The sequence below is a fragment of the Vitis riparia genome, chromosome 1 (genome assembly GCF_004353265.1).
Source record: "Vitis riparia cultivar Riparia Gloire de Montpellier isolate 1030 chromosome 1, EGFV_Vit.rip_1.0, whole genome shotgun sequence".
NCBI classification, from domain to species: domain Eukaryota; kingdom Viridiplantae; phylum Streptophyta; class Magnoliopsida; order Vitales; family Vitaceae; genus Vitis; species Vitis riparia.
The window spans coordinates 2,309,341-2,412,175 of NC_048431.1; the positions used below are offsets into that span (position 1 = coordinate 2,309,341).

Below are 102,835 nucleotides of genomic sequence, written 5' to 3' on the forward strand. Positions count from 1 at the left end.
GAGTTCTGAAATAGAATTTTATTCTTAATTTTTTAAATAAATGTATAATAATTTGATGAAGAATAAGTCAAAAAAAAATCTTTTTTTTATATTTAAGTTTTTAAATAAAATTTTGTTTATTTTTAATAACAATTCTAAAAATTAATTTTTGATTATTGTTGAAAGAAAAAAAAAACGTGGCAAAACATTTCTGAAGTCTTTATCAAAAAGATGGTAGCAGAGGTGCCCCAAACGTTGGGTAATTGCAGTTTTGATATTAATATAAAATTTGATATGACGTCTAAAGAAAGCAACAATCACTAATGTGATTAGTGATTACAAATTTCTAGCTTTTTTTAGTTGAAAATTGTAATCAAATGTGAAAATTGGTGGTATTCTTTTGAGGTCATTCTCACATTGCTTTGGGTTTGATACCCCACATTCCGTGTTCTCATTTGGAGCATGATATGGGGGGAGGAGTGAGGAGAGAGAAAGAACGAAGCTTCTATAGAGTTGGACGGGGGGAATTCGAAAACCTCTAGTTATGACTTTGGATGGCTGTAGAGGAGGGAGAGAGGTGTGAGGGAAGTCCAGGTAAGGTTTTATCTGGGGAGTCTTCTGTGTTCATTTTGAGGATCTGGGTCTGCTGCATTTGCTCAAGACTGGCTTAGAATATTAGTGTTTTTTGTTTATGATTTTTGGGTGTTTGATGAACTCAGGCTATGGGTTTTAAGTTTGTTGATGTGCTTTTCTTTGAATTTGGAATATGGGTTTTGCTCAAGATGTGATCGGTGATCTAGTTTTTACACTGAGAAGGGTTTTGTGATCGGGGGTTGGAGCATTTGGAGGACTTGAGGAGTTTGGCTGGTGAAACTCAGTGATTGGGATTTTGTTTTTGGAGGTTTGGAAATTTGGGTTTGCCTTAGAATTGAAATTGATCGCTGGGTTTTGATCTGATTTAGTTTTGCAGAGCAAAAATGGAAACTTTTTTTTTTTTTTTTGAAGATTTCATTATTGCTTTGCTGAATTAGGTGTTAGCAGTTTCTTCAAGTTGGGAGTGATCTTTGTATACATTTTGAATATTAATTAAATGGCCACGGCGTCGCCGCCTCCTAATTCTTCTCCTTCCGCGGTTCCTCCGACCTCTGCCGCCACTCCACCACCGCCCTTGTCTTCTCCTCCTCCTCCTCCGGAGTCTTCTACTCCTCCATCTTCCCAGCCCAATGCAGATCCACCGGATGGTGCAGCAGGTTCTACTTCATCCCCACCACCTCAATCACCTCCTGCTGTTCCAGCAGCGCCACCTCCAGCATCACCACCACCACCACCACCACCAACTCCTTCCCTAGCCAATTCTCCTTCGTCGCCTCCACCTCCTTCTCCTCCACCCAATGCTCCGCCCCCTTCTCCCAATGCTCCTCCACCGACTCCTCCACCATCTCCACCCATTGCTCCAGTTCCGCCTCCCTCCAATCCCCCACCTCCGCCATCAACACCACCACCAACTTCACCTCCACCGCCACCACCACCGACCAATCCGCCCAGGAGTCCGCCTCCCCCACCACCTACAGAACCACCAGTGACTTCACCTCCTCCACCATCTTCAAACCCCCCTAAAAGTTCACCACCACCATCAGAACCACCAAAAACCTCACCCCCACCACCATCTAAACCACCCCCTGTTTCACCACCATCACCATCACCATCAAGTCCACCTGAGGATTCACCTCCACCACCTGTACCTGTGCCACCCAGTAATTCAACCCCTCCCGCCCCGTCTCCATCTGGTTCTCAACCAGCAACTCCACCCTCTCCAAATTCTCCTCCAAAAGGATCGCCACCACCACCCAGGACACCAACTCCACCTCCTCCTGCACGTTCCCCACCACCTCTTTCTCCCCCTTCATCTCCTCAAACTCCAAACTCGCCATCAGATAGCCCATCTGTGAACAATTCTACCCCCAGTGGAAGTCCAAATTCTACAAGTAAAGGAGGCATTGGTACTGTAGGTACAGTGGCTATTGGATTGGTACTGGGTTTAGTAGTACTTGTTCTCATTGGAGTGGCTTTCTTGTGCCTGCGGAAGCGGAAGAAAAAGGTATCTGGACTTAATGGTGGCTATGTTATGCCAGCCACACTGGGTTCTTCTCCGAGATCAGGTAACACAATTACATTGTACCATTATCACATTATTCTTTTCCCATTTTTTATTTTCTTTCTATTTGAATGGGTACCTTCTAAAATTAATATTCTTTTGGATTACCAACATTCTAAACATGTAATTTGAGCTACTGTCTTCTGGGGTTATTTTACAGGCTAGGCTCATGGTTAGGTATTACCACTAAGTTAGTGATGATGTATGAGAGTGAACTGTAATTGCAGTGTCATGATTTATTTTCCTTTTAAAGTTTGTTTTACATACATCATGGAATGTGATAGGCGATGGAAAGATAATTAGGATTCAATTTAAACATTTGTTGTCAAAAAAATAGAGTAGGCTAGACTTCATTGGGTAATTTGAAACACTTCAGCCAGATCTTGATTTCTTGAGCATGTTTACTGATAATATGCAAACATATGTTTGTAAAATTGACACTACTGAAATAAAATTAAGAGGGTTTATTGTCTCCAGATTCATCTTTTACAAAGACACTGTCTTCAGCTCCCCTCATAGGAAGTGGTTCGGGCAGCGACTTTGTATATTCACCATCTGAGCCAGGAGGATTAGGCAATTCAAGATCATGGTTTACATATGAAGAACTAGTCAAGGCAACAAATGGATTTTCAACTCAAAATCTTCTGGGTGAAGGTGGATTTGGTTCTGTATATAAAGGATACCTGCCAGACGGGAGAGAGATAGCAGTAAAGCAGCTAAAGATTGGTGGGGGCCAGGGAGAGCGAGAATTTAAAGCTGAAGTTGAGATTATTAGTCGGATACACCATCGCCATTTGGTCTCGCTTGTGGGTTACTGCATTTCTGAGAGCCAAAGGCTGCTCGTCTATGACTATGTTCCTAACAATACCCTTTATTTCCATCTCCATGGTAAGGCTGTAGTGATAAGCTTCCAAGAATAGTTTGTGGTAATGGATAACTGATTATGTGTTGCTCCTTGTAATTTGTAGGGGAAGGTAGGCCAGTTATGGACTGGGCAACACGTGTTAAGGTTGCTGCTGGTGCAGCTCGTGGAATAGCTTATCTTCATGAAGACTGTAAGTATCTATACTTGTCTCTTCATTTTGATAACAAAGTATTATCCATCTTTGTGTAGGGTACTACCAACCTTTTTAAAAAAAGCAATGTTACTGTCCACCTTTTCTTCTTATTCTGTTAGTGACATGTGTCAGTGTCCAGAGCTCAGACAAATTTCAGTCTCAGATAGATTCTGTTATGGTGCTGGTTGGACCATGCATTACCAGTCACTTGCACATCATAAAAAAAACTTTGTGTTGATCATGAAGGACTAGCATTTACACCTCCAGTTAGTTAAGTCTCAACACCTGGTCGCGGAGCAGACAGCCTCTCTCCTTTTAACCGATTTCTAAAAATACAAAAAGTACAATCACTTCTATTGATTTTTGTCAAACAAAAAGCGGGTGTTATGTCTTCTGTTTCCCTGTTGTCATTTATCAATGTTGTAGAATTACATGTGTTGGTAAAAAATTTAATATTCAACAATCACTGTATATTTCTGAAAAAACTTTTGCTGCAAAACATGCTACTAAGATAAAGAATAAGCTTTGATTGACAATAATAAAACAATTTCATGATAACTATTGAACAAATAACATCACATTGTTGAAAACCCTAATAGCCATGTAACAAAAGCCATGCAACATTTTCTCAGAGGCTGCTTAAGTTTCTGACACAGAAACTACTAGATTGACTGTTCTTGTTGGCCAAGTTCCTTTTCATACCAATGTCTGCATAGTAACTTTTGTCCTCTTTTATCTTATTTCAGGCCATCCTCGGGTTATTCACAGGGATATTAAGTCTTCAAATATTCTTTTAAATTATAACTTTGAAGCTCAGGTATGCCCAATTTTTTACAAACTATATCATCTGCATTTGTCATTTCCTGTTATTATTGTTCTAAAAGTGTATACTTTTCTCTTTGCAGGTTTCAGATTTTGGACTTGCTAAATTAGCTCTAGATGCTGATACTCATGTAACAACACGTGTAATGGGGACTTTTGGGTACACAACCCCTCTATGATGCTTTCTTTCTTTTTTTTTCTTTCTTTCTTTCTTTCTTTCTGTTCTTGTTTGATAGGAGCAAGTGAACACCCATGTGTGTTTAGTCCAAATACCCACTAAGGGGTTACACAGAAATCCTTCAGAGGGCACTTACTATTTAGGGATGAATCGTCCAGAATGACTAAGATTTGTTTTACATGCCATATCCCATGTTCAAAGATTCCAATTGATTGAATTTCAGGTATATGGCTCCCGAGTATGCATCAAGTGGCAAGTTAACTGAGAAATCTGACGTCTTCTCTTTTGGAGTTGTCCTTCTGGAGCTTATTACTGGACGGAAACCTGTGGATGCATCTCAACCCGTGGGTGATGAGAGTCTAGTTGAATGGGTAAGTTATATTGTTGATGACCCTGATTTAAGTTCTCTTTTGTTACAAATTTCTAAAATGCTAATTTCTTTTCAGACTTGCATGAACTAGTAGTACATCTAACTAATGGGTGGTTTACACAAAAACTTACTAGTGGCTAAGAAACAAGGATACAGACACGAGACGTGTATAGGAATATGGATAACATTGATGTGCCAAATTATAAAGATTTGGATAATGTGGAAACAAGGTGAATAATGACATAGTTTTTTATTTATTACATGTTAGAAACAGTGATTTTTGTTGATTTATTAGAATGTATGACATTCCTACTTATGACAATCAATAATAAACATTTGCAAAATCATAATTCATTTATCAACAAAGAAGGTAAGATATGAATAAAAAATACCCAGAAATCATGGAGAATACTGACAATAATATAAATCATAATAAATTTTTAGATTTGCAAATGATTTGTTCTTTTTGTTATTGTTTTTCTTTTTAATTGAAAGATACATAACATGCAGATCCAATGCAGTATTGCCAAATATAAAAAAATTTGTAGGCTTGAAAATTTTAGTATATGACTTTTTGCTTTGTTCTACTCCTTCAATGAACGTTTTTATTTATTTATTTATTTTTATTTTATCATTTCTTATAAATATATAAATAGATAATGTGATTATGAGCCATGATGAGCTACAAGGATGGAGTCACTGGAAAGAAGTAGGTATATGCACTTAACAACAATAACAATTTATCTTTCAGGCTCGACCTTTGCTTAGTCATGCCCTTGAGAATGAGGAGTTTGAAGGTTTGACAGATCCAAGGCTTGAGAAAAACTATGTAGAAAGTGAAATGTTTCGTATGCTAGAGGCTGCTGCAGCTTGTGTCCGTCATTCAGCTGCAAAGAGACCACGAATGGGACAGGTAATCAAGTTCTTACACTGTTGAGGGGAACCTTTTTGCACAATATATCTAGGTGGTGAGTGTTTCCTTTTCCATGCTTCACAGGTTGTTAGAGCTTTTGATAGTATGGGTACCTCGGATCTGTCCAATGGAATGAGGGTGGGTGAAAGTGAAGTATTTAATTCTGCACAACAATCTGAAGAAATTAGATGGTTTCAGAGGATGGCATTTGGTAGTCAAGACTACAGTACAGACTTTTTTAGCCAAGGTGGCTAGAATAGTTAAGTGAACATGGCAAATATTGGGAGAGATGAATGCATATTGAACCAGGAAGTTCTGCAGAGGCAAGCCAGGGTCCTGTTGATGTCGATGTGAACGTGGAGCGATGACTTAGGTAGTGGTACAAATTGGGCTCAGATCCAGAACCTGACGGAGCAGGTATAGAGACCAGAATTTACACCCTCAGCTCAGCTTAGATCCTGTAAATGGTTTCATTCATCTTCTATAATCTATACATTCTTTCTTTTTGTAAGTAACACAGCCAGTTTTTTGTTTCCACCGAAATCTGGGTGTTGTTAATAAAATGCCAATTTTCCGGTGCCATTAATAAAATGCCAATTCAATTTTGTTCTCGTGCAATTCTTATTATTCTTCTTCTTCAAATTCCTAAAATATTCATCTGCTCTGTTCTGCACCCAGGACTCTGCTTCCTCCTCAAGGAGAAGGAATAATGTAAAATGCAGCCGGTAACCCATTCCTATTCTAGGAGTAGATCTCTGTTTTCTACCAAGGACTCGTCTTCTTCTTCTTCTTCAAATACCTCAAGTGCTCACCTGCCCTCTGTTCTGTTCCAAGACTCTTGCTTTCTCTTAAGAAGTAATAATGCAGATATCAGAAGGACAGGCAGTTCCATTCCAATTCTAGGACTACATCCAAGAAAGATCGCTTGTACTTTTGACCATGACCAGGACATATGGAACATTTAATTCGAGAAATTATCCAAAATTAAAAACAAAAAAATGCACAAAGAAGATTAGAGGATGAATTAGGCAGATTTGGATAGTTGTGTTGTTTCTATGCTTCTGACAGATAAGAAACAGCCTGTAAATGTCTTTAGTAAAATGTAGCATGATCAATAATTTAAGGGGAAAATGGTTAAGAGTTGAATATTTTCATTTCATGTTGCGCAGATTCCTTAGAAGCATTAGAATATAGCTATTACGCAATCCTTTAGTAGTATAACTTGCAAACACTACTATAAAAATTAAAAACTTCCATTTTCAGCAACCCAGATTCCTCGGTAGCGTTGACTTGCAAAAGGGATATGGATTATGATCACAAGATTTCTTAGATTAAATATCTTGAGCGACAAGTAATCTGCATACCAGGAAGATTAGATTAAGGTATTGAAATTGAAAGAAGGGTGAAGATGTAAGGTATCAGAAGAAGAATTGTCACAGGTGTTCATAAATCACAAATGATCCTTCTTTGAAAGCCAAGTTCCATAACAGCCCAAGAAAAGACTACCCAGGTTACCCAAGAAATCCCCCAATTCCCACTGAATAGTAGAACGCAAGTTACCTTTCTATGACAGCTGATGTTTTCTTGAAATTGGGTGGTTTCTGGACATCTCATAACCGCAATCAGAAGCTAAAGTTGCATTGCAGTGAAGCCAACAATCTGACGTCATGACTCATTACCACCTTGTGGCTTCGAGACATTGTTCTTCTTGCTTCACCCTTCCTAACACCTCCCAATAGGAAAAAGCACTTAATCCTTCAAAAGAAATGGTTTCTATCAACCATCTTCTTCGCTGCCATCACCTCCCTCCCTTCTCCAATCTTTCTTAGCCCATGGAAGATTGGAACATGCTGGCGGCAGACTGTGTTGTCATATCTTGTTGCTGCCAATGCTTAATCCTACAAATGGTCGTCTTCGTCTTGCTCAAACTGCCATACAAGTTGTTTCGGAAGACTAAAGAGTATGCCAAGAAGAAGCTTATGCTGCATGGAAGGAGACAACACAGAGGCACAGAGAGAGAAATGAAGCCATATGAAGATGAGTTCAGAGAAATACAGGGAGGGCTAAGAATTCAAGTAGAAGGAGGATTCCCAGAAGATGGAAGCCAGGGTTGTGGGTGTTGTATGGAGGAAGTTGAGAGGGTGTTGGAGGAGTATTCCCAGAGGGGAGAGTTTGCCTTTGGAAGCTTTTGGGGTAGGGGGGAATCAGACAAAGAAGAATTTGCAAGTAATGTTGTGCAATGTCATTTAATTGAAATGATTGGTTCTTTCAGCTATGCCTAACATAGCCATTGTTGATCTTCATCTTGATAACCACCTTCATGCATAAGGTTAAATCTAAGGATGTATATATACTTTTAATTTGGTTATAGATTATAAGGGTAATAATTGGTGTTGATCGGTCATATTCGTATCGTGTCAAGCTTTAAGCTTTTTACTAAATAAGTCGACCAAACATAATATCATTTATAATCTACCTAAAAATATAAATGTAAATACTGCTTAATTATTGAGCAAACAATACTTTGCACAACTTATTTAACTTATTTAATAATTAGGTTCTCCTATGTAATAATTAGATCGAATTAGGTTTTATATAAGTCTATAAGATTATATAAATCTATAGGATTAATCTTCCAATATGACATGTTTATAACTTAATTATCATATTTATTCAAAAATTTAAAATGAGTCAAATATTCTAAAATTATAATTAGGTTAATTAATGGATTATCAAATAAGTCAATTTGGATCAAATTCATATTTTGCATGTTAACAAAAAAATAACTTATTTATTAAATGGGTTATAAAACTCAACATGAATTTCATCCGGATATAATTATACTCAAACTCATGACTCATGAGTCATGAAAAGTGTACAAAATCGCATCAAATTTTACCATTCCTAATACCATAAATTTGTGAATAAATATTTACTCATAATGGCTCCATTTTTTTTCTATACATAATTATATTTTTACGAATTTTCGTATTATAAAAATAAACTCCGAATCAAGTTATACTTAGTAGTAAATTTATTAATAGATTTAATATTTTTTTTTAAATAATTTAAAACTCAGAAAATAGATCTAATTATTAAAAATAATAATAGATTAAAACTAATATATTATGAGTCATGATTTTACTATTACTCCTATACATACAAATATATATTTTGAATTTAGGTAAATAAATTATAAATTGAGTAAAATATAATTAAGAATTTAAATTCTTTAACTATTTTTTTTTAACAAGTAATTTTGAATTCAAAAAGTTGATCTAATTAATTGTAAGTTAAATCAAAATATTTTAGAATATTTTGATAGAATATTATATACATATACATATAATGAAAATTTTGACTTATTTACATATTTAAAAAGTTAAAATTTTATTCATTATTTAGTTTAAATAAAATATTATTAAAAATTATTATTATTCACTTTTAGTATATAGAAAAAATTACGAAGATGTTAATATCCTTATATTTCTAACATATAGTAAAATAGTATTTTTTTAATAAAAAAATATAATTTATGATTTTATTATAATATTATATTCATGTTTTATAAAAAATTATTATTTTTATTTATTTGTGATTAAAAGACAATTTTCATTTTTAATAACACTTAAATTAAATTAAATTTGTATTATATAAATTGAATTTACAATATTTTTACAAAATCAAAACAAAAAAAAAATAAAAAAATTTATCCAAGTAAGTTATTTGTTTTTTATTTTAAAAAATAACTTGTCAAACACCTTTATTTTTATAAAATAAAAAAAAATATTTTTAACTTAAAAAATAGTGTTTAAAAACAAGTTTCAAAAAATTACGATCAAACAGACCTTTAATAAAAAACAATATAAAAATCTGTAAGATTGAACCTTTGGTGAACATGGGTTTCATTTCATATAAGTTAATTAATATTCATGAAGCTAATTTGGAACAAAAGCTCACACAAGAAGAGGAAAATGGTGCATTTTTGGATGGATACCATAATCAATGATTTTGGAAAGTGCTCAGAAGCTGGATTGATGTCCAAACGAAGTTTCGGCGATATTCACACAAATTTCGGGTTTCCATGCACGTGGAAAGAAAATTATGGTATTATTGTTGTCGAATGGTACTTATCAAATTTTAATATCTTTAAGTAGATTAGTTTTTTGGTACTAAATATAATTTAATGTGTTTGAAAAAAATTAAAATTTAATAAAATAATTTTTTTATAATTTTTATATCAATATTTAATATGCACTTATATTTTATTATTGATTAAAAAGATCTAAGTTCATTTAACCATTTTTCTAAAATTTGTTTTTAAGAACTTTTTTTAATTTTTTATTTAAAAATAGTTTTTAAAAATAAGGATAAAAAAAATATAACCAAACATATCCATCTTTTCTTTTGTTTTAAAAAACAGGTAAAAATAACTCATATCTTATTATCAAATAATTGTTTTTCTTTGTTTTTTAAAATCGTTTCTATTTAGAAATTTTTTTAAAAAAACAATTTTTTTTTTAAATATAATTTCTTTTTAAATTATACAACCAAACAGCTCCTATATTTCATATATTACTATTTATGTAAATATTATACAAATTTCATATTATGGTATGAATATTATTGACATGCAAATGAACATTTTTCATCCTCAAAATTATAAAAATTACTTGCATTTTTATTTTAGTATTAAATGAACCATTAAAAATTATTATATATATCTTATTTTCTGAAAAAAAAAATAAATTAGAGATACAAATATTATTTTTTTCTTCATCTTATTATTATTTTTTGTTTATTTCCTTATATTTTGAATAGTTTTTATATTTGAAGAATTGATGTTCTGAATTTCCTATATTTTCGTAAAGTCAAAGGAAAAGTGGTACAGAATAATCCACCTGTTCACGCTTTTGACCAGATCACTAGAAGACTACAAGGGTGACGATAATACCTTTGCGTGGGGCTTGGAGTTTTTCGAGAAAATTAAAACGGTAAAAGCTTAAGAATCACTTGCTGATGAAAACGCGTTTTCTGTTTTGATTATTCCAATTTTGAAAGCAAGAAAAAGCCAAAGCAAGAAACCACAGCCACAAGTCCTTAACAACTCCACCAAATCGACCCTCATTCCGCCATTCACAACCAAAACTCTCTCTCTCTCTCTCATCTTCTTCGTCCTCTTCTTCTATCTTTCTTCTACATGGTTATGGATACACTGAAATCTGATCAGCTAACGCAGCTAAAAGACATATTCAAGCGCTTTGACATGGACTCGGATGGCAGCCTAACCCAACTAGAGCTTGCAGCTCTCTTAAGGTCTCTTGGGCTCAAGCCTACAGGCGACCAACTGCAAGTATTGTTGAGCAACATGGACGCCAATGGCAATGGGTCCATCGAGTTTGATGAATTGGTGGAGGCTATTTTGCCAGACTTGAATGAGCAGATTCTAGTCAACCAGGAGCAGCTCACAGAGGTTTTCAGATCATTTGATCGAGATGGCAACGGCTACATAACTGCATCTGAGCTTGCAGGGTCCATGGCCAAGATGGGGAGTCCCTTATCATATCGAGAACTCTCTGATATGATGAGAGAAGCGGACATTAATGGAGATGGCGTCATTAGCTTTAACGAGTTTGCAACCATCATGGCCAAGTCTGCTGCAGATTTCCTTGGCCTTGCAGTGTTCTAGTTGAAGGGTTGTAGGTTATGGATGAATTTGGCTTGATCTTGCCTTTGATTTTTTTTCCCCTTTTTTTCTTGATTTTTATGTGTATCTTGGAGGGTAAATGTCTTGGGGAGGAGGGCTTCAATTTCCATGATTGAAGGTTTTTTTTTCTTGATTTTTGGGTGTATCTTGGAGGGTAAATGTCTGGCGGAGGAGGCCTTCAATGTCCATGATTGAAGGAGGAGGAAGAGGAGGAGGAGAGGGTGGAGGAGAAGACCTATTCAATGAATGTTAAATGAAAAATGTGACATTTCAACTTCTCTTACTCAGAAATTAATTTATGAACTCATCTTCTAGTATTTATGAACTTATTCATCTAGTAGTTGGAGGTTGGGCATTTCGAATACAATTCATTGATGGGTTGTTCAGAATTATTTTCTGTGCCTCCTGATTTCCATTCTAGAGGGTGTTTTGCCTTTCAATGTGTAGAATGGATAGAAATTAACCATACCTTTATCATGGAAGGCATTCTCATATAACTTGTACTACAGAGGAATTACAATACCCTCATGACCCCACTGGTTTAATGCTAAATCTGATGTGTGGATCCCCTAATAAACCATATGGGCCTTTGGTTGTTAGATTTCTCAATCCAGTGACTCAATCTTCAATGAGGAATCTCACTTGGTTTCTCATCTCTCCTGGCAATAATGAAGTTTCACTCCAAACAAGTTTCATCATCTCAAGTTTGCAATGCTCGTCTGACTTTGTATCCTCTTTGACTTGGTCTTCCACTGACCTTGAGATCATCTTCAGGGGGTACCCTGTCAATTCTCATATTGAGAAGCATCCAGCTTCAACGAATTCTGGGCCAACCTTTTCTCCTAGGGGTAAAGAAGCAAGCTTGCTGTCATTTTATTTTGATGGAAAAACAAAGCAGTTTTGTAGGTCACTTGTCCTAAATTGGGTTTCAATCGTCATAGCTGAAAATCAATTGGTGCCCAGTGAAGATAAGTCAAACCTTGTAAAAATAGGTCAAACCCTTTAATATATTTGATGTCGCATCCCACAGGTCTGTTCAAAGAGTCATCTCTTACAGTTAGGTGACAAATCCTCAGGCTTAAAAGTAGTATTGTTGCACCCAAACAACTTGTATGCAAAGCCACAAGGATTGGACTCAGCAAAACCAGTGAGAGAGAAAAAAGGAGAAGACCACTCAGAATTCTCTTGAATGAGTTTTGAAGTGTAGAACTCTTGGGAGAAATTATTAACTCAAAAAAGAAGCTAGAGGAAGAAGAGAGGAAACTTTATTTGGAGCCTTTCTTGTAAAACCTAGAGAAAATGAATCTGTTCACTATTGCATTATAGAAATATTACAAGATATATGATTACAAGAATAAATGTGTATGGCCTGTGACGGCCAAAAATCAAAATTTACAGCTTTCGGGCCCTTTTTTTTCTTTTTTTCTATCAAACATATGGTACAGGTTGGTTATACTTCTGTACACTACCTCTTGCTGTAATAATCCCTTCGACATGATTTCTAGTTGAATTGAGCTAATAAATGGCCACATAATTCAAATTTCACCATATTCAATGGGCAGAGTTCCTGGCTTCTCAGCAGATATCTACAGCTCAAATCCTTTGATAGCCTCCTCTAAGAGTTCAACTGCAAGTATCTATCTATGACTATCATTCTTCTGTTTATCTATGAGTTCTAGCCACTCTACGTGCTGATACACCAACAGTCTGTGGCCGCAAGGACCTCTGTCGCACCACGTTGCAGTATTCTGGATCATCTGTTTGCCCCTCATGCCTTAACCACTGTATCATTCCATGGTACATAGGAAAGAACCGCATCTGAATAGCTGTGTAAGCATAGAATGGTATAAGGGTTGAGATCACCACGAAGAGAGTGACAATCCAAAAGGTGGGGGCTGGGGCAAGGGCTTCAATAAAAAGTTTGTAAGCCGTGGAAGAAATGGAGGGAGACAAGATTCCAAATACTAGGAGGAAAAGATACCAGAGAGCAATACTTCCCCAGATGAAGATATGTTGTATCAAGGTGAAGTAACTTATAGTAAGGGCCATCTGACAGTTCACAACCCATACAACACATGTATACATTGTTGTCCCAAGGATCTCCCTCCCAACAGTTTTCCCCCCGCTATTGAAGGCCTCGGAGTCCAGTGCCTTTATGCAGAAGAAGAAGATTATGATGGCACTGTATACCCCATTGAACATCCAGCTGAGTATTCGACGCCAGTTGAAAAGAACATTCTGCACTCCTTCTTGGTACAGTAGAGGAAACTGCCATGTGAAATTAGAGAAAAAAATGAGTGATCATCACATAAGCCATCACTTAAAACCAAAAAATATCAAACAAATAATGCTATAGCAGACAACCACAAGGAATTCGAACATAGTTCACAATCACAAAGGCATAACTCGTATTTTTACTTTTTTTTTCAGCATTTTATTAAACTAGATTAAGTGTAATTCCAGCTAACTGGACTCGGCTAAAAGAACTCATTTTGGTCATTCTGCTCATCATGAGGATTTTCCAGATGCATTTTTAGTAAGGTTCAGCTGCTTGAGTATTTTATTGTCAGCTTTTAGAAATTTTGATTTGATAAACAATATAATAACATATCATTACAATATTAGTAAAGCATTTCTCATTTTTATAATGGTCTTGCTATAATTTCATCATCTATTCCATGTTTAGCGTCCGCACAACCAGTCCCAGGCCCTGAGAAAGGACAATGGCTTGTAAATAGGTATACTTCTGAGGCAAAATATATATACCTATAACAGCCAAAGATCAGTGTAACAGGTAATTTTTTTCTGTCACCGTAACATTACCCACAACAACCTTACTAGGAGCCATTAGTTTTCTAGCATTTTGTCTGTGTAACATTATAGTCTTAATCATAGTTGTTGACTCGTAAAACGCATTGTGTATCATTTTTCTATTTTCCTATATCATGTATTGTATCATATCATGTATCGTAAGTTTTTCTATATAGTAAAAAATAAATAGAAAAAATAAGTATATGTGTGTATATCTATTGAAAGTATGAAATATAGAGTAGTATATAACCAAATTTTATGGAAAATAGTAGGATCTAAAAAGTTAAACTCTATCATATCAAATAAAAACATTGAATGTTAAAGTTTTGACAAGTTCAAATTAACAAAATATGACTTTAATATATAAATTCATTACATAATCCACAAAAATAAACTTCTTTAATTCTTTTAACTATGATTAAAAAAAGCTAATATATTAAGTAAATTTTTTTATTCACTAATCATCATCACTTTCACTATCAACATTCAAATCATTCAAATGAAAATTCTTTAATATTCATTATAAAAATAAACTTAACTTATAATATAACATTTGACAACGAGAAAGTAACATCTCATATAAGATTATTTTACCTATTTCTCATTTTTATGATCAATTTTTAATCTTTTAGTATATTTTAAACAATTAATATAATAAATTTTTTTAACCAAAGAAAAATAATTTGATTTTTTTTTTAAAAAAATTATAGAAAATAGTTAAAGATGTATGTATCATTGCATCATAATCTCATGTATCATATTGTGTATCACATATGTATCATAAGATACGCTTTAAAATAAGATACAAATTATGATACATATCGATTTCCATAAAAAATGTATCGTATCATTGTATTACATCGTCTATCGTAATTTTTTAACAACTATGGTCTTAATGTCTCCAAACATGCATCATCATAAGGACTAGAATCAAAAGCACATGATAGATGATCTGCATACCTTGAGACAAAACCGTGCTGAGACATCTTGGTCAAAAACACCCAAAGCAATTGGTGGAAGTGATGTGAAGAAGACATTATAAAACGTCATAAACCAATCATTGTATGCAGGTTGCCCAGAGAATGACGCATGTGCCTCATATAAGAAGAGAGTAAAAGCAAATGTGATGTTCTTGTAGAAGAAGTAGCATATCTGCCAACAGAAGAAGGGTAAGTCAATTGACCATAAAACGATGGTTTCTAACGTTAATGAAATTTCAAAGTTCTGCTTGTGCTTAGATTTTGAACCACTTAAAAATTTTGGGATTTCATTTTAGTTTCAATCAGGATTGAAATTTTTGTAAGAAACTGTATTGAAAACCTTGATTTCTATTGAAATTTGAAATAATATCAAAATATTTACCATTAATGAGATCCTTCTATAACACCAATGTCCGTGGACTAGTAGCAAACGCTCCAAATACTGGAACTGAGCAATCGCAATATCACTTGACATGACTGCCTGAAATTGAAAGTAAGCATAAAAAAAGAGTTCAAAAGAAGTGAGAAAAACCAGAACCAAATATGGAAAATTTTGCATCATTCAATTATAAATATAATCTGTTGAGCACCTGCATCCCTTCAACACCACTGATTCCAATCCCAATGTCGGCTTCTTGAAGCATTCCCACATCATTGGCGCCATCACCAATTGCTAGTGTTGTCTTCCCAGTTCCAAGTTTAACCAGACGTGTAACCTGCAATATTTGTAACACTTGCTAAAACAAATTTCCCTCGTGCAATGCAGATTAACATAAATTCAACAAAGGAAAAAAGATGGAATAAGCATAAAAGACAGCACTGTTATAAAGAAAATGTCAGCTCACCAGCGCCTTCTGTTTTGGTGATGAACGACAGCAAATAACGGAAGCACACCCAATTGCAAGCTGAAGGAACAAGTTTTTGACATCATCTTGTAGTGCATATGCCAGTGATTTCCCATCAATGATCAAAGCATATGCCTCAGAGCTTCCACTAGATGCAGTAACCTGGGCTTTCCCTGCTGCTATCTGGTGGACGACACTTTCTTTTGATGCCTTAAAAGATGAATCAGAAACATCCTGTCACTATTACATGTATAATTTTTCTATTTTGGTTACGATATTACCATCCACGACTTCAGTAATCCAAAAGTAAAACGATATTACAGATGTATCCATTAAAGCACAGAGTTTCCACTAAATTACTGGCATGCTGAACATAAATGCTTACTAAAAATTCTCTTGATGTTATTCAATTATAGCATGAGTAAAATTTTGTTATACTCGAGTTTTGCACAAAGAACATGAATAACCTAAAAAAGAAGGCCCTCCTCTGGTTTTTGGAAGCAGGTTTATAATACTTATGTTTTTTCTATCTTCCTCTTTGTTACTTTTTCCATTTTCCTTATATCAGATGTCCAGTTAAACTTGGATTGAGTCTAGACATCAATATTGATGATTTCAGTAAAGAACTCTAAACAGAGCCATATATGTTTAATGTTTAATATAATTCAGCTGATAGTGCTACCATGTTAATGGCACAATGGATGTCAATTGCCATAGTAATATTATGAGAGGAAATACACAATGGCCTTCAGGCTTTGTTAGAGTAACAGAAAAACAGGATATGTGTCTTATATAGGGTAATATGCCCTCCTTGTATGCTAGGAACTGTATTGATACGAACAAGTCAAGGAATACATAATCATATGGTAAGAAGGAAATACTTTCAAGCCATCCTCACTTCATTCTAAATGTGACAGCATTAAACTCTTGCAATTTTAGAAAGAAAATTTTTCTATTGACTTGGTTACGCAAACGATTAATTCCATCATTAACAAATAAATCTGATAATAAATGTATGAAAATTAAATATAATTTTACCTTTGTGATAACAGCCTTGTCTCCCACTTTTTCCAAAGCTTTAATATCAGGTGTCTCCAAACTGATTATTATCTGCTTCATTCCTTGTCGAAGCAAACTACAAGCAAAACTGCAATTTTGACTTTGAAGTTAGAAGTGTTTATAGGAGTAGGCCTCATTTTAGATGAATTAATGAGAAAAATTATGATTATACCCAATATTGATGGCAGTCTCCATCTTATCTCCTGTCAAAACCCATATCTTTATCCCTGCCTGGGCAAGCTTATCAATGCAGTCAGGAACCTGCAACAGAAGAAAAGTCATTTCCAAGCGGGTTCAACTATTTAATCAACATTTTTCCTTAATGTTTTTCATACTGACCCCATGTTGAAGTTTGTCCTCAACAGCAGTTGCGCCTAGGAGAATCAAATTCTTCTCCATTTTCTCTGTCACTTCATCAATCAATGCTTCTCTATCAGCATTAACCGAGCTCTTGGCCTCACTGAATTTCTTATTGAACTCTTTATATTCTTCCTCATCGAGTTCACGATAAGCGAGTATTAAAGTCCTCAAGCCTGCATCAGCATACTCATTTACATGGTTCCTTGTGTCCTCTTCAAACTGCCGACCATTCTTGTCAAGCCTCTCAAACATGACACTGCATGGAAGAAAGTGTTACAATGGTTCTAAAGAGTTGTCGTATTGCAAGGTTTCAGGATATTTGAAATCATAGCACATACCTATCAGCACCTTTACAAAGTAATAATAATTTCCCCTCCTCATTTCTCACAATCACGGACATCCGCTTCCTTGTGCTGTTAAACTCCAAAACATTCAGGAGATCATACACCCTGCAAAAAGGAACGCATTTATTGAGCATACAACATATCGCATCTAAGGCTGGAAGTGAAATAGTGCATAAATAAAATGAGTTCTTTTATAAAAAATAATAATTATCGGCTATGCACAATAGAAGACACTGACCTTTCAACTTTCTTGCCAGACACAGGATCCAACTCATGGAGTGAGATGCTTGTTTGTGTCCTTTTGTAGAACTCAAAACCGAGTTCTCTTGCTGCAATCACAAAAGCTGCCTCATCTGGTGACTCGGCTTCATATGAAACATGCCCGGTTACTTCATTCACTTCAGGTATAGCAGTATGACAGATTGCCAACAAACGAAGAAAGCCCTGGATGACGTCTGCATTGTGCTCATTAACCCAATTTCCATGAATGATTCGTTCGTCTTTAAAATTGTAGCCTTTAATGAGTGGTTTTCCAATTTGAGCATCTTCATCCTCATCCCAACCATTCAATTCATGAGCCAATGGTGAACCTTTTCTTTTTGCCATAGCCCTCTCCACCTCTGTAACACCACGGCCATAAGCTGTTCCAGCCACAGAACACTTGATAAACTCCATTGAGTTGCATGTCAAAGTCCCTGTCTTATCAGAAAGTATTGTGTCGACTTGGCCAAGTTCCTCGTTCAAATTTGATGTACGGGCATGTGCTGGTTTATCAGTCTCCTTGTCGTACATATGAATATCTTGATTGATGAAGATGCTTTGCAGAACCTTGACAATTTCAATTGAAACATACAATGAAATTGGGATCATGTATGCATACAACATCACAGCTGTCAGGAAGTGAAGAATTGCTGCAACCGGTGCTCTTTTGGGGTCAAAGTAAATAGTGGTATCGTCTGGTCTAAGATACCACCTTGTCATCCTCCCATTCTTAAGGTCGTCCTTAGTAATAATTCCAAAGATAATGGATCCAACAAAAGATATCAGAAATAAGACAAAAAACAAGAAGTAGATAAGTTTATCCATCTTCTTCTCAACTCTGCTTCTCTTTGAGGGAGCATCAGTTGAATTTTGAATGACCTTTGTATCATGACCAGTGAAGATGACAGCCCCATATATGTAATCAGTATTCCGGAGTTTTGAGTCTCTAAGGAGAAGTTGTTGTGGATTAAGGGGACAATGTTGCTCTTCCAACTCCATAGTTCCAACAAATGTATACAAATTGGCATTCGGGTCTTCACATTTAATGACAGCCTTAAAATTCTGGAAGTTAGAATCTTCATTTAAGGATGAAGTTGCCTCCAAAGCTTGTTTCATTTTCAAATTCGTCTCCCCATCGAGGCTCATGGTCTCAACATAGCAGATTGCATCGTCATAACTGGATGAGAGCAAGAGGATATCTGCTGGAAAAAATTGATCCTTCTCCACCTTCACTATATCTCCAACCCTAAGATTTCTCCATTCAGTATCATGAAAAGTTCCATCACCAACATGCACTTTAACTTTCCTATTGTTCACCTCAATATCCTGAAGAAGGTACCATATACGAAATTAGGAGTTTGGCACTGAACCAACCTTGATAAACGAACAAAGAAAATATGAACTATCAACATAATTGAACTGCTGCACAGCCTTAAACAAGCAATTCTAGAAAATAATCTAGTGATTCTGGATAAAATAGGAAATATATTTACAAGGTCAAATTAGCAGAATCCACCATAGCTTTACTATGGAATGAAACCATGGTGGCAGGTATGTTATCAAGGGGTCGGAAGGATTGTTGCAATTCTTTCCCACAAAAAACCTACTCAAAATTGCTCATGAGAAACCCAACATAACTTCACCAGCATCATTTGGGGCTGCTAATTTCTTAGATAATTCCCCCATAACCAAAAAAAAATCAGAGAACTCCCTAAACTAATTTGGGCAAGAATCCTTGATCATTTGGGATGTTTTATACAATCCATGTTCTAATTTAGACACAAAAAAAAACAAACAAACAAGCTTACGACCCAGTAATCAAGTTGATCAAACCAGTATGTATAAAAAAGAGGGGTACCTGTTGTTTTCGCTGCCAATCCTCTACACCCTCTTTCACCATGGTGGCTGCAATCACAACAACTAGAGGGAGGACAGCACTGACAGCAGAGTAAGGGGCGAGATCAGTGAAGGACAAGATGCCGGTTACAAGGAAGAAAAAGTTGGCAACCCTCCTAAACTGCTCAAACAAGGATTTAGGCAAGAAACTTGCTAGCGTATACTTTGTAGTCCTAACATAATTGTTTGCATAGTTACGTATTTTGGCCTCAAAATGATCTGGTTCGTTGCAGAAAACTACCCTGGAAAATCCGGGTTGCCCAATCTGCTCATGATCACCCTTCAAAGATGTTTTCCCACATGCGTATGTGTAGATCTTGCTCAAATGCAGCTTCCCCCTCCGGCCGCCAGCCATTGTCTCTTCCTCCTATGAGAACAACTCCAACCCACCCCCAATAACGCAACACACAGACACCACTGGAAACAACTCAAATTTGCTCCTGTAAGAGCAAATTATGACTGATGAATGCGGCTTATTCAAGATAAACCACACACGATAAATACCCGGAAGCACAACTCCTCAAAAACGAAAAATTTTCAACACCCAGAAATGAAAATGACAAACCCACTAATTTTTCTAAGAGGACAACCTGGGAAAATGTTCAAAAACCCAATCCAACTTGAAGAAAATGAACTCAGAAGGGAAGGGTACAGGGAATACAAAATCAGGAAAAGGAACCGAGATTAACACAACCTTAAAAAGGAAAGGGAACACAGATTCAGACAAAAGAGATACCACTCCTCAACAACCCAACAAAATCCAGCTAGAAATCCGAAAAGAAAAAAAAGTTCCAGAAACAATACTTTGAGACACGTCCCACAACAAAAGCTGCCCAGAAAGAAAGACCTCTCAATCAACTATGTAGAACCAGATAATTTTCGAATTAAGGCTCGTGAGGGACATAAAATAGCAGCCAGAGATCACGTTTAGAAATATTCGCGTATTTGATTTTTCCTTTGGCCCTGGAAGCTTTGAACGTAGACTTGGATCTATAATTTTGACTTCGAGAAATTTTGGTAATTATAGACGCGGCATTAAGAAATTTTCAAACTCCCAAAAAAATAAAAATGAAATAAAAAAATGCAAACGATTGAAGATTTCAACCCAAAAAAAAAAAAAAGGAAAATTCAACGAAAGAAAGCTCGGCCCGGGTGCTGAAGATAAAACTCTCTGGGAAAAGCTCAACAATTCAACAATGGCATTCGCAATATACCATGGCTTTGTTGGCTTTGGAAGTTTCACTGAAAGATCAGACAAAATCTTTGTGTTCCCTTTCGATGTAATTTACATATACACACAGCTAATTAATAAAAATTTAAAAAATATATATTTATATATATATCGGGGAATTAATTATTCCCAGGACAAAAAGGGGAAAAAATCCAAAACAAAATTTCAAAAAATTTACAGATATAACCCCTAAAAATGGGCTTTGTGTCTTGAAATGAAGATCAAAAGACGCGCCGCCATGGCGGGGGAAAGATGCAACGTGTTCTTTTGGGTCAAACACCGCCAAAAATAAATAAAAAAATTAAATAAAAAATAATCACCCAATTACCACAACTCACGTAATCTATCACATGCATTTTCTTATTTTTTTTTTATAAAAATCATATTTTTTAATTATAATATTAATGGAGAAAAAATTATTAGAATAATTTAAGTAAACGTTTCTCTTTCAGTCGTTTGAAGCTGCGTTGGGTGGTGGGCGTTTTTGCCAAATCGTGTTGAAGTCATGCTCGTAGACTCTTCCAAAATAAATCATTTTAATTATAATAAAATATTAATATAAAAATAAAACTTGATTGACAATTAAGAAAAAATAATAATATTATACTCTTATTTTTCACGTCTATTTAATTGATTACATTTATAATTATTTTTTATTTTAAGAAAAGTACAAAAAGAAACAAACAAAAATACGACGTGGAATTATTTTTCGGATTTATTTAGGTAATTACATTAATTAATATTTCTTATTTTAAGAAATGTACGGAACTCTCAGCCATTTATGGGGTTGCCCTAATTTAATGAACTTCTAGAACTTTATAAGACCATTTTTAATTATTAATTAAATCGATCAAAAATTATTTCAAAAATTCCAACCAAATTAATTTTAAAATAAAATTCAACCAATGGTTGGTGTGGCAGACTTTATTGAAATTCCAAATTGCCTTAGATTAGTGAATATTCCATCATCATGTTCATAATCCAATTTGCCTTGCTGTGACGTTGTTACAAAATATTCCATCATTTGGCCCCATACACACATTGGAGTAGCCATTTTTCATACTCGTATCATTTTTTTCCCCCTTGTGAACATACTTTTTTAAATTCAACTAATAAAACGTTTGAAAAATATTTGAGCTCCTTCTAGAATCATTTTAAAATTTATTTTTAGAAACAAAATTTGTTTAGGGACTAGAATATAAAAAGCAAATTTCGCAACTTAATACTTTCTATTTATATACAATGTTAAAAATTTTGAAATATTTTTTATATTTTAGTTATTTTATGAGAATACGAAAAACTTAAAAACACACCTATTTGATAACTATTTTTAAAAATAATTATAAAAAGTAGTTTTTACTCTGCTTTTTATATAACAAAAGTAAAATCTAAATATTTTTAATATTTAAAATATTTAAAATATATTTTAAAAATAATTTTTATATGTAATATTTTATTTTTAATCATTTTACATATTTATTTAATTATTTCTTAAAACATTCCTAAGAAAAAAAATGAACACAACAAAAAATATGTTTTTGAAAATATCTTATTTTCTTTTTTTAAGAACAAAAAATAGAAAATAGTTTTTTTTTTTTTTTTCTGCAAAACATGCTTCTTGTGTTTTTTTATTATGAAAAATATAAAACTATTTTAAAAAATAATTCTCAAACAGACCATTTAAATTTGGTTTAAAAAAAAAAATCGTTTTTAGTTAAAAGTTTATCAAATTAAAAAATTAGATCATGTTTGAGAGTATTTTCCAAAAATAGATTTTGAGAAATAAATTTTTTTTATTTATTATGTCAAAGTTTTCAAAAAAAAAAAACATTAATATACAAAAAGATAATTGAAACTACCTAAAATTTGTTCTAAAAAACATGTTCTCAAAATAAATTCTCAAAAACAAAATTATTTATAATTTCTAAGTCGAAAAACTAATTTATGTTCGAATTTAAAAAAATAATTTTTAAACATAATCTCATTTTATAATTTAGAAAACACAACAGCATTTTTAAGAATAATTTTTAAAATAGGGAAAAATGTCACCGTACTCTAATTTTCCTCTGCGATAACTTCTTTGGCTCAACCTCTTTATTTTATTGTGATGGAGAAGTTTCATGAGAGAAAGGAGTATCATCCAAAGGGATGAAAAGGTAGTATGAATTCAAACATTTGGGTAAATGACGAAAGCCCAAGACCATATGCCACCCAATGGATCTCACTTTCATACATCCAAATATTCTTTCTAGAAAGCACACATCAAAGTTAACAAGTTGTTGCAAAACTTGAAATTAGTTTCCCTCCCACGGGGTTCCATCGCACTTTCTCTTCATTAAACTTCTTTAAACTTTCATACTAAAAATTTTGGCCAATTCCGATCTCACTCCGCTTTCTTTTCATTAACATTTCATATGAGGATTAGTTCAAGGCTACGGGATTAAATCATATTATATGATAATCAATTGATATCTGATAAAGATAAAATAAATCTTTGTCATCACATATCGAAATAATTGATATTTAGAATTTTATAAAAATAATATTTTTTATTTTTTATTTTTTTCATTTTAATATCGTTAGTGTATGATGTCTTCGTCAATAATATACCATTTATGTTTCCTTTTCAACCAATTTTTCTTCTTTATTTTATTTTATTCTTTTAATTTTCTAATAACCAAACATGACTTTTCTTTTTCTTTCTTTTTTGTTATATTCCTTATAGAAGATTCCATTTTTTTCTTATAATAATATTTTAAAGAATTAAATTGATCAATATATATATATATATATATATATATATATATATATATATATATATATATATATATATATATATATATATAATCTTTATATTTGTAAATTTAATCTCTTTCATGTTTTTCTTGATAAATAACTTTTTGACGTAAATATCCTTAATTATTTCAAATATTTGCATATTACACTTAAAATAAATAGTTATTTTTACAAATAATAATAATAATAATAATAATAACAACATTTTTATCAAAATGTAACCAAAAAAGAATAAAAGATTAGATTTTTAAAATTAGGTTTTCAATGACCCTTTTAATCAAATAACTCTATTTTAAATCATATTTAATACATCTTTTCAAATTCATGAACACATAATAAACTCCCTCATACTTTTCAAAGTTTTTAAAAGAACGTGAAAAAGACTTCAAATTTTTCTTAATGTCAAGGGAGCATAATTTTATTTAATTAATTTTTAAAATATATATATAAAAAAACTAATTTTATTTTAAGAGAAAAATAGCAACCACGTCAAGGGAAATGAAGATTGAAATGGTTAAGGTGACCCATCATTTTCAAAATGCTAAGAATATTGAAATGGTCCGTTGTCCATTTGGGACCCAACCATCTTTGACTAATCCCCAATGACCCCAATTTGTAGGTGGATGACCAGGTAAAACTTAAAAGTTCTCAAATGCTTGGCTTTGCCTCCGCCTTGTGTCCATGAAACATTGGCGTCCAAGTAGGGTTGGAACTTGGAGACCTACACGGTTGGTTCGCATCATCCATCAATTCAAACCTAAACCGAATTCTAGTATGAGGTATTTATGGTATGGGAGTAATTCAAGAAAGTGTTTCTAATATTTTTAACACTTGAATGATAAAAATTTTCAAGTATTATAAATATTAAAAATAATTTCTAACATCACTATCAAACGGGCTCTTAATCTATATTTTATTTCTCTAAATTCAAATTGAATTCTTATTAATTGACTTAATTAGATTAAATTCAAGTTAATAAGGTTTTATGATTTAAATTTTATTTATAATATTTTATAAAACCTTTTTTTTCTTTATATTCATGCCAAATTTTAAAGGATTAATTCGATAACATTTCAAAATAATAGCAAAAAAGAAGAAAAGAAAAAAAGAGTGGGCTATGACTCACTAATTTGAGAAAAAAAACATAAATAAGTTTTATTTTCGTTTATTTAAAAATTTTTTTAATAAATGAATTATTTATAAATTAGATAATTATTTTCTAAAATGATCTTTTTACTTACTATGTAAATAATAATAATTTAACAACTAGAGACATAAATGTTTAACAATATCTCCCTTTCAATTCTAGTTTTTTAGTAACCATGAAACCTTATTTAGGATTTTTTTTTTTCTTCATAAACAAACATTATTAGGAATGTTGAATAACAATAAAGTAAGAAAATTTTAAAATTTAAAATACAATTAAAACCAAAATATTTAAAAATTAAATACAATTAAAACTAAAAAAGAATTAAAAATAAAACATTGACTCCTTTTTTTTTTTTTAAATGGTGTAATTTACCAGTGAAGTGAAAGTTAATATTTTATTTTTATATTTTTAACTTTTATATTTTCTTCTAAAAAAATTCTTATTTCATTATTGGTGTCAACCAGTAAATTTTTTATTAAAAAAGATAAAAAGATGAAGAGATTTATGTAATATAAAATAATAGAATTGTGAAAGATTTTATTTATCACTCCAAATCCTATATAATTTTTTCACAATGATTTGTACATCATATTATGTAATAAATATTTATAATATATTTATTTGTACTTAAAATGAAAATATTTTTAAATTGATAAAGATGAAACTAATTTATAAAATTTGAATTTTTTTCTGTATTTTTAAAATTAGTGTGATAAAACTCACTTTTTCAAAAAAGTAAAAACTAAATTTATCAAAAAAAATTAAAATAAACAAATATATAGGGGGTAACATATATTATAAATATTATTTTAGGTTAGGTTAGAATTGGGATCATCCAAATCTTAATTTTAGCCTAATTCAAATGGAGTCCGAGTCTAAAAAACATTAATATAAGCCAAATCTAAGAATTAAAAATGATTGTCTAAATTTACCCTAATATTGGATTGGGTTCGATCCACGGTCTAAAAAATTTAATGTAAGCTCAACCTAAGAATTAAAAATGATTGTCTAAATTTACTCTAATATTGGATTGGGTTCGATAGTCTAAAAAATTTATGTAAACTTAATGTAAAAATTAAAAATGATTATACGAACTTATCATAATTTCGGATTGGTTTGTTATAATCCAACCAATCCACCCAAATTGTAGCCGGCGTTCAAGGCCATTTGTTAAGCTTGTGTAGAAGGGCATGGAGAAAGTGCCAAAGCTTAAAAGTTGAAAGGAGAGACAAAAGCACAATGATGTTGTGGTCATCCCCCCAATAGGACCAACACCCACAACATTTCTGAGACTCACGGCTCACCTATGTTTGTTTACACTATAGGACAAATTCCGTACACTTTTTAAATAGTTTTTGGTCTGCATGACCCTAGCTTGATGGTTTGGTACGATTATTTTGAATGTTGGGTCACCTAATTTTTGGGTTTTGATTGAAGCTAGGGAAGGGGATTAGAAGTTATGTTTGACCCACTAATGGGTTTTTTTTTATTCTCTTATCTTCTTACTTCTTAATCAAACATTTGACTTTAACCAAATGTTTAGTTTAAGCTTAGATTTCTTTTTTTTATGGTTTTCATCGACTAATTTAATAAAATCAATTAGAGTCTATTTGAGTGATATTATTGAATCTTGTTTGGAATAATTTTTAAAATTTTAAATGCAGCTTTAGATATCAAACACATTGGTTAAATAGAATTTTCAGACTTGAGTGTCACGCTCTACTTTTTCTCTTATCATAAATAGAAATTAAATATTATTTCAAATATACCCTTAATTAAATTAATATCATATCTTTTGTCACGATGCCATTTAAATTAAATCAATACATTTTTGTCTCATTTGCATCTTCCTTTTTTATCCATGCTTATCTTTCATCCACATGATATGTTATATTAATACATACTATTTATATTATATGGTATTAGTTAAGTGTTCATCTTATCCATTGGGTTTCTTAATTTTAGTTTCTATGCTTCTAGAAAGTAAAATGAATTAAGTTGCTTAGGGTTTATTTGAGAATTATTTTTTATAATAGTTTTTTATCTTTCAAAACAAAAAATATAGAAACATATTTAATAATTAAAAACTGTTTTCTATTTTTTGAGCGTTATTTTAAAAAATAATTATATAAATATGTAAAATGATTAAAAATAAAGCACTACATATAAATTATTTTTAAAATATATTTAAAGATATTAAAAATATTTTAAGTTTTCAAAGAGACTCATGTTCTACAAAAATCAGAGAATTGTTTTTAAAAACTATTCTAAAAAACTAAAAACTATTTTTCAAAATTATTTTCGCAACAATTATCAAACATACCCTTATTTTTCTTTGATGTTCGCATATCTTCTATATATATAATAGAAAAATATTATTAATTAATTTTATAACTGGTTTCATAAAAGTATTAAGAAAAAAAAAAGAATAAGAATAATAATTTTCTCATGCTTCATTTACCACTAAAAATATGAAAAAAAAAATATTCCATGGTTATTGTTCTCTTCTTAATTTCCATTTCTATGAATTCATAGCATCATTAAATGAATTGAATTAACTTTTATTTTTGAATTTTATACTTTCCTTATATATGCCATGATTTAAATTGTAATTTTTAATTTATGGGATTGTAAAAACTTATTTATGCAATTTCTAAAATTTTTGTACTTCAATCTTTATGTTAAACTCACGGTTGAGTTATTTCATAAAGCTAACACATGGCATTAAAACTAAGTTATAAGTTGCTATCACAAGTCACATAATCTTGAGGATATTCGTTAGAAATGGAAATATTTTGGCAAATCAAATTGCAGGGCCACTCTGATGAAAGGCAATCCAGTGATAAAAGACAGGTTGAGTGACATCAATGCTAACCATTTTTGGGCCATCTAATTGGAATTGTCAACATTGGAGACTTGAATTCACTGCCCCAACAACCCCCACTAAATTAAACTGGTTTTCAAGGAGAAGTATGGCCTTGTACAAAATCCAACTATGATGGGGTTGGTTTGATGAATAAGGGGAGTAGGATGATAGAAAAAACAAACCCTAATGGAGTTGTTCTGATGACAATCAGAAAAATTTGTATTAAGTGAAAAAAATCATAGAGGACAGGGTCCAGAGATCTTCCCCACATAAGGACACCTGGATTCTGGATGACCTTTATTTGAACAGTTACTCCCACTTGAAAAATGTCCTTTTCACAATCATCACACCTGCTAATTTGTATGCATGTTTTGCATAGGTTTGGTCCAATCCCCATTTTGGTTCTAATATTTGATTATTCTAATTTTCAATGCCAATGATACAAGTCATACAACAACTCAAATACCCATCTGGGTTTCAATGTAAATTTACATATTCTTTCCCACTTAGTTCATGGAATTAGTGACATATATACTAGATTAAGATCAATGAGGTTCAATTAGCCAGTCCAACCCACAACAAAATTGAGTCAGCATTTCCTTTTGGGGGATGGCCTTAATATGAATTTTTGGAACTTTTCATCTTTCTCATAAAAAAAATAGTAAAGGTTTTGTTGATGATTTGGTAGAAATTGACTTCCCTTATAATAAATAACCGCACATCATATCAAATGATGTTGGGGCTTCTGGACAGGAGTGTGTGTGGCCTACCTGTACACCCACCAAGGGAAAAAAACAAATGATGTCCAAGAAATCTCTATTTGAACAAGCGTAACGGCATGAATGGTGGATCTATGGCACGTTACATCATCTTCTCCATCACCAAGTACTATATGGTTTGTGATATTATTAATCAAGAGAAAGTTGACAATATAATAAAAACTATTTAAAAAAGAAAAAGGAAAAAGAAATGGGAGTTATGTATGGCTTTATATACACATCAAAACCTTGGACAATTTTGAAGGCCAACATATGGAGGAAGATAAGAAAAGAGATGCTTTCAGTGTATAACTGGAAAGAGACATGGGTTGTCCCTTCTGTGAGGCTCTTTCCAGAAAGGAACTAGTAGAAAAAAATCAAAAGAGAGAAGATTACAATATGGGATGGGAATGTTACATGTGTATACGTATGCTTTAGTGATGGCCCCATGAAGATGACAGGCCTTGGCAGCAAGCACTAGTGTGGAGATTGATTTTACCAATAGTGAATAGAAATATTTGGCCATCATGAGGGGATGAACCCAAGAGTCTAGACTTGAGAAGAAAGAGCCAATGAATTAATGATCAATGTTCATAGACTTTAGACCTTATCATCAGTGTGTGAGGAAGTCCGTTAAACATGTTTTTTGGGGTAGACACATTGTAGTACGTCTTGCAGTGGTAGGGACTTGATCTGATGACTTGTTTCTCTCATGACTTCTTGTCAATGGTCTTATCTCATTAAGGTTTGGGGGTTTGGCCAAAGATGACTTCTACTTAACTTTTTGCCTCCTTGGTGTTCATTGAGCTTCTCCACCCCATGTTTAGGGTCATCCGTTGATTTATATAGCATGGTCAAGTAGACTAATCTCGTGATTGCCTTGCACGATGGGTCTCATGTTCTGGGCTAGGTGTGGCTTGTCCTTACCTTAGGAAGTCCAGCCTCTCTTCCACGAATATTCTCTCATGGAGCTTGTTGGGTGGGACAAGGAGATGGGATCGGGTTTAAATTCCTATCCCACCTTTGGATATGGGAAGTGAAGATGCGAAATTTTTTTTACTTCTAATGGAAACCGAAATTTTTTCTTGGATTATAGCCAATTTTTGCGCATTGTGTGGCATGAGGGGCAAAGTTAGGAAAGAGGTTGAGGGGGAATTAAGTAGCCTGTTGGTTAGAAAAATTTAGAATCATCCGATCAAATCCTACTACCATTAATAGTTTTTTCAAAATTTCAGGAGAGGTATGTGCCCCTCCTAAACAGTAAACACTGCCTGGCTCCATCAATGTTTGGCATAGTGGTAGTGTGCTTTTTACAGACTTTTTCTCAATCCTAAGTCTGCAACTTTCAGCGTTTTATTCTTTTTGGCCAAGCTGCTAAGTCGATTGAGTTTATTGGTGATTACTTAGGAGTTAGGAAGAGGAACTTCTAAGCGCCGGAGGTGGAGCTTTCCTGATTTTATATGGCTCCAAGAAGGGTGAGAAAATGGTCATATGAATAAGTTAAATCCCTTAAACAAATAGTCATATTGAAGCAAGCCAAACATCAACCATGGATATCAAATCTTTAGAAAATAGTATCTTATCTTATTTTGTCCAGACCCTTTTGGAATGCTTAAAAATGAGATAGAAGGCTTGGTTTTGAAGGTGGTGGAGCCTGTAGAGAGTAAAGGCATGCAGCTGTACAAGGACACTGTGCATAAATAGGGAGAATTTATGTGTATTTGTGTATGGACTGTGGCATTGATCCCCACAAGCAGGCGTCAACAAAAATGGAATAGTTCAAGTTGACTTGCTCACTGAGAAAAGATAAAAGGTGGTGGAAATACAACAGAGGTGATAATAATTACAGTAGGGATTATAGTGAATGATGGAGTCAACAAAGTAAGACTACTTCATTGCATTTGTTAATTACCTTTCATGCTATTTTTGACTTTCATTATACTCTTTGGGATTCAAGACTCCACAATTCTTGAACTTTTCACATTCAATTCAAATGTTTGAATTCAATCATTTATTTGTTTATCTTAAATAATTAAGATGAACGTAAAAGGCTACACCAAAAGCTAATGAGCATAAATAGAAAAAACAATCTCTTATTCAATTTTTATTATAAAAAAGACAAACAACATCCATAGAAATACAGATTTTACTTTTAGTTTTAGAGTTTGTACAAAATTTAAAACTTATTATTTAATAATTTAAATTGATTTTAAATTCAATTATTATTAAGTTGTTGACTTAAAATTTATTATTTATTTTTTATTTTAAGTATTAATATTGTTTGATAAAATTAATTTAAATTTTATTTTAAATCATCGAATTAACATATTTATCTTTATTAATTTTAACTAATATTTATATTTTCACTAATCTTAAATAATAAATTTATTTGTTAAATATTCATGTTTAAAATATTATATAAGCATGAGATAATTATAAAAATATTTATTATAAAATATTAGTTGTGGATGCGGTCAAAGTTGAAAAATATATTTTCATTAAACATGGTAAATGAGGTAAAAAGAGTTTGAAGATTAAAAATAAATTAATTATTTTAATTTAATACTTAAAGTTATTTTTGACTTTTAAGTTACTATGTTAAGTTATTTTATTGAATATATTTAATTTACTTAATGACTTAAATTAAATGTTTAAATTATATCAAGTCATTAAATTTATTTACCAAACATTTAGATAGAGTTTGACCAAGCCTACCATATAAAATATGCTCTATAAGGGATGACATATATGTAATATTTAGGCATTAAATTAAACCTTCTTTTATTTTATTGATAAATATTAATATATTTCTATATTGTTGGATTTAGGATTAGGCTTTGGGTAGAAGTTAAATTATGATCAAAATGGGTGTGCTTAATGATGACTTAATGCACAAAGACTTAAAATGATTAAAAGTTTGATCATATTAAAAACCCGTTTAATAATGATTTTAGGAAACACATTTAATATTTTAATACTTAAAAATTTTCATCATTCAAATATTAGAAATGTTAAAAACGTTTTCTAAAATTGCTTTTAAATACACTCTTAAATTATTAAGTTTTTATCAAAGTGATTTTAAACTTTAATTAAGTGATAATATTAAATTATTTTTTAAAAAATATTTTATATATTTCATGACTTTAAATTAGGTCATTATAGTTTTATTACGGGATTAAGTTGATTTACCAAATATTTCTTACGAATGGTCGAGGATGACTCCAGAATGACTTGAGCCTTGACCAAGATGGCTTGAGGTTGGCTTGACACGTTTAGATTCCTAGAAAGACAAATTTGTTTGTAGCTTTGCCTTGCCTTCTAGTCGGGATTTAAATTTGACCATTGACTCAAAACCTAACTGAAGTTTCCTCGAAAATTTCAAAACAAAGCCTGGCCTAATCTGCATCTAAGCCCATCTTGAGCCCAACCTGATCCCTTTAGGGCAAGGCTTGGGCTAATTTTTAAGCATGAGCCTAGCCCATGGGCTAGCTTGAGCTCGGTTGGAGGATTAAAGCCCAAAAATGTCCATAAACATTAAAAATGGAATGAAAAGAAATCCATAATGAAATGGGATTTAGACTCTTGTAAAAACTGGAAAATTTGAGACATCAACTATCGAGTCAAAATTTTTATTATTTTTATTTATAAACATCAGAATTGGCTTCGGGCTGGGCTGCTCAAACCCGGCCGGATGGCCTGTCTGGGCCTAGCTAAAGACAGCTTGATCAAGGCCCGAACCCCAACCAAGAGGGCTCGAGCCCAGCTTGTCTACATGCCTATGCTCTATCCCGATATAAAAAAATTGAAAGCCCATCCCATATAACATGAATAATACCCAAAAATGCTAGAATTTCAAAACTCAACCGAGTCCACTCAGATGTGCCAAGCCAACGAGTCAACACAGCCAATGCATGACTCGTTCTTTTTCTATTGCTGACTCAGTGTCCTTTGTTTATATCCGAATCATTATATAGCCAAATTTCTCAATCTCATAGTTTTTGAATTTGATCTTCACACATCCACATGGATTCACTCAGAGTCTCAGCTGCAGTAAGACTGCAAGACCCATTTCTGATGTGAAGGTAAAACCCTAATTTCTTTCTCAACTACACACACAAGCTATGCACAGCACATACTTAGGCTCATCTATAACTCTCAGGAGTAAAGGGTCTCTCTTTTTTTCCTTCGATGATCATTCTTACTTGTTCAATGAAAGATTTGATAGAACCCCATTAACATCATCATCATCATGTTGTGCTTGCTGTGGTGCTAATTTTATCCACGGGGTGCCCATAAACCCTGGTTTCTTGTATGGGTTAAGGCAGTCCACTTTAATTCAATGGGCTCCTTCTAGGAGGTTGATATTGGGTGCTGGGGACAGGTATTATTGCCGGCTTCCAGATCGAGGTTGTTATGAGGTGTGTTGCACTCTCAAGGAAAGGAGTGGCAATGGGGGAGGTGGGAGGAGGAGAAGGGGGAAAATTGAGTGTATGGTTTCGGAGGGGAAGAGTGGAAGACGTCATTTGGGTGGTGAGGCTGATGCCGAGGCAGTGCTCAGCTTGTTGAGTGAGGAAGTGAGTGAGAGATGTTATGGTGCTAGAGAGACACATTGGAGTTCGTATGAAAGAGTGCGAGCAGAGAAGAGAGGCGATTTGGGTAATGAATGTTACAGGAGAAAGAAGAAAAATGTTGGGTTGGGTTCTTTGGAGTGCAGTTCAAAGCGTGAATCTCAGTCAATTATAGTTGGGTCAAGGGAAGAGGGTCATAGAAGGAGAGAGGAAAAGGAAGCTTCTGTGAGAATTGAAAATCGGGGGCTACGGAAAGAAGGTTCTAGTTGTTCATCTTATTACTCACTTTCATCTTTGGGTGACTCTGAGAGCAACACGGGCGATATTGAAGGCAACCAAGAAGCTCCGGTTAAGCATAGGGGAATTGTGAGAGAATCATCAAGTGGGTATAAGAAGGATTCATGGAAGACTGAAGAGAAAAATGTTGACAGTGAAGTGGTGGAGAAGTTTGAGAAGCAAAGAGATGAGGCAGAAGGATATGGGGAAGTTGCCAAATGGGGAAATACTTCAGTGGGGTCTTATGTGGTGGGGAGTGGTGTTGAGTGGGAGAGGAGAAAGAAGTCCGAGAAGAAGCTTGCTGAAGTATCAATCGAGCAAACTGAATCTATGGAGGAAACCTCAGAAATGGATTCAAAAGTATCACAGATCCATGAAAGCGGTTTTGGAATGTCTTCTGGCTCCCGCAAGCAATTCCATGGCAGGGGAGAGAAGTTGACTGTGGCAGGGAATTTAGACGAGGAAACAAGAAAGCAATATGGTCAGAAAGGTAAACTTGTCATTGGACAGTCAGAGTCTGGACGAAAATACCAAAGGCTAACTGAATCGTCAGAAGTCCAGGGTAGTGATGTTGAAAGAACTTCTGGATCTCAGAAGCAATTCAGTGGCAGTGAAGAAAATGTAACCACTGCTAAGAATTTGGTCCAGGGAAGAGGAGAAGAACATGGTAAAAAAGATGCCCATATCACTGTCCAAGACAAATTAAAAAGAAACTCTCAGCAGTTCAGTGAAACATCGAGGACTCAAGAGGTAGATGTCAGAAATACCTCCACTTCTCTGAGGCAGTCAGGAACCACAATGAAGAACTGGAATGAAAATTCAACTTCATTCCTGGGCTCGGTTCAGAAGACAAAAGGGCAACAGCACCAAACAGGCGAATGGATCACTGGAGGAATTAACTCTAGAAGAAATTTTCAACAATTCACCGAGATCTCAGATATTCATGATAGTGATGTCCGTAACAATAGCATTTCACAGACACAATATGAAACTAGAATGAACAAGCAGGAGGGAAATTGGAACTTGGTTTCCAGTTCACGTCCAGAAGCAAAAGAGCAACACTTGCAAACAGATAAAACAACTATTAGGAGAAATGAGTCCAGCAAAGGATACCAAGATGCCACAAGCATGTCAGTGGTTCATGCTAGTACTACTGAAACAGGTGCCAACCCTCAAAGGACTTCTGAAAAGAGAGTGAGCAATCAAGAAGCTAATTTGACGTCAGTTGTGAAATCAGTTGAGGAAACGAGAGAAAGATATTATCAAGCTGATGAAAGATTGGTGCAAACTAGATCAAGAGAAGAGGTTGAAAAGCCTTCTAAACAATTGCATTTTATTGAGTCTGCACCAGGGGATTCCTCCAGTTCCCAAGCATCTCTGAATTTGGTAGCCCAGGCTAGAGTGCAACAAATTGCTGCAGAGGAAAGAGATAAGACAAGTTCACAGGCAACATTGAAGCCTCCACCATTTCAGTCGGTAGAAAGAGGTCCACTGCATGTGGAACTGACTTCTGGCTTTGCAGCTCAAGAGGTTTCTGGTGAAACTCCAGAAAGTGGCTTTAGTGCCTCATCTACACTCCCTCCAATGAGAAGTCCAACTTGGCAGCGGGAACCACATGGTGAAGCTAGAAGAGGTGAAATTTATGGGGAGCCTCTGAATGTTGCCCCTGGAGATGTATTGGTTTCAGCTGATCGTTTAGAGAAATCCTCCATGCACTTTGTGGGAGAGTTTGTTGAGAAGGTAAGGCATGATGTGTTCACATCTGAAATCCAAAAAGAGAGAGTTTCTGAAGCAAATTTGCTGTACAAAGGTGAGGTCCCTGAGAAACATAAGCAAAAGGGTTCGAGTCATTATGGTTCTGAAAACTTGCAGTTGAAGGAGCATGACTCAAGGCGTTCATCTGGGGCTGCTGGAACAAAGGGGCCTTCTGACGAAATGTGGGATGTAGCAAATCCTTCTCTTCAGGAACCTCCCAAGACAGAAGCAGAAGAGGGCACTGCAACAACTGGGACTGCCATCATAAGGAGAACTGGAAGGTCCTTTTGGAGTGTCATTGCAGACATAGTCCGAATGCGGTGGGTCTCACATTCTGAAACCCATAATTCAGCCATGAAGTCGGGTGGAAGGAGTTCATCAAATGAGTCTGCTGGCAGTGATGCATGGTTTTCTGGTTGTGAGCCAGATGAGCACAATGACGAGAATGCAAAAAGGGAAAAAAGAAGCGTGCAACAAGAATCCATATCTAATGATCAGCCTCAACTGGGAAAAACTCCCACTCTAAATCAAGGAGAAGGGTCTCAAGCAACAAGCACAAAGGACCAAAAAAAGCATGAACTGGACATGCCATCTTCTAGTATTTTAGAAAGTGGCTTAGTGCTCAAAAGCAATTCCTCTGCATCTGGGAAGGAAAGTCTTGGTTGGTATGAAAATGCAGAGAGTTTTCAAGGTTCCCCTTCAAGCTCTGCAGTGGTGGAATCAGCGTTACCAACACCCAGTAGGGACATAAGAAGATCTCCCACTGTGGAAGAAATCTCAAGTAGTACTAAACCTGTTGGATCTGGAAGTGGCTCAATGGAGGGGATGGATCAAAAAGCTGATGTACCATTGACTGAAATGTCAGGGACTGAGGGGAAAGATGGGGAGTTGAAAAGGAGAAAACTTCAAAGGAACAAGCAGGTATTGAAAGATCAATTTGATGAATGGGAAGAGGCATATGTACTTGAGAATGAGCAGCGTAAGATTGATGAAATGTTCATGAGGGAAGCATTGTTGGAAGCCAAAAAGGCTGCTAATGCTTGGGAGGTGCCTGTTGGGGCTGTGCTGGTACAGCATGGCAAAATTATCGCCCGTGGATGTAACCGGTAAGTTTTACCAGTTCAGACTTCTATTATCTTATTTGGATACTTGCTTGGAGTGATTTATACCATGTATATTTCAGAGTGGAAGAGTTAAGGGACTCAACTGCCCATGCAGAAATGATTTGTATACGGGAGGCTTCAAACCTACTCCGGACATGGAGGCTTTCGGTAGTATCACCATGTTCTTGGATTCTTTTGTGTTCAATTCAGTTCGATATTTTTACTTGATGACCTTTTGATTATTTTAAAGTGCCATTAGTTGTGTGTAATTTGGTCCCTATTCCCTATATGTCTGAAGATGATTCTTAAAGTTTGCACCAGTACTGCTATTATTTTATTATTATTATTATTATTGACAGGCACCAGTAGTGCTATTATATATTCATCTTTTAGGCAAGTAGATTGCTAACGAGTACCAAATAACTGATCTCTATATAAGGTTTCTGAACCCCAAATGGAACTGAACTCAGCACTCAGTATTGGTAGCTATAGCTCCTTGAAGACTTAAAAGCAGGATATTTAACTGCTTGGTTGGACAAGGTAGACATGGGAGGTAGTGCTGATTTAGAAGCAATACAGACAAATGGTTAGGTTGACTAGTGAATGTCCAGGAAATATTTTTATCATACTTGCATTTAAAATCCTTGGAACTATAAATTATTATTTGGAGAAAAAAGGAAAAATCATTTATTGGAAAGAAGATCTATAATATTATTATTTTAGGCAACAATACCCATAAAAGAAAAAAAAATATTATTTTAGGCAACAAAGTTTGATGCATGAAAATTGATCTGTAGGTAAGCAGTGGCTTTAGCCAAATACATCCTCCGAGTAATTAAAGTATTAAACCAGCAGGCAGTCAATACCTATCCATTTTTGAAACACATTAGTTAATACTGAAGTTGTTTTTCACTTGTACAGGACCTGGATTTGAAAGTAGAAATGGTTTAAAAAGCTGGGTCCTTGAATTTGAAAATACTGGTGGATCAGTCTGGGATTTTGCAAGTCCCTATTGTTGGTTTAAATTCAATTTTTGTTTCATAGTTAGTTTCTGACTCCCTGCTGAAAGATGGAACATGCAAACAAGCCTATATGAACATAAGTTGTATATCTGTTATAAAAAACATAATTTGTATAAGAAACTTATGAAATAAAGTTCTCAATGATCATAAATAAAGTAGTTGGACCGTATATTTCCTAGTTACTGGTGATCATTATCAGCTATTGCACTGCAGTTATCACTATAATGATTATTATCTATTGCAGCACTTTTTTGGCATATATTGCTGTATTGAAACCTATTGTTTCAATATCCACTATAACTTGAACAATGGTAGTTATTTGAAACATAGAGGAGACTAATTAGATTAAATGCATGCCTTTACTTCTTTTTGCATATTGAAGTTTTGATGCTTTCCCAAAAAGTCATTTATGCTCCTTTCAACCTAATATTCCATTTTTCTTACTGGGAAAAAATACAAAAAAGAAAAACTTAGCATTCCATTTTTTTTCCTCCTTTCAGGAGACTACACTTTATGTAACACTCGAACCATGTCCTATGTGTGCTGGAGCAATACTACAAGCTAGAATTGACACCCTTGTGTGGGGAGCTCCCAATAAGCTTCTTGGGGCTGATGGCAGCTGGATTAGGTGAGCAGTATTTGTGCTTGTCATTATATAGATCATTTTCATTGCATTTACCTGAAAAGTCACTTTAAACCTGGGCCTGTGATTATTAGTGGCACTAGAAGTTGGTCCTGTCTATCTGGGATTCATGAATAAGGACAGCTGGTAGTCTTCAGATGTCTCTGTTTAAACTACTGCAATAAAAAACCAGACTGGTATTTGAGCCAGAAAGGCTTGTGATCTGGTCTTTTTCAGTTGGAGCATTGATTTGATTGGACAGACAGAATTGTAATTGAGTTTGTAAAATCATGGACATGTATCAGTGGCAATAACTCAGTAAAAAGGCGCTTATATCCCATGTTTAGGGTACACTTGCCATGCATTTTAATTTTTTGGTATGATGAATTCTTTTAGGTAGGTTTCACAATTAATTTGCTTACCTGTCACAAAAAGAAAAAGAAAAAAAGAAAAAATGAAAAAAAATCAGGTAGGCCCCTGTAATTTCACAATATACCTAGTTTTTTTTTTCATACCTTTTCTTTCCTTAAGGTGGTTGACTAACGGGTTCTTTGTGAAACTGGCCAGTTCAATTGGTTGAACTGAAATTGAGTAAATGCAATCGTAAACTAATCAAAACAGCATTGAATTGAAAATACTGGTAGAAACAAGCTGATTTCAATTTAATTCATAGAGTGGAGTATTCTTTTTCTTCTGATCTTGTTAGTAACTGAAATTTTGAATATGACACGACTCATTGTGGGAAAAGAGAAGAAATTCTCTGAGGTTGATAATCCCTTAAATGCTGACATGTAGCCCACATTTTGCAGACTTTTTCCTAATGGGGGTGAAGGTGGAAGTGGCTTAGAACTGACAGATAAAACACAAGCTCCAGCCCACCCATTCCACCCAAAGATGACAATTCGGCGTGGGGTATTGGCATCAGAATGTTCAGATGCAATGCAGCAGTTCTTCCAACTCAGGAGAAAGCAGAAGGAAAAGAAACCAGATACGCCAGCCCCACCTTCATGCTTGCCCATTTCAAATCATCCTTCTAAGTTCATGACTAAGATGCATGGCATCTTCCACATGTTCTGTTTATAAGGAATGGGACATGGCACATCTGTTTCTTCAAGCTTGTAAAATCATGTTGCTACATGTATCTAATTTTTTGTATCACTATCTATTTGTATTTCACAGCTTCAGAAAAAGCTCTAAGTGACAGTTTCGGCGAATGCGATAACATGGAATAATAGGATGACAAATTTTAGAAAGAAGTGTGATTGCCTTGAAGGAATTGTAAACAGAGATCATCTCTGTTTTGTAACTGAAGATTAACGCATTTAGTATTTGAGAGATACTGAAACTGGGCAGAAAGAATAACATTAAAACTTAACCACATTCAGCCACAAGATTGAAGGTTGATTGCATCAAACCTAAAGCTAAATTTGGTTTTGTGGTGGAAGGCCTTTTGTAATCAGACAAGACATTGAAAGTATTGAAAGAAAAAGTAGCGGTAGGGGGTAGTAATAATGTATAGGTGCTCTCTACCAACCAAGCTGAGGCGGCTACCTGAGTGAAAGTAAAGAATTACCAGAAGAGAGGAGTATGCATCTGTTTTAGCCATAAATTTGATTGGTACAGTGCACCAATGATTAGGTCCTATGTTATGATAAACATCCACATCCATCCATTGGTGGGTGGATTTTGTTAGCATTACATTTTGTATCCCATGCCTCTCATTTCACTCCATTTCTCATCTACACCTCTTTTGCCATATGTAACATGAGACACCCTTTTTTTTTTCTCTTTTTGTTTTCTTTAATCAATTAGAGAAGAATTGGTTTATAATTGTGCAATCCAGATTACTGTTTAGAACAGGCTGTTCATGGTTATCATTATTTTGTGGGGTTGGGGGTGGGTGTTCAGAAGAACTTTATTAACTTGGTTCAATTGGGGCTCTGAGATATGGCTCCAAGTCCTCAAGACCTTGACCATGATAATTGGGCCACCCAAAGTTCAAGCTGGAAAGTCCATTTAGAAACAATTTTGCCAATGGAAACCTCACGCTGTCATGTCATTAGAAGAGATGTACCAATCACATGAAGACTACATCTCTCCATCCAATATTCACCAAACGTTTTTTATTTCTGAAATTTTGTGCTTCCCAGATCTGTATATAAGCACCAATTCTTCACACCAAAACTCAACAATTCCACAAAATGGCTTCACTGATGTGGGCCTGTGTCTCATTTTGCCTCTTCATTCTTGTAGCCATTGCTAATGCACAAGCACCTGCAGCCTCACCTTCTGTCTTGCCAACTCCCACGCCAGTTGCAGCCACACAGCCACCCTCAACTCCGGTCATACCCGCACCTGCAACCACTCCTGTAGCATCACCCTCTCCTAAAGTTTCGCCAGTTTCGAGCCCCACTGTCCCACCCCCTCAAGTTCCACCACCACCAAATCCACCAGTCTCAGCTCCAGTGCAACCACCACTGCTACCACCGCCACCTGTTGCTTCACCTCCACCTTTGCCACCTGCCATACCACCACCAGTCCAAGCACCACCACTGCCAGCACCAGCGCCCCCACCCCCAGTACCAGCACCAGTGCCCCCACCCCCCGTGCCAGCACCAGCGAGCCCACCACCAGCGCCAGCACCAGCGCCTCCACCACCAGTGCCAGCACCAGTACCTGTACCTCCACCCCCAGCTCCAGCACCAGTACCAGTGCCCCCAGCCCCAGCCCCAGCACCAATTAGCGAGCCACCGGCACCTGCACCAGCCCCTACCAAGCACAAGCACAGGAGAAGGAGACACAAGCACAAGAAGCATCATCATCATGCACCAGCACCTGCACCAGTTACCCCAAGCCCCCCCGCACCACCTACAGTCCCTGAGGCTGAGGAAACGGCACCAGCTCCATCACCAAACTTGGTAATGTGTTCAGTCAGCTAAAATAATTAATTTCTCAACTACCAGTTTAGTTTCTGAATGAAGCATATGCTTTTGAAAAGACAGGGTAATCAAATATCATCTATCTCATTTGATCATATCAAAATGTTTTAAATGACTTTTTCCTCTTTTTGGCAACAGAATGGAGGAATTGCGCTGTATCAACAGGGAGGCCTTGCAGCAATGTGGGCAAGGACCGCATTAGTTCTTGTTGCTGTGTTTGCTGTTTCGTGCTACAATTTTTAGTGATATTTGTTTTGTGGAGCCATGATTCTATAGCTTTACTTAAAAAGGGTTGGATTGTTTCAAATTTATGTCATAAGATCAATGAATTATTGATAGATGTAGAGAAGAATAAAACGAGAGATTTTGGTGGTTTGGTATATTTTTCTTATTCAATTGTTGCATGGTCAATATATAATAAAATTGAATTTGAACTATACACCATTACAGAGGAAGGGATGTTTTAAGGAAAACCAGAACAGCTCAATGAACTTCAATGTTGCATGTAAAATGGAAAAAGAAAAAATATAGATAACTTAATTGCTGCATTTCAAACTTGATCTGTATTTGAGTCTGCACTGATATTCTCCCGCAAATCATACTCGACCACAAGGCCTAAATTATCAACCAATTTGTGATGCTGAAGACACCCTGCACACTGATGAGAAGAACTGCCTGTTGGTGATGATAGACCAAAGATTTAAAAAATATTTAAAATGAAGGACTATAAACCATCTTGCAGCACAGAAGTAAAATTTGAGTGTCTTTCAAATGTAAACAATGTGAAAACATACCTAATCAAACAGGTTGCTTTGATTGAAGGCATGGTAGGTATAAAGTCACTAGTACAGAAGTTCAAGCATGGCTAAGAAACAATTTTATGTCTATAACAACTATACAAGGATAAATTTTGTTCCTTCATGGTATAACTGGAATAGAACCCTGAGGGATAGCTCAGTTGGTCCGGCTTTGGGTTTGCTCCCCAATGGTCACCAGTTCGAGTCCCCTCAGGGCCACTGGAGGTTTGTCCGGTCGTTAACTTTAGGGCCCCGTGGGATTAGTCGAGGTGTGCGTAAGTTGGCCCGGACATCCACGGTTATAAAAAAAAAAAACTGGAATAACATATAGAGATTAAAGACACCTAGTTATAGAGAGAATCTAGTGGTGGAGCAAATGCCAAACAGGGAAAAGAACTATTGCAGAAGCAAACATAAAGAAAGCAAACTCTAAAGAGTTGAATGGCAATGATAGACAAGCAACTGAACTACATGGAACCAGGCATAAACAGGTCATATCTACAGTATAACATATGTCACGCTTGCTTCTACAGAAGTACGCACTACACTTGAAAACACAACCAAGCCAAGTTGCAACTTTGAAAATCCAATTGGGTTAAATATTTTATGTTGATTTTATTTTCATCTAAATAAAATCCTAACTTCATCTTATAAAATTTTGACAATTTCATGTTTATATATTCTAAAAATAACTAAATCCCATATTCCATTATCTCTATATATATTTTTTTGATAGGCAAACAAAAACTCTGATTAATGGCGTCCAACAAAATACCCATCATTCCTGTTTACTTTTTGAAGCAATCACTAAAAAAAATGCAATGAAAATTGCATTTGCATCAGGCAGCATTTTCATCTGGAAGCATCCAATCGAGAATCAACTTAAAGGGTTCTCTACAAGGGCACATTTTTATGACAAGTGAAAATCATATTCAAGCAAGGGAAAATTTGATGTTAATGATCAATTCAAATGAATGTTAACTCCTAGGATACACCTTCCCCAACAAGTAGGAATATCAATTCATATTTTCATGAGCAAGTAGAAACCTATCTTTATAAACACATGTAACATGATTCTTCCAATGCATATAATGGATACAAATTACAGTGACAGCTAAACATCCTTGACAAACAAATGAAGAAAAGATGAATTTTAATAACATTATCATCATCAAGAAACGTATCACAGGAAATCCAACATGATAGCAATGACCAGAACAAATACCTGCACAAAAACAGTCCCCCGTTCAAAGGCTAATCGATTTATAAGCCTTTCTGTTCTTTCACCACAAGCATCACAAGTAAATTGCACAATCAAACTTCTTCTTGGGAGTTTTATGTCAATACTTGCTTCCTGCATGAAGGAAATGCCAAAGAAGATAGAGATCCCTTCAAGCAATCAGTAAGAAGAAAAATACATAACTTCTAGAGGTTGTATGATCTTACAAGAGTTCTTTAATAAAAATAAAAACAAATCATAGAACTTTGAGCATGGTTACTTTTCAGTCATAAAATCGCTTCATCTTCAAATCATTCAAAGCATTCTAGAAGTTCCTGACTTCCCAAACAAGCAAAAGAACCCCAAATTTATCCCACAAAATTAAAAAATTCCAGAATTATCCATATTTCAAATCATTCCAAGTTATTCAAAATAATAGTAGAATGCAAACCCATCATAATCCTTTTCTTGACATGAATCCTGATTTGATGTTGGAAACACCTACAGCTCTGAATATAAACCATTCTTTCTTCTAAATAGAACCATTCACCCTCAAATTCATTCTTGATTTTCTCAAAACCATTCCCATTCTTGATTTTTTACAAGTCTCTCCTGAATTCAGAAAATTTCAAATTCTGAACAACTACTGACCATTTGAATTTCCAATGGTTCCTGAATCCTGAATTTTTTAATTACAGAATATACAGTTAAATGCTTTCTAAAACCCGGACAGACCAAAACAGTTCAAAACAAATAGATAAATAGAAGAAAGCAAGAAATAAAAGCCCCTACTTGCATTCAGTGCGTAAATTGAAAAAAAAAAATGCTTGAGCAATGTCAAAAACCATTGGAAATGGATAAGGCATTGGTGGATTGCAAATGGTTAATGCAAATTAAATGAAAGAAAAATACCAATAATTAATTAAGCTTAAGCTAAAATATTATCATACTGAGCAAGAATCATCAGAAACGGAGTTTGAATGAGAGGAAGATGACACTGAAGGTCCTAATTCCAGGTTCGCTTCAGAATTGCCATCCCGAAACCCAGAAGCAGCCAATACCCGAAACCCATATTTTGGTGCTACTGTTGTAGTAGGAGAAACCCTCAATCTGAAAATAATATAAAATAAACAAGGGTTCTAATAGTTCGATTTGAAAAGTAAAAGAGCATCAAAACAAAAAACACAAAGAAAAACCCTAGATGGGAATCAAGATTAATGACCTGGAAAATCTGGTATTGGGTCTGAAGAAGACAGTGGATGGAGCAGGAAGTTCAAGTGTTGTGGTGGTGAAGGAGGAGTGGAGAGAAGAAATGGTAGGAAGAGCCCTGCACGTGGTTGCAGCCATTGATGGGGTGTTTACAGTTTGATTCAAATTTTCAAAGAGGCCTTTTTATCAACTTTTTTTGGTGGGAAAAAAACCCTAACCCTAATTCTGTTACCAACCCGAACCCCAAAATACCAACTTTTTCCGTTTGTTAACAACGCTGATACGCGACGACGACGTTTGATTTGCTCCGTTTTGTGGCCAGCAATCGTAAACAAAACCAAGGACGAAAATATGGGGAAATATTTATCGGTAATATAAGTAAAATATCAATCATAAATGAGAAAAAATCATTAAAATTTTGGAGATATATTAGATATATCGAAGATATATCGATGAAAAATTGATAAAAAAATTAAATTATTATAAATAAATTAATTTTAATTATCTTATAATTTATTTTGTATACTAATTAAATATAAAACAAATATAAAATTATAAATAAAATTATCAATATTTTTAAATAAAAATATTTTGTATCAAAATGTACCAATATTTTATAAATAAAAATCATAAATATATTTAAATAACATAATTAGTATATTTGCAATAATTTAGTTTTAAAATAATAATTTTATTTTATTTTGATATTCAAGTGTAATGATAGTATATTGAAAATAAATTAACTTAGTACATTTTTAAATTAGTATAACATTGGATTTAAATTAGTATATATTTACTATTAATTAATATATTTTTAATAGAGATAAGTAAATTAACTTAATATAGTAATATATTTAAATCACATGATTAGTATATTTGTAATAATTTAACTTCATAATGAGTCTACACTTATAAAATTCACATTTCTTATCCGACACTATATAATTAAATTTAATATTATAAATCATATCATACATATATTAATTTCTTCAATAAAACAATTTTAAAATATCTATTATACTTTTTAATGTAATTTTTAAGAGTTTTTTCCTTACATTTTCATAAATTTTGATGAATTTTTGATCTATCAATATTTTGCGTCAAAATATTCGTTGATATATCTTCGATATATCTGTAAAATCTAAATACCGATATATCCGTGATTACTACTATTTTTATCATTGAACAAAATATACTAAAACGATAGTGTATTAATAAACGGAGAAATATTTACTATAATAACAATCCACCAAAACAACCTCCTGTTCATTTCTTTTTTCATGTTTCCCATTTGCTAGTAGAGCCTTACTTCAATCTTAATCCTGAGATTTGGGCATTCTTTTTTTTCTCAACTCCGTAAGGTTTTTCAACACTGAGTGCTAACAAAATTTGATTAAAAATCAATGCAGCAATCTTCAAATCGACCCGGGTTTTGGTGGGTGCTGGACTGGTTGATTTATACTCAAAAAACTTTGGCAATTGACAGGGATCTCTCAGAAGAAACAGTGTCCATGGAAAATGAACAGTAGTGATGTTTGTGTTGAGTGTTTATCTTTGGTGACAATGATGGAAAGAATATATACTGGTGTTAACTAGATATTAACACAAGGGCACTTTATTTCACTGTCATTCAATTGATGAAGATTTTGTATACAAGTATAAGCCATTTCCCAGACCTCAAGACTGAATAATAGAGAGGGAGATGACATCTTGTCACATCAACTTGTATAAGGACAATAAGGTTCCTTTCTGAACCATATGGCCAAAGAAGTAAAGAACATCTGTGACATTCCAAATCTATTCCTTGAGCAACTGTTGCCAATGGGCATCAGTCTTCATCATCCACTTCATGAAAAGGAAGTGGCACTGTTTTAACAGCTCTGAACTTGCCTGCATTATTTAGATGCTCATTCTCCAACCTGGGCCATGACAGACAATTCTTCATTAGCTCAACTAGAGTGGGAGATATGAGTTGTGTTGACAGTTACATGTGTGTGTAATAAAGAGTTGGATCCTCTGAAAGTTGGGAAATCCCATGTTACCTGTAGAAATTCCACTGTCCTCTTCTAATGACTTCAAGGGCAGCTAAAAATAGCGTGGTTACTCTGTAATCGACACCTTCAAAGTTGGAATGGAGAACAGTTTGCAACCAAGCAAGCCTGAGAACAAGGTTCAGTCCCTGCATGACATATCAAATATTTGTTCAAAAGCTTGACCTTGAGAAGTACAAAGTTTGCTTATATAATGTGTACTTCAAGATCTTTCCATTTTATAAATGGCCTTCTGTAAGTAGATTTTAAGAATTTGTTATAATCCCTTTGAGACTTGCTCAGTGATATTGATGATCTGAAAAGCTAAGCTAATTTTCTGTTTAGAATCAATGGTTGGTTAGTGGGTTGAGATGGGTGCAGACTGAATCCTAATTGCCCATAGGAAGCTTAAGAAATTTCAGTGCAGGGAGAGAGGGTTCTAACATATACCATGGAGAAGTAGTAAATGATTTTTCGGCGAAGCATTAATTCATTTCTTAGCCAGGGGTTCTTGGAATGGAACTGGAGCAAACCCCAATCTCTTACATAGTCCCAATACAATTGATACACTGTTGCTGCACTTGACATGACCACAACAAGGCAAAGCCATCCAACACTCCTCTCCTTCTCATAGGCCACTTTGGCTCCTGCTGCTAACATCGCCGATACATATTTGCCCAGATTAACCAGATGGGTCGTCTGTCCTTCATCAAACCATCGCCTGGCACACTGCAAAAGCCCAATCAAGCAGAGTCCTTATTAGGAATATTGTACTGCTTTGGAAAATTTCTGCAATATAAGCAAATCTCAAGTTCTAGTTTAAGCAGAGAGGTTGATTATAAACCTGCATAGCTCTCCAGTAGTAAGGCAAGAAGGAAACAGCATAAGCAAGATCTCTGTAGTGCTTGGTCCTCATGCAGAACCCATAGTCCTGAGTTTTGAAGCTTCCTGTTATATAGTAACAAGCCACATACTCAAGGTTCCTCAGCATCGGCACCTATTAAACCATTAAGATATTCTAATAAATCAGCCACTCATACAAGTTAAAGGCTTCTGATTAGCTAACAAAGAGGCTTGATTTGTGATCAAACCTACCTGACTACAGAGTTGGTCAGCCATGAAGAAATCCAGCATGACAACCTGCAAAGGCGATAAGATAAATCAGTTAAAAAGGGAGCTGGCATAAAACTTTGTTTTTAATGTTCAACAAGAAAATTTCTGCTTATGCCTTTGTAATTTTCCGAATATGTGATCATGACTAATACCTTGTAGAGAGGGGACAAAATGGTATTCCTTATCACCCGAAGGAAACGATAACGGCTTGATTTATATATGATGTTGAAGGGGCACACAAGTAGTAGCAAGAATAGCTGTATAAAGATGAAAGTTGAAATTCTAGGTTATGACCAATTAAAAAATATGCTACTATGTCAATTTCAAGTTCACAATATATTGTAGGCTAGAAGAATTACCAGGCACAGCAGACCGGGGATGGCTTGAACTCGGCTATATGAATACCCTTTTGCCACAAGTGATAAGTGAACAAACATAATCCCCACCACAGCAGTCATTGACGTAGTACAGATCAAAAAGACATCTCTGTATTTAAGCTCCTTGGTGGGAGCCAGCTCAAAGATGAAGCTATAATTTATACGAGCCTTTCTCCACATGACAATGTTGCAACCATACAAAAAGAAGTGTAGAAACAGTAGGCTGAACATGCTGCAAAAAGAGCAGTATGTAATATTAGATGCCTAATCATAAAAAATTTCAAGAACTTCACATGAGAGGTGGTCTTAAGAAAACGCCATCAATGAGTACTTACCTAAGCACAGGGTAGACAGTCTCCATGTAGATGGTATCTGACTGCCCTCTGTACATCCCCGAAATATGAGCCATGATGACATATCCAGCAAACAGGGCAATGAAGCATCCGGTGAATAGCCCTGAAACATACAAGGGAAAAACAAAATTATATTAATGTGTACATTCTTGAGTCATTAATAGAATTTTTTCTAGATAATAAGTTATGGATGTTGCCTTATATGGGCACAGGTTGCAGAATGTGAAAAGAATACTTCCTGATCTGGTAAATTGGAAGAAGTATGATTTAGGGGCACAATTATATATGTGAATAGAGCAAAACATGAAGCGCTATTATACAGGCTCATCAATTCATGGTGGGTCATTTCCTTTTTCTTTTTTCTTTTTTCCTCATTTGAATGTAGAAAAAATTATGAGGGAGTGCTGCAGGAGACTTTTGGGGTTGTTGGTGTCCAACATGCATCCAATACATGTACAAACATGTTTGCTTCACTCATTTAGAAAGTGTCCATGCAACATAACAAGGTGTTGCACAAAGAAAGCTAACTGGTGCCTCTTTTGTGTTAATGTGCCTTTTAAGGTTCAATCTATGTAGGGTCAATCTTGTTTTCACATGATAATGGTCTATATTGGACCCTAACTTTACGATCCACCAAAAAAGTAAATCAGGTATGACCCCTTGATGCAGCTTTGTGGCACAATGGGGCCTCACATATTTTTTTCCCTTTTGTACCTTTGCCACTGTGAATCTGTGACCAAGCTCACTAGCTCAGAGGACTCCACTAAAAGAAATGGTCAAAAAAGAAAATATATTATCTTGTGTGCTTTATTTCATTAATCCCAGTTCTTAAAATAGTGCAAGGACCTCACCTATGAAGAAGGTTACTGTGTGTGATTCCTTCCTCTGATGGGGTTTGAGGTATTTCATGGTCTTTCTTTTATCTTCCTCAGCAAAGTGTTTGGTAAAGAGCTCCTCAACCTCATCCTCTAACTTCATTACCTGTAATTTCTGAGACAAGTTAGCAGGACTTCAATGCAAGTGTGAGACAAGCATATCTAAGTCAGATCCATTTAAATCTAAGGCCAACCCTTGTGCAGAAATGCACTTTTAGAGTCGATCACCACTTGAAGTTGTCTCCGAATAATCCAAAGTGTGGCAAACATCCCCCAATAACAATTACCATTATGTTGTATAACATAGCTAGGCGTGACAGATTCTACATGCTTTTTTACTTGGTTGGTTGGCTTAGTAATTTACCTTGTCTGAGCTGTTGAAATAGGAGCTTTCAACTACTTTTAGATAAATGGGAAGAACTTGTTTTCCTGTGACCTGAAAAAAACAAAAAAAAAATTCCTTTTTTTTTACAGATACAAACCAAAAAAAAGCAACTTTTGAATACACAAAGTCATCAATTATTTACCTTGTCAAACTTCTTCAAGATCTTTACAAAAGCTAGCATGTTCAAGTTCCTAAAAACATATTCATTGCATACCGCACATAAGATTATCTCTCATACTAAAGATTAAAAAAATGTAACAGCTTTAGATATGTCACCTGTAGGTTTTTAGATAACCCAACCCTTTGTAAAGCTCAATGAAAGCTCCTTTAATCATCTTCTCTGCATGATGAAGCTTTGTTTTGTTGATGTTTAGTTTTCTTCCTTCTGGACCACATTTCCTTGAGGACTGATTCACCAAATCTCCCCAAACTAAGTAACTGATTGCTGATAAGGTACGAGAAGGTGTTGTCAGGGGAATGTTGATCCTTAAGTTCTTCCCCTGGCAATTGAAAACACGGCCAGAGAGAGTCCTCAGTTTCCCATCCTCTCTTTTCATTCTCATTGATTTCCCCATCTCATCCGACTTTAGGGAGTCTGAGAATTGCACATCATTGCTCTCAAACTCATCCGCAGTGTTGTCTTGGGCTGGCTCTTGCTCTGTTTTGTCCTTAATGGACTCTTCCTCTGTAACCAGCCATAAGACACAAGTGGCAGCTAGTTTAGTAAAATTCATGGAATTTTTAATGTTACAATTGATTCTTTTTATACTATTCTCTCTCATGTACTACAAAACTAATTAATCCATCCAGAGCAAAGTGAATCTGGAGCCTTAGAGGACTAGTCTGTTGCACATTTGCTTAGTACTTGTGTTCAAGAACATGGAATCCATCAGTACCCCAGACATGTATTTTTTTCTGTTTACTTGCTGGTAGGTGTAAATACTTCTAAGCTTCAAGAGACCAGAGAGCAGAAACTATTAAGATGGATGTATGGATGGATAATGAAGAGAAGAGAAGAGAACATGTGTGATATGTAGATTGTAAGAAATGAAATTTTTTTTAGGGTAGATCAAAGAAAGTGCTGATGAAATGAAACAAATTGAGACAAAAGAAACCCCTTAAAGATGGAGCTAACAGAAGGTGGTATGCATTCCATTTCTTACTGCAAATGTGTTTGAAATAGAGAAAGGAGGTTATAGTTATGTACCACATGAAATAGTGCAGGAAATAGAGGCATCCTCCTTCGGGTCCTGGGCAGTGGATCCTTTGTTACGCTGTCGCTTCAGTGCAGATTTGAGCTCAATGAGAATCTCCATCTGCTCCTTCAAGGACTCCCCCCTCTCGAGGAACTCCTTCTCCTTTGTTCTGTAAAACTGATTCACTTTGTTAAGTTGCATGTCCAAACATGCAAAAAACTCATTTGCAGCATCAGTATCCGCAATTTGCTCAAGCAATTCAGTCTCATAAAGGTCCCCTTTACTAGCCGATGATGCGAGTTTCTTGTGAACCTGATCAGCACAGTGAATTCACATGAAACCATATCTATATCAACAAAAACTACTGAAACTAAAAGCATATATACATATGTGGAGGGGGGTTGTTGTGGAGACAGAGAAGGAGAGATAAGGAGAGGGACAGTACTTGAATGACCCCATGGTCTTTACGTTCATGGCCAAATAAAGAGAACCTCCTTATAGAGGAGAAGAGGGTTTTGGGCAAAGAGTACTGTTGATGGGCGGTGGGAATGTTGTTAGTGGCGGTGCTAAGAAGATGGATTTTCTTGATGTCCTTCTTGAGTTGCCAATAATCAACAAAGGCCTCTTTCCATTCAGGAACAAGCTGACCCTCAAACTGCTTAGAGAACTTCACCATCTTTCTCTCTATTTGGCTTTCCCAGAGAGAGATGAAATTCTAGCCAGATGATGTGTGAAGGGGCTTGTGAGTGTTTCAATGGTAGCCCATCATCCCATTATTTATGGTCATCGAAAATAAGTGACTGATGTGCATGATGCTCGACAGCACATTCTAAAATATCCTATGCTCTCTCCACTTGGAAGGTATACATCTTGAGTGGCAAGGTTCGCCGTAGAATGACCCAACCGCCGTCCGGTGATGACTTCTCAGCCAACATGTTCTCTTCAAATGTTGAAAAAGTGGAATTGTAAAAGTTGATGGATGTGGGACACAACCCAGTTCAAAAATATATATATATGAGAAAGGATCAATGGTCATTTGGGGGCATAACATCTTGGATAACTGCCCTGCAATATCTTACTTGTAAGCCAGGAACTGCTCCTTTGTAAAAAAGGGAAAACCCCATTGGCTGAACCATGTCCAAGCACACAAAAGTCACCTCTAATTTGACCAGCTTGGTTTCCACTAGATTTGGGATAACTAAAAGTTCTCAATTATGTTTCATTCCCACTTTCACTAATCAATCCTTTTTGTTTATAATGTAAATTAAAGGCAAAATACGATATGGTTGGCTTGTATAAGATCATCAACCATCATCAAATATATCATGGCAGAAACTATTTACTGGGGTTGCCCATATTCCAAATCTGCTTAAACAGAGGACGGTAGAAGATTGAATTGACAGCATTCCCCATTTCATTAGAGTGGAATGATGAGGGAATATATAAGGTAAATCATCGTCAGATTCCTTATTTCATAGTCTCCAGTAATTAGGATTTTCCCCATAACTGGATAAGCGGTTTTCAGACAAGTAAATTAGGCATAATTAGGCTGCTAGTAGTACCAGTAGCAGAAGTTATTTCAGTGACAAGGTTCCTTCCCAAATTCTATTATTCCCTTGTTCCTATGCCACATTCCACCCAACTTGTCAACATGAAACCTTCCACTAAAACAACAAAATTCAAAATCCAAAATCCGCAACCGTTGTTCTGTCTCCTCCTGTATCATCTCTCTCCTTCAATTTTTTCTTCCCACACATAGATTGCAACATCAGCATGATGATTGTGGAAAATTGACAGCGTCCCTCTTAGTGGCTGACTCAAAGATACGCAATTCTTTTCGTCTCGCCATCTCTCTCTCTCTCCCACCCTCATTGTTTTGCTTTTCTTATAATCCCTATTCTTAGAAATTAGTAGTCAGTACCTTCTAACTAATCTAAGAAGAACAATTACAGTACAATTTGATACTGGTACTAGCATTTTCTTGTGATGCCAACAGGGGTAGATAGATACATGTACATACAAGAATATGTAATATGCGGTATTGCATCCAATTCGAGAATAAAAATGTCGAAAATCATACCAAAATATGCTACCAACGGAGACTAGGGGACCATGACTCAGGTGCCTGTAATTATCAAAAATAGTAAGCTAAAGAACACAAGTGATGCATGGTAAAGAGTCGCGAGAAAGACACTGACTTTGAGTTCATTTTGCCTAAATTTTTTGGTGGGGCGATTTTTGGGTAGCAGTCCTGCAAGTGGCTGGAGATGGTAGTGTTATTCCACAAGTGAATTGAGCCACCAAGCCCATCCCATTCAGCCCCTCAGATAGAAAATGCCATGGATAAACCAGGGGAATAAGGTTGCTCAAGCACTTTACCATGTCTTCTCCTTCAATCAATATTCATTTCCTCTTTATTGGACTGACCATTGAGTAGTATGCGAATGATTCCAGCATATGCACCAACCCAAGCATCATGTAACAGAGCATGCAGAGCATAGGTACCGAATTAATCAACTAGTGAAATGCTAGAGCTTGATGTTTGGATGCTGGGAAAACTCAATTTCTAATTAATCTTACATTTCTTGGACATTTATTTGATGGTCTAAATTAGAGAGGAATGTAATTCCACGCAGAACTTCTTGAGCTACAAAGAGAAGAAATCGTGCCCGCAAAATCTAAGCCTTGCATTGCATCAGACCAATGACTGACCATAAAAATGAAGGTCTGATTCGGATAGCACATATTGGTGCGCCATCGTAGTCACCCACCTCTCCCTCCTACCTTTCCTCTTTTCATTATTTACATTATCATCTTATACTCTTCTGTTGTGAACAAAACGGACTACCCCACTTGCCTAATGATCAAAATTGACTCCAAGAACCATTACTCATCAATCATAGGCCTCAAGATGGTCAATGAAATTCTGAGAAATACCATGTTGGATGTGAAAAATTCAGTATTTTTCACAAGTGAATTAACTATATGGTAAATTCTGGGGCCCCTCAGAGGGTGAGCACATGTATAAAGTGGCTTGCTGTAGAGGAAAAGAAAAAGAAAAAGAAAAAGAAAATGATACTCATCATTTCAAGCCATTCATGGATGTACCTCTACTCTCATCATCTGTTATGGAGATGGTATGAGTTAATTTAAAATGATATTCCACTCTTCAACCGTACACCCTATCAAGATAAATTATTTGAGTGTAATGACTGGCTCCAAGTTCAAACTTCCAAAGTATGAGAAAGACGATTCCAAGCATACGATTCCAGATTTGATTCCATGGAAGGCCCTTAAGTTGATGGAAAAATGCATTTATCAGAAGAGAATATCCCACTTTAGCCAAGGAAATCCACCTGTTTTCCCTTGTAAAATGGATTAAAAACTCATCTATTTTCCATAGATTATATATTGATTCAATCAAGGCATATATATACCTTCTTTTAAGAACACCCTAGAGGGTTCTTCCCCCTTGATGGGTCATATTGGTACAACATTAGACCATAGCCACCATGGATTTTCTGGAGTATATGCCCAACTTTGCATCTGTCATGTTTGAACATCACATGGTCTAGAGAGCAGGTAAGGGGTTCTGATTCTGAGCGAACGTGTTAAGAACATAAAATATTCCTCTGAGTTGGGCATGCAGATAATGGAAATTTGGATTGGACTGGTTTGATTTATGACTCAATGAATTAGTACCGTGTGTCGCGCTTTATTAACTTATGATTGTACACGGTGATTAAAGTATTGTTAGTCTTGAAATGGCTATACGAAGTTAGGTTGTAAGCTTAATCGAACTGACCCTGAAAAGAGATTTTGATTCTTTGTAGGTGTTAAGAATCAAAATCTTCAATTGGGATAGCAGATAAGAAAATCTTAGTTAGATTCGGATGAATGAATACCATATGTTGGGCTTCATTTTCAGGAATGAAGACAAACATTGAAGTACACAGAAAATTAAGACGATAAATCCTATAAAAACACATGAAAATGAAAGGAATCTTGGATTCTTATCATGGGAATCCTCTGTTTCCTTTTCCTTTATCATCAATTTTTAATAATCAAAGGGGGCCATAGCTCTACTCCATCTTCATTTGATTAGATTGAGGTAGTTTGATCTGAGTTTTTCTATCATTTGAATTTTGTATAATTGACCCTTTACTTTTTTTCCTTTCATCACTGCCATTGCTATCATTAGTTGACCATGGGAGGGAGAAAACTGACAAGTGCTTATACTAGTGGCAATTTGAAGCTTATTTTCCACCCTGAAGGCAGCCCATGCTCAGTTACATTTATGGGAAATTAGGCATGTGCATCGACTTTCTGCATAAAAAATTGCTTCTAACCAGGCTAAATAATCCCTGATCTTCAGATAAAAGAATGCAAAAGACCCATAAGCACTTTACCTTTTTTCAGGACGAGGTTCAAAGCATAGTGACATGGTGTGCTATGATCTATAATTGCAATTATTGCAGAAAGGTCATTAGGAGACCCCCCCACTAGAGTATTGAAAAACTGGTCATTTTCCATTTACTTCCCATTAAAATGATTCCAGATTATATTCTCCTTATAGCAGAATGATGAGATTTTCCACCTGCATTTGAGCAGATTTCACTTCACTCTGTTACTCTCTATGTACCAATTTTTGACTGGCCATGCAATTTGTGATAGGAAAATCATGGTGAAAAAAAACCACTTTTTGTGTGCTCAATGACATAAAGACTGGGCAGCCATTTGCTCCAGTTTTCATCACCCCTGTTCTTGCTTAAACTATTCACCTGTCATCCACTTTCCCCATTAGCAGCCTGCATTTATCGCACGATGGCGGCGACATTTTTAAAATCCAAAGATTCCTCCATGGATATATCAGCAGAAGCAGACTTTAAGTGATCATTCAGAATCTCTCTGGCTCATTTCCAGATCAAACAAACACTCAGATTTCTCAAAAGATTTGGTTAATCCAGCCACCCGGTCCATTTGTTTAAGTGTGGATTAGTACCAATCAACAACCATAAAGTTGGGCACATTCAGTACAGATGTAACAAGTCTCCATTTCCACACAAGGTTGCTCCCCCATTGGGAAATTTTTAATTTTGTTCTAGACTTGAATCAACCACCCACAGGGGCAACTGCATTGTTTGAAGCTAACAAACAAAAGAGAGGCTAATCAACAAGACCTTTATCAACCAAATCCCAGTCATTCTTACTCTTTCTCTTTTTTTCCTTCCCAAAAAGTGGAATCAAATCTTTACACTAAAAGAGCACAAAAACAAAACCTCACCACTGAGTCTTATCATACTTTAATCCTTGAAATTAGGCAGTTCTCATGCATATTAAAAACATCCCTTTATTCTAAGACTGGCAGTGATTCATTAATAATACCTTGTTGTGACTTATGATTGGTTTAAACCTAGTTTTTTTGTTTATCTTTGGATGATATTCAAAGTGAGCCTAGTGGTTTGAAGAACCAAAGAAGAAATGTATTGAATGGACTGAGGAGACCCAAAATGCTACCATGTCAGCCCACTTGGAAAAATTGACTCCATGGTGGGATGCTATTACTTTCTTGACTTGCAATTTTTCTCTTAATCAAAAGCTCCTCTATAAAAATAGAAAATTTTGTACTAAAATTATAAATTTATTTATATAATAAACATTTTCTTCGATGTCTTAATTTTTTTAAATAATTTTTAAAATTATTATTTTTTTAATATAAGTTTCTAAAATTATAACCACTCTAAAAAAGATATTATATATTAAGAGTGCATTTGGTACTGATTTTAGGAAGTGTTTTTAGTTTTTAAGCATTAGAAAGTTTTACAATAATCAATGTGGCTCAATTCAAAATTCTCTCGTGATTAATACCCAATCTTGTACTTGCAAAATGACCAAACTACCCTGCATGCAAGATGAAGTAGCTACCAAAAAAATGGACATTTAAAGTAATAACTAAGCTCGATTGTAGCTTGAAAGCAATGGCGCCAAACATAACCCATGCTTTACTCATTCAATCTATACAAGCAATTATTGTGCACATTTTATTATATAGTTTCTTTACGCAATGAAACATTGGGGTCTATGCAATTACGTGGGAGTGAAGTGTTAGGTTGGATTAGCTTTTGGAAACCACAATTTCATATCACCACCACCACCTCCACCTCCACCTCCTCCATCATTATCTTATCTTGACATTTAAGCATCAAGATTGAAGGTTTGATGGAGCTGATGCTATATCCATCATCTAATACCATATTTTCAATATTTTCATTTTACCAATGATTGGGTGTTTTTGGGGTAAAATTTTCATCTTCAATCAACTACTAGAAACAGTTCTTTTTCCATTTCAAAAGAATCAATAGCAACTTCATAAATTTCCTTCTTGGAGAAGGATAAAGGGGGAAAAAATATATAAGAATTTTTTTTTTTTAATGTCATATACAAGTTGAGCAATATATATATATATAGGGTTATATTTGATTATAAGAAAGTACTAAAATAAAATAAAAATGTTAAGAAAGATGATTTTCTCTTAGTTTATCATAAAAAAATTTAAAAATAAAATATAATTAAATTAATTAAAAATTATGTGCTTTTAAATTATTAAATGTTTTATATAGAAAGAAAAAAAAATAATTGAAATGATTTTGAAAAAACATATAAAAGTAATTAATTAAACATAAATCTATTTAATATCTTTAAACTCATTTTACTTATTTTTTTAATATAAAAAATTAAAAATTTAAGTTTTTAATTAATTTTAATTTCTTTTAAACATAGAAAAATATAAGAAAATCATTTCCCTTAAATTATCATCAATTCTTAGAAAAATAAAAGAAAAAAAAAACATATTTAAAGCCAATAAATTATTTTTATATAATAATTTAAATTCATTTCATTAAATAATTAAAAAATATGGAAGTTTTTCATTGAATATAAATCATTTTATTTTGTATTTTTCATAGAAAAATCAAACATTAAAATATCAAATTTTTAACATTTTTTCTTTAATGATTTCATGAAATCAATTTGAACATTAACATTTTCTTCTTCATGAAATCAATCATCATGAAGGAGAAATTACAATGAAAAAAAAAACATGGAGAATTCTTCTAATTTCTATGTGGTGTAATGAGTCGTTTATTCAATATTTTTTATGAATGAATCAAGTATAACTTTATGATAGATTATCTCTGCACATGGCTCCACATGCCTTTGGAATCATAAGGATTCAAGCTTTTTTATTTTTATGATTTTTATATTTTATATTTTAATAACAACGAGTAGTAGGAATAGGTATCTCATTCCTCTTCTTATTTATTTCCATATTTGGATAACTCAAGTATGATAATGGAATCAAGAATGATTTCAAAGGAAATAGAATTCTACTTATATAAGTGACATTTCAAGTTGAAGGTATTTTAATTTTGTAGTGCAACTTATTTTTTAAAATACTTTTTTAAAATTAAAAAATCATAAACCTTTTTAGATAAATTATTTTTAAGAATAGCATTTATTTAGATTTTGTAAAAAAAAAATGTAAATTCTATTTATATAATATAAACTAACTTTAATTCAAGTCAAATAAAAATAGTTTTCTAATTATAAATAAATAAAAAAAAATAAATAGTTTTTAATAAAATATGGATATTAATATTATAATAAAGTCATAAATTATATTTTTATAAATATTATAAAAATATGGATATTAATATCTTATTAGATCATAATTGATTTATTTTGTTAAAAATAAATAATAATAATTAAAATATTTATTTTATTTTAAATGAATTTAAAAACAAACAAAGTTTACTTTTTTTTAAGGTATAAATGAGTCAAAAATTTCAATACATACATATACCTTTAATACTTAATTAAGGACATGATATTCTATATTTATTTTTATTTAATTTATAATTAATTAACCATTTTTTGAATTTCAAATTATTCTTAAAAATGAGAATATTTATTAAATAAATTAAAACATTAATTATGTTTATTAATTTTCATAGTGATTATATATATTTCAAATTATTTTTAAAAATTATTAAACTTCTTACTTTATTTTTAAAAATTATTTTTCATGAACCACAATCAATCGGTATAAATTTTTAAAACAAATATGTTTTTAAATCACACTAAAATATTTGTAAAAATAAAAATAAATATTTTAATATTAAAATAAAAACAAATGATAGATTTCCACCTTACATTCTTATATACATCCAAATGTAATAATTGAAATGATAAAATCTATTCCTATTTAAGGAGGAATGAGAATGGAAATTCCCGCATACAAAACATGCCAACATGCCAAACATGCCATTAGATCGATGGAGCTTCATGTTCCACAACATTCTGGGCTCAACATGGTGTTTGAAATTGAGATCAAGTTGAGGAAAAATCAGCTTGAAAAGTCAAATATGAATAGGGATAATTCATAATTACGTGTAATTCAAATCCCAGACCTCTATGCCGAGTCATGGACAGCTCCGTTGCTAGCTGTAACCGGTAGGGTGTAGTATTAACCCAGAAATGGGGATTGTTTGGTTGAGACTGAGAATTCAAATTTTCATTTGGCCGCCAAAATTTCAAATATTTGTGTTAAAAGTGTATTTAATATTAAAATTCCAAAACATTTAGATGAATTAAAATTCCAAAAAAATATTAAAATTCCCTTTATGTTAGTGTATAAAAAGTGTATTAGTATTAAAAAAATATAAAAAGTTTGACGGGATACAACTTTGTCCAAATCTCTTTTTGAATTTTATTAATCAAATCTTCTTAAAATTTATAAGTCTTTGCTATCATATTTAATAAAAATTAAAAAATGATATTAATTAATATATATTTAAAGGAAAAAATAAAGATTATTTTTACTGAGATGCTTAGGAATCCTAATTGATTATTTCACCCATCAATTTTTTCACTTCAAGTCATAAATGGAATTATAAGAATTATTTTTTTTACATGACAACAACTTAAAAAAAAGACTTGGTCTTTTTTTGTCTCAGTTTTTTCAGGGGAGAGAGAAATTAAAAAAAAAAAATTGTTTGGATAGTTTTAAAATTTCAAGAAATTGCTCCTCTTATTTTTCATTTATTGAACTGGGTCGGTCCAACTCATTTGGACAATCAAATCCAATATCATATATATATATATATATATATATATTAGGTTTTATTATTCTAGATTCACTTGTTTATAATTTGATTTTATTTATCTGTTTTATCATTCTATAATTTGAATAATTACATTCCCGTAATTGCCGATTTGGTTTCAATTTTTTGCATGTACCATTGGGGAATGAAACTTCATGAATTGGACATTGCAAGGAAAAAAACAAACCCGTTGGAGAAATGACAACATTCCAAATGGGTATCCAAACAGCCCCTTAAGAAAATCCTCCTGTTGGTGGGAGAATGACAGAAGAAAACGACGACAAGACAAAGAACGCAAACGACCATTCCCGATCTTTCCCCCAAAAAAATAAATAAATAAATAAATAAATTTAAAAACCAGAACACGTGGCAGACAGCAACTGGCTGTCCACACTACGGTCCCCGCAATGAGCACCCCCTCTGCCTTTCTGGGTTTCTCCCTCTCTACGCCATTTTTCAATGATCAAAATCCTCGTCGGCCTCATCCTCCCTGTCGCTATTTAAAGATGAATCCTCCGATGCTTCCCATCACCAATCCTTCTGCTTCTTCAGCAATGGTAGCGACCACATCTTTGACTGCAAATGCGGCCACAATGTTGATTCAGGAGCATCATGATGAGACTTCTCGCCTTCTCATTGATGGTAGGGCCGTCGATACGAAGCCTTTTCTCCCTAGGGCTTCCAGCTACACCAGTACTGGTACGCCCGTTAATGGCAGCAGCTTCTATCAGCAGCGGCGGAGGCGGATTGCCAGCGACACCTCTCTGGCATCTCTCACCATGGACGGTGGCGGCCGGAGCGAGTACGTGGCCCACGCTGCGTCCGAGACATATTTGCTGACTCGCCTTGGTTTCAAGCTGTTGCGGTATCTTGGGTACGGTTTCTCTCTCAGTTTTAGGGGAATTGCTCTGTTCTGTTTCGTTTATGATTGTTATTCTTATATTTCCAAATACTTGGGATTTGCTGAAAATTGAGTGAGTTGATTACGGGTTGATTTAGTGTTTGGAACAAGTTAAAATATTTGTTGTTTGAATTGTGCATGTGTTTAGAGTTTTAGGGTGGTGTTCTTTATATTTTGTGCTATACATGACCATTGTTGAAAATGCGTGTAATTTGGTCCTTTCATGCCATTTAATTGTGATGGGAAAAATGGGGATTTGATGGATATTCAATTGGAGTTCTGTAAATTAACATCTAAATGGGAAGTAGAATTTACGGATGAATCACCTGGCTCTTTGGGGTGTTGGGGTTAGCTTCTAATTTTATCAATCAACCTAGCTGAAGTTGGCTGACCAAGAAAACAAAGCTTCTCAAGATAAGTAGAACTTCCTTTTTATTGGAAAATGTAACTTATCTAGCAAATGGTATTGAGATGTTGAGATGGATGTAGAAGTAGATTTATTTCTGATCCCAAATAATACATCTGGAGAAAACTTGAGGTTGGGTGGTGGGTGACTGGTTAGGGAATCTCTTAATCAAGATGGTCTGAACATGTATGAATTGGATGGTATGACTTGACCTGACAGTTCTCAACAAGAGGGATAGGAAAGTCAAGCAGGACAATCTTATACTAGAAGAAGAGGTTCTAAATCCCGAGATTGTGGAATAACCTCAAGTGGTTGGGAAGCCACTCTGTAATTAACTAAAAAGGGATTTGGAATCTCATTTTCATGACAACAACCTAAAATGGTAGGGGGACACACTGAAAATAGTAGTTGTGGCAGCAGAAAATGTCAGAGGGTATTTTCCTTCTGTTGTTTACGTACTTTAGCAACTTTACATGAATTAGAGATCTAGTTATTTCACTTTCCAATGTTGGTATGAGATGAATTTCTAATCTATCCAATTCTCAACTATTAGAAGCTTTCTGATCGTTTATTTTTATTCAGGGTAGGCTACAGATGGATTACAAGATTTCTTGCACTTGGTTGTTATGCCTTACTACTTATGCCAGGTTTTATTCAAGGTCTGTAGCATTCATTGATCTGTAGTCAAATCCTTTTTTTTTTTTCATGCATCACTGTCTAAAATTGGTTGCAAGTAATTTAATCTCTATCACTGTGTTTTGAGCAATGCCTGTACTTTAAACAGCATAGTGATCTTATTTGTATGATTCAGCTATAACTTTCAATTTTGGTGGAGCATAACAACTGTGCTAGACTTTTGTAGTTGGATATTACTATTTCTTCTCCAGTAGGGTCCGCAGAGGTATTGTTTATGGAGATCAACCAAGAAATAGGTATGTGTATGGTTGTGGCTTATTTCTTGTGCATTTACATGCAAAAATTTTTCCTACCTCATCTTACTTCATGTATTTCGTAGCATCAATAGCAGATTTTTTATTCTGCAGGCTTGATCTGTATTTACCCAAAAACAGTGATGGGCCAAAGCCAGTTGTTGCATTTGTAACTGGTGGAGCCTGGATTATTGGGTGAGTAATTCAGCTGCATTTTCCCTGATAGCAAATATGAATTTACAGTACAAACATTTAAATACACAGGGGCAGACATGGATGTTGGCCTTAGCTCCATAGACTTATGAAACCAAAAATGATATATTACACCAAGATGCTACTGAATTGTATTTTAATGCAAAAAGTACTTTACTAGGGTGCCAATGGTATTTGTAATAGGTGGGCAGGGCAGGACAAGTAACAAAGCGAAGCTTTTTCCATAAGTTCCATTATTACACTATTTTCTTATTAGAACCTTTAAAATTGATTTATCCTTGTATGTGATTGAAAGGTTCATCTGGTCAGTTTTGTTAATTCTATCATAACTTGCTAAAAAAATTAGTTTGCTTCTTGCGACCCTAATTACTTATTGCCAACCAATAATGAGAAGCTTTTTGTTGATGCAGTTATAAAGCATGGGGTTCTCTTTTAGGGCAACAGTTATCAGAAAGAGACATCATCGTGGCATGCATAGATTACAGGTGGTTTGCTTTGCCTAATGCATTAACATGTTTTTATTATGCCAGATGGAGTTTTCTGATTGATATATTGGGATTCTAGCTCTTCCATCATAATGGATGTATTGGAATTCTATCTCTTCTATGCTGATGGACTTGTTTGAATTCTTGCTCAGCTATAATCTGTATGCCATATCCATCAGCATAGTTTTGGCTTCTTAAACAGTTTGTTGGTCCATCTTTAAAGCATTGCCAATCTTACAAATATTAGATTGCTGTTCTTTTAATGAAAGGGGCACATGGATGTTATTTTTGTAACTGAATGACCACTAAACTTAACTTGCACGACCTTAAATCCCAACTACTTGGTTTGCACTACAGATTCTTTTTAGCCATTCAGATCCATCTACAGCCATATTCTCCTCTTCTTTTGGGCCTGTCTTGATTTTCCCCCTCTACTTTGGCTTTCCTAGTCCTTTTGACATCCTTAAATTAAATATCCATACTGGTGAATTCTTTTGATTTCATTGCACAAGACTGAACCATCTTAGATTACTTTCCTTAATGTTGTTATCATTGATTTCACCACAAGGTTCTCCTGAATGCATCAATCTCTTGTTCTTTCTTCTTTTGCCATCTTCTGTCTCAACGTCCACATTTTACTTCTATTCACTTCTTGAACATATTTTTTTCTTGATTACCCAGATTTCTGATTTGAATTTGAATGAGCATTAATTTGCATATAATTTTTAATTTGTTCATTGTGTTTCTTATAACATATTTAACAAGATAAATGACATCATCGATGATTATAGTGAGGTCTCTATTATATTTTACACGTGTGTTATAATATTTTATCAATCTCAGTGGATTGCTTCAATTTTCAAGGGTTTCTAAACATCGCCATGTTAATTTCTTTAACAGATAATCACTCAAAATCCATAGCTTACTTTTGTGTGGGTGCACTCATGTGAGCTAGTGTTTATGAGAAGCAACTAAGTTAGTTTCTTTACTTATGCTCCGTAATAAACTCATAATCTCTTTCAAGTAAATGTGCATGTTATGTGTTTTGGTCAACAGATGTTGTCTAGAAGTCTTTTACTAGTTGATATTCTTAAAATTTATGAGTAATTTTCAGTGTTCATTTATTAATTTCAAAATCACTTTATATAATGTTATACTCATGGATATCACAACTGAAGTACATAAGCATCAACTTGCATGTTTATGCCTCTAGTGGGGTATTCTTGTATATGCGTGCACGTTTCACATGAATAACACCCTGCTACATGGAACCCAGATCTTGTGTTTAAATTTCTTTGTTGAGGAGATATCATGGTTAATGTACTTTATGTATGAAAGCTCATGATTAATTTTTGGATGCAGAAATTTCCCCCAGGGAACCATAAGTGATATGGTGAATGATGCTTCTCTAGGTGTCTCATTTGTGTGCAACAATATTGCTGAATATGGAGGTGATCCTAATAGGTAACAACTTTTCTTTTTTTCTATATATCATTGTTGTTGCCTTACAGTTTTAGTTTTCGTTAACATGCCTTTTCTTTTTTCATGTTTTTGTTCATGTAGGATTTATTTAATGGGACAGTCAGCTGGTGCACATATTGCTGCTTGCACTCTCTTGGAGCAGGCAATCAAGGAATGTGGTGAAGGAGAGAGCACTTCTTGGAGTGTCTCCCAGATAAAGGCTTATTTTGGTTTATCTGGAGGGTAAATATTTGTTATAGTTCTGTTCATTATGTGAATTTCTATTCCTTAAATTTCCAATGGAATTAACCTAGTAATATTTTTATGATTATATTTTTTGAGGAAATCAATTAATTTTCAGTCTAGAAGATGTCCTAATGGAGCTCCTTCTAGCCCAATTACTATATTTTCCTTCTAGTCATGAACATTATGGTGTTAGTGCACATTGGCTTGATTGTAGTATATACTGGTTGTAGTATGTAGTTAAGAGAACTCTTAACCAATCAAGCATATATGGAATATATTTTATTAAAGAACACTCTAGAAAATGCTTGCAGTATCTAATTAACAAAAGGACAGCTTAGCAAATCAAGCATTTGTCAAATATATTATCTTAAATGTCCTGATAGCCCAGGGATCCATCCTATCCAATAAAAATTTTAATTTAGAGCAACCAAGGAATTTGCAGAATGGGGCCCTCCCATGGGAATCTGTATTAGAATGTAAGGACTTCAAAGACAGCAAAGGCGGGTTAAGGTTTCTTGTATATCAAAATAAAAAGTTGTATCATCTAGAAGTTTTTTACAAGTTGCCAGAACAAATTTATCTCCTGGATCCTTTCTGTTTTTTTCTGCTGCATTCTCTAACGGAAAATGTTTTAATGAATTCTGAAACAGTTTTGTTTATCATCTTCTCATGCATTTCTCACAAATAATTGTGCAAATATGTTACAGTTTTATCCCTGTGCAGGTACAATTTATTTAACCTGATAGATCATTTCCATAGTCGAGGCTTATACCGTTCTATCTTTTTAAGGTAGACACTTTCTTCCCCTAGTGATTAAATGGTGCTTGGGGAACTTATAAGTATGCATGCATTAACTTTTTTATTGCTTATTCTCTGCTGTCATATGTTTGATTGGGTTGCTCTGAATGCTTATACAGCATAATGGAAGGGGAACAATCTTTACATCAATATTCTCCTGAAGTAATGGTGCAGGATCCGAACATTAAAACTGCAGTTTCTCGCCTACCTCCTATCATCCTTTTTCATGGTACTGCAGATTATTCCATTCCAGCAGATGCCAGGTCAGAGTCTTCTCTGAAGTAAATTGCAGTAATTGCATATTACTATTTCTAAACTCAAATGGTGAATCATGAATGGATGTTGCTCAGTTTACAAAAGCATTTTTTCGTGAGATAATGCACCTTATAATTAACCATGCCTTTCTTCAGAGATAGGTAAATTAAGAAGAAAATATAGAAGATTTAGTATTGCCCTATTTGGTGTTCTTCCAATCAATTAATTATTATTATTATTTTTGATAAAAAATGGTAACATCTCTTCCTCCATAAATGTTATAAGCAGCTGGACTTCAGGTTTGCTCTGAGTTCACTGTGGTTATAACCTTGGACATTCTGATAGCACAAAATGGTTCAGTGATTGTTTACTAATGTGATAAGAATTCTTCACTTGTTGTGTACTGATTGACAAAAGTGAGTTGTAGTTTGGTTTCTAATTGTTTTAATTTGATAAATTAACTCTAGAATTAGAATATATATATATATATATATATATATATATATATATATATATATATATTATTTTTTTTCAATTTGGAGAACATGGAACATGGGATAGAGGCACAACAAAGAATAAAAATTTGGCCTTGTATGATGTTTTCGAAAATAGGTATTAAGAACAGTTCTTGAAACCAATTTTTAATTATTTTGAAGAATAAAATTCTATTTGGGAACTCAAATATGAAAAATAGTTTTTCTATTTATTCTCCATAAAGGTACTGTACATTTATGTACAATGCAATACCAATGTTTCTAAAGTATTCTCTATTTTCTCAATTGTTGCTAAGAACATGTTACAAAAAACAACTAAAAACATCTTAAATTTGTTCTAAAAAACAACCAGATTTCAAAACAAATTCTAAATAACAGTTTTATGTCAAAAGTTTTCCAAATGTACTTTTTAAGTTAGAAAACTATTTTCTATTCCTTAACAAAAAAAATGTTTTGAAGAATTGTTATCAAACAGGCCTTGTGATTTTTTTTCTTTTTCTGTTTTTGGGAATCTTGGATTGCTATTCTTTCATATCCATCCAAGGGATCCTATCAAAATATAAATTCTGAATTTAAACATGAGAGTTTTTTTATAGCTTACAAGGGTTTCTCTGTTGCACAGGATCTTATTGATAACTTTCCAAAGAATCATTTTCAAAAAGTTTCATAATCATATTGTTGTTAAGAGCACATACACAACATAAAAAATGATCATATTCATGATTGGAGGTCATTCATAACATAATACTGAAAGCATCATTTAGACCACAAATCTCTAGTTTAAAATATATTTCATTTTTGTTTCTTAAGTAAAACACCTGACAAAAGCTCATAACAAAGTGTGTTGCTCTATACAGCAAGTCTTTTGCAGAGACTCTTCAAAGAGTTGGAGTTAAAGCTGAATCAATAATGTACGAAGGAAGAACTCACACAGATGTATTTCTTCACGTAAGTGTTGGACACAGATGTTTGTTTACCAATTTGATTGGCCACAATTATGTTTGTGAATTGAAGGTGATATTGTGCCTTTCAATCACATTGTCACTTTTATAGAGTTTCCTCACCTTATATTAATTTTAGATTCCAACCTTGTTCCTTCAGTCCAATAGCCGTTCGTATGTAATTCTGTGCAACTGGTTTGGGCTCTGTTGTATCAACAATTCGTCTTCTCCTTGCAACATTGTGTGATTGTCATACAGACTCAGAAGATGATTCTCTTTCCCATGGAAATGAGAATATTAAATATGAAGGAATTAACGCAAAACTGCTCCTACTGATTTGTAGTTCCTTTTAAATTTGCAGGATCCAATGAGGGGTGGTAGAGATGATATGTTTGAAGATTTAGTTGCCATGATTCATGCAAATGATCCAGAAGCCCAAGCAAAAGATGCAGTGGCACCTCCAAGAAAACGCCTTGTACCTGAATGCATGTTGAAGTTGGCTCGTGCTGTCAGCCCATTCTAACCATTATTACAGCTATTAACCATGAAGCTCAATTGAACACAATTTTTTTGGCTCTTATTTTGTTCATATATACTTTTTAGAATCACCGTTAGCACTCCTACTTTTGTTACCCTTTTCTTTTTCTTCTTTTACTTAAGGATAACTAGAGAATGACTGTATCCAATACCCATGTTGTGACTTGTGAACGAACATATTTGTTTCAATACAAGTTTACCATACCTCATTTGATGGATGTTATCACGGTATCAGCCTTCTATCTTATAAAAATAAATTATAAAGATTTATTAATTTATAAATTATATTTCTTTTTAATATAATTTTAAAATTTAAAAATATTGAAAAAAAAAAAAAGTTGGTGTTGGAAAGACTATCCCATTCATTTTTTATTTTTTCATTTTTGGATGGGGATGAAAATAAATTGGATTGGTTTGTTCTAAACTCATTCTGTTGTCGTCTTTATATTACTATTATTTTTATTTTATAATATAGATTCTTATTGTTGATAAATTTCACATTTTTTTTTTCTTAAATCTTTGTCAAGTAAAACTTGTCTTAAAAAAAGGTTAAGCTAAGGTGAACACAATTTCATCCGCATACTATCACAAGATTGGTTAATTTATAGCCCAAGAGTAGGTTGATTTATCGAACTTTTCAAAAAAATCGTTTTGAGTACTTTGAAGAGGCATTGGGGCTTCTACGACAATACGGGATGGAAAATTTTTCGGTTATATGGTCGCAAGAGGGGGATCGAGGCCAATCAAGATCAAGTACACACTTTCTTGAAATGTCGTCATCCCTATCTAGTACCAAACAAGTACAATATTGTCCATTGATCGCCCAAAGCCTTTATTTGATATACTACTTCGGCGACAAGAAAGTTTGGGTGAACAAATGAGTATGATGATGGCATTTTGAGCCATTAAGCAATACTGGGTCAAGCCCTCAATATTGCGCAATCCACAAGGTGGAATTGGAAGAAGCTTTATGTGTAATTGGCATCACGAGGGACGCATTCAGAATTTTCCAGAAGCCCATATTCTACATTAGCAAAGCCTTAGTGGAGCTTGTATTACCTAGAAAAGGTTGCCTTGATCAAGGTTGAAAATTTTTTGTATCCTTATTTTGAAGTGTTAATAGAATTACGTACATACACGTACCAACAAAAAAATAAAAGAAAAACACTAAATTAATATGGTTCAATGATCAATATGATCTGTATATCTACGAAGTACTCTAACACTTAAGAATCTACTAGTCAGATAAAAAAAAAAAGAATATAACAATGAAACTCTCACCATCCTTTTAATTTCAATTACAAAAAAAAAAAAAGAAAAAATCCTAAATCATAAAAGAGTTAAATATATAACAAGGACAAACTTGTCGTTCATCAAATACAAAAAGTTTCTTTATGAGGTGTTGCCTCCTTCAACCCTCATAAAATTAGCGAGAAAGCTTGATTCCTAGTGTCCCCTATAAAGTACAATAAAACTGATTTAGGTTTCACAACCCAACTATAAACCCATGTAATCAATGTACTCACAATCTTTCTTTGAAAGCCACCTTGCACAAATTGGATCTATCTAAAAGAGTATTGAAATGACGATCGAATTGAGTGAATTAAGATATTATATATAAACCACACCTTGCTCTTGTAGACTTCTTGGCCAAACTACTAGCATCCAAAGTCTATTAATACACTAAAAAACCCCATTGATTTTGGATTCTTTATGTGGACAACTCATCTAAGGTTAGGAGGTCGGGTTGGAATTGTGCTCCAATTCCTTGATGGAGAATAGTTGAAGCAGACTATTCACTTAACTAATTTGGACTAATATAACTCAAATTTTAACATAAATCTAATACAAAGTTAAATATGACTAATGCAGAATACCTTACATATTTTAAGAGAAAAAAAAAATTCAATGAAAATGCTAGTAACTTATATCACAAGGGATCCACTCACAATGATGGTGGAGCATACAAGTAATAAGTTGTTCATTGACACTTATTTAGTATTTAACTTAATTGTTCTTGTTTAACCCACTAGTAATTTAGCCAACTAGTATGATTTTCTATCCTTTTCCACTATACAATTTTGTGGGTAAAATTAATTAATTATGAACTTTTTGTTACAACCGCTTTATGAAAATTTTTTCATGATAAATACATTTTTGCTATGAAAAGGTTTTGTTTGAATCACTGAAATTGTTACTTTTAAGGGTGGATATTCACCATTTTTATCCTTTTCCACGTTGTAAACGTCACATAAACCAAAATTAATGACTTTGTAAATTACTATTATAAATCAAGATAATTGGTATATATAGGGAGAAGAACACTGTAAGTGAAAAAATCCTTTTAAATTCTTCGATTTTTATAATAATCATTAATAATGTAAAAATATTCACTGCGAAACTTTAATATTATTCATTTAGCCATAAAAAAATCATTAATAGAATAATTGAATTAGATTTTTAAGATAGAGGGAAGACCAAGATAAAATGAGAGAAGAAAAGAAAGATATGAGAAAAATGATTAAATAATTGAAAGATCTTGTAGCTTGTATCGTTTTTTTTTTTAAATTTATATTATTTCAATTTTTTTTAATCGTGTCACAATGCTTACATGAAATTGTAAAATTCAAGGACAAGAATGACATGAGCTTATAAAAAGACATTAAGTGTGACAACCCGCCATATATATAAAGTAGGTCATCATGAATAAAAAATGTTCTTCTTTATCCTCAAGTGTTTTTACTGAATATTTTAATAATTTAATATTTTTAATTAAATCATCTCATTTTATCATCTCTTACCAATATAATTCAAAATAAATTTTGTTAATGAACTCTATGTTAAAAATATATATATATTTTTTAAAATAATTATTCAAAATTCGAAAGATGGTACCTCCCATGAAGTATCAAGTAATCGTGGATACATATTTATCTTAGTTATAGGCTAAAGGAAGAATTGTTGATTCCGTACAAGTACGTACATGACATTTTCAAAACGATAGTATAAAACAATATTGATGGCTGAATCTGAATCCAATCCAGCCCAGATTCCAGAACAACAAAAGTGATTTACGGTAAAAAGAAGCAGTGGGTCGTCCCCCCAAAGTTTCTCTAAGTCAACTTCATTATTACCAATTCAATCAAGTCCTGCTGCTAGTGCGGTTTGGTCTGTTCCCAGCATTAGGTTTTGTCTAGCTACAGTGATCATCGAGTAGAATAAATTAATAGGGGCTCTAGGAGGGAGACTTCACCAGAAGTTGGTCTCAATTGAAGCAGGATGCAATTGGTAATATGTTTTGAACATCAATGAAAATGCTTGGAATTTGTACCTAATCATCCATTCTTAATCATGTAGGTATTGTTTATTCCGGATTTGCTTATTCTCAATCATATAAGTATTATTTACTTTGGATTTAAGAGATTTTTACTGTTTCAAAACATGTTTACATAATTAAGAATAATCCTTATATATATATATATATAATCTTTTACTCATATCCAACGAGGATATCGTAATCACCTTTCATACAAAACATAACGTTTTCGTTGTATTCCATAAAATTAGGGGATGAAACAAATAGATATTTCTTATAGGAAGATAAACTCCTTTTACAGTATCAAATAAACTCTCACATCAGGGTTGAGAATTAGTTTCGATATCATTTATATGGACTTCTTTTAATTATATAAATGTGTTTTAAAACTATAATAACCTTTAGGCCTAGAATGTATAATATCTAAGTGATTGAAAGCGGATTGTTATATTGCATGTCAGCATCGGCATATCTTATGCTCATAGATGACTCATTATAATAGTGGAGCATACAACAAGAAGTGGGTAGTCCACTCAGGCTTCTCTGGGCACTCAATTATTCTCCTTCTATGTGCCCACAAGAAATCCAGTCAGCCACTGCTAGTGCCATATATAAGTGCGGGAGGGGCGGAGAGACTTCATCAAAGTTGCCTTGAAGAAAGAAATGGCTCCCAAGGCTTTAGTGATCCTTGGCATCCTCTTCTTTCTGATGACAATTCCATCCATGAAATCGGAGTCTCAAACGGTGAAAGATAGTTCAAGTGATGAAGCAGCCCAGAATAATCCTACAGACGGCGGGACTGCACCATCAACCACCCCAGTTCCACCGGAGAATGTTGTTGGAGGGCCCTCCTACGGAGAAACTTTACCAGATAGAAAAAATTCAGTACACAGTGAGTATAACCTTTCATGCAGTTCAATAAGCTACTGCATGCATTACTTGATTGTTTTGTTTCTAGTTTCATAATTGGAGATATGAACTTGTTAACAGTTGTGCCTTCTGATAACAAGTTTGTCCTCCTACCGCTTGCGCTTGGAGGTGAGCTATAAGATTTGGAGCATTCGGCGAAACAATAGTTTAGTCTTCTAAATAAAAAATCTAACTAGGTTATGTTTAGTTCCAAAAAAATTCCGAGGAACAAAAAAAAAAAAAAAAAAAAAAAATTTAAGAAAAATAGTTTTCTCAAATTTGATTTCACTATAAAAAAATATAAAAGAAAATCAAATATTGAATTAGTTAAGAATTTATACATTTTTTTTTAATTATTTAATCTTTACACAATAGAGAAAATATAACTTAAATAAATTTGAGAAACATATTTTTCACTGAGATTCTTAGCGTATGACTAGCTCCAGTTTTTAGCTAGTCATCATGTAATTTGGCTTCATCTAATTATAAGCAATTCTCATGGTTATTATTGCAGAGAGCCGCTCGGTGTGCAGGAGTCAATCACGAAGAGCACCAGGTAGATGCGAATGAAGGGGAAGGGAAGGCCCTCGATTTTCTATGTTTAGGAGCTTTTCCCAAGAATTTAAAAATTAAAGCTAAATGGGGTCGAGGATCTCTCTCTCTGGGTTTGGGGTGAAGTTGGGTCCATACATTTTCTCTTCCCGTGTGTTGTAAAATCTAAATTATCAATATTATCAAATTATATTCAAGAATAAAATAAATAATTTAAAAAATAAAGTGAGGGAGTGTGTCCATGGGGTTACGTATTATTGGGAGTGGGTAAGTGGTTATTAGCTAATGATAACATAGTAGTGGCTTCTGATTTGGGTTTCGATTTAAAATATGTCAAGAAGTATTAGGACAAATAAATACTAAATAATAAGCCCAACTAATCCATGATAAGTACTCAACCTCAAATTAAACCAAACAAATGTACCCATGATAATCTCATTATAACCGAGGATGAAAATATAAATTTTTACCATAATTTTTATTAAGACAAATAAATACTAAACAATAAGCCCAACTAATCAACCTCAAATTAAACCCAAGAAAGACCAGAATGGTTGAACGGCTGTGATGAACCGTCGGTTTGAGCCTGTATTCTGTTGGCCAAAATGGCTCATACTGCTGGGCTTCAAATCTGGGAAGTGCACCAGCCGCCATTAAAGTCACAAGCAGCTACTGGGTCAAGCTACAAAATAAAGGCATTTTATTCTCTATGCCTTTCGATGTGGGACTGTTTTGAAAACTGGGAGAATAAAATGCAACATGGGGATTCGACCCCATAACATTAAGCTTAGACAGTCAGGCCTCCCACCATTACGCTATTTATGAAAGAAAATGGATTATTCCCAAAAATTTTATAATAATAAAAATGCAAATAATTTAAAGTAAAATAATATAATTATTTTAAAACTATAAAATAATTAAATATATAAATTTTAATATATATATATATATATGTAAATTAAATGACTTCACATTTAAATATTATATATATTTTATTATATTAATACATCTATATGCTATATACTAATTTGATAATATTAAACAAATAAATGTTATTAATTTTAAATTTTAATAATATATAAATTACATATTTATGATGTCACTGATTTGATTGCGATTCGATTATCGGTCCAGTGAATCGTGAATCGATAATTTTTTCAATTTAATGGTCGGTTCGATTTTGAAAATATTGATTTTTACAAATATATTTTGACATATTGGTAAAAAATTTGACATTATATATATACATATATATTAAACTGGTGGAGAAAACTAAAAAAAATAAATAAAAATGATAGAAAAAAAATATATATATCAGAGTTATTTGAAGGAAGAAATTAATATATGTGTAATAAATTTGTAACATTAGAAAATAATATATCAAATTTAAAAACATATTATAAATATCAATTAAGATTGTTGACTTACTAAACCAATACAATATTTTATTCCATTTTAAAAAAATTTAAAGTTCCAACAATCCTCCACAAACTTTAAAACTTCATAAGTAAAAACAAAATAAATAAATATAGAAATAAGCAAAAAATAAGGTTTTAAAAATTACTATTTTTAGTGAGTCAGTAAATAGGACGTATGTCCAATCGTTTTCACATTATGGACATTCACTAGAATATGGTATATATATTGGAACCTAATAGCCTATGCATTTTGTTATTATTGCCAAGTGGAGGATCCATTAATTTGAAATAAATGAACTCTCACAATTTTCCTTCTCAAGCTTATCGCCATTTCCTTCTTTAAGAGATGTTGGATCAGATGAGACATTTCTTTCTTTCTTCTTGGTTGACTAATCTATGCCCACTCTTGCCTTTGGTATGATCTCAACTCCCCATGGTTAAGTACTTTTAATCTAAAGAGTTATTGTATGCTTAGGAATGACAACGGGACAGGTTTAGGACGGGTCGCCCTTATCCCAACCCCGCCCCTTTTTATTCAAAACAATTCATATCCTCATTGCGTTAAAAAAAATTAAACGGGATGGGGCGGGTATAATAAATTCTCATACCCACCTTAACTTTTTTTTTTTTAATTTAATTTTTTTTAAATTACTTTTAAAATTTTTATTTATATTAAAATAAATATATTTTATAAATAATTAAATTATTATATTTTTTATAACTTATTATATTAAATCAATCTAGCAAGCTACTGCATGCTTAGGAATGACAACGGGACGGGTTCAGGACGGGTCTATGTGTATATTTATAAATATGTGTATATTTATAAAATAAATATATTTTATAAATAATTAAATTTTGGACAAATACTTAAGATGTATATTTATACTTGTTATATTTTGGATTAACTAACTTTTTATTAACGTAAGTTCTATAGTATTCTATCTATTATGGACTTATTTTACACAAAATAGTATTGTTACTATTTTGGAAAGGTGTTGACTTAATTGACATTTGGTTTACTTGTTTTCATTGGTTTTGGATTGAATGTCAAAATATTGATTATAATGTATACAGGTGATAAACTTTAAACATTTGGTTGTATAGAAGGTAATACTAATTAAGAAATAGTATTTTTTTTTTTCTTTTGTGGAAGGTGTCTCTTGGAGAGATACATTTAGCATAAATTCGAAAATTTTCACTATGTAAGAGACACTTTCTGTATGAACCTAATTTTTTTAAAATTATGGAAGATGTCTCTTATAATTCCATTTTTTGGGAACTGTGGAAGGTGTCTCTTCAAAATTTGAAATTTTCTACTATGTATGAAAATTGTGGAAAGTGTCTCTTTTCAATATAAACCCATTTTTTAAAAAAAATTATGGAAGGTGTCTTTTCAAAATTCGAAATTTTCTATTGTGTATGAAAATTGTGGAAAATGTCTCTTCGGTATAAACCCAATTTTTTTTAAATTATGAAAGGTGTCTGAGTAATTCCATTTTTTTTTTGGGAATTGTGGAATGTGTCTTTTGAAGATACACTTTCAACATAAATTCGAAATTTTTCACTGTGTATGAAAATTGTGGAAAGTTCAGTATAAACCCAATTTTTTTTAAATTGTGGAAGGTGTTTCCTCAAGAGACACCTTCCACAATTCCCCAAAAATGGAATTACACTAAAGTGTCTCTTCAAGAGACATATAACACCTTCCATAATTTTAAAAAAAAATTGGGTTTATACTAAAAGTATCTCTTCAAGAGACATTTTTCACAATTTCCATACATAGTGGAAAATTTTGAATTTATGCTGAAGGTGTCTCTTCAAGAGACATCTTTAACTTTAAAATCATTACCACAATTCAAATTTGTCAAATTATGGAAGGTGTCTCTTCAAGAGACACCTTTTATGCATATTGGATTTTATGGAATTGTGGAAAGTGTCTTTTCAAGAGATACCTTTAGTATAAATCCAATTTTCTAGAATTGTAGAAGGTGTCTCTTCAAGAGACACCTTTATCTTAAATTCAATTCTTTTAAATATGTATCATGATTTTAAAAATTATGAAAAATGTCTCTTCAAAAGACACCTTCCACGTTGTTGTAGATCTATTAATATTTTTCCAACTACCATTTTTTAATAATTATTTTTTAAAATTGTTGCAAAAGTTAAAAAAAATCCGTCAATCAAGATCAAGTACACACTATTCTTGAAATGTTGTCATCCCTATCTAGTACCAAAGAAGTGCAATATTGTCCATTGATCGGCCAAAGCCATTCTTTGATATACTACTTCGACGATAAGAAAGTTTGGGTGAACAAATGAGTGTGAAGATGGCATTTTGAGCCATTAAGCAATACTAGGTCAAGCCCTCAATATTGAGCAATCCACAAGGTGCAGTTGGAAGAAGCTTTATGTGTAATTGGTAGCGTGAGAGAGGCATTTAGAATTGCCAAAACCCCATCTTCTACTTTAGCAAAGCCTTAGTGGAGCTTGTATTACCTAGAAAAGGTTGCCTTGATCCATAAGGTTGTAAAATTTTTTTATCCCTATATTGAAGTGTTAATAGAATTACGTACACAAACCAACAAAAAATAAAAGAAAAACATTAAATTAACATGGTTTAATAATCAATGTGATTTGTATGTCTACGAAGTGCACCAACACTTAAGCATCCACTAATCAGATGAAAAAAAAGAGAGAGTATAATGGTGAAACTCTCACCATCCTTTTAATTTCGATTGCACACTAAAAAAAAATGTTAAATCATAAAAGAGTTAAATATATAACAAAGACAAACTTGTCATTCATCAAATAAAAAAAGTTTCTCTAGGAGGTGTTGCCTCCTTCAACCTCATAAGATTAACGGGAAGCTCAACCTCCAATATCCCTTATAAAGTACAATAAAACTGATTTAGGCTTCTCAACCTAACAATAAGTCCATGTAATCAATGTACTCACAATCTCCCTTTGAAAGCTACCTTACACAAATCGGATCTATCTGAAAGAATATTGAAATGACGATTGAGTTGAGTGAATTCAAATATTATATATAAACCACACCTTGCTCTTACAGACTTCTTGCCCAAACTACTAGCATCCAAAGTCTATTAATACACTAGAAAGCCCCATTGATTTTGGTTTCTTTATGTGGACAACTCATCTAAGGTTAGGAGGTCGGGTTGGAATTGTGCTCCGATCCCTTGATGGAGAACAATTGAAGCAGGCTACTCACTAAACTAATTTGGACTAATATAGCTTAAATTTTAACATAGATCTAATGCAAAGTAAGTTAAGTATGACTAATGCAGAATACCTCACATATTTTAAGAGAAAAAAAAGTCAACGAAAATGCTAGTAACTTATATCATAAGGGATCCACTCACAATGATGGTGGAGCATACAACTAATAAGTTGTCCATTGACACTTGTTTAGTATTTAACTTAATTGTTTTCGTTTAACCCACTAGTAATTTAGTCAACTAGTATGATTTTCTATCCTTTTTCACTATACAATTTTGTGGGTAAAATTAATTAGTTATGACCTTTTTGTTACAATTGCTTTATGAAAACTTTTTCATGATAAATACATTTTTGCTATAAAAAATTAAGTTTTTTTTTTGTAAAATTATTTGTAATGAAACATCATATTTGTTATAGTGACTTAACTCTAATTTTAACATAATTATAATTCAAAGTTAAATATACCTAATGCAAAATACCTCATATTTTTATAAGAAGAAAATTCCACGAAAATGCTGGTAACTTATGTCAGAAGGGATCCACCCACAATGATCGTGGAGCATTCAACAAGTCGTCCCTTACACTTCTTGAGTACTTAACTTAATTGTTCTCATTCAACCTATTAGTAATTCAACCAATTAGAAACTATCTATTCTTTTTTATTATATGGCTTTATGGATAAAATTAATTAGTGCCAAGCTTGTTATCACAATTACACCAAAATTTTTTTCATAACAAAGTTATATAGTTTTGTCCTATGAAAGCTTTTGTGGCAATTGCAGAGAATTAACAAAACTCTAATTTTAACATAGAGAACATTCAAAGTTACGAGAAAGAAATTCAATGAAAAAGCTAGGATCTTATGTCACTAGGCATCCCCTCACAATGGCAGTAGAGCACACAACAACCAATAGTCGTCCAGCCACATTTCTGGGACACTCAACTTAATTGTTCTCTTCAACCCACTTGTAATTCAGTCAACTAGTGTGATTTTCTTATCTTTTCCACTACACTACTTTGTATGAGGATTGAAGGACACAGAGACTGCGCCAAAGTTGGTTTGAACCATGACATGTTTCCGAAGTCTTTCCTGATCCTTGGGATCCTTGTCTTCAAGATGGGCTTTCCGTCCATGACATGGGAGTCTCAGACAGTGAATGATAGTTCAACTGAGGCAGCCCACGATTCTACATCCGGCGGGGCTCCATCATTAACACTTGCTCCTCCAGAAAATCATGTTCCACTCCACCATCACAACAAGAAAACAGAGATGGGATTAAAATATCTGGATATAGCACCGCGATATATCCAATATCCATGGATATGGATACAAAATTTGAGAAAATATATCTATCAATCAATATTTTATTGATATTTTATCAATTTTTCGATTTTTTTCTTGTTTCAACTGATATTTCACTAATTTTTCAATTTTTTTATTAAATAAATAAATTATAATTATTTTATTTTTATATTTGATTTAATTTATTACCAAAAATATAGAAATATAATTTTCTTAATAGGTATTTTTTTATATAATCTATATATCTATTAAATATAATAAAAATAAATATTAAAAAATTATGCATATATTATTATTTATTTGATATAATTGAATACATTTAAATTAAAATAGACCATAATTTTAATATTAAATATATTTTAAAATTAGACATATTATCATAATAATATTATAAAATAATCTATAATGCAACTTAATAATAAATGTAAATTTATTAAATTTATATTTTTTTATCTATGTAGAGGATATATTATAAAATATTACAAATTATATATATATATATATATATATATATATATATTAAAAATAACTTTAAAACATCTATTTTTTACTTTTTATATAATTTTTAATTTTTTTTAATATTTTCATCATTTTTATTAATTTTTATATTACTGATATTTTGTGTCAAATCATTCCTCGATATTTTTCCATATATTCGATATATCCATAAAATCAAAGTATCGATATATTTGTGATTATTGATATTTTCATTCTTGTTATTAGACGAGTTGCAAAAGAGCATATATAGTTGCATAACAATTTTGAGCCACCACTAATGAAAAGTGGTGTGAGTCCTATAGTTGCGGGAATAATTAAGTTGGAGAGAAAAGAATTTTCTGTCGGGCCTATGGTTGCGGGTTAATAGAGTTGCTGGTAATGGCATAGAGTATGGTTGCGGGGTACTTAAAAGCAGCTATAAAATCCACTTTTGGGGCGGGACAAAGGTGGCTGCTACTATATTTGGCTTAGTGGACCCGCTGCCATATCATCACTACATATACTCCCTACAGTTTTCTCTCGTTCGCCCAACTGCCACACCCATTTTGCTCACCCCCACTGCAAAACCATTTCTGTTTGTTTGCTAAACCCATTGTTGGTGCCAATGCGAGATTGAGAGCCCTACATTTCTGCTTGCTTGGTATTTTCCATTTGTTTTGTCAACCAAATATAATTTTATTTTTTCTGATTTCACTCTCTGGTTCTCTCGCTTCTCGCCTACCACATGGTTTTCTAGGGTTTCGAATTGTTAGAGTTTCGAGCAGAGGATTATGGCTTTCAGGTATGACATTTCCATCAACCAAGTGAATGATGATTATCTTGCATATTGTTAGGGTTTCCCACTACTTCATTTGGTTTTCTGAGAGAGTGGTGTATCGTCATCCCAACCCAAAGTAGCTTAGATTTCCAATCAGAGGCTGTGGATTTTGATGGTTTTTCTTCTCTATGCCTTGGTACTCTTAGAATCAGAGGAAATCCGAGTTTAGGTTGACCTGAAATGATATCACTGAGACCTGAGTGAGAGATAGACATGGGTAGGAACATACAATTCATGATCCTTTCTAGGTTTACTAGATGAAGCTCCCGCGATTACTGCAACAAAAGCCTACAATTTTTGTGCGTAGATCACAATGCAACCCATTTTCATAACTACACTAATGGTAGAGATAAATGTGGCCAGAATATTACTAGTCTAATATTGGCATAATTGGTCAAATTTTCATTTGTTTCTTCCTTCTATGACACTTGGAAAAACAGTGTTTGGGCTTGTGCTGTGAGGATGGGAAACAAATTGAAATTAATCTCCATATTGGCATATTCCATTTCAGTAAATGTATGAACCTATATATATCCTTAATTCCTAATAATCTATCTGATATTGATAATGACATTGTCTTAAAAATTCCAAAATTACCATTGGGCTTTAAGAAGAAAAGGATAGAGGAGATGCTCTATTTTAGCCTCTTGAAGAGATGCTCTGTCGTAATGCTCTGTTAAAAATCATGCTCTGTCATGAAGAGATATTCATCCTTACAGTAATTAGGCTTTATTAATCAATATTAGAAAATATAGACAAGAAAAAGGAAAATGTTGAAAATAGTTATGAAAAAAGAATCCACTTTTCAAGTAAATTTAATTTTATGAGATTTATCGTATGTTTAGAATAATTTCCATTACAGTGTTATTTTGAGGTTTTTGAGTTCTAATATGTTCAATACCTATATCTAGTTGAGAACAGAAATTATGTCATTGATAGCTTAAATGAAAGAATTAATAAAACTAACTCTGCTTTTAATTTGCTACAAATGATTTTAATTAGCAACAGAAAAGAAAAAGCAAAGGGTCTCATCAGTATACAACAGGTTTATTAAGTTCTTATGATGTATCAACATACACTGGTTTTATATCTTTATCAACTTTTCTCATAAATATGTCCAAAAATTTGAATATTTCTTGAGATAATAATAATAGATTTGCATGTCTCTATAGGGACTTTATATTATTATTATTATTATTATTATTATTATTAATTTGATGATTAATTTGCTTACCATAATTGGTTAATTCTACCCTATATGCTTATTTTTCTGCAGGGAGGAGATCCAAAGGATAAAAGCTAATAATCCTGACATAAGCCATAAGGAAGCTTTTAGTACTCAGCCACAAATGTAAGTTTGATAAATTGTTTATGTGACTCTTGTCATTTGCTTCATATCCTTTAAAGTATATCATATTGCTTGCACTGGAAGCAGTTATATTACGCATATATACAGAATTTAAAGGCTTGCTTTTATCCATTCAATTCTATGTCTTTTTTCAATTTTGTGAATTATGTACACATACATATTGTATGTGATTTGTATAAGCTAAGTTGCTAAATTGATTTAGATTGGTAGTTCAATTTATGACAGTTTTTATTTTATTTTATCCTTGTTTATGGAGTTGGGGATTCAGTATTTGTTTTTATGAACTACTGTATTTCTCTTTTTTCGTTTAGGGAGATACTTTGTTTTGTTTGCTTGATATGGAGATTAACTTTTGAATAAGAAAATAGACTACTAATATTGAATCCTGAGCTTGGTAACCTTAAACACCCCACATTATCATCAGACCTGAATATTTGCACTCCCACTCCACGTACTCATATCCAACTGGATCCATAACTTGATTGGTAGGAAATCTCGAAACACGTCATTTGTCTGCATGGTCATTTTGATACAAGAACTTGTCTTTGTCATGATAGGTATCCATTCAATTTGAAACAAGTCCAAACTAATTGAATACTCCCTACCAGAAATTCAAAAAATTAGACACTGTTAATTGCGTACTCTATAGACTACAGGTGTTTTCTTCCCTGATATGGAGCAAAGACCCATTGAAATTTGAAGCATAATACATTTCTGTAGAAACAATAAGAGCATACCTATAGCCTATAGTCACCCTCTTCTAAACATTTTTCTCTCTCTGCTTGTTGCATGCATGGATAATAGAATGAGTAGTGGATAAGAGAATCAGTTTCTAGGACTTCATTAATTTTATTAGGCTGTGTGTTATATATCTTCTCCTTTTTTCCTATCAAAAAAATTATGATTTTTGTTTTCCTTAGGCTTATCCCTGGGATTCATTGCTTATTACGGGAATATTAAGCAAATCCCATAGAATGTTGAGGCTGCATGTACAACTTAATTTCACATCTATAGTTCTTATTTATTTGTTTAATTATTATGATTGGTAGGCACACCAACTAGGAAAAATTGAGAGGCTTCCTACAATAAACTCCCTGTTTGGCTGATTTAAGCCTACTCTCTAGCTGTCAGATGCTCACATCCTTGTCTTATACACCACCAATTTGGTTATTTTATTTATGAGGTTGGGTTCAAATGACCAACTACTAAAATGACCCACATAGGAAGCTCCCATATGTGACCAAACCCAATTTTCCTAAAATGGCCCACATAGCAGCCTCATACTGGTTATATTTGCTTCAGTTTGATTAGTGTGGATTATGTTGGCTTTCTAAGGAAAGATAAAGAACCTTTCCTGGTTCTTCATCTCATATATGAAATGGACATGTTACCTTTCTCTGGCTGTACTCATGGTTGCAATGATAAGGAGGCAGATGAATTAACAAGATGTTTAATGTTCTTGATTTTGTGATGAGATTGATTTATGTGTTGGTATTATTTCATAGATAGAGAGATTCCAATCCCTTCAGTCAATCCTGATTATGGTAAATGTTGTTTTCAGGGGTTTATAAGAATAATGACTATCTTATGATTTCTTACAATGGAGGTCTTAACCAAATGTGAGCAGCAATGAGTTTCTACAAGCTACATTTGCTATAATTATCATAATTATAGACATTGTTTTTATCTCTGGATTATGTCCTATTGTAAATGCAATAAAAAAATTACATCTTTTAGTGGGGGGTCACTTGTAAATGCAATTGAATCAAACTTTTAGTGGGGGTCATTTGTAAATGCAACTAAATCAAACTTTTAGTGGGGTTTCTTTTCAGATGCAGCTATAAGAATGCATTTCCTGCAGCTCGCAACCATAAGCTATAGCTGGACCACCTATGGGTGCACTGTGCTGCGATCAATTTGTCATGCAACCATATATTATAGTCGCACTAGTTTTAGTTTTTAGTGGGGGTCACTGGCCTCTAGGATAAGTGATTCTTCTTGTAGTGCATCCACCACCACTTCCACTCCATATGCGCTCATGATAACAATAGCCATGCTTGAAGGGTAAATATCGATCCTATTGCCTTTCATTGGAATGAAGTATTAAGTCCATGGGAAGGAGATCATACGAGAAAGAAGATGATTTCTTTTGTTATTTCTTTATTTTTTATGTTATTTACTAACAAGTATTTTTGTGACGAAAAGGAGTTACAATCTTTTTTAATAATTTTTATCTGGTTGAATATTTTTATATGGATTGGTACCTCCTTTGAATTTTTTCTTGGAGAGGAAAGTTTGATGGAACTTAACTTCTACTACATTTTTCAACATGCATTATTTGAAAGTAAACCTAAAATAGGTTCCAAGGAAAAGATAATGAGCAAATATTGGCTCTATACGTAGGTGAATCAATTAATATAAATTTAGAACTTTTTTCCTACTTGAAGGCTTTCTCTTGAGCTATGTTTGGTTCTCAATTTTTTTATAATTAAAAAGTCATCAAGCTAATTACTTTATCAAATACCTCAAATTATTGGATAAATTAGTTTTTATTTAATTAATTTTTTTATAATTTTCTCATAATCATCCTTATTAATATATATTAAATAATAAACTTATGCACAACAAAGGAATGGATTATGAGAGAAATAATCGAGGAAGGAGTTGTAGTTACAAGTTGATAATTGGTTGAGAATTCTGGAGTGTGATTTTTTAAAAAAAAAATTTATTATAAAAGTTGATTTTGAGTTTAAATTAAAGTCATTAAGTTGTATCGAATAATATTAAAGCATTCTTAAATCTAGGTCTTGTTTGAATCATTGAAATTGTTACTTTTAGGGGTGGATATTCACCCCTTTTATCCTTTTCCATGTTAATTATCAACGCCACACAAACCAAGATTAATGACTTTGTAAATTATTAATACAAATCAAGATAATTGGTATGTACAGGGAGAAGAACACCTTAAGTGAAAAAAATCCTCTTAAATTCTTCGGTTTTTATCATAATCATTAATAATGTAAAAATATTCATGACAAAATTTTAATATTATTCATTTAGCCATAAAAAATCATTAATAGAATAATTGAATTGGATTTTTAAGATAGAGGGAAGATGAAGAGAAAATGAGAGAAGAAAAGAAATATATGAGAAAAATGATTAAATAATTCAAAAATCTTGTAGTTTGTTTCAGGTTTTTTTTTTAAAAAATTTATATTATTTCAATTTTATTTTATTTTTATTTTTAAATTGTGTCACAATGCTTACATGAAATTGTAAAATTTAAGCACGAGAATGACATGAGCTTATAAGAAGACATTAAATGTAGTTATTCATTTTTTTATAAAAAGAAAAAAAGAAGAAAAAACCAATAAATTTGAATTTTTAAAATCTATTTCATTTTCTTTGGATAGTAGGGACTCAAAAAAAAATGTATCTACACATATTTGTCACAAATATGGGGTTTTGGTTGCACCATGGTACAATACTAGAAACAATTTTTTTTTTAATGTATTTATACAAAATTAATTTTAAGTAAAAAGAAATTTAGTCAAATCATCAAAATCAATTTTTATGAAATATATTTATTTGCTCTATTTTTTTTCAAGAATTAATTATTTTACAAGTATGATTTTTAAATAACTATAACTCTTTTCTTTGAAGTCGATATTACGTTTACATCATTAACATTGGATCAAGCTTATCCTTTTGCATATTTTAAGAAGTTGTGTGACAATTTTTTTTAAATTGATTGTTCTTCTCAAGCAAGTAGATCTTAATAAAAGACTTTTTAAAATGGATCCCTAAAAAAATGTCAAAAAAATCATATTCATAACTTTTTTTCTCATGAAAAACTGATTAATAAGAGGAAATTAAGAGTAATCTAACTTGTATGGATACTTTTAATGTAATTAAACAATGAATACTTTTGATGTGATTAAATTCATATTAGTTATCTATTTATCCGTAAAATTAATAATTTCTAATAAATATATATTAAAAAAAGTTAAAAGATATGTTCAATAAAGAAAAAAAAAGTTATAAAAAATATTAATGTAAATGACACATGAAATCACATAATTTTTTTAAAAACTAGTAAAATAAATAGTACGAAGATTATTTAAAATTATTCTAAATAATATTTTATCACCAAACCAACCAAATATTAATTACGAGGAAGGTCTCAATAGTGAATTAATTGTTGTCAAATATTCTAGTTTGAAAACTTGAAATTGCTTCGTGGCTTCCAATTCAAGGAGTGGGGTTAGTTTGCAGAGGTAGGCTCGAACGTTGCGATAAATATGGGCTGGGGGTGGTATTCTCGTCTTCGTATTAGCATCAATAGTTGATTAAGAAAGCACAAGAGATGGCTGCTGGCAAGGTATTTCTCATCATTTGCCTCATATACATTCTGCCTGAGGTGTTGGTTGTGTGTAATTGCCCAAGGTTCACCGGAACTCATCCCAGTCCACACGTTTTAAGTTTGTTTATGCTATTCAATAAAAGCCTAACAATATTAGCATATTAATTTTTTGATATTTATATTCCGGTGGGTCTCTGGCTTCTTATTTTGATCAGACCAGCTGGTATCGAAGTGTGCACCCAAGTCCTTTAAGCCCTGCGCATGGATGCCTCCTCCGAGTCAGTAGTCCATGCCGAGGGCCTCCGCAACATCCCTGATCAATTTGGTTCATTTGGTATCCATATGAAGCACTCCCTGAATTTCTGTTCCCATGTTATATATATATATATCATGGTCATCTCAATACTTGCAAGTGTTGAGAGGCAATGGAATTTATTATTATTATTATATAAGATGTGTTTTTTATTTAATTTTTTGTTTTACTAAAATTAGGACTTCACAATTTTTTAGGAACTTTGGTGATCTATTTTTACTTTTAATTTTAAATCATAATAATAAAATTAAGAAAGATTGATTTTCTATTTTACAAATTTTTTAAAACATTTTTATAATTAATTATGAAACTGTGCTAACAACATATCTCGTTATTTATGAAACTTTTGAGTCCCTTTACAAAATGTATGGGGGTAAGTGGGATATATGTCCAATCATTTTTCATATTATCAACAAAATTCAATGAAATATACATGCTGTCTTTATTGAAAATATATTTTCATTTCTTGATCACCTTAACTCCACAAATTCTATTCGTATAACTCAAGTTTGGAAATTCCTCATCCTACACTCAAAATTATGCAAGTTAACTTTATTTGCATTGCAATAGTTATTACATTTAGTGGGTGGGTAAGTGGGATGTATGTCTAATTGTTTTCTATTTTGTCAACAATATTAAGTGGAATATACATATAATCTTTATTGAAATTATATTTACATGTAGTCTTTGTTGAAAAATTTTCATCATACATTCAAAATTATGTGAGTTAACTCTTATTTGAATGGTGATAGTTGCTGTTTTTACTGGGTAGGTAAGTGGGATGTATGTCCAGTTGTTTTCCACATTACCAACAATATTCAACGGAATATTTATGTAAGTCTTTGTTGAAAATTCCCCATCTTACATTCAAAATTATGTAAATTAACTCTTATTGGAATTGCAATAGTTACTACTTTTAGTGGGAGGGTAAGTGGGATGTATGTCCAATCATTTTCCACATCAACAATATTCAACAGAATATACATGTAGTCTTTGTTGAAAATATATTTTCATTTTCTGCTTATCTTAATTTCACAGATTCCATTCATAAAATCAAATTTGGAAAATTCCTCCTCCTACGCTCAAAATTATATAAGTTAACTCTTATTTGAATGGTAATAATTACTATTTTTAATGGGTGGATAAATGGGATGTATGTCCAATTGTTTTCCACATTTGTTATTATTGCTAATTGGATGATCCATTAATATGAAAGAAAGGAACTCTCTCTATTTTCCTTTTTAGGCCTACTGCCTTTGACTTTTTTAAGAGAGCTTGGATCAAATACATTCCTTCTTGGTTGGTCGTTGATAACCTATGACCATTGCCTTTGACCTAATCTCAACTCCCTTGGTTGAGTATTTTTTATCTAGCAGGCTGCTGCCTGTCCCAATCCTAAGTGTTGAACACTTTGTTATAGGTTGGTGTTATGAAAAATAATATAAATAATAATTTGTCTTGAACACATAACTATAGTAGCTGAATGAAATAAACGTTGTTTTTCTTTAATTAAATAGACATGTGGAAAAAAAAAATTGAACAAGTAAATCAAATAGAATAAATGGATAAAGTAGAAAAATTAAGACATCAAATTTTTGCATGGAAAAAACCTCCACTATGAAGAGAAAAAAAAACCATGTGACCTAATCCGATCAAAATCTTCCATTATGAAAATAATGGATACATCAATTCTTCTTTAAAAAAAATACTAGAGTTTTGCAATCACCAATAAAAGTAAAAACCAAAATTGTCTTGTACGTGTATAAGACCGATAAGGTTGTATTGTGAAAGAATGAATCAATGCCTTAGGTGGCAGACCAATTAATGTACCACAACCCAATTTTTCTTTCTTTCATTTCTTTCTCTCCCATTTTTTAAGAATAGAACCTAATAATAGTTTGTGTCTCTCGGGGAAAGCAGCCCTACCATGTTCTCAAGGACAAACATACAGTAGTTGTGAAGCAGCCCACCTTCGATCATTGCAAAGGAGATTATAATCGTGGTTGTAATTAATTATTAATCACTTTGGTTAGAAAGATAAATGCCTTATAACTTGTACGAACCTTTTCCTTGTCCCCACCCTTTTATATATATAGTCCAATGATTTCCCTTTTTCTTTTATTTTTCAGTTGACAATCTAGGATGTTTTTTTTTTTTAATTAAAAACCACTTAATTTATTAAGTAAATGGATCTTCCACTTAAAGCAAGACATGGAAAGTGATTTTTATTTGGATTATACTTTTATATTCATTTTTTTTTAATACTAAATCATTGTATTTTTTTAGAGAGAGATAAAAAGAATAAAAATAATTGTTATTTTATTAAATTGATATTAGGTTAACTCCATTGACTACAAGTCAAGCTTATCCTTTTGCATATTCTAAGAAATTGTCCTCCTCCTTTAATTTGATTACTTTTTCCAAGCGTGTGGACCTTAAAAGACTTTAACAAATGAGTCCAAAAAAGCAACAAAGTTAAAGTAATTTTAATATTCATAACTTTTTTTTCCGTGGAAAATTGATCAATAAGAGAAAGTCATTGGCACACCAAATTTGAATGAATACTATTGATGTGATTAGATAATGAATACATTTGATAAGATTATATTAATACTATTTACTTGTCTAGGTATAGAGTTAATTTTTGATAGTTACAATATTTTATAATTATAATTAAGTACTAAAATTCTCCTTAATTTTAAATTTTAACAAAAAATTAATAATTTCCAATAAATATTTATTAAAAAAAAGGTTAAAAGATGTGTTCAATAAAGAAAAAAAAATAGTTATGAAAAATATAAATGTAAATGACACATGAAATCACATAAATTTTTAAAAACTAGTAAAATAAATAGTATGAAGATTTTTTAAAATTATTAATTCTAAATAATATTTTATCACCAAACCAACCAAATATACGAGGAAGGTCTCAATAGTGAATTAATTGTTGTCAAATATTCTAGTTTGAAAACTGGAAATTGGTTCATGGCTTCCAATTCAAGTAGTGGGGTTAGTTTGCAGAGGTAGGCTCGAATGTTGCTATAAATATGGGATGGGGGTGGTATTCTCGTTTTCGTATTAGCATCAGTAGGTGATTAAGAAAGCAGAAGAGATGGCTGTTGGAAAGGCATTCCTCTTCACTTGCGTCGTATTATTCATTCTACCTGAGATGTTGGTGGTCTGTAAATCCTCTCGCATTGTAAGTTTGTTTATGCTACTCAATAAAGGAGGAATCATGTTACCATACACTAATCCCCAAAGATTTGAGTTTTTTAATTTTTATTTTTGACTTTTCAATTTAAGTGCAAAATGAAAATACAAATTATCCTTTCATACACTCAAACAGTAATTCTATTTTTTTTTTTTTTCCAAAATTATCCATCCGCCTCTCCCATTACACCAAAATTTGTTGTCACCTTGCCGGCGTCATCATCGACAGTCGCACAGCTCTCTCCGACAACGATTTCCCCCCTCCCTATCAGCGCCATCACCAGTGCATGGTCGGCTGCTGCTCACAATCCCCTTGGGCTGGCAACACCTCCCTCTCTCTCTCTCTCTCTCTTTCCCCTTCCTCTTTCTTTCTTTTTCCTTCCCTTTCCAAGTCACCACCGCTACCACTACCAACGACCCACTGCTGCTGCCGCCTCTCACGGGCAGCGACTGGGCAGCACTAGTCGCCACCGATGAGAGGTGGCAGCAGCCGTGGGTCGCTGGCAGTGGTGGCGGTGGTGATGTGGAAAGAGAAAGAAATATGGAAAGGAAAAGGAGAGAGGGTGAGATTGTCGGCCGGAGAGAGCTATGAGCTGCAGCAAGTGATGACGCCGACAAAGTGCCGCCCGGTTTTGCCGTCGATGAGAGGCGAGCAGTGGGTCGCTGGTAGTGGTGGCGGTGGCGGTGGTGATGTGAAAAGGGAAGGAAAGAGAGAGAAAGAGGGAAGAGAAAGGGAAAGAGTGGGAGATTGGCGACCGGAGAGAGGTGTGAGTGGCGGCCTGTGAGACACCGGCAAAGTGCCGACCAGTTTCAGTGGAGAGGGAGGGAGAGGCGGAAGGTGCAGGAGAAATTAAAAAAAAAAAAAAAATAGAAATGATAATTTTGGAAAATTACTGATTGAGTGTATGAAAGGGTTTTTTTTTTTTTTTATTTGACACTTAAATTAATTAATAAAGGTTCAAAAACTCAAATTTTTTGGGTTGGTGCATGGTAACATGATTCCCCTTTCAATAAAAGTCTAACACTATTAAGCATATTAATTTTGTGATATTTATTTTCCGGTGGCTCTCTGGCTTCTTAATTATTTTTATTAGGTTGCATCGAATGGGCCAGCAAAGGTCGGCATATCAGTGAAGTCAAAACCTTCAAGGCCTAGTCCAGGATGCTTCCTCTCCACATCGACGGCCCAACTGAGACCTCCATCCTATTGCCACGGAGGGCCTCCGCGGCATCCCTGATCAATTTGGTTCATTTGGTATCCATATATATGAAGCACTTCCTAAATTTCCGTTCTGATGTTACATATAGCTTATGGTCATCTCAATACTTGCAGGTGTTGAGTGGTAGTGGAATTTATTACTATTATTAAGATGTGTGTGCGTGTTTTCTTTTATTTTTGTTTTACTAAAATAAGGACTCCGCAATTTTTTTAGGAACTACGTTTGGTGATCTATTTTTGTTTTTAATTTTACATCATAGTAATAAAATTAAAAAAAGATCGATTTTTCTATTTCCAAAACTTTTTAAGCATTTTTATAATTAATTATGAAACTGCACTAACAACATATCTCATTACTTTATAAAACTTCTGAGTCGGCTTACAAAATGTATAGGATTTTTAGTTTCCAACTAATCAAACCAACCATGAAATAAAATCCAAAATTGTATTAGCATTAATTTCAAGATCCATATCTTAATGTGATAAGAATCATCTTTTTATCAAGAGAGATGATTGTGAACAATAAATAACATGAGAAAGAGAACTAAAGAGAGATGATTATGAGTGATAAACATATTTTTTTATTTAATTAATAACAAATTTGTCTACAATGTACTTTAATTTTTTTATGATTTAAAATTTTATTTTAAAGAGAAAATATGTATGTCATTGCAATTGAGAGGAGTGAGAGAACCTTTCACCACGGTAACTTTTCAACTTTATTTGAATAGTGGATTCTCAGGTGTTAGTAAACTGTATGGACCTAAAGATCATATTAATTATCAAATTATGCTAAAAATATCTTATATTTTCTTTATTTTTGCTCATGTATGTGGTTTGATTAACAATTTTCAAGAGCAACTGTACTTTATGTATCTTCCAAAAAAGTCACCCACCTTGTGTCATTAAAATTAGAATTTTCATCATTATCATCTAAGTGTTGGACCCGAACCATTGGAACAACTAATTAACCTCTCTTTGCCTACCTCAATTGAATTGTCAAATAGATCAAGACAATCTCTCTTTACAACTTTGTTATTTTCTAAATCTATATCATCTTTAGTTTCATATTGTAATAACAAACACTTAATTTGGAAACTAGTAAACAATTTCAATGTTTACTACATTGAGCATGGGTCAAACTTCTCCTTTTGCATATCCTTAGCAATCGACTTTTCTTCTTGTTGTGCCAACAGAAGTTTTATTGCAAACAATTTTAGTTCAAGACCAAAAAATATAAGTCAATTCATAGAAAAGTAAACAAGATTCTAACGTGATTGAACAAACCATGTCTACATTACGGACGAGAGATAATCATTCCACTTTATCAAAGACAATATTACAGAGAATAAAAATAAATACAATAATTAAGTTTCCAAAACATCTCATATTTTTAAAGATAAAAATATCAGTAATCACGGATATATCGGTATTTCGATTTTACGGATATATCAGCGGATATTTTGGAAAAAAAATATCAATAGGCCTAAAATTGATCAAAATTATAAAAATATAAAAAAATTCATAAAAATGTATTAAAAGCATAATAGATATTTTAAAATTGTTTTATTAAAGGATTTGATATATGTATAATATAATTTATCATATTTGATAATAATATACAATGTATCAATAAAAATATGAATTTTATAAGTGTACATTTATTATTAAATTACATCAAATATTATGATATTTGATTATAATATATCTAATTTTAAAATATATATTAATATTATAATTATGATCCATTTAATTCAATTGTGTTAAATGATATAAAATAAATTATGATATATTTATAATTTTTAATATTTAATTAATTTATTAATGATATGAAAAACACTGAAGAAAATTATCATAATAATTTTTATATTTTTGGTAATCAATTAAAAGAAAATTTTGAATTTAATTATAATATAATTATGATTAATTTGTTTTCTAAAATATTCTTTTAATATTTTCTTTATAAGAGAACTTTGGGACAAGTTTGCCCTAATGTAAAGTGGCTTGAACCCCAAACCTTTGGGGTTGGAAATTTTGAGGAGCACCCACTAGCAGATGTTGTAGTGGGTTTGACCCACGTTGACCATCCCGATATATCAAGAAAAATTGGCTAATCTCCAATATTTGGAGATTTTCAGCCTTTCATTCCATTAAGTATCTCTCATTTTTTCTCACATCTTTATCCACTATATATAGTCATTATAAACCTATCTCTATTTTATGACTTTTTCCTTTTATGATCTAGATTATTTATAGAGATGTTTCTAATGACTTTTCTTATTCTATAAAAATAATGTTGACTATTAAAAATATTTTATACAATATTCTTTACAAAATGAATCTATATTAATTAAGAATTTGAAACACTTTCCAACACTTCTTTTGCTTTTTAAATTCAAATTGAGCATGTAGACCTTACAACACTTTTAAAAATGGGCAAAAACTAAAAAGTCAAAAATGAATGTTTATAACTTTTTCCCGTGAAAAACTAATCAATAAGAGAAAATTAATTATGATATTATTTATTCAGGTATAGAGTTAATGATTTCCAATAAATAAATATTAAAAAAAGTTAAAAGATGTATTTCAAAAGAAAGTAAAATTTATCTATAATTTTTTTTATTAAAAAATATAAATGTAAATGAAATGTGAAGTATGCTTGATAACATAAATTTTTTCAAAACTAGTTGAAGAAATAATAGGAAGAATTGTTTAAAATTATTCTACTTTTTCATCACCAAACCAACCCACATACGAGGGACTGACTAGTGAATTGTAGTCAAAGATTTTAGTTAGAAAATTGGGAATTGCGTTGTTTATTTCCAAATCAAAGGGTGGTAGGGTTAGCTTTGCGAGGTGGGCTCCAATGTTGTAATGGTGTGAGCTCCAAACACAGCTAAGACACTGAATAAATGAGGTTGGTAGGCGATTAAGAAATCATATAGGTATCATTTGTTTTCATACTTTGACAATATTGTTACATCTATTAACTAAAATAGCAACTAAGGACAAATCGATAATCGATCCAACTTTTGAAACCAATCGACAAACATTGTAACATTCCATCTCACATTTTAATTTTTATCTCTTGATTTATGTTCATTCTTGTATAAATTATCCTTTTTTTTTTATTCAACATAGTTTAGTCAAAATATTCATTTTTTAAATTTTATTTTATGGATCCAATTATTTTTTGTATAAAATTTTCAGATTTTTCTACAGTTTTGGAATTATAATATAAAAAAAAAAAAAAAAAACCTAAGTGGATATCTCGGCCCAAACCGACATGGCCTAACAGGGCCTCGTGCCTATGCTGGATCAGGTGTTCGGGCTGCCAGGCACGATTTGACATAGCCCAGTTTTAAGATTGGCCAGGCATAGCCCGACCCATGGCTAGTTTGGACCTTTGAAATCTCTGCCATGCCGGCCCTGCTTGACTCTCCACCTGTAGTTGTAAATATATTTTGAATCTTAAGATGGAAAAACAAATATTTAGATGCTTCCTTTTTTAAAAAAGAAAAAAAGAAAAAAAACTTAATACTTATTACTTAACGAATTAATTTAACTTTAAATTAAATTATTAACTTAAAATTTGTTATTTAATTTTTAACTTTTTAATTAATAAATTTGATTGATAAAATTAACTTAAAATTTATTCTAAATCATTAATTTGACATGTCTATCATTATTAATTTTAACTAATAATCATTATCATTGATTTTAACTTATATTTATTTTTATTAATTTTAAATAATTAATTAATTTATAAAATATCTATATTTAAAATATCATAGATACATAAGATAACTATAAAATATGTATTATAAAAAAAATGAGTCATAGATATAAAATTACAATTCTAAAATATATTATCACTAATATGAGCAAATGAGTGAAAAAATTGAAATTAAAAATAAATTAATTATTTAAACTTAATTTTTAAAGTTAAAAATAAATTTAAATTACAATATTATTATATTTTATCAAAAGTGTTAATCTAATTATTTAAATTAAGTTATAAAATTGATTTAGGAAACATCACTAATGATTTAAATTTTCTCTTATTTGAGGAAAATAAAAAAACCAATGAATTTGATTTTTTTTATTTATTCTATTTCCATGTTCTTAGCTCAAAAATTTTATCAACACATTGTATAATGCACTTATCACAAAATAGGCTTTTCGCCACACCATGGCATTGTACTAGAAATATTTTTTATATATTTATGCAGAATTAATTTTAAACAAAAAAAGGGTCAAATAGTCAAAACTAATTTTTTTGAAATAATTTTATTATTATTATTTTTAAGAATTCATTTTTTTATAAACGTCATTTTTAGATAACCAATAACTTTTTTCTTTAAAGTTGATATTCGTTGACTTCATTGACCATGGATCAAGCTTATCCTTTTGCATATTCTAAGAAATTGTGTGGCCTCCTTTAATGTGATTGTTCCTCAAATGTGTGGACTTTAAAAGACTTTAACAAATAGATCCAAAAAAACAAAAGTCCAAGTAAATTAAAGTTCATAACTTTTTTCTCATGGAAAACCGATTAATAAGACGAAATCGCCAGCACATCAAACTTGAATGAATATTATTAATGTGATTATTTAATGAATACCTTTGATAAGATTATATTCACACTATTTACTTGTCTAGGTGTAGAGTTATAGACTTTTGATAGTTATAATATCCCGCACTTATAATTAAGTACTAAAGTTCTCCTTAATTTAAATTTTATCAAATGCCACCTATTATTTGAATCCCCTTTACTAAGTTATAATTCTTGTATCATATATTGAAATTGCAAAATCTATTAATTTTTTAACAAAATTAATACTTCTTAAAAAAAATTATATCATTACAAAAAAATTAAAAGAATAAATGATTCAATGCCAAGTTCCAAATATTGATTTATGCTTTGTTAAGCCAACCTAGGAAGCAACCATACAATGAAAGCACCAAGTTCAATTATCACACCACTGTTAATTAAAATAGCATTAGAGGACAAATTGATAATTCAACTTCAAAATCAAATTAATAAGCCACCATAAGTACTACAACATTACATCTTACATTTTAATTTTTATCTTGTGAAAACTATGTTGGTTTTTGTAGATTTCTGTATTTGAAATTAATTGGAAGAGGAGGAAAATTCAAAAAGAATAATCTTCAAGTAACCACGAATATGAAATGAAGATTGCTTCAATTTAATTTATAACTAAAATAACACTTCCAACTATTTAAAATATTTTATTTATCAAAGTATTAAAAATATATATATAACTTACTAGAAAGCAATTATTAGAAAGTTAAAAGTATTTTCTAATATATAGAAGGATAATTCTTAAAAAATATTGAATGCTAAAAATATAGTAAATCATTTATAATATTTTAAGACTATGTGTTAGTAAATGTTTCTTCCAAACTTACTCTTTTTAATAATAAACATTAAAAATTCAATGTAGTTTTATATTATATAATAGTAACGAACTCATGAAGTCTTATGATTTATACAAGTGACATGTCACAAAATTTTTGTAACTAAAAAATAAAATTTTACAAAAAAAAAATATTTAAATTAAATCAAATCAAATCAAATTTAAAGAAAAATAAAAGTGATATATTTTCTTATTGGCAGAATTCATCCATTAAAAATTAATTGTATGCCGAGACCAAAGAATTAAATTCCTTCAATAAGGCAAATCAAATATTTCAAAGGATATCATTTTTAAAGGATTCATCTCATTATAATTGTGCCCATGCATTTTTTTAAAACCAATAAATTTGAAGAGAATTTATCAAGGATATTATAATCATGCATTTTAAAAAAAAAAAAAAAACTAATAAATTTGAATTTTTTATATTCTATTTTCATGTTCTTATAATATTAAAGACTTTAAAAATTTTATCAACACATCGTATAACACATTTATCACAAAATGGGGTTTTGGTTGCACCATGACACAGTACTAGAAACATTTTTTCTTATGTATTTATACAAAATTAATTTTAAACCAAAAAAATTGGTCAAATAATCGAAACTAATTTTTGTGAAATACTTTTATTTGCTTTTTTATTTTTTTTTATGAATTAACTCTTTTATAAGCATTATTTTTAGATAACCAATAACTCTTTTCTTTAAAGTTGATATTACGTTAGCTACATTCACCATGGATCAAGCTTTTCCTTTTACATATTCTAAGAAATTGTCGGCCTCCTTTAATTTGATTACTCTTCTCAAGCATGTGGACCTTAAAAGACTTTTCAAAAAAACAAAAGACAATGCATTTTCATAACTTTTACATATTCTAAGAAGTTGTGACCTCCTTCTTTAATTTGTTTGCTCTTCTCAAGCATGTGGACCTTAAAAAACTTCTCAAAAAACCAAAAGTCAAAGTAAATTTTCATAACTTTTTTTCTCATGAGAAACTGATCAATAAAACAAAATCACCAGCACACCAAACTTGAATAAATACTATTGATGTGATTAAATAATGAATAACTTTGATAAAATTATATTAATACTATTTATTTGTCTAGGTGTAGAGTTAATGACTTTTGATAGTTATAGTATTCTGCACTTATAATTAAGTACTAAAGTTCTCCTTAATTTTAAATTTTATCAAATGTTACCTATTATTTGAGTCCCTTTTATTAAGTTACAGCTCTTCTATCATATATTGAAATTGAAAAATCTATTAATTTTTTAACAAAATTAATACTTCTTAAAAAAAATATATCATCACAAATATATATATATATAACTCAATGCCAAGTTCCAAATATTTATTTATACTTTATTATGCCAACCTAGGAAGCAACCATACAATGAAAGCACCAAGTTCCAATGATCACACCACTATTAATTAAAATAGCATTAGAGGATAAATTTGATAATTCAACTTCAAAATCAAAGTAATAAACCCCCATGTGTAACACTTACATTTTAATTTTTTGTGTAATACAACATGACATCTTACATTTTAATTTTTATTTCATGGAAACTATGTTCGTTTTTATAGATTTTTTATTTGAAATTAATTGAAAAATGAGGAAAATTTAAAAAGAATAATCTTCAAGTAACTACAAATATAAAATGAAGATTGCTTCAATTTAATTTATAACTAAAATAACACTTCTTACAATTTAAAAATGTTCTATTTATAAAAAAATAAAAAATAAAAAATATATGAGAAAGTTAAAAGTATTTTCTAATATATAGAAGGACAATTCTTACAAAAAAAATAAGCACTAAAAATATATTAAAGCATTTAAATAATTCTTAGACTAAAAGTTAGTAGTGTTTATTCCAAATTTACTTACCTTCCTTAATAATAAATATTAAAAATTTAATGGAGTTTTGCATTATACAATAGTAACCAACTCATGAAATCTTGTGATTTATTTAAGTGACATGTAGCAAAATTCTTGACACTACAAAATTAAATTTTACAAAAAAAAAAAAATTAAATCAAAGTCAAAGAAAAATGAAAGTGATATATTTCCTTATTGACGTAATTTATCTATTTAAAATGAATTCCATGCCCAAACCAAAGAATTAAATTCCTCAATTTGGCAAATCAAACATTTCAAGACCAAATTGAATTATGATTATTCTTACAAATAGGGTATCATTCTTCAATTCAGAGACTTTTGAAAAATGCAAAAGAACGTGCCCTAAGAGTCTACTCAAAAAATTTCAAAAGCTTTAATTTGAACTCTACTTAACAAGTTAGTTATTGAGAAAATAACTAGTACAAAATATGTACAATTATTTCTGCTTTTAGAGGATATCCTGTTATACCTTTATTCAAAATTTCAAAAGACATCCTTCTCCTCTTAAATGAAATCAATGTCATTTAATAAAGGATATCCTTTCTAAGGATTCATCTTGTTATAATTGTATCATGCATTTTTAAAAAATAAATTTGAAGAGAATTTATCAAGAAAAATTGTAGTTATGCATTTTTTTTTTTATAAAAAGAAAAAAAGAAAACCAAAAAATTTGATATTTTTTTTATTATCTATTGTCGTTTTCTTTCGATAGTAGTAGGGACTAAAAAAATGTATCTACACATATTTGTGACAAATATGGGGTTTTGGTTGCACCATGGAACAATACTATAAACAATTTTTTTTTTTAATTTATTTATACAGAATTAATTTTAAGTAAAAGAAATTTAGTCAAATCATCAAAATCAATTTTTGTGAAATATGTTCATTTGTTCTATTTTTTTTTTCCATGTATTAACATTTTATAAGCATGATTTTTAAATAATTATAACTCTTTTTTTTGAAGTCAATATTAGGTGTACTTCATTGACAATGGTTCAAGCTTATCTTTTTGCATATTCTAAGAAGTTGTGTGACACCTTTCTTTAAGTTGATTGTTCTTCTCAAGCAAGTAGATCTTAATAAAAGACTTTTAAAAATGGATCCCTAAAAAAATGTCAAAAAAATAATATTCATAACATGTATGAATACTTTTAATGTGATTAGACAATGAATACTTTTGACCTAATTAAATTCATATTAGGTACCTGTTTAACTGTAAAATTAATAATTTTTAATAAATATATATTAAAAAAAGTAAAAAGATGTGTTCAATAAAGAAAAAAAATAATTATGAAAAATATAAATGTAAATGACATAAAATCACATATTTTTTTTTTAAAACTAGTAAAATAAATAGTACGAAGATTATTTAAAATTATTCTAAATAATATTTTATCACCAAACCGACCAAATATTAATTACGAGGAAGGTCTCAAAAGTGAATTAATTGTTGTCAAATATTCTAGTTTGAAAACTGGAAATTGCTTCATGGCTTCCAATTCAAGGAGTGGGGTTAGTTTGCAGAGGTAGGCTGGAACGTTGCAATAAATATGGGCTGGGGGTGGTATTCTCGTCTTCGTATTAGCATCAATAGTTGATTAAGAAAGCACAAGAGATGGCTGCTGGCAAGGTATTTCTCATCATTTGCCTCATATACATTCTGCCTGAGGTGTTGGTTGTGTGTAATTGCCAAAGGTTCACCGGAATTTATCCCAGTCCAGAGGTAAGTTTGTTTATGCTATTCAATAAAAGCCTAACAATATTAGCATATTAATTTTTTGATATTTATGTTCCGGTGGCTCTCTGGCTTCTTATTTTGATCAGAACAAAGCGTACGGATCAGTGTACCCAAGTCCTTCAAGACCTGGTCATGGATGCCTCCTCCAAGCCAGTAGTCGATGCCGAGGGCCTCCGCCACATCCCTGATCAATTTGGTTCATTTGGTATCCATATGAAGCACACTCCCTAAATTTCTGTTCCGATGTTACACATGTTACACACACACACACACGTGTGTGTGTATATATATATATTATGTTCATCTCAATACTTACAAGTGTTATTATTATTATTATTATATAAGATGTTTTTTTTTATTTTAATTTTTTGGTTTTACTAAAATTAGGACTTCACAATTTTTTAGGAACTATGTTTGGTGATCTATTTTTACTTTTAATTTTAAATCATAATAATAAAATTAAGAAATATTGATTTTTTATTTTACAAAAATTTTTAAGCATTTTTATAATTAATTATGAAATTGCACTAACAACATATCTCGTTACTTTATGAAACTTTTGAGACCGCTTACAAAATGTATGGGATTTTTAGCCTTCAGCTAATCAAACCAATCATGAAATCCAAGACTGTACTAACATTAATTTGAAGATCCATGTTCTAAGGTGAAAAGAATCATCTTTTTATCAAAAGAAATGATTGTAAATAATAAACAACATGAGAAAGAGAAATAAAGAAAGATGATTACGAGTGATAAACAAATTTTTTATTTATTGAATAATGAATTTATCCATGATATATTTTAACCCTCTTATGATTTAGGGTTTTATTTTAAAGAGAATAAATGTGTCATGGCAATTAAGAGGAGTGAGAGAACTTTTCACCATAACTTTTCAACTTCATTTGAATATTTACGGTACCATAGAAATTAAAAAAAAATAGAAAAATAAGAAGGATAATTTTGGAAAATTACTCATTGAGTGTATGAAAGGGTATCTTTTTTATTTATTTGACACTTAAATTAAAAAATTAAAAATAAAGGTTCAAAAACTCAAATTTTTTGAGGCTGGTGTATGGTAACATGATTCCCCATTCAATAAAAGCCTAATAATATTAAGCATATTAATTTTGTGATATTTATTTTCCGGTGGCTCTCTGGCTTCTTAATTATTTTTATTAGGTCGGAGGGTACATGGGAGAAGTGGGCCCAAATCCTTCAAGCCCTGGTCCAGGATGCTTCCTCCCCACATCGATGGCCCAAGGGAGACCTCCATCCTATTGCCCCCGAGGGCCTCCGCGACATCCCTATCAATTTGGTTCATTTGGTATCCAAACATATGAAGCACTTCCTAAATTTCCGCTCTGATGTTACATATAGCTTATGGTCATCTCAATACTTGCAAGTGTTGAGAGGTAGTGGAATTTATTTTTATTATTAAGACGTGTGTATGTGTTTTCTTTTATTTTTGTTTTACTAAAATAAGGACTTCGCAATTTTTTTTAGGAACTACGTTTGGTGATCTAGTTTTGGTTTTAATTTTACATCATAGTAATAAAATTAAAAAAAGATCGATTTTTCTATTTCCAAAACTTTTTAAGCATTTTTATAATTAATTATGAAACTAAACTAACAACATATCTTGTTACCTTATAAAACTTCTGAGTCAGCTTACAAAAATGCATGAGATTTTTAGTCTTCAACTAATCAAACCAACTATGAAATTAAATCCAAAACCGTACTAGCATGAATTTCAAGATCCATATCTTAATGTGATAAGAATCATCTTTTTATCAAGGGAGATGATTGTGAACAATAAACAACATGAGAAAGAGAACTAAAGAGAGATGATTATGAATGATAAACATATTTTTTTATTTAATTAATAACGAATTTGTCTACGATGTACTTTAATCTTTTTAACATATTTTTTATTTAATTAATAACGAATTTGTCTACGTTATACTTTAATCTTTTTATGATTTAAGGTTTTATTTTAAAGAGAAAATATGTGTCATAGCAATTGAGAGGAGTGAGATAACCTTTCACCATAGTAACTTTTCAACTTTATTTGAATAATGGATTGTATGGACATAATGATCATATTAATTATCAAATTATGTTAAAAATATCTTATATTTTCTTTATTTTTGCTTATGTGCGTGGTTTGATTAACAATTTTCAAGGGCAATTGTACTTTATGTGTCTTTCAAAGAAGTCATTCACCTTTTGTCATTAAAATTAGAATTTTAATCATTATCATCTAAGCGTTGGACCTGAACCATTGGAACAACTAATTAACCCCTCTTTGCCTACATCAATTGAATTGTCAAATAGATCAAGGCAATCTCTCTTTACAACTTTATTATTTTCTATCTCTATATCATCTTTAGTTTCATATTGCAATAACGTACACTTAAGTTGGAAACTAGTAAACAATTTCAATGTTTACCACATTGAGCATGGGTCAAACTTCTCTTTTTGCATATCCCAAGCAATCGACGTTTCTTCTTGTTGTGCCAATAGAAGTTTTATTGGATACAATTTTAGTTCAAGACCAAAATAATAAGACAATTCATAGAAAGGTAAACAACGATTGAACAAACCATGTCTACATCACAAATGAGAGATAATAATTCCACTTTATCAAATACAATATTAAAGAGAATAAAAATAAATATAATCATTAGGTTTCCAAACATCTCATATTTCTTCACTCACTGTATTCATGCCTTAAACCACGATCCTCTCATTCCATCAAGTATCTCTCATTTTTTCTCATATCTTTATTCATCACATATAGTCATTATAAACCTATCTCCATTTATGACTTTTTCCTTTCATGATTTAGATTATTTATAGAGATATTTTTAATGACTTTTCATATTCTATAAAAATAATATATGACTATTAAAAATATTCTATACAATATTCTTTACAAAATAAATCTATATTAATTAAGAATTAATTTGAAACACTTTCCAACACTTCTTTTGCTTTTTAAATTCAAATTTAGCATGTGAACCTTACAACACTTTTAAAAATGGGCAAAAACTAAAAAGTCAAAAGATGAATGTTTATAACTTTTTCTCGTGAAAAACTAATCAATAAGAGAAAATTACCTATTATATTATTTATCAATTCAGATGTAGAGTTATTGATTTCCAATAAATAAATATTAAAAAAAGTTAAAAGAAGTATTTCAAAAGAAAGTAAAATTTATCTATGTATTTTCTTATTAAAAAATATAAATGTAAATGAAATGTAAAGTATGCTTGATAACATAAATTTTTTCAAAACTAATTAGAGAAATAATAGGAAGAATTGTTTAAAATTATTCTACTTTTTTATCACCAAATTAACCCACATACGAGGGACTGACTAGTGAATCGTAGTCAAAGATTTCAGTTAGAAAGTTGAGAATTGCGTTGTGATTTCCAAATCAAAGGGTAGGTAGGGTTAGCTTAGCGAGGTGGAATCTAATGTTGGAACGGTGTGGGCACCAAGTACAGCTAAGACACTGAATAAATGAGGTCGGTAGGCGATTAAATCACATAGGTACCATTTGTTTTTATACTTTGACTATAGTGTTACATCTATATGGGTAGGTTTCATTTTAATATTGTAATGGTGTGGGCTCCAAACACGGCTAAGACACCGAAAAAAGCAAAGGTCAGAGCACGCCAGGGACGACCCAGTGAGGTGCTAGACGCACCGGTGCGTCTTACACTCTTACACACGGCAGTAGTTGACTCAGAATATGTCTCTGAGTCCTGATGTCGCTTCTCCTACCTACACTTTGCTTTCTCTCCCATCTTTCCCATTCCATCGCCATTACTAACATCCTGACACACTGCATTGTTGAATTCTTCAAATTATGAGACCATTTGGCAAAGTGTTACTTAGAGGTCTGGTTGCATTAATTTTTCCAAACCAATATTGGTGGCTTATATTCATATTTTAATGATGTCACATAGGTGATTGCAAAGTCTATAATTTTTTTCAACACTATTTTATATTTAAAAAT

The 102,835-nt window shown here is 32.5% G+C and overlaps 9 protein-coding genes and 3 long non-coding RNA genes across 15 annotated transcripts; 9 read left to right on the forward strand and 3 right to left on the reverse strand.

Annotated features, from left to right (window-relative positions):
- The first annotated feature begins 418 nt into the window (after positions 1-418).
- On the forward strand, positions 419-6,632 carry LOC117917130 (proline-rich receptor-like protein kinase PERK9). Of its 3 annotated transcripts, XR_004651627.1 has the most exons (9): positions 419-2,138; positions 2,594-3,022; positions 3,103-3,189; positions 3,939-4,009; positions 4,098-4,174; positions 4,416-4,563; positions 5,314-5,475; positions 5,560-5,892; positions 6,154-6,632. XR_004651627.1 is itself a non-coding variant. In XM_034833362.1 (8 exons), the coding sequence occupies exons 1-8, from the start codon at positions 1,070-1,072 to the stop codon at positions 5,728-5,730; spliced, it is 2,214 nt and encodes a 737-aa protein (XP_034689253.1). In that variant the 5' UTR covers positions 419-1,069; the 3' UTR covers positions 5,731-6,086. The 3 variants fall into 3 exon arrangements, 2 of the variants coding, with proteins under 2 accessions (XP_034689253.1, XP_034689266.1); XM_034833362.1 differs by lacking the exon at positions 6,154-6,632 and having other exon boundaries at positions 5,560-6,086; XM_034833375.1 differs by lacking the exon at positions 6,154-6,632 and having other exon boundaries at positions 420-2,138; positions 2,612-3,022; positions 5,560-6,086.
- Positions 6,633-6,725: 93 nt separating this feature from the next.
- On the forward strand, positions 6,726-7,886 carry LOC117917141. The gene has a single exon (XM_034833387.1). It carries the CDS (start codon positions 7,308-7,310, stop codon positions 7,755-7,757), a length of 450 nt encoding a protein of 149 aa, XP_034689278.1. The 5' UTR covers positions 6,726-7,307; the 3' UTR covers positions 7,758-7,886.
- A 2,671-nt stretch (positions 7,887-10,557) lies between these two features.
- Positions 10,558-11,513, forward strand: LOC117913798 (probable calcium-binding protein CML16). The gene has a single exon (XM_034828846.1). The coding sequence runs from the start codon at positions 10,676-10,678 to the stop codon at positions 11,162-11,164; it is 489 nt and encodes a 162-aa protein (XP_034684737.1). The 5' UTR covers positions 10,558-10,675; the 3' UTR covers positions 11,165-11,513.
- Positions 11,514-12,425: 912 nt separating this feature from the next.
- On the reverse strand, positions 12,426-21,001 carry LOC117913790 (putative phospholipid-transporting ATPase 9). Its single transcript, XM_034828834.1, has 11 exons — positions 19,701-21,001; positions 17,820-19,168; positions 17,576-17,686; positions 17,217-17,493; positions 17,050-17,138; positions 16,857-16,965; positions 15,819-16,028; positions 15,564-15,689; positions 15,356-15,454; positions 14,954-15,145; positions 12,426-13,450 (listed from the first exon to the last, which is right to left on the reverse strand). The coding sequence occupies exons 1-11, from the start codon at positions 20,091-20,093 to the stop codon at positions 12,845-12,847; spliced, it is 3,561 nt and encodes a 1,186-aa protein (XP_034684725.1). The 5' UTR covers positions 20,094-21,001; the 3' UTR covers positions 12,426-12,844.
- An 11,528-nt stretch (positions 21,002-32,529) lies between these two features.
- On the forward strand, positions 32,530-39,141 carry LOC117913408 (tRNA(adenine(34)) deaminase, chloroplastic). Its single transcript, XM_034828417.1, has 4 exons — positions 32,530-36,244; positions 36,322-36,409; positions 37,764-37,891; positions 38,695-39,141. Exons 1-4 carry the CDS (start codon positions 32,661-32,663, stop codon positions 38,966-38,968), a joined length of 4,074 nt encoding a protein of 1,357 aa, XP_034684308.1. The 5' UTR covers positions 32,530-32,660; the 3' UTR covers positions 38,969-39,141.
- Positions 39,142-39,826: 685 nt separating this feature from the next.
- Positions 39,827-41,204, forward strand: LOC117913502 (lysine-rich arabinogalactan protein 19). Its single transcript, XM_034828524.1, has 2 exons — positions 39,827-40,803; positions 40,963-41,204. The coding sequence occupies exons 1-2, from the start codon at positions 40,087-40,089 to the stop codon at positions 41,065-41,067; spliced, it is 822 nt and encodes a 273-aa protein (XP_034684415.1). The 5' UTR covers positions 39,827-40,086; the 3' UTR covers positions 41,068-41,204.
- A 19-nt stretch (positions 41,205-41,223) lies between these two features.
- LOC117913593 (mitochondrial protein import protein ZIM17) lies at positions 41,224-44,292 on the reverse strand. 2 transcript variants are annotated; one of them, XM_034828639.1, is made up of 4 exons: positions 44,063-44,283; positions 43,791-43,950; positions 42,847-42,975; positions 41,224-41,482 (listed from the first exon to the last, which is right to left on the reverse strand). In XM_034828639.1, exons 1-4 carry the CDS (start codon positions 44,185-44,187, stop codon positions 41,375-41,377), a joined length of 522 nt encoding a protein of 173 aa, XP_034684530.1. In that variant the 5' UTR covers positions 44,188-44,283; the 3' UTR covers positions 41,224-41,374. The 2 variants fall into 2 exon arrangements, with proteins under 2 accessions (XP_034684530.1, XP_034684608.1); XM_034828717.1 differs by having other exon boundaries at positions 41,414-41,499; positions 44,063-44,292.
- A 1,356-nt stretch (positions 44,293-45,648) lies between these two features.
- On the reverse strand, positions 45,649-51,251 carry LOC117911088 (phosphate transporter PHO1 homolog 1). The gene is made up of 14 exons (XM_034825275.1): positions 50,824-51,251; positions 50,390-50,690; positions 49,459-49,867; positions 49,325-49,373; positions 49,162-49,233; positions 48,774-48,903; positions 47,905-48,025; positions 47,552-47,801; positions 47,345-47,449; positions 47,175-47,219; positions 46,924-47,076; positions 46,530-46,808; positions 46,092-46,228; positions 45,649-45,968 (listed from the first exon to the last, which is right to left on the reverse strand). Exons 1-14 carry the CDS (start codon positions 51,052-51,054, stop codon positions 45,878-45,880), a joined length of 2,373 nt encoding a protein of 790 aa, XP_034681166.1. The 5' UTR covers positions 51,055-51,251; the 3' UTR covers positions 45,649-45,877.
- An 8,685-nt stretch (positions 51,252-59,936) lies between these two features.
- Positions 59,937-67,436, forward strand: LOC117912628 (isoprenylcysteine alpha-carbonyl methylesterase ICME). Its single transcript, XM_034827675.1, has 11 exons — positions 59,937-60,413; positions 61,429-61,505; positions 61,709-61,778; positions 61,890-61,970; positions 62,399-62,473; positions 63,836-63,937; positions 64,037-64,177; positions 64,904-64,969; positions 65,098-65,241; positions 66,585-66,675; positions 67,030-67,436. The coding sequence occupies exons 1-11, from the start codon at positions 59,947-59,949 to the stop codon at positions 67,189-67,191; spliced, it is 1,476 nt and encodes a 491-aa protein (XP_034683566.1). The 5' UTR covers positions 59,937-59,946; the 3' UTR covers positions 67,192-67,436.
- An 11,533-nt stretch (positions 67,437-78,969) lies between these two features.
- Positions 78,970-82,382, forward strand: LOC117922498. Its single transcript, XR_004652492.1, has 3 exons — positions 78,970-79,222; positions 80,535-80,609; positions 82,189-82,382. It is a non-coding gene; the product is annotated as an uncharacterized LOC117922498 (long non-coding RNA).
- Positions 82,383-88,360: 5,978 nt separating this feature from the next.
- Positions 88,361-89,949, forward strand: LOC117923683. The gene is made up of 2 exons (XR_004652669.1): positions 88,361-88,502; positions 89,608-89,949. It is a non-coding gene; the product is annotated as an uncharacterized LOC117923683 (long non-coding RNA).
- An 8,680-nt stretch (positions 89,950-98,629) lies between these two features.
- LOC117925289 lies at positions 98,630-99,120 on the forward strand. Its single transcript, XR_004652975.1, has 2 exons — positions 98,630-98,796; positions 98,898-99,120. It is a non-coding gene; the product is annotated as an uncharacterized LOC117925289 (long non-coding RNA).
- Positions 99,121-102,835: the final 3,715 nt, after the last annotated feature.

Bases quoted from the DNA above. Each gene is read 5' to 3' on its own strand.
- LOC117911088 (XM_034825275.1), bottom strand. From the start codon at position 51,054: ATGGTGAAGTTCTCTAAGCAGTTTGAGGGTCAGCTTGTTCCTGAATGG. The intron at 47,802-47,904 runs GTAAGTACTCAT...CTCTTTTTGCAG, and splicing joins ACTGTCTACCCTGTGCTTAG to CATGTTCAGCCTACTGTTTC. The intron at 47,220-47,344 runs GTATTAGTCATG...TCGCCTTTGCAG, and splicing joins TTTTGTCCCCTCTCTACAAG to GTTGTCATGCTGGATTTCTT.
- LOC117917130 (XM_034833362.1), top strand. From the start codon at position 1,070: ATGGCCACGGCGTCGCCGCCTCCTAATTCTTCTCCTTCCGCGGTTCCT. The intron at 2,139-2,593 runs GTAACACAATTA...AATAAAATTAAG, and splicing joins GGGTTCTTCTCCGAGATCAG to AGGGTTTATTGTCTCCAGAT. The intron at 4,564-5,313 runs GTAAGTTATATT...TTTATCTTTCAG, and splicing joins ATGAGAGTCTAGTTGAATGG to GCTCGACCTTTGCTTAGTCA.
- LOC117912628 (XM_034827675.1), top strand. From the start codon at position 59,947: ATGAGCACCCCCTCTGCCTTTCTGGGTTTCTCCCTCTCTACGCCATTT. The intron at 62,474-63,835 runs GTGGTTTGCTTT...TTTTGGATGCAG, and splicing joins GTGGCATGCATAGATTACAG to AAATTTCCCCCAGGGAACCA. The intron at 64,178-64,903 runs GTAAATATTTGT...ATCCCTGTGCAG, and splicing joins TATTTTGGTTTATCTGGAGG to GTACAATTTATTTAACCTGA.
- LOC117913798 (XM_034828846.1), top strand. From the start codon at position 10,676: ATGGTTATGGATACACTGAAATCTGATCAGCTAACGCAGCTAAAAGAC.
- LOC117913593 (XM_034828639.1), bottom strand. From the start codon at position 44,187: ATGGCTGCAACCACGTGCAGGGCTCTTCCTACCATTTCTTCTCTCCAC. The intron at 43,951-44,062 runs GTCATTAATCTT...TATTATTTTCAG, and splicing joins CCCAATACCAGATTTTCCAG to ATTGAGGGTTTCTCCTACTA. The intron at 41,483-42,846 runs GTATTTGTTCTG...TCTTCTCATCAG, and splicing joins GGGGGACTGTTTTTGTGCAG to TGTGCAGGGTGTCTTCAGCA.
- LOC117917141 (XM_034833387.1), top strand. From the start codon at position 7,308: ATGGAAGATTGGAACATGCTGGCGGCAGACTGTGTTGTCATATCTTGT.
- LOC117913790 (XM_034828834.1), bottom strand. From the start codon at position 20,093: ATGGCTGGCGGCCGGAGGGGGAAGCTGCATTTGAGCAAGATCTACACA. The intron at 17,494-17,575 runs GTATGTGCTATG...TCTTCCATGCAG, and splicing joins CTTTGTAAAGGTGCTGATAG to TGTCATGTTTGAGAGGCTTG. The intron at 15,690-15,818 runs GTGAGCTGACAT...CAAATATTGCAG, and splicing joins CACCAAAACAGAAGGCGCTG to GTTACACGTCTGGTTAAACT.
- LOC117913502 (XM_034828524.1), top strand. From the start codon at position 40,087: ATGGCTTCACTGATGTGGGCCTGTGTCTCATTTTGCCTCTTCATTCTT. The intron at 40,804-40,962 runs GTAATGTGTTCA...TTTTGGCAACAG, and splicing joins CAGCTCCATCACCAAACTTG to AATGGAGGAATTGCGCTGTA.
- LOC117913408 (XM_034828417.1), top strand. From the start codon at position 32,661: ATGCACAGCACATACTTAGGCTCATCTATAACTCTCAGGAGTAAAGGG. The intron at 36,245-36,321 runs GTAAGTTTTACC...TGTATATTTCAG, and splicing joins ATCGCCCGTGGATGTAACCG to AGTGGAAGAGTTAAGGGACT. The intron at 37,892-38,694 runs GTGAGCAGTATT...CACATTTTGCAG, and splicing joins GCTGATGGCAGCTGGATTAG to ACTTTTTCCTAATGGGGGTG.